This window comes from Aphelocoma coerulescens, chromosome 18 (assembly GCF_041296385.1).
Source record: "Aphelocoma coerulescens isolate FSJ_1873_10779 chromosome 18, UR_Acoe_1.0, whole genome shotgun sequence".
Classification (NCBI taxonomy): domain Eukaryota; kingdom Metazoa; phylum Chordata; class Aves; order Passeriformes; family Corvidae; genus Aphelocoma; species Aphelocoma coerulescens.
This window is the reverse complement of record NC_091031.1, coordinates 8,415,941-8,522,799: the sequence shown is the minus strand read 5'-3', so window position 1 is coordinate 8,522,799 and position 106,859 is coordinate 8,415,941. Positions and strand designations below refer to the sequence as shown.

Genomic DNA, 106,859 nt, shown 5'->3' with positions numbered 1-106,859 from the left:
CACTTATATAAAATATGTATGTGTGTATGTGCGTGTTTACATACAATTTTCCATGCTGAAGTTTAGCATTGAGTTGTAGAAAAACTCCTGATATTTTCAAATTGGGAATGAAAATTTCTGTTGGAGGGGTTGGGGAGGGGGGGAGTTGGGTGGGTTTTGTTTTTTGGGGGGGCTTTTTTTTTTTTTTTTTTTTGCCTTTCCTTTTGAATTAAAGATGTCTGTAACTCTGAGATTAAAAAGAAAACCAACAATTGTGGCTTTTAATGTTTATTCTCCTCATAGAATGTGATTGTTAAAAGAACATGCACCGAAAGTTGCTTTCAAGAGTACGAAGATTCTTTGAAACTTAATAAATTGCAGTTTTTTCTTGGCTGTTGAAATAATGTGTATTTTTCTTTTATGCAGGGGATACTAAATATCTATATATATATTGTTAAATCTGTGAAGGTATTTCAAGGAAGAAGTTTAATTTTGAATGAGAATGCAGTGTACAGCCAGACAAACCCCTCCCGTGCGTGTGCTCACCCCTCTGCTCTCTGCTGGTGACACTCATGAGCTTTTCCATCAACGCTTTGCACGTCTCATCCAAGAGCAGCAGTTCCCATTTTTTGTGTTCCAGTTCTGTTCTTCTCATTTATCCATGTCTTTAGTACCACAGTAGGTGAGTTTGTAACCCCCTCCAGCCAGGCTGGGGGCTCCCCTGGCTCCACCCCAGTTTCTGGGCCTGGATGTCTCTATAAAGTGCCAGTTCCACTGATGTTTTTGGAGGTGAGCAAATAACCCCTAAAAAGGGGGAGAAACAGCGAAATATTTTCATGTTTGGCCTTGCAGGGTTTGAGTTTAGGAAGATGTTAACCACCTGAAGGTTCTCTTACCCAAAGATGCCAACCTGAGGCACAGGAGATGCAGGGCTGAGGGTTCATGGCGAGACCCCAGCCTTGCTCCATTCCCTGGCTGAGCACGACTGGGTGTTCTCCTCCTGCCTCCCCCAAACCAGTCCCTGACCCCTCACTGGCACTGGGGCCACTGGTGCTGGGTGTGACGCTCAGCAGGACTGGCCCCGGGTCTCAGGGGTCTGAGTTTGTCCAGTGGAGCTCATTCCCCCAATCCTTTTGGGAAGGAAAACACTGCCATGAGCAGCTGGATTATCGAGAGTGTTCCCAGCCCTGAGCCACCACCCGCGCTCTCACTGGGATTGTCCATGAGCCACAATTCCAGAAGAAAGACCCAGTGGGGCAGGGGGGGTCTGAGTTGTGTTGGCAGATATGATACAGTTTAAAATACTCAAATCCAGCTTTGGGATAACTTCTGTTGTGGAAACAGCAAAAATCCCCAGTCTGAAGCCTGTTCTGCCAATTTTATTGATCTGGCCCCAAAGTCACACAGCTGGTTTTTACTGGAAGCTGCCTCCCCTCCCACCTCCTGTATATTTTTCTCTTCCAAGAGTTTGTCATGGAACTTAAAAGAGAGTTGCCTTTTCCTTCTGTGATTCTTTCTTTGGTTTGTGTTTTGTTGGGCATTTTGTCCTTGGCAAGGAGGGCTTTCAATTTTGGTGTCTCTGGGTTTTGTTGCCAAGACATTGAGGCTCCTTATTGGGGTCAGGTGTTTTATTCTTCCATGAGGTTGGCAGCAATGACTTTTTGTAAATCAGATCCACTCTTAAAATTTAGAAAACCTCCCCCAATATATTAAAGGAAATTTCAGCTTTTGGCCAAAACCAATCTTTTAGCATTTTTGTAGCTCTTTATTTTTTTCAGTGTCATTCTTCTGCTTCGATGCTATCCAGTATTTCTTAAATTGTAAAGAAAACTCCTGATGATCAGGATTCACCCTCTGGCTGCAGAATCTTTACAAGAAAACATTTTTAACACTTTGTGGTTTTCTGTATATTGCGTTTGCTGTACCCTCCATGGCACCTTCACTGCATGGCTCCCTGTCTTTAGGCCAAGAGAATTTCTCTTTCCCAAGTGGTCTGAAATTGTCAAATTTCTTAGTTCTTTGTCTAGTTTGTGGGTGGCACTGGCAGAGCAGATGTTTTGCTATTCTCCGAGAAATATATTATTGTTCTTGCTAACTCAATATATTGATTGTGTATGTGAAGGAGCTTTTTGATTAAAAACAAAAAAAAATTGTATATGGCTATCTGTATGTGTTAAGAATTACTGGAGTTGGAAGAGTCTGGAAATGGAATTGGAAAACCCTTTAGGATTTGGGTTGTGGGCAGCTACAGCGTGGAGCTCTCCTGTGCCAGCGGACCCGAGGTGAGCTGAGCATCCCCTGATGTTGCACCCGAGCTGCTGCTCTGAATGTACAACCCCGCGTCCCGCCGAGCCGCTCCCGCGCGGGGAGCGCTGCAGAACGGGATACGGAGCTCCAGGAACTCTCGGTGCCACCCGCACGGATGCCTGGCGTGCCCTGCCCGGGGGGAATCGCGGCTCCGGCAGGGCTGGAAGTGGCTCCAGCGGGATCAGGAGGTCCCTGCGGGTCCCGGGACCGTCTCACCCACGTCCTTGTGTCGCCTCGGAGGCGGCAGCGCACCCGTGAAACCTTAACAGCGGGGCGGCCGGCCGTGCTGCGCCCTCACCTCCCCTCCTTCCCGGGCCGCCTCTGCCAGGAACACCCTCCGTGTGCCCTGGAATTCGGGAGAGGCCCCCCCAGCACTCACCCCACCGTAGCTTTCCCAGGGAGGACGGACTCACGCCCATGTTCTAGTGGGCTCCAGGTGTCTACACCCGATCGCTCAGGTTACTCTGCCAGCTCCACCCGCAGCGCCGGCCGGCCCTGCACGGACAGTCCCGCGGTGACCACTGTCCCCACCGGCCCTGCTGTCCCAGGAGGATGTTCCACTGACATGGAGATGACACTTTCTGTCCTGTGTGTGCCCCCCGTGTTTGTTTTTTACTGTCCGATGCATTGCAGATGAGTCGCTTGTAAATTTTACTCTGATGAAAACGTGGTCCCGGTGCAGTCATGATTTCAGGGTTATTAAAATGTTGTAAAACACGAAGAGCTGGGACGTTGCTTTGCTTTCAATAAATGTGGTTGTTGGTAAAGGGGGTTGGCCTTGACCTGCCTGTGGGGCTGCTGACTGCTAGGAGAGGTGTGTGTGTCCCCCATCTGTCTGTCCCGAGTCAACACTTCATGATTTTAAATGTTCATTCTGTTCAAGGGATGGTCTTGATAATATTCACAACTGTGGCAGATTCCTCCTTAATTTTTCTGTTGTTCCACCTCCTGGATCCTTCGCTCACTTCTTAATTTGTCTGAAGTTATTCCTCGTTTATACTGCAGGCTGCAGGCTTGTGTGACTGATGGTGTTGGAAAGCACCAGATTCTCTTTCCATTTCTGCAGTAGGCCTCCTTGTTTGGGTTGCAAAATTCAGGCTTTACAATTACATTTTACTCACAGGAGTACCTCACTGGACTGGGAAAAACTCACATTTTTTTCATCATTTTGTACAATTTCAAGCAGGACCCACTTTTTCTGCCTTTTCCTGTCACTTGTCTCTCTCCTTCCCATCTCTTCCTCCCTACAGATGACAGGGAACTTCTGATGAAGGCAGAGGAGGTGATTTTTCTGCAGGTAAAGAATGGCAGCTTCTGCATTTGTGAAGTCTGTAAACTGCCTAATTAGAACTGTAATCCCAGTGGGACATTGAGCAGAAGCATAAAACACCTGAAAGACATAGCAGGGGATGCACATCAGTCCCCACAGCTAAGCAGCCCTTCCCTCTTTGCTGGGATAACCACAAATTCCCGAAGGAAAAGGTTGCAAATAGCTCTGATTACCCTGCGATGCCTTAATTGCTGAGTGTTTTCCCAAAAACTGCTGGGATGGTGTTTCCCAGCACACTTCCCCAGCTGCCTGAGCCTGCAGCATCGAAGGAGGAGGGTGGAGAGCCCAGGGACAGGGCTGGAAGGAATTGCACAGGGATCTGTGTGATTTGTAGGGGAGTCTCATTTCTGAAAGAGCTAAAAATGGCTCAAATAAAAAAAACAAAACAAACAAAAAAAAAAACCACAACAAACAAAACCCACAACAAAAACTTGGTTTCCCTGCTGGCTCAGTGATGCATTTCTCTACAGCATCACTGTGTAAATGTGAGCATGCAGTGAGGTGGTTCTGGAGCTGTGCCCAACTCAGTGTTGGACTCACATCCTTTATTTCCTGCTCATCAGCTTTCTCTGCTCTTGGTTTGGGAGTTACAGGTTCCACAGCAGCCTGGCTGGGAGCACAGCTGGGAGGAGTTTCAAACTCATTTCCCCAGGGTGCTTCAGCACCTTTCTTGGAAAAATCCTTTTTCTGAGGGCTTTTCAGAAACACAAGACATGAATTGGGCACTTGGGACCAGCAAAGGAACCCAGTGACTCCAGCCTAGGACAAGTCTTTGGACACCCCTTGGTGCTGCTTTTGAGCACAGACATTCAGAGACTCCAGCTGGGCTTGATGAAGAATAAAGCTTTAAAACTCCGTCAGCAGCACAAAACTATTTGTTTGTTATTTAGTGGAAGTTAAGCACAAAACACTAAACCCTCATAATATGAAATTTAAGACACAATGTCGGTAATTTCTGCCTCTGTCCTTAATTGGGGGGAACAGAAGGAAAAGCAAAGTATCAAAAAATAACAGGACCCAGTACAAAGGTGGGAGATTGTGTCATCTAGTACAGACATCTCACAGTAGAGACAATGATCTTTATGCCCTTACAGCTCAAACACTGATTTTTTGATCTCTTTTAGAGAATCCAGGTATTCTAGGACATTGGAACCCACTGCGGGCACCGTCTTTAGATGAGAAAGGGAAACTTTCTGAAGTGAGTTTAAAGGGAATTGGTTGAAGTCTCCTTTTCTACTTGAACCTTTAACAAAGTTAGGAGGCCAAATATCACACTTTTCAAAGGGGTTTATTCTTAGAGTTCTTGTCAATACAAGACATTTAAAGTGCAGCATTCCCTTGGCACAGCAAGAATCAATGTGCTCTTAAAAGTGCTCTGCTGGTTTCACTGTCAGTGGGACCACAGAGGGATCAGTTTTGTGTCCAACTGCTGTGGGACCTGAGAGCAGAAACACCAAATCAGAGGATTTATCAAGTCTTTTACCTTTTTTTTTTTCTTTTACATATTTATCACAGAAATCTCTGAAAGTTCATGGTCTGCAAAACAAGAAATGGTTACCAGCACCTTGGCATCTCCCTGTAGGTTACAAGACTGCAGCATAAGGGACATCGGGGTTTCTACAGCACAAACAACGCTGGATTCTGCTGCCCTGGGATTAATGCCAGAGCCAGAATGGGGATGATCAGCTCTGGAGTGAAAAGCTGGGAAGTCACTGCTCAGAGTGGAGATTCCTGTGGTTTTGGAGGCGTTGCCTGGCTCCTTTGGCCCCAGTCTGCCCTGCGAGGCTCAGGGGAGGCACTGCCCTTCCACGGCTCGAGGCACAACTTTGTGTCAGGGGAACAAACCCCACTTTTCCTCTCTTCCTCTGCAGCACCCCTGTTCTGTGAAGGCACGACCGTGAGCCTACGGGGTCACAGCTTTCCCGAGGGCTGCCTGCAGCCTCAGCTCCGAAGGATGCAGGGCACGAACTCAGGTGTTTACAGAGCAGCTGGGGCTCCTCACTGGAGCCTCTGGATTTTGAAAAGCCTTTGTATCCAGCAAAGCTCAGCACGCAGAGCTTTGAGCTGTCAATTAAAAGGCAAAGGACTGTAAATCCTCTTTGCAAACGCTTCGAGCCCTGCAGTGGGTGGTTCCCTGAGCTCCTGCAATCTGTTCTGTCCGGGGAAGAAATCTGCGGTGGCCCCGTGCCTGCAGCAGTGTGGGCTGGCGGTCACAGAGGTCAGCGGTCACCAGCGGCTGGTGGCCAGAGGGGTTGGTGGTCAGAGGGGCTGGTGTTTGCAGGGATCAGTCAGAGGGGCTGGTGTTTGCAGGGATCAGTGGTCACAGGGAACAGTGGCCACGGGGGTTGGCGGTCACAGGGGCCGGTGGTCGCAGGGGTCAGTGGTCAGAGGGGCCGGTGGTCACACGGATCGGTGTTGGCAAGGGATTGATGGTCTCATGGTCAGTGGTGGCAGGGGTCGTTGTTGAGAGGGGCCGGTGGTCAGAGGGGCCGGTGGTCAGACGGGTCAGTGGTCAGACGGGTCAGTGGTCACAGGGGTCAGTGGTCACAGGGGTCAGTGGTCACAGGGGTCACCGAGTCCCGCGCGCAGCCCCGTCCCCGGCTGCAATTCGCGGTGTCCCCACAGGGTGGTGCCAGGGAGCCGCTCCGAGCCCGGGGGTGCTCCTGTACCCAGCTCTGCTTGGACACAATTCCAGGCGGATTTTGTGTCCCGGGCTGGTGTCGGAGGAGTTCCGTGTGCTGGCGGCTGCTCTCCCGCAGGGCTGCAGAGCAGGGCGTGCTGGGGCCGCGCTGCACGGGGCTGGCTCCGTGGCTGAGCTGCAGGAGAGTGGGGCAAGCCGGGACCAGGGCCTGTGCGTGGACTCAGTCATGGAAATCACCAAGGCTGGAAAAGACCCCTAAGGCCATTGAGTCCAACCATTGACCCAGCACTGCCAAGCCCACCACTAACCCATGTCCCCAAGTGCCACAGCCACGCGTCTTTTAAATGCCCCCAGCGATGGTGACTCCACCACTGCCCTGGGCAGCTGTGCCAGGGCTGGACAAACCTTTTGGAGAAGAAATTTTCCCCAATATCCCATCTAAACCTCCCCTGGAGCAACTTGAGGCTGTTCCTTCTCATTCTGTCACTTGTTACCTGGGAGAAGAGGCCGATTCCCCCCGGCTCCAGCCTCCACTGCGGCATTTCTCAGCCTGAAGCCGGGTGGGAGCTGCATGCCCAGGGTGCAGCCCTGAGGATGCTCCCGCCGCCCTCCCCAGCGCGGGGAACTCGGCGACCTTCCAGGTCTTTTCCAACCTAAACATCCCCACGATTCTCCGAATCCCAGCCTGCCGGGAGAGCCCTAATGGGGCTCATGTGATGCGGTTTGCTCTCTCCAGAGCACTCAGCGTTTCCCCGGCGCTGCGCCTCGCTCGGCCAAAGCTCCTAAAGACAAACACCCTTAATTACCCCCTCAACGAGTAAGTGCCGCTTTTGGGCTCAAAACGTTGTTTTTTTTTTTTTTGCTCTCCCGCCGAGTGTCCTTGGCGTGGGTGTTCGTGCCGCGGCCGCGCATCAATCAGGGCCTGAGCAAACTGCAGCTGCAATTAGGGGCAGCCCGGGCGGCAGCTGCTCCCTGCCCGCGGCTGGCGCTGGTGCGGCTCCCGGCCGCCAGCCCGGGTCCCCCGATTGTTTGTGCACACAAATTAAGCGCGAGCATCTCGCGGCGGTCTGATGGGATGTGCTACATGATGTGGAACAGAACAGGGGGCATCACACGGAGCTCTTCTCCCGGGGTGAGCGTGGGGACAGCGCTGGCGTCGGCGCTGGAGGCGAGTCTGGAGCGGAGCGGAGCAGCTGGGGGAAGGGGAAGAAGAGTTACGATGGGAAGATGTTCCAAGGTCTTTCTGGTGTTTTGAGAATGGGAGGAGCAGCCCTCGGATCTGAGAGTTCGCTGCGATGTTTTTTGTAGAGAAAACAGCACCAGAGACCTCAGCACCAGCCAGAGCAGAGCTGGGAGCCGGGTGTGTCCCGGCCCAGCCCTCACTGCTTTCCGTGGGGCTGGGATTTCCAGAGCATCCCTGTGCAGGGAGAACAACACCCACGGTCACCCCGCAGAGGCAGAGCTTTTGTCCCACTGCACCTTTGTCCCCCTGCAGGACATTTCCCATCCCAGGTACCAGGCCCCCCTCTCTACACATGGACGTGACAACAGCCCACCCACGGAAAAGCAGCTCCAACTTCAACCTCAGCTGATCACCGAGAGCCCAGGCAGAGAAACCCCTCCAGCCCCAGAGGTGGCATCGGAACAGCAGCCACTGCTCCCTGGGCTGCCGTGCCAGGACAGCCAGGCAGTGCCCGTGTGTGGCTCACTGGAGAGAGGTTTTCCCTGGATCCTGTGCCCCTGGACATTGCAGCAGCCCCCAGCAGCCCTGACTGCCCCAGGCCATACCCATGGAGTGCTCCCCTCCACACGCTGGATCTCCTGTGTGCCAGAGGCCTCGAGCAGCTGCTCTGGAGGCCGCCAGAGCTCCTCCACCTACTGCTCCACCCCGACCCACAGGAGCTGTAAGTGCCCAGGGCTACAGATAATTCCTCTGCACAACCGAGTGCTTCAGGGCAAGGCTGAGCCAGGGGGAGTCTGGGGGATGTTTGAATGGATCCTGCTCTGCCCAGGCTTTCCTGAAACCCCAGCTGCCCTCTCCTCCTGGCAGGGCGAGCAGAAGGGCAAATGGTGCTCCTCTCTTAGGCCTGTGGCTGTGTGATGTCTGCAGGGACCGCTGTAGCAGCCGTGAGCACAGGGCTCAGCTGCCCCTCCATGCCCTGGCCTGGGCTGCACTGTGCTGGGTTCTGTACCTGTGCTCTGTGTCTGGGCAGGAAAAGCCACTTCACCTGTTGCCATTTGTTGAAAGAAAAGGAGCTGCAGGTGCTCAGCCCTCCAGCACAGCCCTGGACACACACACAGAGGCACAGCTGGCTCCAGACCCCAGAGGGGCTTGACCCTCCCTGATCTGCCCTTTCCTTCTAAAGCTGAGGCTGAGCACAGGTCACACACAGACCCCTCAGGCCAGGAGACATCAGACCTGCCTATTTTTAACCCCACTCAGCAGACTCTTGCCCAGCTCTGGCCAAGAGAAGCACTGCTGGAGGCCCAGCACAGCGATGGGCACAGGCAGAGGCTGGGACAGGGCTCACACTCGCTGTGCCTGGCACAGATCCTCCGGGACAGGCCCCGGGCACTGCTTTGGGTGCATTGAGACATTGGAGCTGCTCTCCAACCCCCCTGCAGCCCAGCACGGTGGCATCCTGCGGCTCTTGTCCTGCCACAGCCCCTGCACGGCCAACCCCAGCCCCACACCACGGCCCTGCACGGCCAGAGCTGCCTGACCCCAAGGTCCGAGCGAGGTGACCGCAACCCCAGCAGAGCCGCCCCTGCCACAGCGTTTCATGGGAGCGACACAACCCCCCCAAATCCACAATGCCCAGAGAGGGCTGTGCAGGTGGGGGCTGAAGGGCTGGGGAGCGCTGCACCCCATTCCCACAGCATCCCTGCCCTGCATCCTTACACCCCCGTCCACTGCACCCCATTCCCACAGCATCCCTGCCCTGCATCCTTACACCCCCGTCCACTGCACCCCATTCCCACAGCATCCCTGCCTGCATCCTTACACCCCCATCCACTGCACCCCATTCCCACAGCATCCCTGCCTGCATCCTTACACCCCTGTCCTCTGCACCCCATTCCCACAGCATCCCTGCCTGCATCCTTACACCCCTGTCCTCTGCACCCCATTCCCACAGCATCCCTGCCCTGCATCCTTACACCCCTGTCCTCTGCACCCCATTCCCACAGCATCCCTGCCCTGCATCCTTACACCCCTGTCCTCTGCACCCCATTCCCACAGCATCCCTGCCCTGCATCCTTACACCCCTGTCCTCTGCACCCCATTCCCACAGCATCCCTGCCCTGCATCCTTACACCACCCCCGCCCGCTGCCCCGAGCTCCTGTCCCGCCTGGCCGGGGGAAGCGGGGCTGGGGGCGGCCCCGGGGGGGCCGGGAGGGGGCGGGAGGGGCTGTACAAGGCTGGCGGGCATTGGGCGAGGGGCAATTGGTGCTGGAGAGCTCCGCCAATGGCTCCGTTCTTTGCTGGAGCCCGGCGCTGCCGGGGCAGGAGGTGAGCCCGGGGAGAGGTTCCAGGACCTGTGTCCGAAGCTCCCGCACCTCCCGCATCTCCTGCATCTCCCTCTGCAGCTCCTGCGCCTCCAGCATCTCGGTCTCTGCATCTGCAGCATCTCGGTCAGCATCTCATCCACAGAGCAGTGGCTGCTGTACCCCGCAGGTCTTGGGCTGGGGCTGGCTGGGAGTTGGGGTCCTGGAGCCCCCGAGGGTTCCTGCTCTGCCCAGGGAAGGCCGAGATGGGACACAGGGGAGCCTCTCCCCGGGGAAACTCGTGGGGCTCTGCCAGCCTGAGCCTGGGGAGGCCGCTGGGACCCCTCAGCAGGGGCTGTTTCCAGGCCCTACCAGGGGTCTCACAGGAGGGGGCTGGCAGCCAGCCTTGCCCATCCCAGCTTCCTCCTTTTACCCTGCACAGGGATTTCCTTCTGCTTTTAGCACAAGGCTGTGAACCAAAGGGCCTGGTGCTCCTCATCCTGCATCACCCAAACCGAACACAAACCCTCCCTGGACGGTGTGGGGCTCCTGCAGGGCCAGCTGGTCAGTGAGAGGTGGGGTCATGGAGGCACTGCATGGCTGGGGCCACCCTGGCCAGGGCTGAGTGTGCCAGGGCTGGCAGGGACAGCCAGCCTGGTGGGCACATCCCTGTGGCTGCACCCATCACACCCAGCCCCGCTGCTGCCCAAAGTGAGCTGTTCATATTCCATTCCCTGCAGGCAGGAGGGAAGGAAAAGCCATTTCACCTGTTTTCTTCCCTTTTTCCCCAGCCAGGGCTCCATCCTGAGCAGCTCTGTGTGTCCTTGAGGCGCTGGCAAGGGACAGCCACACGCCCTGGCAGAGCATCACGGTGGCAGCACGAGGTACATGGCTGTGAGATGAAGGTGAGGGCAACCTGAGCCACCACAGCAGGTCCTGGTGGCACCTGCCTGTCCCCTCTGCTGCCTGTCCCCCCCTCCACTGCCTATCCCCAGCCTTATCCCACACCAGACTCCAGGAGGAGGATTTTGCCTGCCTGGAGGTCGCTGTCGTGGCTCCAGTGCCCACGGGAGAGGTGGCATCAGGGTGCTCCAGCAAGTGATGCCCACGGCAAGGCTGAGCTCTCCCTGCTGGCACCTGCTCCTCTGGGAAGGGGCTGGAACCCCCAGGTGCCTCCCCAGCAGATCAGGGACCCCACCATGCTGTAGGGCTGGGCTTCTGAAAGCTGCAGACCCCAAACTGCCCATCTCCCTTGGGTCTGGATCTGGGGGGTGACTCTTTAATCCATCAGGCTTTAATATCTCTTTGTGTGTGTGTGTGTGTGTGTGTGGGCTGCTGAGAAGGTTAAGTGCTCATTACAGCCAGGATGGGCTGTGTGAGGGGAGAGTAAATCAGTGCAGGGCACGCTCAGCACAGCAAACACAGCCCTTCTGTGCCTCCCCCCGTGCCGTTTATTATCCCCTTTTAACATGTTTGTGTTTTTATTTCAGTGGATCAGCTGTCTTTTAATGGCTGCTTGTTACTTCCTGCACTCAGAGGTGAGAGGGTGTTTTATTGTTGGTCTCTGCTGCTTGGTAAAAACTCCGGTGTGGTTAAATTATTAGAAAAATCATAACTCTGAATGTCCTGACACTGCCAGGGGAGGCTGGAGAGCTGGGGAGGCTCCCCCAGTGCCAGGACATTCCACATAAGGCTGGAGCACGGCAGAGGGAAAGCAAAATGCAGTGATGAGAGCATAAAACACTGGTGTCAGTCACTGCAGCACCTGAAATGCAGGAGAAAGAAACCGAGACATTTTCCAGCTCCACTTTGCAACAGTTTATTTATTGGGAATGCTTAAAAAAAAAACAAACAAAAAGGGAATAGAGAAAACCAGACTGATGCACAGACCACCCTACCACATGCTCTACACCAGGTCAAACTCAGGACTACTCAGACACTGGATGTGCCGTGGGTGCCGGAGCTGCGCCAGGAGGTTGTGGGTGCTGGGGAAGAGGTGACACCGGACCCGAATGTGCCCCAGGGCAGTGGCACTGGCAGGGTGCCCACATCTGCCAGAGCCCTGGCGTTTGTCCCCCGTGCCCGTGCCTGCCAGCCCCCACACAGCGCCCTGACTGACCCACGGCTGTTCCCCAGGTAAGCCTCCTACTTTTTTGGGAATTCCCCCTCTCCCCACACCCTTCCAGCAACCAGCATCCCTTCCAGCTCCCTCCTCCTTGTCACCTCCAACCCTCTCTGCGCCCGTGGGCTGGGTGGGGAAGAGGAGGGAAGGGCTGGGAGGCAGCAGGGGTAGTTTTGGCCGAGGCAGCGCCTCTCCCCACCCAGCCCACCTGAGTTTCCAGCCGGTGCCGGTGCCTTCCCTGGGGCCCGGGCGGCCGGCTCAGCACACGGAGCAGCTGTTGGTCTTGTTCATGGGCGGCCTGAGCGCCTGCTCCTTGGGCAGCGTCTCCCTCCTCTTGCAGAGCGCGGGGCTGAGCCTGCTGGGCAGGTTCACCTGCTGCAGCAGCTCCCTGAACACCTCCAGGACGTTCTCGTTGTCCTTGGCCGACGTCTCCACGAAGCGGCTGTTCCAGTCCAGCTCCACCAGCGACAGCGCGTCCTCCACCGGCACCCGCCGCTCGCCGCCGCTCTCCGCCTTGTTGCCCACCACCACGATGGGAGGGAACTTGTCCTCCTTCACCTCCAGGATCTCCTCCCGCAGGCTCTTGACGCTCTCGAAGGACTCGGCGTCATCCACGGCGTAGACCAGGGCGAAGGCGTCGCTGTTCTGGATCGAGAGCTTCCTCATGGCCGGGAAGGAGTAGCTGCCGCTGGTGTCCAGGATTTCCACCTTGACCGTGGCCCCACACACCTCGTACTCCTTGCTGTGCAGCTCCTCCACCGTGCGCCGGTGCTTGGGCTCGAAGGTGTCCATCAGGAAGCGGCGGATGAGCGATGTCTTGCCCACGCCGGCGGCTCCCAGGAAGACCAACCGGACGTGGTTCTTCTCCTTCACCACCAGGGACATGGCTGGCACAGAGGGGACAGGATGCTCCGCAGCTGGTGCTCACCCCACAGGTGTCCCTGGGTGGCTGCAGCCCCGGTGTGTCCGTCTGTCCGTCCTCCCTTCACTGACTCAGCGCAGCCAGGGAATGTTGATGCCACTGCTCCGCAAACTTCTCCCTCCTGCTTTGCCGCGGACTCTACAATCCCCAAGTCCAGCTCATTTTTTTTATCCTGGTCCCTCTCTGCCATGTGGCACCAAGCTGTCCAATCTCCGTGGGTTGTGGGTGCTGGAGGAGGGAGGGCAGGGAGGGAGGAGAGCGGGGTGCTCCGGGCCAATCCGCAGAGTTCAGCACTGGAAAGCCACTCCAGCCCTGGAGCGCAGCAGCGCTGCGTCGCTGCCGGTAGCGCGGGGAGCCGGCGGCACCGGGGCTGCCCAGCACCGCCAGCTCCTCACGGATTACCGGGAGCTGCTTGGCGTGGGCTCTCTGGCAGCGGGGACCCTCAGTGGCGATCCCCACCCATGGGGTGGCTCGTGGCCAGCGGCTGGACAGCGGCACCCGCGGCGTTCCCTGCGCATACCCGGGGCTGGGGACTCGCTTGCAGACGGGGTTGCTGCGAATGTGCCCAAGCCTTCAGTGAAGCGATGAAATACTTGGCTGGAGGGGGAGAATAAGCTCTCCTGTCTGTCATAATCTCCTCATTCAGCTGCCAGTTATCCGGTGATTCTTGTGAAATATTTAACCAGAGGGGGAAATAAAATCTCCATGCAGACGATGCACGGCGCTCTCCGGAGCAGATGCCGGGAGCCTTGGGGAGGAACCGGCTGTGACCCAGGAGTGAGGTTGCTCTAGAGGTGCAGGCTGCCCTGTCCAGGTGTGTTTGCTCAGCACCCACCTTCCATGCCATGCTGGAGCTGTCTCAGAAGCTGATTTATGCAAGTGCAAATACAAAGGGAACTTGCTCAGAAGTTCAAATAAGTTTCTATCCTAAATTTGTGGATCTGTGTTTTTTGGAGCTTTAATGCAGTTGGTTTTCTTTCCATAGCCAAGGACCACTTCCAGCATTAGTTCTGGATGAATTTGTTCTGTTGATTCCAAAACCCTTTTCACTGGAATTATTCCTGCCTTTTAATTCTCCAGTTATTGTTACATTTATGTTAGGAGCTTTCCCAGCTAATCTCGTTATCAGGAGAGCCAAGAGATTATATCAGGACGAGCAGAGTCCTGTCCTGGTGTCAGCCTGCCCTGGGAGAAGGGAAAGGCTGGGTCTACAGCAGGACTGACAGTGGGATTGGTGTCCAGTGGCCCCCAGCATCACCTGGTGATGCACCTTCACTCACCAGCATGAAGCTCTTCCTGGGGACACTTCCTGAGCCATGAGGAGATCCCAAAGGCAATGCCAAGGACTGAGCTGTGGGAGCTGGGAGGAGCTGGGGATGCAGAAGATTTGATGGCAGAGCTGTAGGACCTTGACAGGCTGAAAACCAGGAGAAGGGGGGGATGAGCAGAGGGCGCATGAAGGAAGCAGTGACGGGGTTTTGGTGCCTGGTGTGACATCGGCACCAGTGGAGATGAGGAACTGAAGAGAGCGAGGCAGCAGGGCAGGACAAGTAATCTCCAGCCAGCCTTTGGAAGATGTTTAAAGCCAGCCCCCTATTTTTTTAGTGGGAAAGAATTTGGTTCATTCTTCTTTGTGTTTGGTTTTCAAGAAATGAAAAGGTTTTCCCACAGTCCCTCCCAGCTGCTACAGCAAGACTCTGCAGGCTCTCAGGATGTGCTGGGGGACTGTGATGCCCCTGCTGCTGCTCGTTTTCCCAGCATTTCGTTCCAAAGGGCCTCAAAACATGGATCTGTTCAACCTCACATCACCCAGCATCTCTCTCACAGGTGCAGAAGTGATGCCCAGGGTGAAGGAGGAACCCATGGCAGGAGGGAATGGGAACCCCAGGCTCCAAGCACCCCATCCTGGATCTAAACCATCCCCTTTATTGCTGGCACCCAGGGAAGGAGCCAGCATGGACCTGCTGGCAAATGCCAAGCAGCAATGCCATCCCAAAGCTCTGCTTGGGAAGGGGATCCTGGTGCTGTGGGAGCCAGGACTGGGTCACATCACGACCGCTGTCCTCGGTCTGGGTCATTTCTGCAGAGGTGGAAGTGTCCTGCCTGGTGTGGGCAGGGTGAAGGGGCAGCCTGGGCTGGGAGACAAAGGGCTGTGGCACTGTGGGCACACACACACATCACACACATCACACACATCACACACATCACACACATCACACACATCACACACAGCCAGGCTCTGCATCCCCAATGATTTTTCACATCACTTGTCTCCCCTCGGTTCTCACATCTGTGCTGCTATGGTTACCGAGAGCCTGAAAGGTTTTAAATCTCCCTCAGAGCAATGGAGGATTTCAGGGTAATCTTGTTAGGAGATGAGCAATGAATATTTCCAAAGGCCTTTTGCATGGATAGCTCGTTCCCTAGGAGCTTATGGCCCCTGACAGCGGGGAAAGCAAAGCACAGGGGGACTGAGCAGGGAAGGGAAGAGATGGGAGGATGAACACAGTGACTTCATTTCCACTGCAGCCCTTTGTACTCAGAGTAATATCCCTAAATTCTGAATTTTTCAAGGCTGGCCAGCTTGAGTCAGGTATTATAAAAAAAAATTACTTCAGTCTGTGTTTCCCTCAGGGAAAGACTCACAAGGCCTTTATGGGCACTTGGAGATGGGGACAGTGGTGGATGAGCCCTACAGAAAAGCCCTGCATCCCATGAACTGAGCATCCATCTGCAGGGACCCACTGGGGTGGTGAGTAGAGCTGAGATGGTTCGTGGGAGTGACCAGGATCCTGTGGGATTTCATAATCCAGGTGGAGTTTGGATCCTGCACCCACAGGAACTGGAGCATGACAGGGGCAAAGCGTCTGCCAGTGCTGAACCAGAGCGTGGCCTGGGCTGTCCCCACAGGAGAGGGGACCGTGACGCCCCAGGGACAGAGGGAATGAGGGAGGGAGGGAGGCAGCGACCTGCCTGCAAGGGAGCAGGGAGGGAAAAGAGCCCTGAGCAGGGCAGGGAGGAGGGCAGGCAGTGGGAGAAGGATGAAGGGACAACAGCAGTGTTGGGCAGCAGCTGGGATGGAGCAGGAGCGAGTTATGGGGAGGGTTTGGGGCTGGGATGGAGCAGGAGCGAGTTGTGGGGAGGGTTTGGGGCTGGGATGGAGCAGGAGCGAGTTGTGGGGAGGGTTTAGGGCTGGGATGGAGCAGGAGTGAGTTGTGGGGAGGGTTTGGGGCTGGGATGGAGCAGGAGCGAGTTGTGGGGAGGGTTTGGGGCTGGGATGGAGCAGGAGCGAGTTGTGGGGAGGGTTTGGGGCTGGGATGGAGCAGGAGCGAGTTGTGGGGAGGGTTTGGGGCTGGGATGGAGCAGGAGCGAGTTGTGGGGAGGGTTTAGGGCAGGTGGAGTCACACACCCAACGTTCACAGGCCGATCTGGAGCCAGGGGTGCTTGGAGATGTTTGTGGTCTGCAGAGCCAACAGCCGTGGAGCAGTGGGGCACCCCGGGGAGGTGAGGGGTGGTCCTCAGGGTCCCAGGCAGTGTAGGGCTCAGGCAGAGCCATCAGCCAAGCCTGGAATGCTGCATGGTCGCTGCCTGAGCGAAGCCCCCACGGGCTGGGCAGCCTTTGGCAGTCAAGAGAGGGCAATTTGGGTCAAAATGCTGGAAAATGATGTGTGGGCTGCTGCTTCCACCATGTGCTGCTGGGGGAGAGCTGGTGCAGGGACAGGGAGCACAGGGGCAAGGGCAGAGGAGGGGGCTGGAGCCCTGCTCCTGGGAAAAGCCAACAGCACTCAGTACAGGAGAAACCCTGGGATCTGCTCCCCTCACAGGGCTGTTTGCAGCTGGGCGTGTGGGACTCTGTGGTGCCTCTTCTGCCTCTGAACCAGCCCACAGAGCTCCACTGCTGGAGGGGTGTGAGTGAAGCTCCCCTTAGAAACATCCTGATGTCCTGACAAGGTTTGCAACGTCTTTTACAAACATTCATTTTTATTTTGCTTTTAAGCTTATGTTTGGTGCCTGAAAGTGGTTGAGTGAGGGGGAAGCCAAAAGAACACAGGACCCCTTCCCACTGACCAAGTGCTCTCCAGCTCTGCTGCTGCTCCCAGATGGGAGAAGGACAATTTGCACCTTCAGGAACAGCCTGTGCTGTGCCTGGATGTGCTTTGGGGAGCTCCTGTCCCAGTGCTCGGCTGCCACGGCTCCAAGGGAACGGCAGCTCCGATGTTCTCAGCTCTGGAGCTGCTGGTGCTGGGCACTGCTCCAGTCCTGGACACGGCGCCCCAGATCAGCACCGCTGGTCACACGTGGGGTGACAGAGCCCTGGGCCTGGCCCACTGCTCACAGGCAGCGAAGCATCGCTGTGGATGGGTGGTGGTGAGCAGTCTGCAGCACCATGGGGCGTTCCCGGGAGCCCGAGCCAGCTTCTGGGAGCTGCTGCAGCGCTGACCCCTGCGATGGGCACCCAGTGCCTCAGCACCCTGTGCCTTTGCACCCCACCACAGCACACAGGGGCAGGGAGCACAGCCTGGGTGGTGATTCCACCCCACACCACCCGCTCGTGCCCCTGCCTCTGTTTCTGCCCATGGATGAATTCATGGGGGACACGAGGCCGGCTGCGTTTCCAGCTGGGTTTCCCAGTGTCCCCAGCCGAGAAGGAAGTGGGCAGCCATGAGGAGCCCCAGCGAGTCCATCTGCACTGCCGGGTGTCCCCAGCTGCCGGCCCTCACCTCGGGCCGTGGCCGGGCAACAGCCTCGTGGGGTGGATCGTCGCTTCTGCCACCTGGAATGAGCCCTGGATGGGACACCAGGTGAAAACAGGAGAGGGGAGGAGAAGCTGCTGCCTGCTGTGGGCAGAGCAAAGGGCCAGCCTGGGCTGTGTGAGACAGAGGAAGCGACAGGGTCAGCGAGGCAGGTCCTCCCCCCGGCGTGGGGACAAGCTGCACCCGAGAGGGTTAAACCTGCCTCTCCCGGAGATTAAATCCAAATGGCCTTTGATGTAGCGACAGGTGAGAGGAGAAATCCGAACCCTACATCTCCAACCCCCACTCCGGAGGGGGCCGCAGGATGCATAGATGGATCAGCCATACGTGGTGCTGCTGTCTGGAACAGCCTGGCGCCGCACGGATCCTGTTCCCGGCCCCTGGGGCCACCGCGGGGCACCTGCCGCTCCGAGGGGGGACAGCCCCGCTTGGGGGGAGCCTGGGGGTCACAAAAACTCCTGCCTGGTGACCCCCAGTGCCAGCCGGGCCCAGAGGCAGGAGCTGGTTGTGAGAGGGGAGCGCTGAGGTTTGCCCATAGCCCCGGTGGGTGCCGGGGGGCAGGGAGGAGAGGGGGGCTGGGTTTGGGATCCTCCAGTGCCACTGAAGGAGGTATGGGAGGAGATCCCTGCTGGCATCACTGATCACTTCAAGGGAACTTAAGTGGCACGTCCTGCTGATCCAGCTCACAGCCAGGCTCGTGGGAGCCGATGTCACCTGTGCCACCACAGGAAAGCTCAGCCCCGGGGTCACAGCTGTGGCACCCACTTTTAGGCATAGGGGCACTGGGAGCTGGCCCTGGCATGGGTGCTCTCCCCTCCTGCAGATGACCTCTTCCATGCCAAGGAGGCCACCTGGGGTTTGAAACCCCTCCCTGACCCCAGGCCCGTGTCCTGTCACAGCCCCTGTTCCCCCCGGGGAGGGCAGGGAGCCACGGACAACCTGTACTGAACCACCTCGGGTAACAAAATCCACTCTCCTGGTAAACAAATACCTCGCCGAGGACTAAAGGGATTTAGTGTAGCTGTTCTCGGGCTCAGAGGAGTTTCTATAACATCTCTTATCTTGCTCTGGCAGGATTATTGGCTGGAGCAAAGAGCTCACTTCTCTTCATGGCTTTTCCTTGGGTGACATGGGGTGACACGGCAGAGCTCTCAGGTCACCAGGAGATGAAATGTGTGATGCCGAGGTCTCCTGCAGCCCTGAGGTGCCGAGGGGGAGCAGAGCCCCAGCCCACCCCATTCTGCAGCAGGCAGGTCCCAGTGTGGCTGCAGTGGTCCCAGTGCCTGGCTCTGCCCAGCTTTGCCCACTGCAGTGGGAGGGAAGATCAGAGCTGGCACGTGCCTTAACCTCTCCAGACACAAAATAAGGCTAAATATTAGTGCTGATCTGCTTGGAGGGCTGGTAAAGCCAGTAAAGACTGGTGGGGTGTTAGCAGGTACAGGGGCAGACAGTTTTAGCCAATTCTCTGCACGCTGCTCCGAGCAGGACTGAGCCTCCATGTGGGATCAAACCCTAAATCTCCTCCATGTGGGATTGAACCCTGAGCCTCCTCCACGTGGGATTGAATCTCCTCCATGTGGGATTGAACCCTGAGCCTCCTCCTCATGAGGTTTCAGCCCAGGGCAGTGGTGCACAGGCTGGGGACGAGCAGGATTGCTGTGCCCATCCCTCCATTCACCCTTGGCCACTGAGTTTAAATCAGTGCAGGCAGAGACAGGAGGCTCTGGGCTGTCTGGCTGATGCTACTGCAGGCATGAAAACCCCAAATCAAGCTGTCCTGGCTTCAGAGGGGAGCCAGGAGCAGACAGAGGAACAGGGATGCTGACAGATCAGTGGGGCTGAATGTGAAAGGGGGATGCAAAGAAATGGTACAAAGTCTAATAGTGCTCACCAGGGCAGGATTGCAGGGTGCATTTGGCTGTGCATCTCTGGGTGACTGTCACTAGTCCTAAAGGCAAGGGATTTCCAGGAGAAAAATGGCAAATTAGGTAAGAACAACCCTGAAATACACCATAGGGTCCTGCTCTTGTCCAGGAAACTTAAATGTGAAAAGAGGAGCTACTCCAAAGCTTGGAGAAAGCCTGGTACCCTCGGGGGATGGCTGCAGGGATTTGGGGAGCCAGGAGTGGGTATGTGGCTTCTCATGGCAGTTGTGGAAGAAGAAGGGATCTTCAGCAGATCCATGGCATTAACACAGGGTGCAACAGGGTCTGGTGCTGGCAGGAGATGCCCAAGATCCCAGATTTGGAGACAGGAGCACAGAAGGGAGTCTTCACCCATCCAAGGTGCTCCTGCAGCCTGGACTGAGCCAGGATCCCTCCCTGCCAGGCTGTCACCGAGGCTGTCAAGGGACACTGCTCCCATCACCACAGCTCAGCTCAGCTCCCACAGCCGGGCTGTGCTCCCACCCGGAGCAGCGCTGGCAGCCAAGCCTCCCCTGCCCCGTGTCCTGCTGGGAGCAGTGCTCCATGCCATGCAAAGCCAGGCAGACGAGATGCTCTCACCCTGAAAAGAAGCTGCTTTATTTTTTCCTTTCCACAGTGTATGAAAATGTCATTTTGTAAATATCCCCCAGTGCTCTGCCTGTCACTGCCCACGGGGGCCCTTCCCCGCTCTCTGCATGGCCTTGACTCCCTGGGCTTTCATGCCACAATTCCCAACTCTTTCCCCAGTGACTTCTTGTCCTTAAATATCCGAATAAACTTCACATGATGGGGCAGAAGTGACCTCAGTGCTGTCCTGGATCTGAGCTGATTATTGCCCTAGACGCTTTTATGGTCAAACTGCTCCTTCCTTTTCAGGGCGGGAGCAAAGGACGGATCTAGCCAAAAGCAAGGTTCAAATAAAATGAGGTTTGCATCCATTCTCAGGGGAGTTTGGTGTTCCCTAAGAGTGCCCCAGGCCCCACAGCGTGGGCTGCATGACCTGCGAGCCGGGGGACGGGCCAGCAGCTCCTGGAGCTGTGGAGTCTCAGCATTTTGGTCTGGCTGCCCCCAAAACCTCTCCTCTCTTGGGTTCGGAGGAGGAAACCTCTGCCCACCCCCACTCGCCGATGCCACTGTCACCCTAAGAGCTCCTGACAGCCCCACTCGGGCAGCGCCGTCGCGGCTCCACAGCCTCTGCCGGGGGCTCCGGCGCAGCCGCCGCCTGTCAGGACATCGCATGTTCGTGACAGATTTCCTGTCAGGGAGGATCAGCAGCAGCCAGCCCTGGCCGTGCCCAGGGCCACCACCCTGCTGAGCCCCTGCACGCCTGGCTCCGAGCTGGCTCACGACTTCTGGCGTCCCCACGGCTCTTGAGCTTTTGGTTTCCCCAGGTTTTTGCTTGGAAGGAATCCGAGTGGTGTTGGTGAGCCATGAGCGGCACCTTGCCCTGGCTGCCTGTGGTTGGAGTCTGCTGTGGTGGGGCTCTCCCTGCGCCAAAGGATGAGCTGTGCTGTGTCTCAGCTTTGCAGGACACTCCAGTCACGTCTAGACCTGCTCCAGTCCCCTCCTGGGATGGGTAACTGAGCAAGGGTGTCCTTCTGTGAGCAGAGACGTTGTCCCCAGCAGGACAGGCTGCCAGCTGAGCCAGGAGGAGTGACCCCAGAGCCACAGAACCATGGAATCATAGAACCATGGGGTCACAGAACGGGTTGGGTTGGTAAGAACCTCACAGATCATCTCGTTTCAACCTCCTGCCCTGGCCACCCACCAGATCAGGGTGTTCAGGTGATGTTCTGGGACTAAAAAATGAAGAACCCAAAGTCACATTTGCAGGGATTGGAGGGCAGGGGACATTGCCAACCTGGGGACATTACAGGAAAGAGGGGCTCAGTGCCCCCTCCCTGCAGGGCTGGAGGGAATGGCTGAGCTGTGGTGGCTCCTGGCATCAGAGCTGTTCCCAAGTGCCTGAGCACAGCTCTGTGGCTCTTCCCTGGCTCTGAAGATGGGCAATGATGTTCACTTCCATCAGCTTTCTCCAGCACTGGGGTGAAGCAGAGAGGAGCTGGCAGGGGGTGAGCTCCCTGTGCAGCTGCTTTATGCTCAAATTCGGGTCTCATTTCTGTCAAGGCCAGCGTGGCTCCAGTGGCACCACGAGGGGAGGGGATGCTGCTCTATCACCGGGACCTGGATACCTCTTCCCATGTCCCAAGCTGGGCCGTGGGTCAGCCAGGCCCTCCCAAGCCCCCTGCCTGCATTTTCCTTGTGCAGTGATCCGTGTGGGTGCTGCTGTGCTCCCCTCCTCTCCCCTCCTGCAGCGCTGGGAACAATCGGCTCTATTTACCCGGCGCTGATGGATGTGGCTCCTTGTGCTGCTGCTGGCCAAGTTCCTTCTGGTCTCACAGCAGGGATGTGGGAAGGGAAAAGTCCCAGCCTTCAATCCCCAGCTCCAGTTCCTCACCTCCATCCCTCTGTTGGAGCGCTGCAGGCTGGGCTGGGAGCTGCTAAAAACCTCTGCAGGACCTGCTGCAAGGGCGGAGAGCTGAGATTTGTTTTCACAAGGTAAACTGAGGCAAGGAGGGTGAAGCACTGCTGTGTCCCCCCCTCGTGGAGCAGCTTGTCTGAAGGTGAACATCAAAGTGCAAAGCTGCAAAATGCCAACTGTCCCCTGGGCTGCAGCGGACAGATGTCCCCAAGGGCTGCCAGCTTGGGCTGGACCTCACTGCCCCCCAACAGCGGCCCCCACTGCCCCTCAGTGCTCCCCACTGCCCCCCAACCCTCCTCAGTGCCTGGACCTGGTGGGGGCAGTGGGGGTGACCTGCTGGACCAGCTCTGTACTGGTCCCCTGGTCCGATCCGCACTCAGCAGCGGCACCTCTGGGAAACCTGCTCCAGCTTGGGGAGGATCAGAGAGGCAAATTCCAGGAGTAACCTCTGAGTAACCTGGTCTGTGGAAGGCGTCCCTGTCCTTGGCAGAGGGTTGGAACTAGGTGAGCTTTGAGGTTCCTTCCCACCCAAACCAGCCTGTGATTCCAGAAACAAGGGCTGTGGTGGGGGCTCTGGGGGTGGGCTCACACTGGTGAAGCACTTTCCTGGTACAGATGGGGAGAAGGAACCCCATGAGCACAACAAATACAGCTACAACAGGCAGAAACCCGCAGGATTTCATTTCCCAGGGCTGACTCTGCCATTCCAGCCTGCCCACTGCACGGAGAGGAGCAACCCAGTTCCCTCCAGTATCATCCTATTTCCCAGGGCGATGTGCTGTGAGTCACTGGAGGCCGGGATGTGGGCAGGCAGCATCCCGGGATGTAGAGGTGGGCAGGGCAGCATCCCGGGATGTAGAGGTGGGCAGGGCAGCATCCCGCCGCACTTGCCGGGTCTGACGCCGAGCTGTGACAGCTCGAGCCTTGCTTTTGGATTCGGGAGCACCTTCCAGTGACCGAGGCTGTGTCAGGAGAGCTCACAGCAGGTCCCCACCACCACGGCCACCTCCACGGGCAGCCCGGCACCTGCAGAGTCACCGTGAGGGACTGGCTCAGCCCAGCCCAGCCCAGCTCAGCTCACGCTTGTTTGTTAGAGAAGAATCACCCAGACTGAGCCGTTCCTTCAAGGATGCTGCTGTTTGTCACTCTGTCACATCCGTGCGGCGCTGAGGCAGCGCCGTGAAGCGTAAATGACACGTTCTGGCAGCTGACATCTCCAGGAAGGGCTTAGCATGAAGACAAACCAAGCCTACGGTGAGCTCATGCTCCCGAGCTGCCACCCCCCGGTGCCCAGGACGCTCGCGATGCCCGAACAGGAGCAAACAAAGGCGAGGCTTTGTCCTGGATCCGTGTGACAGCGCCAGCGGTGCGGGGAGACCTGACACAGCCAGATGTGCTTGGCAGTCCTTTGGCTCACAAATTGGACTTGCTGCCGCCGTGTCACGCTCCAGATGGCCCAGAATGTTCCGGGAAGGGGGGCATGGGTGTGGGGTGAGCCTCAGACAAGGGCTGGCACCTGCTCCTGCCTCCAGCACTGGGATGAAGAGGTGTTTGGGGGCTGTGCGCGGCTGTGAGCGAGGGGTGGTGTTTGCACACACTGGGGGTGTTTGTGCACGGGGTTTGCAAAATAAAACCGGCATGGCAAAGCCACGGGGCAGGACAGGACACCCTGCTGAGGCTGCAGGGATGTCCCCCAGCAAGCTTCCAGCCACTTCTCACTGCCGCCTGCTCCATGCTGCCTCGTTTAAAGCCCACTTCCCCATTTTCCCCTGTAAATGTGTTTTTATGCACAGGGCAGATACAGGAGCTCTGTAAAGCTCGTGCCTGAGACACGGCTGCTGTCCTGCCCCACCCAGCACAGGGAAGGCTGCAGGGCTGGGGGGAACGCTGTGCCCAGGGAGGGGTGCTGCTGACAGGAACTCACTGCCCCAGCCCCTGGGAGCCTGCACTTTAGAAGGCATTAAGTCCTTGCAAAACTCCTTATAAAGAGGGGCAGGAAAAGCACTCGCATTGCCGAGGGGTTAAATTTACCCCAATCAGTCCTGCTGCAGCCTGGCACTGCCCTCTGCCCTCATCTCAGAGCTGAAAACACTTTCTTTGGGAAGCACTTCCCGTGGAGCTGCAGACCACAGACAGCTGACATTTATGGCTTTGCCCCCTCCCTGAACCAGGAGACCAAAACCTGTGGGATGAAGGCAGCAGCTTCCCCCCTTGCTCTGCCTTCACTCGCTGGGTCTGCGCTCTGCAGGTCCTTGCCAGCAGATTTCCCTCAGCCCCTCCCAGGGATCACTGACCCAGCAGCACCTCCGGGCTGCCGTGAGAGCTCTCTGGTGCTGCCAGCACTGCAGGAGCCAGCAGCCCATGACGCCCCTGGCCTGACTCAGAGCCCCGAGGCCCTGCCTGCTCTGTCCCCATGCAGCCCTGCCCGCCCTGGGATGCCCACGTTCCCCTGGCCCTCCTGGGGGAGGTTGGTCTGGGTGTGCCAGATGTCACCCCTGGTCCCCATGGCCTTTCTCTTCATCCCCAGTGGCTCCTTGGTTTCTTATCGGGCAGTCCATCCTTGGGGGTGGGTTAGTGCTGCTATTGGGCAGGGCTGGAGGAGGGGGTGATGGTGTCTCCACTGAGAGCCCTGGGGTGGCTGCAGGCACCACCAGCTCTCCCAACACGATACAAACTCCTCCAAAAGCAGCTTTCCAAGAACCAGGTGCTGTGTGTTTTCCCCTGACTTCCTTCCTTCCCACTCTCCCTCACTAATTAACACCCCTCCCCTCCTCGTTATCCATCAGCTCCACATCAGGTCCTGTGCCAGTCTCTGTGCAAGTCCCAGCAGTCCTTCCCTGGCTCCCAGGGCAGAGCCCTGCTCCTCCAGGAGGGGCCCAGCACCATTCCCAGGGATGCTATTCCAGATCCACAGCTCTAACTCACACCCACAGGCACCTCTCTGTCCCACAGAGGGCGAAGCAAAACAAACCTGGAACAGCAGCACAGCCCTTGAGCCTGAACAGGTTTGTTCTTCTGTTTTAGGAGGCAAAGCCCCAGCACTGTGATGCTCACGCTCTGGGATCCATGGCACGCTGTGGGATCCCTCCCCAGCTCTCCCCCGTGTCCCATGGGGGATGGCGCAGGGTTCAGTGGGGTTTGGGGCATCTGCTCGCACAGCTCAGTGTCACTGCTCCGTGTCCCCCAAGGGAAGGGCCTGGAGATGTGACTGCCAAGTCCTGCAGGACAACCACCACGGTGCCAGGAGGGGTGGCTGGGCCAGTTTGGAGCGTCTGCCCTCACACCAGTGCCCCGCTGGCCCCAGTGAGGGATGGCTCTGGTGGTGCCTGCTGCTCTCACCGAGTGCCAGCCACAGGGCCACCACCGGGGCTGTGCTGGGGGTTGGGATGCTCCAACCTCCTGCCGAGTCCTGGGCAGCAGCACCAGACAATGTTTGCCAAGGTCTGGCCTCATTCCAGGTGGGGAAAGCTGCTGCTTGCATCTGGAGAGGTCTCTTTGTCCCAGCAGAGGGATTTGCCATTCCTCCTCCTCCTCAGTTCATTGCAGCTCCTCTCAGCAGCATCCAGGGCCCAGCAGAGCCGGTGGAGAACGGGCTCCTCCTCTCTGAGGCACAGCATCAAATATCTTCAAAGAGAATTGCTCAGGCAGCTGCACCCCTCAGATGCTGCCGGTCCTGTGGGGCCCCGGGAGCTGCAGCTCCATCAGGGTGAGCAGGGGAGAGTTACTGGGTGGACTGGAGGGGCCCAGTGACCTTGCCCTGGGTGATATCCCTGCCAGTGCTGGCCAGCGCCAGCCCTCCTCGAGGGGAGCTCACATGATCCTTCCCTGCTTCCTTTCTTGTTGAGTTCTTGTGAAGGATGAATAAACACCCGGCTCCGTGGCTGCCCAAGGCTGGCTCAGGCCATCAGTGTCACCGTGCCAGTGCGTCCTGGCTGCTCCTGGGAGAGGGATGCAGGAAGGGCTGCTGCAGAAGGGCTGCCAGGATGGGTCATGGAGAGATGCACCCTTCCCTTGCTCAGGAAATAGGGTTTTTTAGGGGAAACCATGTGGAGGGCAGCCTCCATCTGCAGCTGGCTCCTCTGTGGGATCAGAGCTGCCCTGGGGGCCTTCATCCCCCAAGTGACTGAAGCCCAGCAGGAAAAATCTTCAGGCTGCTTTGCTTGGGTCTGCTCTGGGTGTCAATGGGTGCTGGGGTCCTGCAGGGCCCCCCACCCCCAGATGTGCCAGCTCTGTGGGGGGGGGCTGAGCCCGGGGTGGGCACATGGCATTGGGCTGATGCCAGTGGGCGAGTGACATCGCCACACCTGGCCTGGCAACCTTGTCCTGGCAACCTTGTCCTGGCAGGTCCCTGGGCACCCCTGACCCCAGGGGACAGCGAGCTTTGGAGCCAGGCAGGGGCTGCACACACAGCTGGGGTGTGGTGAGCCCAGCAAGGCTCTGGTGGCCCAAACCGTGGTGGGAGAAGTCCCTGGGAGCTGTTATGGAACGTCCACCAGTGCCTGGCGAGGGACTCCAGGGAAACCCGCTGGAGCAAGCACAGCCCGTTGAGGGCTCTGCAGGGATGTGGCCAGAGCAGCCAGAGCTGTGTGGCCTCTCCAGGCTGCAGGGAATGGCAGAAACTGAGGAGGGCTGCACTGACCTGTCCATCACTCCCCAGGGCTGGAAAAGCCCCTGGCCAGGACCTGGCAGTGCCAGTGCCAGCCATGGGGACAGGAGCAGGTCCTGCCCTCCCTGCTCTGCCACACACGTTTTGGACCTGAGAGTCCTCCAGCCCCTCTGCTGCTGTTTTGGCACCTCCAAGAAGAGGCAGTATGTTATAATCATAAGTGTTGTTATAATAAATAACTATGCAAAGGCAAAAAGGCTTGACATAAGTTTTGTTCTGCCATGACTTCGAGGATCTTTTTTGGGAGAATTTGTGGTTTTGGTTTCCATCTTTTTCTCTGGGCTGCTCCTCTTCCCATCTCCCTTTCCCTGGTGCAATCCTGCTCATAATTAAAATTCAGTGTTTGGATACAGCCCACTGCAGCTCGTGGGCCAATCCATACTGGAGCCAAGAATTAAACAGGATATTTTTTCACTTCTGCAGCGTTTCTCCTAGCACATCCTCAAGGGTTTCCTCCAGCGGTGATTAAGTTTCTCGGGACTCTTGGGAGATGGTGGTGGTTTAGGAAGATTCTCAGCAGTGGGAGAGCAAACCCACAGGCAGGATGGAGCCTGGAGGTGAGTGGAGCATCCTCTCGGATGGGCAGGGCACAGGGACAGGGTCTGGGTGGGCCGGGGGTGTCCCAGCCCAGCCACCCCGTGGGTCTGGAGTGGCGGCTGCTCCATGCACAATGTGCTGTCCTTGCTGGGGGGGGGGGGGGGGGGGGTGTCACACGGGGGTCCCTGCCCTGTTTGTGGCTCCCAGTGGGGCCCAGAGCTCTGGAGCAGCAGAACCCGGGGGGACCAGGGCAGCCCCAGCTCCACGCCGAGCCCCTGGCACAAGGAACAGTGTCCCTCCCTTGTAGCAGGGACAATGTCGTCGTCGTCGTCTCCCCACCCCAGCAGAGGGGACAGTGTCCCTCCCTTGGTAGCAGGGACAGTGTCCCCCTGACAGCAGGGACAGTGGGGACAGTGGCCCCCTGGCAGCAGGGACAGCAGGGACAGTGGCCCCCTGGCAGCAGGGACAGTGGGGACAGTGGCCCTCGGGCAGCAGGGACAGCAGGGACAGCAGGGACAGTGGTCCCCTGGCAGCAGGGACAGGGGGGGACAGTGTCCCCCTGGCAGCAGGAACAGGGGGGACAGTGGCCCCCAGGCAGCAGGGACAGGGGGGACAGTGTCCCCCTGGCAGCAGGAACAGGGGGGACAGTGGCCCCCTGGCAGCAGGGACAGTGTCCCCCTGGCAGCAGGAACAGGGGGGACAGTGGCCCCCAGGCAGCAGGGACAGGGGGGACAGTGTCCCCCTGGCAGCAGGGACAGTAGCCCCCTGGCAGCAGGGACAGGGGGGACAGTGGCCCCCCGGCAGCAGGAACAGGGGGGGACAGTGTCCCCCAGGCAGCAGGGACAGCAGGGACAGTGTCCCCTGGCAGCAGGGACAGGGGGGACAGTGTCCCCCTGGCAGCAGGGACAGCAGAGACAGTGTCCCCCAGGCAGCAGGGACAGGGGGGACAGTGGCCCCCAGGCAGCAGGGACAGGGGGGGACAGTGTCCCCTGGCAGCAGGGACAGGGGGGACAGTGTCCCCCTGGCAGCAGGGACAGGGGGGACAGTGGCCCCCTGGCAGCAGGGACAGTGTCCCCCAGGCAGCAGGGACAGGGGGGGACAGTGTCCCCTGGCAGCAGGGACAGGGGGGACAGTGTCCCCCTGGCAGCAGGGACAGCAGAGACAGTGTCCCCCAGGCAGCAGGGACAGGGGGGACAGTGGCCCCCCGGCAGCAGGGACAGGGGGGGACAGTAGTCCCCTGGCAGCAGGAACAGGGAGGACAGTGGCCCCCCGGCAGCAGGAACAGGGGGGACAGTGGCCCCCAGGCAGCAGGGACAGCAGGGACAGTGTCCCCCGGCAGCGGCGGGTGCCCGGGGCCGTGCGCGGGCTGCTGGCACCATCTAGTGGGGTTTGTGCGGGGCCCGGCCGTGCCGCGGCCACCCGTGCCCCTGTCCTGTCCCCGGGGCACCAGCACGGCCTCGGGTTCCCCCTCGGGGGTCTCCCCCAGCCCTGTGCCCTCAGTGCTACACGCCGGGCTTGGCTGGGTGGGTTTGTGGCCGATATCCCCCCGTGGGTGCCCCACGGTGCCAGACGGTGGATTTGGGGGCACGGGGGCTGCCTGCAGAGCTGGGATCCCCCTGGACTGGCTCAGTATTGCCCTGGCCTCACCCTGTTCACCCCAGGGCTTGGAACCCTCATGGGGGTCCGAGGGGTCAGCAGGGGACACTGGGCTGTGGGGTGACACCTGGGTGAGCCACTGACCCCACACCCTGGGCTGGGCTGTGGCTCTTCCCCAGCACAGCCCGGACTGGGGGGGTTGCACAGGGTCCCCCCTGCACTTGCTCTTCAACACCCAGTTGGATGTTCCCGGCACAAAATGCCATTAGGAGAAGTGGAGGGGGCACAAACCGGGGGCTGGGGGCACTGCTGGGGGCTGGGGCTGCCCTGCACCTTTTTTGTTGCTGGGTAGTGGCAGAATGAAGGGGTGTGTGATGTTAACGCCTTCTTCCTTTTTCTCTTTCCCTTTTTCTTCCCCTCCTCCTTCCTTTCTTTCATTTCCCCTTCTCTTTGCAAACAGTTCAAAGCACAGTCCCCAGGTGAGGGGCAGTACTGGGGTCACCATCCCAAGCCCCACCTGAGGGATGTTGGGATCCAGGACTCCCCTCGGGTTGCCCATCCTGGGGAGAACTGCCCCACTAAGGTCACCCCATGGCACAAGGGAAGGCTCCACCAGCAGAAAAAAGCCTGAGAGAAAAGCCTGAGATTTATTTATTTGTGTGTTCCTTAGGCCAGGAGGAGCTGGGGGAGGCCCAGCTCTGTCCCTCAGCTTCTATTTCCCCTCCTGTGCACAGGGGAAAGGGCCCCAAATCCAGGCTCCCTTCCCTGCTCCCCTTGGCTTGTGGCTGCCAGAGGACCACAGGGAACCAAGGCTGATGGCACAAAGTGGGATGACTTCAGCAGTGGTCATAGGAAAGGGAAAAAAGGAAAAAACAAGGTGCAAAATCCCAACCTTCTATTTCTCAGCATCCAAACTCTTACCACCAGCATGAGTTAGCGAAATAAAAGAAATGCTTTCCTACCCTTCCAAGAAAACCCAGGAGATGGCTTTTTTTTTTTTTTTAAGAGCCTGAATAATAGAAGCTGGCTGCTGATGACTTTGGAAAGCCAGCCAAAACCTAACGCTTCCGCCCGAGGATTTGTGTCTCCCGGCAGCATTAAGCAGCCCCCGCCCTGGGAAGCAGCTTCCTGGGATGCTGTGCCCTCCCCTGCAGCTGTGGGAGGGCAGTGGGGATGCAGGATGGGGCCAGCACGGAGGGGAGGGCTCTGTGTGACCCTGCACTGTGTGTCCTGCGCTGCCTGGGTGCCCCCAGCATGACAGAATTCTTCTTTCCATCACCGTTTTAACTCGCCTGCCTACACCAAGCACGGAATCAGCCCAGCCTGCGAAGGGATGGAAGAGCAAACGGCCCTGGCCGCTCCTGCAGGGACTGGGTGCTGCTGTTTGGGCAGAGCCAGCTCCTGCTCCAGCAGGGGAGACTCGGGACTGGCAGTTCAGGATCCTTCCCTTGGGCTGACTGGGAATTTACAGGCTCAATGGCAAGCCAAGGTTGCAAATAGAGACCTGAAGAACAGGGAGCCCTCAGCTTTGTGGGGAGGAGGGGATGCAGGTAGGAAAAAAAACAGGTGAAGTTTCTTCCAGGAATTTTTCTTTGTCTCATAAAAATCCACATAAAAAAAAAAACCAAATGAACCCAAACCACAGGGTTCAACCAGACACCTCTCCCAGAGGAGCTGTTTGAAGCAGCCCTGGCCTGCACCGTTATCACCTGCCCAGCTCAAGCAGGGGCTGAGGCTCAGGTTTATTTAATTGCCACTTCAGAGAGGGGCACTGGCCACAAAGGCAGCTCCCCCACATCTCCAGACACAGCCCAGCTGACCAGCAAAGCCACCTCCTTGTACAACACCTTCTCGAGGACTGCTGCACTCAGAAAGGTCCTGAGCAGCAGAAAGCTGGTCCATTATTATGTGCTGGCATAGAAATATTGACCACATGTTAAAGCTTGAAGTAGGTCAGGCAGCCATCTGGTCTTGCTGACAGACCTCCATGGCCACGGTTAAAGATTCTCATTTATAAAAGCTTCACAGCTTGGATCAAATTTGAAAGACCAACCATAAACACACTGCAGCCTCTGCTCCAGCTCCAGGAGTTAGAAAACCCACAGTTTGACGTTTATTGGCTCCTGTTTTAAAAATAGCTGAAGCTTAGTCAACTTCTACTAATTAAAAACTGTCATTTCCCAAGTGTGATTGTCTCGGCCTCCTGCCCAAGGTGTCAGTGGTGGGGGCAGCCAGGGAGCCCCTCCCTCACCCAGCACTGAATCCAGCACATAAAATAACCTGGAAGCTTTGCAGCAGATGAATGAAATAAAGAGACTGCCCCCCCCTTTGGTTTTTTCCAAACAGTTCACATTTATTGATAACAATAAAAAAATCTTTTAAAGACTATCTGTATTTTATTACCAAGAATGAGGTATTATGTATACAAAACATTTACAGAATTTGATATGCAGTTCATGAGGAGGGACAGGGAAGTGAAGGACACTGATAACAGGAAAGGTGCCAACAGAAGAGTCATTGGCTGAGAGAAAGAAGAGCAGTATCACACAAAGAAAGACCAGGGTATGGGAAATTAATTAGTTCGACTGCAGTGATCAAGTCCTATTGCCACAGCACTTTGCTTAGAGGAAGATTAACTATTGTTTTTCTGGAATTTTATCTCCCCAGCTGTTTGTGCTGTCATGTGCTTTGAGCTCTAAAAGATGTGTTAAGATCAACAGCAGGAAAAACCCAAAGTGCCACTTTTGAGCCAGCTCAAGTGAAAAACAAAAATATAAATCTTCAGACTTGAAAAGGGACTGCAACTCAAAAAGGTCTACAAAGCCAGACACCTGGACAGATGTGGAGTGTTGAATGGAGCAGATTCTTTACAGTTGTCAGCAAAATCGCCATCTGAGAGAGAGAGAGAGAGAGAGAGAGAGAGAGAGAGAGAAAGGGGTCCATCTTCAGCCCTTACAGCCTGGTGAATGGGAAGAAATGCCATGAGTGTCAGCAGGTGAACCTCACTGTGCTCCAGCTGCACTCCCTGTGCTGGGAATACTGGTTCCTGGTGTCAGCAATTGGGGTGGAGCAGCCCTGGAGCCACAGCCTGTGCAGGCTGCTGTGCAGACACTGGGTGGGAGCTGTGTGACACCAAAGCAGAGACCTGTCTCACACAACAGCCCACTCTGGCAGCCTAAGTAACAGCTTAACCTCCAGCTTCAGCTTCTGAGTCCTAAAAAAGCTCCAGAACAGACCAGTTTGGTTCAGTTTAAGGAGGCTGGTCTCTGAGGCCCTCTGTTACTAAAATACCTGTCAGCTCTGCCACGTGCCGCAGCCAGAACGGGGCTGCAGCAGAGCTGCTGCCAGGGGTCTGGCACCTGCATCTCAGGAGCTCTGCAGCCATAAAAAAGCTTTGCACTGAGTTCAGAACCAGCTCTCCTCAGGCAGGGGATCCAGAATCTCAAGAGAGTTCTGCTTTCCAAGTGCAACACCTCCATAAGCTCCTCCACCACTGACCCAAGCCAGAGCCTACCCCACTTCCTAGCAGGGACTGCAGCCAGCACAAAAGCTCCTTGTGCCTGCATGGACAATTCAGCTCTGTGAGGGTAAGGAAAGACCAAGCAGGGTCTAACTGTGCAAATCCTGCTGCATTTCAGACCAAAATCTTCTCTGCTCCACTGCCAGGTGTGGTATTTGCCTGACAGTTCAGTCTTTAGAGCCTTTTGCTGTGCATAGAGAGAGGGCTTGAGAGGGAAGAACACCTGAACAGAGTTCAGCAGGAGTCCAACTTGGGCCTGGGAAACTGGGACAGAATCCCAAATGGCAGGTCACCTCTGGCAGTGGCAGTAGTGAAAAAGGTGGAGAAAATCCCTAGAGCATCTTCTCCTGTATCACTCAGAGGGAAGATCCCTGAGCTCCCTGCCCACAGGAAGGCTGATCAGAACTCAGGTGCTCTATTTCTGCCAGGTGCAGGGAAGAACAGGAGGTCCCAAGGAGGGAGAAGTGCACAGGAAGGATGGAAGCCACACCTCCTTCAGACTGGTTTAAGCAGCAAGCTGCAACTCTGCATAAATTCCTGACAAGAAGAGGATCTCAGTAAAATCAATTTGCTTGGAATGCACTAAAGGAAGCAGAGTGAAGCTCCAGCACAGAGCTGGGAACAAAAGCTCAGAGCAGCCCTGGATGAGCCCAGTGTGACACAGTGAGGAAGAGCCTGCTCTCTGCCTCTCTCTCTGCAGTGCTCCATGCACAGATCTCAGGAAAGAACAAATTGCTTCAACCCAGCAAGATGCAGAGCTCAAATTCCTCAGAAATGTGCTCATACAAAAGTTCTATTTAGTGTTACAGCCTGGCCACAGCTCTGTGGGCATGCTTTGAAAAAAATGGACTCACAAAGTCAAGTATCCAGCAACTGCTGTTCTTTGTCTCAGACATCATTAGTGGCAAAAGGAGAACAGTTTACAGCACTGGAAGATCACAGGGGATTTCTCAGGATGGCAAGGAGTGTCCTGACAGGAGACTTGCAGTTGATCTCTAATGCACTACGGAGCATTTTTGGTAGGGTTTTTCTTTTTTGCTTTTTAACATCTACAGAGTTTAAAAAAAAAAAATTCATTCTTAACTGATGCACTGGTTGTTTTTCCTTTTCAGTAAGAGCCCTTGTGTTCAGAGTTAGGATTTGTGCAAGCACACTTGCAAAAATATTTATGGCTGAGTTAGGAAAAAGGGTTAAAGTTAAGAGACAAGCTGTTGGATCTAACAAAGACCAAAACCACTAAGTGTAAAATTCAAACAGCTACTTTACTATCTATAAAAGGCTTTTTGGGGTGGGATTTTTTTGCACAATTGCCAGTTGAATATGCTGTATTGCAGTCAGCTGCCATGGGCGAGGGTCCAGCCATCACATCCATTTGCTTTTCAGCTGTTGTGGCACTACCTGGAAATCATGGAGCTGGAATGGGACTGGCTAGAGGAGGTGGTGGCAGCACTGAGCTGGGAGAATCCACTGTGGCTTGATTCAAGGCTGGTCATAGATCCCCTGCAGAAAAAAAAGAAGCAAGCAGTTTTAAGCTTCAGAACACGTGAAGATTTTGATTTCTGCTCTGTATCTATATTTGTTTGCACAATGAATAAAAAGCAAGTAACAGCTTTGGTGCAGATACTCAAAAGCTTTTCTGCCTCACCACATAAAATAATGAGGACACTGCACCCCTTTCAAAAAACCAGATGCTGTTCAAAGAGATGGAGATTTAATTTCAGTCAAGTTTATCCACTGGCAGAAAATGAAATTCAATAACTGGAATCTGAATTGCACCCCCTTCTACAGGACAACCTCCAAGCCCAACAAGCTCTCAAAGCAGAGCCAAGTGACCAGTGATGATTACCACAACTGATTAACCCCTTTTATACATTAGTTGCCCTCAGTGCAACTTTTTAAGGCCCTCACAATTTACTTGTATTTAAGTGAAGTTGACACTGACTCGATCATCCAAATCATCAGAAAGGTTTGACATTGGCTGACCTTGGCCAGACATACCTGAAATCTTCAGATCCTATCACTTCTGTATAGTACATCACTTTACATTTGTGAGAGGACACCTGTAGAGATGCCAGCACATCATCCACACGAGGCAGGTTGGTTGTAGCACAGGCAGGCATGCTGTGGAATTTCCACTGTAAAATGTAGAAGCCAGGCCACCTGGTCACGTGGGAGCCCTGCAAGCAGACACAACAAAAATCAAAAATTAACTTGGTTAATAGAGATTTGTAGGCTTGACATTTCTTTTCCAAGCTTAGAAAAAGTGCCTACATGCCCAGAATTTTTCCCCAATGCCAATATTTCAAATGGCAGTGCTGGGAGACTCTCCCCACACAACATCCTTATCAAAGCTGGGATGGAACACCAGCAGTTCCTCCAGCTTTTTGATAGTGTAGAGGGGTTAGGATTTAATATACTGAAAGGACAAGTTCTGCTTTAAAACTATATCCATTTTTTTCATTTATTTTCCTTCACAGTTGTCCTTTTGAGACAGTGAAAAGAGCAGCCAAGGCTCCTGCCTCACAGTCAAGAGGTCACTGCCCATATTTCCATTTTAACACTTCCATCTTGGTGACTTAAGGAGCTGCTTTTTCAGAGGCTGACTCATTTCAAGTGAACAGGAACAGCAGTGGCAGCGTGTGACTGTAAACATGCTGCACGTTATACCAAACTTGGAATTAAAGGAGAGGTTGTAAATGGCATAAAAAACCTTCAGGAGCTTTGGCCATCAGGAGCTCTTACACCGCCCATTAGAGGGACAAATGCACAGAAGCTCTGACTTGATTTCCAGCCCTCTCTCATTAATGAGGGCAGGCACTGTGATACTCCTCAGACTGTTTGCTTCAGAAAATAACTGTCAGAATTACAGCACAAAGCATGTTTTGCTACTTTCTGGATGTGCATTTTGTTTCAGGTGGCTTCCCCAGGTTCCTTGCTGATCCATCTCAGTCACTACCAGGCTGATGCAACTTCCCCTCGCAGCAGATCCCACGTAAATCCCATCCCTGCTCCCTGCAGCACCCAGCCTGAACAGCAGCTGAAATGCTGGCCAAAAGCAAGCAGCCAGCCCAGCACTGAGTCACCACTCAGTCATCAGTGCTGTGAGTAAGAACAGGCAGCTTTGGCTCCATCTGCCCCCACACGGGGCTCTGGCTCTCTCACCTGCACACTCTCCCCTTCTTTGCAGATCAGGGGAGACTCCACCATGCTGTAGTCACGCCCCAGCTGCCAGACTTTGTCTATCAACTGGACATTGTTCCCACCAGGGGATGTAATACTGTGAGCTCCCAGAGAGTCCTTTTTGGGAGGCTGTGGGGCTCTTTTGGAATGGAAGATGTTAAAAACAATGTCGCCCTTGCACACATCAAAATCCCATGTGATCACAGACGAGGCGTCCACGATCTGGATGAGAACCTGAGACAGGAAAGACACATTAGACAACAGCAATTTGCTCAGTAAAGGCAAACTCCTACAGGAAAAAAAGACAAAGAACAGAGCTTTTTTGTTGCTGGGCTTAGTTTCTACTATTAAAAAGGCTTTTTAATAGTCAAAAAAAGGCATTGTGGATACAAATTCCCTCCTGATGGGGTGTCTATTTTAACACAAGACTTTCAGAAGCTTTCCAACAGCTTCTGAGAATGTTGCTTGCTTTGCTTAGAAGAACATGGCTTTGAATAGAATGAAAACCAGTGATATTCTCTAAATGGCAACAAAACAACGGGAGGAACAGTCACAAACTTCAGCTACTAAAGCATCACCGTGCACCAGCTACAGAAGGTGGAAGCACAGCAACTAAATAAACAAGCAATAGACCATTCCCAGGCCAAGAGACAAGAGTTCAGAGCAGAGGGCTGAGATGAAAGCAAAGGGCAGCTGGAGCTGTACCTCATGTGGAGCTCCTTTGAAGACACTTGCAGACTGGTAGATTGTTTCAGTCCAAAGCTTGATGTCTTCATTTTCCAACTCTTCTGCTGTCCGGTAGAGGGACTTGGGAACCAGCCCACCCTCTGGTACTTCACACTAAAACGAAAAAACCATTAAAAATTATCTCCTGTGACCATCCCATCATGTTCCCTGCCTGCCAGCTTCAGAAACAAACATTCAGCAATACTCTGGAGAAGGGAACAGTCTGAAAGTAGTTTTATAGCTTGTACATGATACATATGCAATTCTTTTTTACAGTGATCTGGGTGAGATGTTTGCAGAACTGGACATCAGGGGAACAGATCTTGTACATTCACAACAGCCAGCACTCCAGAAAGGGACTGTGCAAAGGCTGTGATTATCATTTACACCACCTTACACTGAAGAAAGATGAGAGACAGTTCAGAATCCTGAGGGAAGTGGCAATGGTTACTAAGTCTAAAAAATAGAGCTACGGAGACCTGAAAGAACTGGGGTAGCTGAACTTAACGATGGGTAGTGGGGAGATACAGTAAATTTCCAAGCAGGTGAAAGGACACTGAAGCCAGGAAAGTTAACAGTTTTGAAGTTAGAGCTGTCTGACAACTCACTAATGGAAGTGATTACACAACTTCCCTAAGCAAACTTCTGTTCTAAGAAGCCTGCAGCAATGAAGCTGACAACAGGTTCCACAGAAGTGTTTGGGGAAGTAGAAGTGTTTGGCAACTGAATTACAACAGAGAATTGAAAAGATCTCAGAGAAGTCATTTTTATTCAAATACACAGAAGTTAAGAAGAAGAGAGAGACTGCCACTGCCTGTAACTGGCAGGAAGTACTGTAGCAATTTGCTTCCTGGTAACATTCACTTTTGCTTACTTAAGCAGTGGATTTTGCCAGCTTTGAGCTCCAAATTAGATAACACTGAAAGCTACTGCTGCAGCAAAAAGCAGCCCACTGGAGATAAACACGTGCTCTACTCCACCACATTTAACTGTACTTCATTATCATTTGAGGCTCTGTTGGAACAGACACAGATGAATTTTCAATAGGACAGAAATTAATCTAGAGAGCGTACAGGGGCTGAAAACACAGCGAGCCTGTGTTGTCAAAAACATTACAGGTGAAACAAACCTTACAGTATTGTCAGTGAGATGTTACAATGCCAGATCCAACTGACACTCAAGGTCCAGGCAGGGAACAGCTCTGAAGGCATGTGACAAGGGACTGAGAAATTACAGTATCCTGCAGTAAAAGCGTTTTTCTGGTTTGCTGGAGGTCACTGCACACCCTGTGTGAGGAGACTGGGCTGTTTGTTGAGCCCTCTTATGTGCCACATGTTCCCATGGGCTCCTTATGGGATTGGATTTTTAGGTGACACGGGCTCTTTGGAACAGCTGGTGGTGACAACTCTTGCTCAGAGCTTTGCTACCACGTTTGCCTGAACTTTCCAGGGAACAGACTGTGGCTTTTAGCTGTGCTTGGCTGTTCTGATAAGGTATTTGATACTCATCCTAGAGAAGCATTGTACTGCTCTTATTAAAGTGGATGTAGAAAACAGCACTGAGCCTGGAATCCTACACCATAGCCCCCACCTCCAAACTACAGCAGGAATCACTCTGTGCTTACAGACTTCTTTGCTCAGAGGAGAGGAAAAATAAAAAAAACACTAATAAGTTGCTTTACACAATAGTTTATATTCATACCATGCACTCTCCACCGAGGAAATCAGGGATAATTTCTTTATCGATGTAATCCAGCAGTCCCCCAGGACCCTGGTAGTCATTTCCAGCATAAATAAGGAATTTCTTTCTAGTGTTGTCATCAATGAATGGACTAACCTACAACAAAAGAAAAACAGAACAGATCAGGCCCTCACATTTTTCTCAAGTCAATTTACATTGTTTTCAAGTCAATTTTGAAAGAATCAGTTTTGATCACACTGAGTGTTACCATCCTGGTTATGCAAAGTTCACACCACAAAGAAGCCAAATTAACCAAATATGTAAGCAGGTTCTTGGGTGGTGGTTTTTAATCCACTCCAGGAATCCTATATAAAGGACATGTTTCCAAAATGGCAACATTTGCTGCACATACAGCCTGATCTTTGAAGTGCTTTCACAAACTGAGAGAACTGAGTAATACCTTGGATTACACACATACCAGTGTCCAGAGAACTGGGAATACTCGAGGTGCTCTTAGGATAAGAAGACGACCCAAGGTCTCAGGGTAATTAGCTTCAACCACCTCGATGATTCTCAGCAAGGCCTTGACACCAGGTCTCCATAAATGCCTCATGTTCAAGCCTTCCAGGTCTACTAGACAGGTCCAAGAGCTGAATTTGAGAAAGACAAAAAGAAAAATCTCAATAGCATCAAAATTCTCCTTGCTTCTGCAAGTGCCCAACATACTGAAATGTGGGGAGCCTCTGCACGTTTTGGTTTCTTGTTTTACCTCCTTGCTTTGTGCTGCCCGTAGACACTGGAGTTTAAGGGGTGTGCAATGATCACTCTGCACACCCTGCACATTCTCCCACAGACATTTCAGATTCCAGATAAAGGTTCAGTTCATATGAAGCCAAAAAAAGATCCTGTCAACAGTCAGCCCAAACATTAAAGCACTGCTTTTACTGGGAGATCAATTAAGTGGCCACGCTGCTGCTCTGAAGCAATTTAACATTCACAGTGCAGATTTTCTACTAACACAGTGCTCAACGGTGCCAATACATGTCAAAGCTAATTCTGTTGTCAGATCTCAGGGAAGGAAGCTTTTTCTATAGGAAGAGATATGTTCTTAATACTAACTACTGAGCTGCAGCATGTGTTTCAGTTTCTTTCCAAGTTCAGGTCTCGCCCTGGGCAGGAATTCAAGATTTACAGCTGTGCTGCACCAGCCAGCAGCCATTACATTATGCATAAGGCTTCTATGAAACACCAAACCCTTCTTTGTTTCACTTTAAATGTTTAATATGCAGCCCTTTAGGGTTATGGCCACAAATGAAGATCCAGCAGGCAACACCATTCCACTGTTACACACATGAGACCTGTCCTTGGACTTGGAGAGCTAGGGCAGCAAGTTCTCTAACAGGGACAGGATAAGCAGACACATCCCTGGATGTTACAGATTAGGGGAAGGAGGCAGAAACTGGAGAGAGTCCAAGAAACATGGCATCTTTTCAAGACTGGCTCTGCCTTCATTCCATGCCCTTAAATTCATTTTGCCACTTTCACAAGTGACCCCTACAATGACTTAAAGATGGGCTAGCAAACCACTTTTGACTGAACTTCACATGAAGTCATACCAGAACCTGGAAAATCAGATCCCAGGTTTCACAGGAGCCTCATGACCTCACCTTGAATCAAGAGCTGAGTAGCCACATATAAAATGGAGAATGAAAATAGAACTGAGTGTAATGAGCCTTGGAGTGGACTATGGATGAACAAGTGACATGGAAGCCACACCTTAAATGTGTGGCTTCCATGGAAGCCTGGAAATGTTACCCATGATATTATCGTGGCCTGCTTTCTTGGCAGCTTGCACCAATGCCCTCCCAAACAGATTTGGGAGTTGGGCTGCACTGCTCTGCAGATATCCAGCAGTACAAGAGAGCTGAAGAAGTACCAGCCCCAACAGAACCATTATGAGCACCAGACAAAGGCTGCTGGGGCAGGTGTTGTGCGTCCCTCAGGCTTCCCCAGCCACAGTGCCTCTAGCACTAATTGGGGAGGCTCTTAATTAACTGTACCTGTGCTTGCACCTGCATGTGAGACACAGCCTGTCCTCTGCTTGTTCCACTGCCTGACATTCCCCCCACACACCCCATCAAAGCAGCTAATTCCCACAGAGCAGATTTTACCTTATTGGCCTGCCAAATACTTTTGTATTCTCCTCACATCGCCTCAGCCCTTCTTCATTTATTGAAAGAACCTGCACAAGAAAGAGTGGGATTTAGAAAAGACAGCCTCAAGCTCAGTAGGTGGGATAAAGAAAATATGTTTATATCCAAAGATTAATTAAAACTACAAGATCAAACCAGCATAAACTTCCCTCCTCTAAAGAATGAACTAGAAATCACTAAAATTATCCCTAATTACTCAGAAATTAAAACCCCTTTTGAAATCACAGAAAGTAACCTTGAAACAGAACCAGGGCAAGCAAACAAAATTAGCATCTGCTTGGAAATGCGACTAGGAGAGAAAAGTAAAATCCAGTCCCTGCTTTTAATAGTCACTATGGCTGTTCCTGTCATTACTAGGAGTCAAAAAAAGTTAGTGCAAACCTGGAATTCTGCCAGCTTTCTGCTTGGAAGCTGAGCAGATGCACAGCAACAGTCTGAGTGATGCCTTTAGAGAAGGCAGAACTACAGGCAAGCACTTTTTCTTGAAAAATAAATGATTCTTATCCTTGGAGTACAGGTTTGACAAAAACCTGAGTGTGGCATTTTCTCTTCAGTACAAGAGCAGAGACTGGAGTTTGAAGCCCTCCACAAGAGCAGAAGAATCTGTGCAAATGCCAATCAATAACCACAGGAGCTGCCAGGAACTCCACCTTTCCACCATCAGCCTGCAGTGGGAAAGCAAGCACCAGGAACGGCTACCAGGGGCTTTCAGACGTATTCCAACCAAAAACTGATGGCCAGAGAGCACATGAGGATAGCCAGTGATGGCTGCTGTGGCAGAGGGAATTTCTAAACTAAAATATCCAGTGCTGGGAACACTCACGTAGCGCAGCAAGGCCTCCTCCCCTAGCGCTCGCACCAAGCCCTTGGTGTCCATCTGGCCCAGCCTCAGCACGTACAGCGGGCGCCCATCTGCAGAGACACAAACCAACAGCACCCTCACCCAACACAGCAAGAGACACTTGAGAGAGCTACTTCTAAAGAATTCTGATGGAAACAAACCATAACAGTTAAACCTCCCCTGCAAGAGGAAGAGTCAGGAGCAGATGGCAACATAAACATGACTGTGCAGCTACACCAACAGATTACCTGTAAACGAGCTGCAAAATGGAGATAACCTGATTCAAAAATAGCTCCCTGACCTTCATGGAAAGTTCAGAGGACTTTGAGTACATCAGTACACTCCAGACCTTGGTATACACAATTAATGACACAGACTATTCTTAGCTTCCAGGACAGCTCAGGTACGCCAATGCTTTTCCTGTAACTGCAGAGCTGTGAGGAAGGCTGTAAGGCTTTTATCACATGTGATGCAATATTGCTCTGGAGAGTTTACAGCAACCTTTCCTGAAAAATAGCCATCCTGACATGTGGGAATTAATGAAAGCAAGTGTTAACCCAGAGCCTGCCCTCTGCAGAGTCTGCTGGAGCCACACTCCAGCTCTGTCACTGTGCAGAACTGGCACACAGCCCCGCTCATGCGGGGTAAGCCTGGTGAGAACAGACTCTGCTCCAGAGATCAGCTTCAGCTGGACCCTCTGCATTAAAGCCCTGCCTCTCCACAGTCTGCCTGCACACTGGGGCAGCCTGACACTGGCAGGATACTCAGGCATTAAGCTGTATTACTGTGTTGGCTGAAATTGAGAATCAGAGTTTGCATCTCTGGCCCTTAGTTGTCCAAAACAGCTCCCAGCCTCCTCCTAAAGCTGTGATGCACTTGTTAAGCTTTGCTTCATCTATTCTAATACACAGGCTAAATAATCACCAGCTTATTAAAGTGAGTATGTCAGCATACAATATAAAAAGAAGAAGAAAAGGAAGCTTTCTACAAAAAAATCTCCCTCAAGTCCTGTGGTCTGTGCAGCTTCACTCCCCTCCAACAACTGCAAAGGAGGTTATCAAATTATCATTAAGTCCTTTAAGATACAAGGGGAGAAACCGCAAAAAATACACTATTAAAAAAACCAACAACCAACCAAAACTCCAGAGTCAAGGCAAGTTATTTATTTGGCAAAGACACTGCCCCCATGAAAGTTCACAGTGTTTTATGTTTTATCAGGTGGACTAAAAGAAAATGTTATTTTAACATCGGCACACACTTATCTTGGAATGTACTGTTTAGCTTTTGAAACACTAAACAAAAACTGCTATTAAGCTTCATAGCAGGTCTCCCTCCCTCCCTCCCAGACACAGATGCCTCCAAACCCAAACTAACAGCTCAGTAACCCTGGTCCACCCAAATGACACATGAAGTAGAGTCTCAGCTGACAGTGCTATCACTGTACAATTTATGTTCCATTAGAGCTTTGTGATTTTAAAAAGACATTAAATTGAAGCGTTCCTGTCAAAATAAAAGCCACGCAGATGTACAGAAAACTGTGCTAATTGCAAGCCAAAATAATAACTTCTATTCTTTAGCACTGATAGCTCATTCTAGACAACATGCTTCATTATCACTGCTGCCTTTGCTGTAGCACTAAAAGCCACACAGCATTCACCCAGCTTAAGTTTGGCACATTTAGCATCTGTAGGAGGAAAGGAGCAACACTAGAAAAGAGGGTTTAAAAAAAGCCCCTACCGCTGTAAAATTTTAAATTACAGAGAACTGATCAGTTCTGAAATCGTGTTTCCATTATTGACAAAGCCATGCTTTACTTGTGGGCATGCTGCAATAGAGATCAAAGGAACTGCAGGGGAAGGGAGGGGGCACGAAGTTCACCACAAGACTGAAGAACTCCTCAGAAGAACATTAAACAAGCTTTTGATGCATTCTGCACCTTTCTGCTCGCTGGCAGGACCCAGTTGTGTGCTATTGACAGAGGAAGTCTTTGCAAAGGACAGACAAGGAACGGGCTGAAAGGGAGAACTTATTAACAGGTCTTTTTCCCTACAATCCTTACAGGCACATTCTCATTTTCCATTTTCTCAGTTTGAGGTCTGTCAAACCCAGAGCAGCAGGGAAGAGCCATTCAAGCTCTGGGATTAAACTTCTGCTGCGTCCTCCCTGTCTCCTGGCCACTACTGCTGACAGCATCCTGCCCTGTTTCATATGCTGCTTGAAAAAGGAAGAGCTGAGCAGAAACAATGGTGCCTGGTGGGAAAAGACTCAATCAGAGCACAGATCACTCACAGTAAGAGATCATTTCCTTATCTAAAGAGCCCAGCTTGCCTCAAGCCACAAATTCCAAGGTGTTTCATTTCTATGTATGTATTAGCAACAAGATCAGTGCACGATAAAGCAGAGGGACAGGGGAGTGTGTCAGGCTGTGGCTCACAGTACAAAGGGAATTCAGTCAAAGCTGCTTCCCTTCTTAAACAAACCTGCTCTATTTGGTGTTTTTTCAACATTCCACTTCTTATCATTAAGCTGATTGTAATGCCAAATAAATATTAATTTATGCCATCAGCAGACTTATACAACATCAGAAATGAATTGATTACAAAGATATACTTATTTACAAACATCTTTTAATCACTGAAAGAGCACACTCAGCATTTGCCTAACACCCTTTTAAGCATCTCAGAGCACTACAGAAGTGCAATTAATCAATTTTTTTAAGCTCCTGGCAAAGCAGACTTAAGTATGTCAGTATTAGTCAGAAAGACTCTGATCCAAGGGTCTGCCTCCTGGATCAGCAGCTAAGGGCTGGCAAAGGCACTGAACAGGCTGCCCAGAGAAACTGAGGATGCCCCTGGAAGTGTTCAAGGCCAGGCTGGATGGGGCTCTGAGCAACCTGGTCTAGTGGAAGGTGTCCCTGCCCATGGCAGGGAGATGAAACAAGATTACTTTAAATTCCCTTCAACCCAAAATATTCTATGAATTTAAGTGTCTTTAGTACTCAACAACTGAGAAGTTCTAACCAGCCACCTCTAGCTAACAGAGGGACAACTATCACCTTTGATTCAAAATGTAAAATGGCTGTTCAATACCTATTTTGTACTGAAACCATACCTTTGTCATGGTGATGCCAGCCTCCTGCATAGTAATCCTGGAGCACCTGGGGAGGATTCCAGGTGTCCAGAATATAATCCACCTGGTGCTGCTTACGCCACGTGAGTGACTGGCAAAGGATCTCTCTTGCTTTGTCGATGTTGAAGTCCCGGGCACGCAGGAATCTTAAAATGTGCTCATCTTTTGGGATCTATTAAAAAAACCACACCAAATTTTGTACTCAAGGTTTGAAACAAGAACAGAAACCCAAACAAAAGAAGCTGAAAAATGTGCAGCCCTGCACCAATGCAAGAGGGTGGTGGGTAACCCTAGGAATTTGGCTACTCAAGGAAATCAGCCTTTGTTTGAAACAAAATCATGAGCCCTGTCAGGCACTGCAGCTACCTTCATAAGGGATATAAAAATTTCATGAACTCTAATGTAATCATTTTCACCTGTATGACCATACCAAGTCAGTCCAATTTAAATAAATCAGGACAGAACACAGACTGTATTTTATTGTTAAGGTAGAGGAAGCTGAGACACACATGCAAATCACAAGGCACTGGAAAAACCCCAGCTTTGCTATCAGTGACTTAACTGGCTCCACTGCTACCAGTGTTTCAGTATTTAAGACTATGATGTTTGGCCAAAACAAACAAATGTGAAAATAAGGTCATTGTAGAAACCAGGAAGACTTATAAAACTGATGTTATTGCCCTGTGGCAGTTTAACTGACAGTCTGAGAGGCTTTCATGCTAATTATTGAAGCACCTCAGCTGCAAAGTCAGCTGGACAGTCACAACGAACTCCTCCTATTGCCACTGCTTAAATTTAGGTTTTGATCACGGAGGGCCACTTAGCAGAAAGAGTAAGCTCCAGGGGGTGTGGCAGGAGGTTTCCTCAGGCCCACCTTGCGTGTCACACACTCTGGACACCCCCAGGGACTCACTTTGCCTTTGTGTGTCTCCTGGAGCCACTGCCGCAGGCGGATGAGGCAGCTCTCCTGCATCGGGGTCAGGTCCCCCAGGTACCTCTTGATGTAGTCTGCATCCAGCTTATCTAAAAAGAGATTACAGGTGATCAGAGTGGTCCTGAACTGACCTAGGCCAAGCACCAAGTGATCTGATTTGCTGCTGTCTCAAAGTGGCTGCTGTCTTTGGCGCAGTCAGAACTGAATAAAGCTCCTTTGAATCAATGAAAAGGTGAGCAAGGCAACAAACACAGTCATCTTCATGAAGAAGATAAAATTACCCTTCTGCAACTAAGGAAGGAGCAAAAGCAGACACTTGTAAAAGCATTTTGCCAGTATACTCAGATTCATCAATCCACAGCACCACTGGGCTTGCTGCTTCTAAAAATATTTAGGGAAGCTTTGATCTCCCAGTGGAAGAATTTTCCCCAATTCCCACAAGACTGTATCTAGGGAAGCTTCAGCTGTTTTCTCCCCATTATTTCTATAGTTACACCCATCCCTGAATTTCAGGGCAAGCAGCAGACTGTTCATCTGCAACCCAATGAACAGCAAAGAGTTTTTCTGCTCATACCTGCCCTCCACTCATGAGCTCAGCCCCTAACAGCTCCCTGAGCTCTGCCATGTGTCACTGCTTGGTGAGCCCACACTTCAACACTGCATGGCCCCAACCATGGAGCCAACGTGGAGCTCCTCAGCTGCCCTGGAGAAGCTGCCCACTGCTGAGTGCCTCTGTAGTAGAAAGCATCCCAGTAGAACACATCAGACCCCCATACCATCGGGCGTTCCTGCGGTGGGCTCCGAGGGGCTGCTGGAGCTGTTGAGGATCTCCTTGTTGTTCAAGCCCTCCTTTGTGGCAGACTCTGGGATATTAATGGCAGGTGACACTGGTCTCCTTGGGTGGGATGTGCTGCTCTCTGATTTACATGCAACAGGAGGAGTCCAGCGAGGGACAAAAGTTATTCCTTCTTCCTCCAGCTGCTTCAGGTAGTATTCTATTATTTCTTTTCCCTTCAAAAAAGAAAATTTACTTCAGCTACTGAAAAACCCACCCATTTAGACACAGAAAGGATTGGGGTGAAAACCCAATTAAGTGATCAGACCTCTGAAGATTCCACTTGAAACAGCCCTATACAGACACACTGCCCCAGGCTTTTAGCAAAGCAGCCCAGCTCCCTGAGCAGAGCAGCCTGTTATTTAGCAGCAGTCTGTGTCTTTTGGTAACTTGGAGCCAGGCACATCCTTCCCAACTGCAGGCTCACCTTTTTAATATTGCTGGTGTATTGCTTCATGGCAATCTTTTCTACTGTGCTTTCAAAACCAAAAAAAGATTTGATATCCAGACTTGCTGACTGTTCAAAACAGGTCCAATCTTCATTGTCAGGGTGAACCTGCAAGTCAAAAGATCACACAGCTCAGTTATCCATTTAGGTTCCACCCCCCCCAGAATATTTGAAATGTTTCTTATTTTAGAGGTTCACACAGTCAAAAACATTTAAGTGGAATCTGCAGTGTCTTGCTTCACTTGCAAAACACGGTTGGGAAGAGGCAACACCAAAAGACAAAAAGCTGAAAAGTCCTTCCATGGTCCCACAGCTTTTTTTTTGTCTTAACAAGAAAGGGAAGGGTGGAGAAAACACAAGTGCATGAGCCACGAGCCAGAGGACTGCACATTTATACACTGTCTCAGTCTAGATAAGGGCTGGGACTGCAGGGTGTCTGTGCAACACAGTAAAAGCCCCCACAAGGAACTCTCTGCTGTGGCTGATAGCCCAGGGCCAGCTCAGCCAGGCTAAGCCCTGCAGCAAGGACAGGGGCAGCATTCCCAGGCACTGTAGTCCAGACATGTTTCCAACAGACAGACTGCCAACAGACTGACCCATGAGGTACTTTAGCCTTCTGTAGAATGAAAACTGTTTTAGTTTGTTCTCCTATGATAATGCCACAGACAGAAGTGCACACTCCTCACTCAGCTGACACCTTCCCTCTTAGCTTATCTCTTGGTTTACTGACATGATCCTGAAACAGACTTTTAGTTGGACTCCATCTTAAAGGGCTTTTCCAACCTAAACAATTCATGATCAATGCTGATACTGTTACAAAAAGCTGTTTCTTAAACTCTCTTGGATAAAATAGATTTGTTCAAGCAATTTCTAGGCCAGGCTCTGAATTTGTCATTATAAAAACATCACGAAAGGCTGGATTTCTGAGCACGCAACTGGCCTGATGCCTTAGGGTTCCCCTCCCCCTCAAAACATGCTAAATTTGGCTAAGAACAGGATCAACACTTTATAAGGAGACAGCTACAGAAAAAAACCCTTTTCCCTTCATTTTCTGTTTCTGTATTAGGGAATGGGAGGTACAAGAATAGCTTGTACAACCTAAGTACAAATCATAACATCACTTAAGAATCTTCCTGTATTTTCATAAATTCAATTATAAGTTACCTTTAATAAAAATGAACTTTTAGAAACAACTTCTTCTTCCATTAAAAACCTGGTTTTGTATTTATCTAACTTCTTGATTGAGTAGAGCAAACGGGCAAAGAGAAGTGCTGTGTTTTGTATGTATTTACCACATGCACTTTTCTGTACAGCATTTTCCCTGTTTAAGCAGAGCTTTCACATAAAAACTGCAGGTAAGTGGAAGAGTATTTTTAAATATGCCCTAGAAGTGAGGGCAGAAATAATTACAAAAAGACTAGATAACAGTGTCAAGTGGGTTTGGCATGCAGTGATCTTTTAACTACAGGTTAAACACAACAGAAAATGTTATGACCTGCACATAAAAAGAGCGCTACAATACAGATAAATCAGTTACATTTGTTAGCTCGGATCTGACCTTTAACATCAATTTGAAGTTCTACTGCTACAGTACATGCTGCAAGAGCCCATGAGGATGGGCTGAGCCATTCAGAAATAAACCATGACCAGAGCAGAGCAGCAGGCCTGCCACCAGACTCCTCTGCATCAACATTTGCACTGAAGACCAAGAACAATGAAAAAAGATAGGTTAAAACGTAGCTGACTCAGTGAACTTCTGTCTGAGCTGAGCAGAAGGCAGATCAGCTGAACTTTCCCCTGGCAGTTCTGTCAGGGTGTCATCAGCCTCACCAAGTCCCACACTGCTGCTATAGAGCACAGATTTGCCTAAAGAGACCTGTCAAACACAGCAAATTATGTTGTGTTCTGCTTTCTGAGAAGATGCTCAAGCAAGAGGGTGCCACACGTGTCTCAGTTCCTGAGGCAAGCGTGTTACATTTAACAGTAACAATTATCACTCAGGTGCACTGGTTATTTTTTCTTGCAAGGCAAAAGCCAGGAACAACCCCAGTTCTGAGTCCTGAGATCTAAACACTGCCTCAGCTCCATCTGCAGCCCCAGCAAGGGCCTGTTGTTACTCACTGTGTAGGAGCAGTGCTCGTTAATGATGACTCTGTTAGAGAAGGTTTCATTGTAGGCTTCTATATGCAGAGTCCTTTCTCGCCTGTTCAGAGAGTTCTTCTGGACAAAGTACACGTAGTCCACTCCTGCAATCTGGGGAAGATGCACAGGCTCTGTTAAGGTACAGTACTCAGGTGAAGGGACATCCAGAAGTACAAACCAGGCACTTCCAAGCTCATCACCTTTTTCAGCAGCCGTGGTGCGTCGATGTCCAGCTTGCAGCGCCGCTCGATCACGTGGATGGCCTCGTCCTCACTCTTGTACTCATTTACAGTGTCACTGGCTACAAACATGGGGATCAGAGGGCACGTAGGAAACCTTCTTTCATAGGCCTGTAACGATGGAAGGAGAACAAACAATCAGCACACCGTTGATTCCTGAGGCTCTGCAGAGCTCCTTCATCAGCATCACCATTTGGAGGCTCAATGCCCTTCAGAGCTTCCATGGAAGGGGCTGAACCTTCCTGAATCCACATTACAGTTGAAAGAGTCACAGAGCATTCCAAACAATCGGTTTATTAATATAAATAATATTAATTCCTTTCCAGTAAGGTAATTTTTAAACCACACAAAATAACCCGTTCCTCCCCTCCCTCTGAAAAGGAAGTTATTCATTCTGTACCATGACAACCCCCTTGATAACAGGAACAGGAAAATCAGACACTCTACTTCTAAAATACCACAAGACAAAACAATTATGTCTTGGATTTAAAAAACCCACTTGCTAATTACCGGTGTTTCACCAAGCTATCTAGAGGGATTTCATACAGCTCCCCAAGGTCTAATAAAAACATTTCTAAAGCTATTTCTTAAGCTAATAGAGCTCTCAAGCTCCCTGGGCACAGTCCTCCTAATGATTTCACTGCAGTTTAGCAGTTCACAGTTTTGTCCAACAACAGTCAGTCTAAGACAATGAGCTCATTTCACACTTCTGAAAATGTAAAACTTCTGGCAATAATGCAGAGCCAGCAACAGCTTTGATTTGGGTTAAAGAACACAGTCATGTAAATAACTTCACCTCTTAAATACTTGACACACAGAGAAGATGGTATTAAATCAGACATTGACAGGATAGTCAAGGATTTGGGATCAGTAAAACAAGAAAGACGAAAATGGGTGTTATCCCCATTAGTAAACTTGTTGGATTTTAATTTTAAAACCACTGTGGCTGGAGAATACAAGACAGCTCTTATTTTTTTTTCCTCATGGGGTAGCAGTAACTAACAACTAACTAAGCAACTAACTCTTTAGCCTGCTTTCCACATTGTGAATTCCTTCATTTTTGCTGTTGTGAGAACCTCACTGGCTTTGGTGAAGAGGTTGGATTTTGCAAGGTGTCTCAATGCAGAAGAAAGCTTAAATAAAGTAAATCTGAGAGAACATAATGAAACAACTCTTTAAAAGAGGTAAAATATCTACTCTGTCCTTTTAGATGGTTTCAACTGCTCTGAAAACAGCTGGGCTGCAGCACCATGAGGGAGAGGGTGTGGAACAAAACAAGCAGCAGCTGCACAAAGTATGCAATGGTGGGGCTGGAACAGAAAAGGTCTCTTAATTCTCCCTCTAGAACAATTAAAATACTTCAGTTTATTACCAGTGTTCAAACCTAGTTTGAAGGCAGTGTTACTATGGTGACAGTGGTGTAAGGCACTAAAACAGTGTCAGCTTTTTTCCCCTTGTGCATATTTTTAAACCATTTTTGCAGCATGACTGTCCCAAGTTCATAAAGCTCCTCTGTAAAGCAGCAGAAGTGCAGCCAGGGAAGGGGTTACACACACTCCCTTCTTCAGACTTCATCTGTGCACAGCTGGTCGGGTTTGATTGAAGAACAGCAATAATTTCTGGGCTCAGAGATGTGTGCACAATAGCAGTGACAGAGCATTAGTGTTTTAACACAATAGGCAGCAGTGAGGGAGAAAACCTTTCACAGCTCCAAGACAAAGGGAGGATGGGTCCTATTAACATGGTATAAGAAGTTTCTTTTGTCCTGTTGGTACAGCAAAGAAGTTTCTCATTTTTTTTTATGAGGCTCTTGTTCTGGACAGAAGGCTGGACATTTGAGTTGCTCATGAGTATCTCAGCCCTTTCCCTGAACAAGTTTCAGCATTCTTTCCAAATTAATCTCTATTTTAACTGCACTGACTGTAGTTAAATGCTGTTAAACATTCCTAGAAGAAGCAGAATTTAAAAGTATTTCTGGTTTTCAGATTGCTTCATTTGACGCTTTTATCTAAGGAGCTAATGTTATAATTATTTTACAGACAGGAGAGCAGGGACAGTAATTATCTAACATTTTTCTCACTTTTTTCAAAGTCCTTTTTACAACTGGATGACAAGTTTTCCCCATCTGAACAGCCCCCTTTATGCCAAAGCCTTTGCAAGTCTCCTTCACTGCACATACTGATGCTTTTCTCATCTTAGTCCTCCAAACACTTCATGCTTGCCCTGTGAACCCTGCTCCTGGGTGTTTGCTGAACTGTGAACAAAAAAATGCCCAAGAAGAATGTGTTGTTTCAAATGGCAAGACTGAATTGAATGTGTTCAATTTGGAAGAGAACAAAATAATTATCTGCCAGAAGCTGGCAAGCTGAATGCTTACAGCAAAGTACTTGAGGGCTTCCAAGAGATTAAGAGCGACTCAGGATTCTTTCTCCCTGAAGAACATACACACAGAAAACTGTTCACAGTCAATTTTATTGGGCTCTTAAATTAGGCTGGTTTTATTTCTTTATGTCCCACTGCCAGTATGTCCTTGTAATGCACCATTTCTCAGCACAGCCCTGTTTGAATAAAAGGTGATTAGAGTAAACCATGGCCACATCAAAATACTCAATCTGATTCAAGCATGGCTGTGTCTTCCACAAGGGACAAACTGCTGCCTTTCACAGTGCAGAGCAGGCAGGAAAAAGCTGCTGAAGGCTACAGGACACTGACAGATCTTCCACCACGAACCAAGGCAGCACAGGAAGAAAACCTGTAATTTGTGGTACAACACAGCAAGAGCCACGTGAGTCAGAGCAGCACATGCATGGTCAAGACTGGAGCAATTAAAGGAGCATGAGAAGATTAAAGAAAGATCAAACACCGCCTTTATTTTCCAATAACATTGAAGAGATTTTGCTGCGTTATTGAAGTGTTTTGAACCAGAAATTTTGTCTCAAATCCAGCTTTGGAGACAGGAAATAACTGAACTGCATTATGCAGTATTCCTCCAGCAGGCTGATAAAACAGAGTTCATTATAAAATGCTGCCCCTACCTTGTTTGACATCATTGTGGTTAAACCTGGACAGATAGATCTCTCTTTACAAATAAAATCAGATGCTCCACACCTTTGTCTTAGTGTTCCAATTTCACTGTACAGATATAATCAAAGACAATTAGTTCCTCAAAAGAGGAGCAGCTGCAGAAAATCCTGAAGGGCTCCATGCAGGAGTGAAATGCTGCTGCCATAGCACTAAATGCACCCACCAATGGTGCTGCCAGGACATGACACTGACACTGTTTTCCCCGCCACATTTAACACACAGGGTGTGTGGAGACTGACATGGAGCACAAGTCAAAAGCACAGATGTGCTCATCCTCAAAACTCTGCAGCTGCTGCTGGGCTTGACATGAAGTCACAACAGCTCCTTGGCTGAGACACCTGTGTACAGATCTTTCAAAAAGTGATTTTGATCCTGCAATTCTGCAGTTCCTCAATAACGAACTTTTACATTTCCCACCAGCCTCTGGAACATTTGTGTACTCTGATACATTAGAAGCTGCATTGTGCATCAAGAAAAACACAGTCTGGTGAAGCAGCTTGAACTGCAAATTTAACTTTCTTAATGCATGTTAACAGCAAGAGCACTGACAAGCATAATTTCAACCAAAATAGCACTGTAATAAAGCTTCTTTTCCAACTGCTTCCCTTAGCAACTCATGCTCAGAGTAGAGTCAAAATAACAGGATTTATTCCACTTTTATCCTTGCTAGTATTTCAGCTGAGTGTGAAGACATGAAAGCAATTCAGAAGTCAGACTATTTTAAACCCATTGCAGTCGTTTTTCATAGCCAAGGGAATTGTACTTGCTGCCGCTGCCCTTAGATTTTGGAATTCTAATATCAGGAATAATGAGTTCTTTTCAAAATACCACCTTTAAAATAGCACTTAGGTATGACCCCAACCCAGTTTTTAAAGACTTCTGGCTTTTTCCTTCTCAAACCATGCCTAGGGCTAATAAAATACCTTGATAATAAGCATGTGCTCAGTTGTCAGTGGGGACAGCCAGTCATTTATGCAAAGAAATTACTCAGCTTCTCTGGCCAGATTAATATATTCCCAGTCTCCTGCCTTCAAGGATAGGGATTATTTAGTATTTCCATTATATGACTCAAAACTAACTTCTATATTTAAAAGAGGAAAAAAAATATTCTAAGCAATTTTATGCTGCGCTGTTCTAGTAGGTGAATCCTCCAAAAAGGAATTCTAACCTGGTGACATAAGGAGGAATTTCAATTACCACTTGGAAAATTAAGCATATTGAGTGCTTTAACAGCTTAACAGCATGAATCAAGCCGTTAAGATGTTTTATTTATTTCTTTCTGATGTTTTCTGTCTGAAATTGCTGGCAGAGCAGCATTCCAAGAGCAGCACCACATTCTCCAAGGGCACCTCAAGAGAACCCACGAACAGATTCATCCTGGCAGTCCAATCTCATCTGCAGCACTCGGTGCTGACTTTAATTTCTGCCTGCAGCACCTGATCATGTGTGGGTCCCAATGTGCAAGTGCATACCAACATTCACTGTGCTCTGCTATCCACTCCCACTGTGGGGGATTTCTGAATTATTCATAAACACAAGAAACAAGAAGGGTCACTCAAGCAGGACGCTGTCCTGGCTCAACAGGCTGCATTCCAGCAGCCTGATCATTCCTGCAGAGCACTGCATCCCTTCCTTCCCTTGCACTGCAGATCAATAGGAAAAGCAGTGACTCATGGGGAGGGCAACCAAGAGGTTTCAAATTCCTGGCAGCTGAACTTGGAAAGAAACGATTCTGGATGAACTCTCAGAGCAGCAAATAACTTTTCATGCCCTGCATTCTGCTGTTCAGAGCTCTCTACCACTCCCTTTGCAATTCATACATATGTATAAAAATCATGACACTTGTTCAAAGCAGTATAAAAATCGTGAGACTTGAACAAAGCAGTGTGATCTCGGTGCCAGTGTCTCTGAGGGATGTTAGCTCACATGGGAGTGATCAGCTCGGGGGCGTGTGTGCAAGAGAGCAGATGGTTACAGTGGCTACACCTCAAAAAGCTCCAGAAATAGGGTTTTTGGTAAGGTAACACTCCCAGGCACCGGGAAGAGGGAACGTGAAGCGAACTGCACGTTGAGGAAGCACAAATATCTTTAACATACAGGTAGGCAGCTCTCTGGGAAGAAATTCTCCTGTGAAGCCAGCTCTGGAAGGACAAGTCCTCCAAGGACAAGTCCCAGGCAGGCCCCTGCTCCGAGCAGCACGTTCCCCTCGGCTTTGTGCAGTGACCTTCCCCTCAGAGCAGCTCTCCACAGCAGCCCTTGCTCAGAGGAGGCTTAAGTGGTTATTCTCTCTGCCGTGTTTTCACTTCATTAAATGTTCTCATTTACAAAGAGAGGAGTTATTCTCTTATTGCTGGGAAACAAAGGCTGCTCGGCAGCCACTCAGTTCTAGAACTCTCTCTGGAAAAGAAGGAGAAGGCTTTAGTTACACAGACTACAGCTGAGGCTTGTGGGGACTACAGACAACCCAGCAGGAGGGGCAGGGTCAGACCTGACAGTGAATGGCTGTGTCTCATCTAAACAAAAATTTCCTTTATGTACCATTTCTGGCCCTTGACAAATAGGAGGTAGTTTAACAGTCCTTTGACTTCTCTGTAAATCCTAGCACAGTCTATGCCATCAAGATGTGGCTAGTCAGAGTGTAAAGAACACTATGATTTACTCTAAAATGGAAAAAAAAAAAAGAGTTTAAGCCTTCCATTGTAAATTCTACTTTAAAAAAGTATTTGAGAGTGTTCAAAATTAGAACTAGAACAAAGAGACTACTCCGTAGCTTTTCCAGCAAGATTCACCAATGGTGAACCTGCTGGCTATCAGAGCAAGACCAACAAACAAAATGTTTGCATAGCAATTTATCACGGAACTGGATTAAGCAAGTTGAAAGGACATCAGGAAATACCTTGTGTGGAAGCAATTTGAATTAAAAATTATAACTCTTCACCTGAAACAGAGCTACTGCAGAGATTTTAAGAATTAAGACAAATGAAGCAGGAAGCAAGCATTCATTAAAAAGGAAGGCTCTGTTCCATCTTGGTTTGTTAAAAAAGAAACTAAATCACAATGCCCCACATTCAAATATACCTTTGTTTTAATATATTCATTTTGCAACAGGAAGAAGCTCTTCCACTCCACACAGGGCAGAATTCCACAGGAGAGAGGAAAATCCTGCCTTTCCAAGCAGAGCCGTACTTGGGCAGGGTGTGAAGAGCAGAGAGCAGGTGGCTCTGAGGGCACGGCTGCACCGTGTGCTGGGATGCATTGCCAAGGATCTCCCAAAATGAGAGCTGACATTCACCTGGTAAATGCAAGTGGCCCCTTACCTGAAGCTACAGGAAAAAAAATTGCACAATTCTCCTTTCTCCCCATCACACTTTCCTACAACTGCATCCTGACCTTATTTCAGTTTGTCCCTCTTGTATCCTCCCTCCATTACAGCCCAAAAGCATTTTACCTTGTAGTGGCACAAGTCATTCAATAACAGGATAAATTGTCTTCACCATCTGTTCCCTGGTACAAGATGAAATTTGGCCATCCAAGTATTAATGATGGCTATTAAGTGTATCCAAGATAAAATAAATAACCCTTCTGTAAGTTACACCGAAAAAATCAATAGGACAAGTCGATACCAGTAAGACAAACATTCTGCTCCATTTTAGAGGCTAAAGAGCTCCTCTTTACTACACAAGCATAAGAAGTGACCTGGAACTTTCAAATTAAATGATCTTTAGTGCATTAAGAGTGTAAGTTTACAGCACTGTTCATATCCAGCCTTCCAAAGCAAAGCAGTCCCAAGTAATTGCCCAAAACGGCCCAACTCCCTCTGCTTTGCAGGAGTACATTCCTGCCTTAAAGCTCATAAACAATGGAGTTAGTCTAAAATTTTCATCAAGGAGGCTGTGAAAGTTTTATATAATTATGCATTAAATCCTTGAACTACAATTACAATGGCTTTTTTGTTTTTGAAGTTCTGGGGCTTGTCTTTTTTTTTTTTTAATAGACCACACAAACATGTTATTATACAAATTAGACAAGTACTAACAAGAATCTACTCTGCACAGATGTTGTTCATGAGTTGTAATTGAAGGTTAATTATTTCTCAAACAGAGAGAGAAGCAATCTTGAAAAACAACCTTGGATGTTCTCCAAGGCAGTGATCAGAGCTTTCAGGTAGAGAAGAGAAGAAGAGAAACTGTCAGTGGTTCAAAAAACTTACTGCAGCATGATATTCAGATTCTTCAAATGCCCTATTTATGATACTGCACTGAAGGGGTGCTCAGATTTACAGCCCAGGTCTACATCTCTTCTACTCCGAAGATCCAGGAGAGACTTCCCCCACTGAATGAATCCTGACCTCACACACATTACAGGACCCTGCACAGTCCCTAAGCACTCCCTGGGCTTCCAAGACCCACAGCTATAAAGTAACCCGTGCTCTAAGCTGCCCTTACACCCTACAAACACTGAAGATCACTGCAGAAGCCTTTTCATTAACACCACCAGGGCTTCCCTGGGCCTTGTTCAATCATCGAGTGCTACAAGGACTTGTTCTTTACAGTATCCTTGTCTTGGGAAAGCATCTGAAAGCATAACTGGCTCAGCAGCCAGCAAATTGAGCTTCCTCAGCTCACCTCTCCTGTGGAATGGAAATGAAATTACTGAGAAATTCTCCATGAAATCAGGAACTGAGGAAAATTAAGCCATCTGTAAGCAGAGGTCAATAAGAAATCCTTTCCTTTCCTGGCATTTGCCAAAGCCGTTAATTCTTGCCCTTGAGAGCTCCTCTGTCACTCAAGAGTCCTGCATGGAAGAATAGGCTTTATCAGGTGTACAGAAGAGCATAATCCCTACTCGTCCTTGTCTTCTCTTGGTGCCTATACTTGTTTAAGGGCTTCTCTTGATTCAGTCAGGTTTCACTGAAAAGGATTTCAGGCTCTACACTGCTATGAATTACCCACTTGTGCCTTACGAATGTCCATAAGGAAAGAGGAAGAAAGGATGAGCAGATTTATTCCAATACACTTAAATTCACCCTAGCTTAACTATATAAAGCCTCAGATTTTATTACTTCATACAAAAAGAAGAAGGCAAGACTGCTCAGTCCAATTTTACATTTAGCTGTAATAGAAGCCCACAGTGCTTTCAAGTTAAGTAAACACCCAGTTAAGTGTCTTGCACATTTCAAATACACTCTACCTGTAAAAGTGATCTTGTCTTCAGTGGATGTCAGCACTGAACAAACAATACATATTTGTTCTACCAAATAGATTAACAGCCCTGCCACATGCCAAGCAGGCAATCTGCTGCTCAAATCCTAGAAACACAGCAAGAAACCTCCCAGCTTCACATCCAGTCTGCAAATTCCTGAAAACAATGAGGGCATTGCCCATAACCACTACAAAATAACCCAGTATACAGACTAAACTCAAATTCAATAACTACATTGTGATCTTGTATGAAAGGCTTTGATTCAGTAAATTAAAAATCTCTATGGAGACAGGAAACAGCAGAGAAGTTATTCTTGTGCTTTGGCTCCACTAAGTTACTCGGAGACCATAAAAATTTAGAGACAATTTCTTGCTGGCTCCTGGCTTCAAACAGCACTTACCACCACTCATCCCAAACACGAGGGATGTGCATGGGGAAGCAAAACAACCTTTCAGAACAGAGACAGAACAGAGCTTTATCCCCACACAGCTCTGCAGACACAATCCAGGCTACTTCACACCTATTTAATCTCTTCCAAGTCTTCTGCAGTGCAAAAGCAACAGTTTCATGTTAAATGTCAGGCATAACCATAGTTGATACACACAGCCAATCACAAAAATCACAAAATACCACTGAAATGGTGCTACAAAGGAAACTGCAGCTCGACAGCTCACAGTCAGAGTGCTGCTTACACAACACATCACACACCACCTCGGATTTCTGGCAGCAGCACCTTTCATGTGTTAAACTGCCACAAAGCACTTCCAAGTGAAAGCAACTGCACCAACACACAAATACTGACATTTCTGTTCCTCTCTATAGTTCAGGCAGCATTTCCATGGTTACAGTGTTGATCACTTATTGGGTTTAATTACATTCCAAATCCAGACCAAATGCATAGCCTGGCATTCTAAAGAGCCCTGAAGGCAACCCTGCAGGCCAGTTCTTGTAACCTGGCTTTGAGTCCCGTGAGGTGGAATGCACTCAGAATCATAAACTCACTCTGGCTGGGAAAGACTATTAAGATCATTGAGTCCAACCATGAACCCAGCACTGCTCAGTCCACCCCTGAAAATACCACAGTGCTCATTACATCCTGCAGGTCATTGCAAAAGCAGTCACTGAAACTGGACAGATCTCCAAGGAAACTCATCACAGCATCCACACCATCTTCCCAAACTTTGGTACTATATTTTTTTGTCTTGCTTGTGCTCAAACTTCTTTCCTTTGAGGTCATCATGCAGAGAAAGCATCAGGAGTCCTACTGAAACCAAAACATTCTTATTGCACAAAACATGACCCCAAACCACGTGGACTTTGGGACATTAACTCAGCTGTCAATCACAGGAAACTGCAACAAATTCACCTCTGGCAGCTGTTGCACAGAACGTTTTGGAGAAATTCAGGCTAAGAATCAACTAGATAGGATTATGCATATTAGTATCACTCTCATGAAGAGGATTTAGAACTAATTTTTTACTGCTGTTAACTTACAGAAGACATCAAACCCTGCCTACTATCAAAAAGAGGAACAATTTCAGGTGAAAAAAAAGCACCTTTCCTTGCAGTAATTTAAAAAGTTTACACACATTTCAGAGTTTTAGTTTACATTCTCTGCAAAGTAAATGTGAAGCAAAGACGTGCTTGTTTTTCTACCAGCACACAAATCAGAAATCAAAAGGAATTCGCAGGCAGCTTATTGCACAAATGCTCCATTTAGACAGTACCTGCAACTAAATATCAGTACAATTCTCTGCTTAGCCAAGGAAATACTTGACAATATATGTTCATTAAGCATTCTTGACAAATTTGAGTTATACTAAAAAAAGCATAGATTTGCTTAAGACAGGCCAAAACCAAAAGCAAGGAAGGGAATAAAAGAAAAGGCAAAAGGCAGGACCAAAAAAAAAGGAGTTATTGGGGGACAGGAAGGTCTGCAGCAAACCTCCTCTGTATGGCAGCACCAATGTGCTGGCTACAGAGCTAAGGAATCTCAGCCTCAGTGTTCAGTGTTTTCAAGCATGAATATAGTTACTTTAATACTTTAGTATTTCATTAAAATAATTCAGGCTGTATAAATAAAGCAGGAGATTCAGAACAGGTTATGAAGCAATCTTCTAGGTAAGTGCAATTTTACTGGTAGTTCTCTGTTGAGTTATTCTGCTGTCGTCACCAAGCAAAGAGCCTCTTTCCTGAACCAGAAAGAAACAACCAGACACAGAAACCTCAATTCTCATCAGGGATGTGACCAGTCAAGCCACCCATGCAGGCTCTTTCTACACAGATCACTACTTTATCCCCCTCAGTGTACCTCCTTCCTGTTCAACACCTGGGCATTTTCATTTCAGAAAAGTGCTCAGAGAGAAGTTTTGCCAGCAAAATTACAGTGGCCTGATGTTGCATGGAACGACACTGGAAGGGAACTAGCTCAAAACCACTTAAGAACCACTCTGCTACACACAGAGATTCCATCTTCTTCCAGATAAAAATTAAAGCTTCAATGATTTAATGCAATTTTATTCAAAGTTTTGATGCTAAAAGGTACAGCAATTCAGCAGGTAGAACAAACTGGGGATAAAGGATGTGGCCTGCAGACAAGGGCTAACATTCCATCTTCTATCTGTAAAAGATGATCTTCAATAACCACAGACATGCCTCAACAGGACTTTAATTTGAAGCGTGGTTACTTTAAAACAGATCTGAGTCATCTGTGGTTTGCTTAAATAAATTTGCACAGGTGGAATTGTGTAAGAATTGATTCTTGTATGGGAGCCTCAATGTCCACCTTCAGAGGACACCTTAACATGAGGGCAGGACAGAGGAGAAAGTGGACAGCCCGTGTAGGAGTTTGAGTTACACCTGCTTTGCCTTCCAGGCACACACAAGAGAATCATTAATTCTCTTCCTCCCTTTGGGAAGTCCACAGAGCCTGAAAGCACCCAAGTGCCACTCCAGTAAAGAGTGAGCAAGCCAAACTTCAACTGCAGCCTCTGCACAATCTTGAGACATAAATGTCTAAAAGGAGAAGCTGGAATAGGGAAGTTGGGCAAGTAGCACTCCTTTCACAAGAAAAACAAAAGGTTAAGGGCAGAAAACCCAACAACAACAACAACACTGAATGCAAATAAAATAATTTTAATCTTCCTTTCCTTTGGAGTAAGCTGGGAAAGCCCGATCATTCAGGTTAGGCTGGCTTATGACTGAGAGACCAAGATCAAATTGCTGGTTAGAAAACAACTGACATTGCCCTGGTCTAGACTGAAGGTGGAACATTGAGGACAGACTTTACAGCTGTGCTGCTCCAAGTTGCTCTTCAACAAACACAGATCTTAGCTGACCTAGAGGGGGCAACAGCAACCCCAGATGGACTCGCAATTTCCTGTAACTTGCTTATATCAAATTCATTTGCAACACTATTCTATATTCAGAGAAAAATGCCTGCCCTGCCCGTGTTCCAAGCAAGACAGATGGAAATCAGTCTGGCCCAGGAGCCACGTAGCTCCGGGCACAAGGCTTTGTTTGACAGAATGTGCCCTGCAATTAAAGTCAACTTCAGTAGTTGCTAAGAGAGGAAACTTGGCTTCTGACCCCAATTGCACAGGACACGACTGTTTTGGCTCAAGGTTAAAGTAGTCTGGAGAAGAAGCTGACCTCCAAAAGAGCATCACAGCAAAGGCTGGCGACAGGCCAGAGAAAGCTTAAATGCCTGGAGACCGACATGTGATTACTGGGGAATGTGAGCTATTCCCAAGCATTTCCTATTTCTCTGCAACACACGGCCCCTTACATAACACAGGAACATATCTTCCTGTGAATTTTTTAAGAGACACACATAAAACCAACTGTAAATCATTAAGCTTGTCCTACTATTTCTTCTAATTACCATTCCTTGTCTTACAGCAGCTGAACAATCACAATCACGCTCAGTGTTGCCAACAGGCATTTCAGAGGCACGGGGGTATTGTCACACTGAAAGCAGAATTTGGTACTTGGCTTCCCCTTTCCTTTTCCAGTTAACAAAATTGCATGTCTGGTTCCTCTGCAGTCAGTTTTTTAAAATTCAGCTGCAGTCCCACTGTGTCCACTGAGGATCTATTTTTAGAACAGTCAAATATTCCTTGCTGCTCTATTGTACCATGCTTAAGTCTCACTTTTATGAGTCCTATAATTAGTATTCGTCACTTGTTTGGTCTTAGAATCACAGACACTTTCAATAAGAAGGTCTGTTACAACATGTTTAACATCTGGAATATGTTAGGCTATTTAAAATAAAATTATTACTGTGCAGACAAAATCTAATTTATCAGTGGAGGAGGACAGGATTACTACAGCACTGCTACAGTATGGACTCAGAATTCCTCATTAAACCATTGCCTGGGAGGCAATAAAGACTTGTACTACCACAAGGAAAAAAGTCTCCAGACTTTCCCTCCCCATGAAGGTTCAGTGGAACAGGTTTGACTTCATTGCCTCAGACTTCACCCACCAGGTTTTCATTTGGCCCAGAGGCAATTGGCCTCTAAGCACTGCACCAGTGATTTCACTCTTTCAAGACTATCATTAGTACAGTGAGATTCACCAGAAGAACATAAAATTCAAGATAAACAGCAAGGCCTTGATTTGGTTATTGGACCAGCAAAATATCAACTTCCAGGTAGAGAGTGGCCATACTCTGTTAAGCAAACCAATTAAAATTTCCTAAGTACATAATTTTAAATCTTGACCATTCACTAATGCCAATGGAGTGTCATCAAAATGCAGCATGATAGGGTCTGGAGCCTGCACACTACTTACCTCAAGCTAGGAAGCATAACAAAAAAAAAATACTTTACCTCACATCAGACATGGATGTATCGGGAAACCCTCAAAAAGGTAAAAAACTGATGGTGGAAAATCAGGAGTACAGAGGAGCAGTTCCTGATGTGAAATCATGAACTACTGAACTAACTAAAATCACCATGAAAACTAGCAATTTAAGAGCTGAGGGAGGTACCTGCCAGATCTAAGAGGGCAGGCAGCACAGAGAGCCTGAGTCAGGCTGTGCTGCCTCTTCTGACACAAGGAGCAGGAGGTGTGAGGCTGAGCAAGCTCTGCCAGGCTCGAGGGAAAGGATCCATCTCTTGACAGAGCGTGTCATGAAGTGCCAACTCCTGCTGGAGGGTGCCACCACACAGTTCACTGGGCTCCAGAAAGGAACTGGGAGCACAAGAAATCAAGCACATGAGATGTTATTCCTCACAATGGCACATTCTGGACCAGAAGGGCTGTCAAGACACATTGCTGGAGGATGAGAGAGTATCCTAAGAGAGTGTTACCATATGTTTATCTCATTCCTGTCCTCTCCCCTAGAGGCAGATACTGCCCTTGGCCACTGCCTGAAAGGCAGCACTAGCTAGAGAGGCCTCATGGTGCAATTCAGTTCTGTGCTTCTCATTAAGAGACAGAATGGAGATCATCCAGATCTCACCAACCAGGTAATACCAGTGTAAAGCCATCAGTGGGATGGTACAACTTCTGCACCCCTGCATCTGCTCCCCAATAAAGTACAGACAGAGATACCACCTAGCTTCAAAAGATAAAAGAAGAACAGTCAAGAGTCATCTGCTTCTTTTCTAAAAGGCAGTTAAACTCGTAGATTATAGACAAGCAGTTCTTTGTTCTTCATCCTCCTTTACAGCAAAGAAAGGCAAACAAAAGCATGAATCGGTTTAGTCAACACAGAACAAACAAGTTCAAGTGAAATTGCTTTAAATCCTGTTCATTACAACTTCAGTGGCTCCACCACACAGACCATGAAACACTTCAATAGAAATAAGTGATTTCATAGAACCTTGAATTCAGTAATGCAGAACTTATCTACAAGCCAGTGAATTGCACAGCAAAGAGAGTTTTGCAAATTATACAGTATAATTTACACATTGAATGAAATAGCCAGAGGAAACCATCCTCTGGAAAGGCTTCTGCTGCCTGATGTGCCTGAACTGGACTGAATGTCTGTGGCATTTGAATTTTACACTAAATGAAAGGACACAATGCACTCAAGAAAGGAAGTGCTCTCATCAGGAAGCTGTTCCCATCTGTTCTGGCATAAACAACTCAAAATGGCACACTGCCACCCTGACCATCACCAGGGAAATACTCATTTTCACAAAATGAGATCTATTATTGTCAAAGTGATATGATCTAATATTACAGCAGCAGTAGGCAAGGCAGAAAGTTATCAGACAGGCTGAGATGGTGAGGTTTGCAGTGTAGCTTTCAACTCCTGCACAAATTGATCTGCATATATTCCAAAAAGCATCCATACTTAAGTTATGAGAACATAAATACCAACAAAATGAAAACAGTTGTAATTAGCCAGTAAGTAATACATAACCCCACAGATTTAGATATTTAACTTAATCAATCTGACCATGACACAATATTGAAACAGTAATTCAAGAGAACCCAAACATATATAACTACCAATTAAAACAGTTCAAACAAAAATTCATTTCTAATGCAAAAAAATAGCTTCTCTTTGCTCCCTCCCACGATCCCTCTGCTGTCGCCAGAGTTAAAGCTGGTAGGTTCCAACAGCCCAGTGATATTTTTATTTTCAAATTTGCTGATATATAGAACCCAAAACTAATTATAATAAAGTAAAATCCAAGAGGAGTCCAAGATAGAGAAAATGCTCAAATAGGAAGTTTTAAACATGAATACAAAGCCAAGACAGGCAGCCAGTCCATTCACATGTGACTGTGTTCCAGCACACAACATAGACATCTCTAATCTTCATTTTTCTGAAGCGGGGACAGAATCCCCTTTATGCCAAAGCAACTCACAGAATCCACAACTCCAAGCCATTAAGTGCAATTTGCAAGTACTTTGCACTGCTAAATAATACCTGAAGACTGCTGAATCAGGTTTCTAATGGCCCCTTCATTTACTGTTACAGCAAGCAGCTTCTGCATTTTTCAAACTGCACGTCCCTAATTATTTCCCAATGGAATGGAGGGCTCCCAGAGTGCAACCTTAGTGACAGATGCCCTGCTGACTCCTCTTTCTTGCAGCCAGCTGCCATCAGCTCACCCACAGCACGGGGGGGACAAGCACCTGCTCCCACAGGGATGCTCAGCAGCCTTAAGGGAACCCAGTGAGAAAACTGGGTTGACAAGGAATTTATCTTCTTTTTTTCCAAGACAGCTCTGGACCAGCCTGTGTCCCTAAGCTGGCTTGCTGATGAACACATCTTTGCAAGAAAGCAAGAGCAGCAGCCTGGTGCACCAGCTTAGCTACAGTGGGAAACCACATATTGGTGATATTTCTCTGACCCTTAGAAGACAGAGTCCGTGAACCACAAGCTGAAAACCTCTGTGGACTGGGCTGAAATCAGCGTGACTTGAACAAAAGCTATGCAGAGAAAAGCCAAGAACTTGAGAGCTGATCTCAACTCGTGATGGCTCACTGCTGGCTTGTACTCTTTTGGCAGTGCTGGCCCATGCTGCAGTGGAGCACAGATGATGCCAGGCAGTCCTTCCCAGCCATGCTGCCATCGGCTGTGCCACCAGCGTGGGTCCTTGGCAGGGCTCTGACCTCAAACACCACTGACTGACTGGTGACGGCTGAAACCAGCTGCAATTTGACTGTGAGAAAGTCAAATTATTAAATTACCTTTAATAGGCCTTACTTAACATTTTACATGAGCTGCTAACCTGACCTGTCTTAACTGTATCACAAAAATTAAAGAAAGAGTTAAATAATTCAGCTTAACATCCTAGTTCTTAATTTAGAATACACACACAGCATTTTTAAACTCCATGAAAAAATTGGAAGACAAATTCACTTGGGAGAAAATGAAATAGACCATTTAAGACTAACCTGTAATTAATTTCAACTTGAGCTAATTAACAGCTTTTCTTGCATATTCTCGGAAGATTCATTCCACATTCAGAATGCAACAGCCTGAAGATTCCATCGCCGGCCTCCCTCCAGGAAGGTACTGACTCCAAACTGAGTTCAAAGCAAAAGCAGTCCTGGCTACCTAAAATACCCCCTCAGTTCTGGGTTCCAGATTCTGGACTCCCACTGAAGGTGCTTTATGGGAAGTCCTCAGGTAGCACGGACTGCCCAAGCCATATGGAAACACATCATTCTGACCTCTAAGCAACCTCTGGCTTCTCACTGGATATGTTTTTTTAATCAATCCCAAAAGAATTCACCATTATCTCTTTCCCACGTGGTTTTGAAGACTTTTACATATACTTCTTACTGTCTAATCACGGCTTAGACCATGGGCATGGGGTTATACCTTCTCCAGGTTGTAACTGTAGAACCCTGAGTGTCCAGGACTCTGCAGGATGTGGAACCACTTCTTTTCTGACAGATTCCCACCTGTTTAAGAATTTTAACTCAAAGGCAACATCACTTGGCTGCATCAACAGATCCTGGAGCAGCACTTCACACCAGAGCTAAATCACCTGCAAAGGGTGAAAAGCTCAGAGTGCTTTCAGAACACAACACAAGAACTGTTTTGATACATATTTTCCTTCTTCTGACACCTTTCAGAGTGTGACAGCAGTGGTGGCTTAGCTTTTAAAGTGTAAAGGACTTGTTAAAAACTGACTCAAAGCTTTTGGTGAACAAGAGAACTGCAGCTGTCAGCTACAGTCAGGTCATGTGTTTGCCCAGGAAAAAAAAAAAAAAAAAAAAAAAAAAAAACAAAAATAACACCAACAGGAAACCAAGCATGGAAATAGCTAAGCACGTCACAAAATAACACAAAATAACACAAACTGCACCATTAGCAGGCTGCTAAGTCAATATTTTTCCCTCTCGCTCAAGTGAACTCTCACATTTGTTACCCACAGCTCACTCCAAACAAGTGGTCAAACAATCATTTGTTCTTACACCGTGTGGTAACACAGGAACCACCACCACTATCACCCACCAGTGAAACTGCAGGCACTTCATATAAATTCAGAAATTCCACACAAGGCTCTGCTCCACCACAGCTTTACCAACACATTTCCAACAGCAAATAAGGCTGAGTTTCCAACAAAGACAAGAAGCAAAGCAGATGAGACTCTGGGAGTTCTACAACAAAAGGGAAAACAGCTCAGCGGTTTTGGGAGCAGACACTCAGTTTATTCCCTTCTCCAGGATTTAAGTATCCAAGACAAATTCTCAGGAAAGTGCACTGCATCAGGGGAATAAAATATTTCTCCATATATTTAAAGCCTGCTTTGTGCTTTCAAAAGCACTTGCAGAAGAGCTTCCTTTTTCTCACCAGCCTCTCAGCTCCTCTTCACATGATGTGTGAAATGCATTTTTTCCAGGGGAAAAAAAAAAAGAGACTAGAAGGAATAAAAATGGTAAGGATTCATGAGCAGGTATGGCATTTAGTTTGATACAGCTTGAATTTTTTAAAAATGGCTTTTTAAAGTAATAACTTTTATAATGAAATAATGTACTGCCTGATCAGGGAGCCCATTACAATCTAGATCAAGGGATTATACTTTGATTTGTCAATCTGAAAAAACAGATAATTTTTTTTCTAATCTACTCTATCACTGAAGTGTGTTTATCCCATTTACAGTCTTATTACTTACCTGTAATTTAGGGATACTTTAATTCATGAGATATACCTTAAGAACTGTTTTTTAGATCTATAAAGCCAAAGAGAGTCAGTCAGCCTGTTGTCCAAAAGCAGCAAATTTGAACCATAAAAATGATAACATAATCAAAGGCATTATACACTATAGTTACTAGGAGAGATTCATGCTTGAGATACTTCAGATATTCCATCAGAACAATAAGAAAATGTGAGATCGGTTTTTTAAAATTCACATTATTTCTGAAACTAAGTAATTTGTGACTGTAAATAGGATATTTTCTAAGTGGGCTGAAGACCAATACATTTTCCACAGAGCTTTCAGAAACTTAAAAGAAAAAGGAAAAATCCCGCTGGTCAATGGTTCAATCCAATGTGTGCTTTTTCAAAAATCTTATTTATCTTCCATTTACATAAATTCCACCCTTGGAATGCCATTGCAACCGATTATTCATTATTTAAATTTACTTTGGAAATTAAACTCAAGGGGAATTATCTAAAGTATGTCAGACTGAAAATGAGCTGCGAATCTCCAAAGTTAATTTTAGCCTCATGTGTGTTAAGGAAGATTCAAGTTCTTAACTGCCTTTTAATATTAAGAACTACTTATTCAGCAAAGTCCCTGTATTACTTTAAATGTAAACCTCTTTAAGCCAATATAAAAAAAATTGAAACTGTAATCTTAAGAAGTTTTATAAAAGCAGCTTCTCAGTTTTTCTCCAGTATATTTAACCTTGGTAACTTGACAAGTGAGTCTAAGTAAACAGCCATTTTTCCACATTTCAGCTGCTTCCAGCATTACGTAAACTCTGAACGGGAGGAGAAGCGAGATTCTATTCAGTCTCCTGAACAGCTGTGCAAGCTGCTGCCCTGGGTGCTTTTTAAAATACATATCCACTGACACACAGAGATTCCAAGAAGTTCATTATGACAGATATTCCACAGAGCAGCCAAAAATCATCATGTCAGCTTCGGAAACTATTTGGTGAAATCATCTTGCCTGTGTTAGGTGTGTCAGACTAAAGTGTGGTAACTGACAGCCTATGATTCTAGAATCTTTTCAAGTTTAGGAAGTAGTTCCGTGAAAAGATTTGCATCTTAAACATTATGTGGAACCACACAATTTGCCAATAGAAAGAAATCTTCAAGGGAAGTAGCTTATATTAGATTTTACATAGCTGGACTTTAATGATGAGGGAATGTAGGAAGTTTGAAGCAATGGATGTCCCAACTCTCTCCCAGCCTCAGCACCTCACCAAGTCCCAGTTGGGAGATAAGGGGTCATGCCTTAAGGATAGTGTCATAGAGATATATTAGGGTTCAACAGATGAGTTTTAGATTTCAGTGGAGGATGCATAACAGAGAAACTACTTTTCAACACCAATTCAACTTAGAAAAAGAATTTTGACTCTTGTCTATTTTAGAAGTCTTTATATCATAATTGCCTGCAAAACACTTTTGTCTTGTCAATCTTGGCTTAGATCAAAGTGGAATTAAATTCCATTTTTTGTCTTAATATAGAGCTGCAGTCACCCTTCCCAGAGAACAAAGTTCCCTGGGAACACACTAGAGCTGCATGAATGGAATGCTGATTGTGCTCCATTCTCCCTCAAGTACCTCTTGGAAACCCAGGAAGGGGAAAGTGGGCAAATCGGAAGTTTGCACTGTAAATGACCCACTCTGCAAGTGGCATTCACTCAGTGGCTTCTAGAAAAGAATAATTAATGCTGATTTCTGTATCTGAAGGCTAAATATTAGTTTGACTTAATGAGTTCCAATTTGCAATTGCCACACATATCATCCAGGGAATCTTCCCAGTGCACATGGGCCTTACTGACACTGGTGAGCTTCGTTACTACTCTACAGAAAGAATTACCCCTGGAGTTCCAGAGAATGCCCAAGGAAGGGAGGACAATTGGCCCAACAAAATTTTTAGAAGTACTCAGCACCTGAAGACAAAGATGAGATCCCACCCAAGACCCAGGCTAGAGACAGAGATTTTTGTTACACAACTCAGCACACAGAACCCTGCTGCCACACTGACCAAAGTGTTCTCAAGAGATTTTTTTGCTGACAGATGAGTATCTCTGTGGTGTGGGTTTAAACCTCTGTTTGAGGACACATTCTCTCGAGGGCTGCGTGCAAATGTAAAGAGAGGGACAAAGGAAAATCAAACACATCAGTCATTTCTTGGGTGCTTTAAATTCAAGCTTGGTATATGCCAGGCTGTTCCTCATTTCAGAAGAGCTGCTGGCACTGTTGAAATAACATTATAGCACTTTTTTTGTTGAGAATATGCAACGTAGTGCTTCCACTTTAGTGAGCACAAAATTTGACACAAGTATTCCTTCCAGAAATACTTCATCAACTTATGCAATCGCTATTCAACCAAGGGGAAACAGTAACAAAGCAGGAACAAAAAGCATCAAGCCAGCATATACTGTTTCTATTTCCTTACAGAATTTGGCTCATGGAGGCACTCCTCTACACACCTCAGAAAATGCATGGACAGTTTTGATGGATCACCAGCAGGAATTTAACAAGTTTTAAAAACCAGTAACAGCAGCGACATGGCAGGGGTAAGATGTTCATCCAGTGCTCACATTCTGAACAAGCACAAGTGATAACCCACTGTTCTGACACAGACTAAATAAACCAGATGTATTATTGCTCAGCTAAACTTCCAGTCTCAGAAAGGATCCTGTCTGTCTGTTTCTTTTTATGAGCATTCTTCTCCTCTTAGTTCACTTTTAATTTTTAACTTTTATTTTATCCTAGGTGCATACCTAGGATAGCCTCTTGCCTTCTAAAGAAAAGCATTAATGTAAGGGAAGGTTTTATATTTGTTAAATATTATTCTTCAGATATTATCCCCAAGACACAGAACAGTTTGAGAACTCTGTTAAATACTAATAGTCAGAAGTGTTTCTAATTACACCCAGCAAAGCGTTGTGGACAATCCTGATGTCAGCATTTTGACTCAAAATATCCTTGAAGAAATAACCCAGGGGAAGAATTTTTGCCTTCAATTCAGCAGCAAGGGAAAGACTCATCAGTTTAGCAAACAGCAAGGGAATTTCATTTAAGAACCTAATTTTGGCTGATTGATCTAAGAGCCAGTACAACTTCACTGAAGGCTAAAGTTACAGACACCATCAAATTTCACTGGGAGACCACCTGAAACCCAGCTGTCAGAGTTACTGAAGTCATAAAAGACCTGACACATATCATAGCTGGATTCTTCACTGCTCAGCAAAATAACCACTCTCTCTGCCTTGAAGTGTTTGCAAGAGCAAGACCTACATGTGTAACAGTGGAGGCAGCCTTAGGAACAAGATAAAAAGAAATGCCAGTATTCCCTGTAGGGTGATCTAATCCTTTTTTGCCCTGTGACTGCAAAGGAACACTTCTGTAAGGAACTCTGCACTCCAAACCATGTGATCTATCTAAATATTTACACTGTGAGCACTATTAAAACTCTCCTCTGAAGCTATTAAACATAGCATTTTCAGCAAGCAAAATTAAACAATTTTTTCGATTACAGTTCACTTTTAACTGGTTTTATCACGGAAAAGCTCCCTAATTGCTCTTTGTATCTCACAAGAGCCCCACAGCTGTGGTTTCAACTGAATATACTTTAAAATGTCAAATACCTACTTCCACTCCATTTTTGAAAAGGAAAAAAAAAGGGAGGGAGAGAAGGAGGGAGAGAAAAAAAAGGGAACCTAATTAGATTTCTTTCTTTTCTTTACTATTTGTAACACTATCACACAAATTAGCAGCATGCACCCAAAAGGCTTTTTGTTCATCTCTCTGGCCTCCCTACCAGGGCTTTTTTTTTTTTTCCCTTCCCTCAAAATGTTACCAGAGTCCTTTCTCCCTTTTCATTCAGGCATATCCTTGCTTCCATGGCTTTCTCTGTGCTCTCTAATCCTGTACACTCTACACCGATGAAGACAAAACCATAACAATGTTTTAATCAGCGTACATGACATTTCCTCCCATTCTAGAAGCGTCTGCCCCCAGTAATCAACTTCCAGTACACTTCAATCCTACTTTTGCTCTAACTTTCAAATACATCTGGAAACTGTATCTAAGCTTTGGCAGAAAAGGAGAGCACATTATGTTAAGAAAATACTCTTAAGAAGAAACGCTGAAAGAAAAGAAACACTGAAACACATAGCTCTCATGTTTTGCATACTGTTTTCAGCTTTGTATGTTCTACACTATCTATCAAAGCCCAGCAAGTACTCAGCAAACACAAGGAACCAGCAAGAAGAAAATTACAGCAAAAATTAATACTTACAGCCATAATTAACTCAAAAGGGTGTTTATACACCCGTACGGGGGACTGGTACTTCTGCACCATGGCTGCAGTTTAGTGAGATCAACTCAAACCTGAAAAAGAAATGTTTAAAACCATCTGTCAGACGTAGGAAGCCATTTTCAATTTTCTCTTGCAATTAGTCTGTGCGTGGTACCATGCCAGCAATTCCACAGGAAATCCTTCACAATTCCCTGACAATCTTTTTTAAGACCCAACAGGGCCCTGAAAAGCTATATATATATATATTTCTGTCAGAAATGACTTATCATTTCTCCCAAAGACAACATAAAATTAGCACACTTTTAGTAACAAATCTTCAACATTATTTTATGACTCTTTGTCAGGGTGGTGAGACTTCCTGTGCTGCTGCTAAGAACCAAACACTGACACATCCCAGCGACAGGCAGAGAAGCATTTCCCAGTACCCCAGCACAGTATGTGGGCTGCCCTGCTCAGAGCAGGGACTGGGGGGAAAAAAAAAAAAACAAAAAAACAAAAGCAAAACAAGAAAGAAATACAAAAAGAGGTTAAAAAAAATAAGTCTTAAAAATGCTTGTTTTCAGAAAGAAGGAAAAAAACCCGGATTATTAAAGCACACTGATGATCAAGGGCATTCCTTGATCATCTTCAAAAAAACTGAAACTTGTGAGAGAGAAATTTATGAGATAGCCGGCAAAAAAAGCTTCGAGAAAAAAATCCACTATGCGACCAGAAAAAATTCACTGGCAACACGGAGAGGAATTACTCCAAAGGCTTCGTGCCTGCTCTACCCGGCAAAGTGCTTGACCCGAACTCTCTCGACTGCAATTACGTTTATTGAAAAATTCTGGCAGTAGCACTCGCAGATGAGTCGCGGGCTGCGAGTCACCCGCATTTTAGCGAGAAATGGGTTCTCTACAGCAAGTTCGCTTCACTTTTCTGTCCGTAAGGCGCTCCCGCGTCCCCGCAGCGCTGCGGGAGCGCTCCCGGCCCCGGGGCTGGGGCAGCGGGGCTCGGCGGCTCCCCGGCCGGAGCCAACAACAACCCCCCGAGCCACAGGAAAGTTCTCCGGCATCCCAGCCCCGAGAAGAATTTACCCATGATTACCCCGCATTTTTTTAAAAAAAAACCAAAACACCTGAATCAGCACAAACAGCCGCAAACGCTCTCTAATCCCCGGACAAAAAGAGTTACACAACAAAGAAACTCCGCGTTCCTCCCGCCACGGCGGAACCGGACAGCCCGGGAAGGGACGGGATGGGGGGGACACCTGTGTCAGCCCTGAGGTCTCCCGGAGGGATCCGGGACAGCCCGCGGCAGGACGGGACACCTGTGACAGCCCCGCAGCCACCGGGACAACCCCGGGCGGGGAAGGGACACCTGTGACAGCTCCGCGCTGCTCCGGAGGGATCCGGGACACCCCGGGAGAGGACGGGATGGAGGGACACCGGTGCCAGCCCCGCGCTGCCCCAGTGGGTTCCGGGACACTCCGGGAAGGGACGGGACACCTGTGCCAGCCCCGAGCTGCTCCAGAGGGATCCGGGACACCCCGGGAGAGGACGGGATGGAGGGACACCGGTGCCAGCCCCGCGCTGCCCCAGTGGGTTCCGGGACACTCCGGGAAGGGACGGGACACCTGTGCCAGCCCCGCGCTGCTCCAGAGGGATCCGGGACACCCCAGGAGAGGACGGGATGGAGGGACACCGGTGCCAGCCCCGCGCTGCCCCAGTGGGTTCCGGGACACTCCGGGAAGGGACGGGACACCTGTGCCAGCCCCGCGCTGCCTGGAGGGACCCGGCCAGAGCCGCCTGCCCGGGGCGGCCGGAGCGCAGCGGCCGCAGCACCGCCGTGACCCGCCCGAGGACCGCGACCCCCGCCCCACCATCACCAGTACCACCACCATCACTACTACGGCCACCCCCCCCCCGTCCATCACGGGCAGCACCGACCGTTCCTCGGGGCTCCCCGCGGCCAGCGCTGAGAGGAGCCGGCGGGGAGCGAGCGGACAATGGGAAAGTTGCCGCGGGGCACGGCGGCGGGGCTGGGGGACGCGGGGCGCGGGCGGGGGCCCCGGGAGGCTCCGCGCCGTCCTTACCGCTCCGAGCCGGCCGCGCTCTCCCCTCATGCCGCCGGGGCAGCGCCGTCCTGCGCGGGAGGGGCGCGCGCGCCGCCGCCGCCCGTCGTTCGCGGTGCCGGGCGGGGGCGGGCCCGGCGCCTGCGCCGTGCTGGGGGGGCGGGGCCGGGCCGGGCGCATGCGCGGTGGGCGGCGCGGGGCTCGCGGCGGGCGTGAGGGGAGAGCCGGTTGTGGGGTGGTGGAGTTGTCTGCGTGGGAAAGAATCGTAAAGGTCATCCGGCTTCACCCCCTGCCGCGGGCAGGGACAGCTTGCAATAGAGCAGATTGCTTCGAGCACTGTCCAGCTTGGCCGTGAACGCTTCCAGAGGTGGGGCAGCCGCAGCTGCTCTGTTCCACTACCTCACCACCCTCACAAGGAAGGATTTCTTCCAAATCTGTAATCGCAGAATCACAGGATCAGTTAGGCTGGAAAAGACCTTTGAGATCACCAAGTCCAATTTACGAACTAAGACCACCTTGCCAATTAGACCATGGCACTAAGTGCCACATCCAGTCTTAAACACCTGCAGGAATGATGACTAAACTAATCTAAGCCTACTCTCTGTCAGTGTGAAGCCGTTCCCCCTTGTCCTGCCGCTACATGCCCTGGTAAATACTCTCCCCTCATCTTTCTTGTAGGCTCCCTTCAGGAACAGCATGAAGCTGAGTCAGAGAAGGTTCAGGTTGGATATGAGGAAAAAGTTTTTCATTCAGAGGGTGGTTGAGCACTGGAACAGGCTCCCGAGGGAGGTGGTCACAGCGTCAAGCCTGTTGGAGTTCAAGGAGCGCTTGGACAATGCTCTCAGGCACATGGTGGGATCCTTGGGGTGTCCTGTGCAGGGCCTGGACTTGGACTCGATGATCCTGGTGGGTCCCTTCCAACTCAGCACACTCTGTGATTCTGTGATTCTGTACTGGAAGGCTGCATTTAGGTCACACCAAAGTCTTCTCCAGCCTGAACAATTCCAATTGTCCCAGCCTTTCCTCATATCAGAGCTGCTCTAACCCTCCAATCATCTTGATGCCTCCTCTGGACTCACTCCAACATGTCCATGTCCTGTGCAGGAGCCTCAGAGCTGGATACGGTGTTCCAGGTGGGGTCTCACCTGAGGGGGGCAGAGAGGCAGAGTCCCCATCAAACACACAGCCGTGTACACACACACAGCCATGTACACACACACAGCCATGTACACACACAGAGCCGTGTACACACACACAGCCATGTACACACACAGAGCCGTGTACACACACACAGCCATGTACACACACACAGCCATGTACACACACACACAGCCGTGTACACACACACAGCCATGTGCACACACCGAGTTATGGACACACACAGCCGTGTACACACACACAGCCATGTACACACACACAGAGCCGTGTACACACACAGCGCCTTGTGCACACTGAGTTACGGACACACACAGCCATGTACACACACACAGCCATGTACACACACACAGCCATGTGCACACACCGAGTTACGGACACACACAGCCATGTACACACACACAGCCATGTGCACACACACAGCCATGTGCACACACTGAGTTACGGACACACACAGCCATGTACACACACACAGCCATGTACACACACACAGCCATGTGCACACACCGAGTTACGGACACACACAGCCATGTACACACACACAGCCGTGTACACACACACAGTCATGTACACACACACAGTCATGTACACACACACAGTCATGTACACACACACAGCCATGCACACACCGAGTTATGGACACACACAGCCGTGTACACACACACAGCCCTGTGCACACACACAGCCATGTGCACACACCGAGTTACGGACACACACAGCCATGTACACACACACAGCCATGTACACACACAGCCATGTGCACACACCGAGTTATGGACACACACAGCCATGTACACACACACAGCCATGTACACACACCAAGTTATGGACACACACAGCCATGTACATACACACAGCCACGTACACACACCGAGTTATGGACACACACTGTCATGTACACTCACACAGCCATGTACACACACACAGCCATGTACACACAGAGCCATGTACACACACACAGCCATGCACACACACACAGCCATGTACACACACAGAGCCATGTACACACACCGAGTTATGGACACACACAGCCATGCACACACACAGCCATGTGCACACACACAGCCATGTACACACACACAGCCATGCACACACACAGCCATGTACACACACACAGCCATGTGCACACACACAGCCATGCACACACACAGAGCTGTGTACACACACACAGCCATGTGCACACACCGAGTTACAGACACACACCGTCATGTACACACACCGAGTTATGTACACACCCCCCAGGGGCAGGAGGACACGGACAGCAGGACATGGCACCTTCTGCAGGTAGCTCCCCTCAGCCTCCTGAGCATCCTGTGGTCCCACACCCCCCGTGGCTCCCTCGGCACAGGGTTCTGGGGGGCTCTGGGTGGGTTTCAGGCACCATCAGGGGTGAGGTCAGCTCAGGGCAATGGAACAGCCCGGAGCCAGCACAGCCGTGCCAGAGTCACTCAGTGCTCCAGGGCCATGGTGCTGTGGGAGCACAGGGAGCTGCCTCAGTCACCGCTGGAGCATCTTTCTGCCTCTCCTCTGCGTCCATAATCAGCCAGCATTTACCCAGCCCAGGGTATTGCAGTCTGGGATGCCTCAAAGAGCTCTGTCTCACACCATGCATGGTTTACTGTGATGTACTAAAAGCAAGAAATACAATGGTGTTTTTTACAGTATCAGAGTATCACAAACTGTGTTAAAATAAGGACTTAAAGTTAGGAGCTCATGACTCTGCTCCCTTCAACAGCACTATTGAGACATTTTGTTTACCCACAATATCTTTTATTAATGGCTCTCTCCCTCAGAATATAAATCTACTAAAATTCAGAGTCATATCCTGACATCTTGATGCAATTCTTTCTCCAGGAAAGCTGAATTTGTGGTTACCACTAATGAGGGATTATGCTACCATTCTTTCTTACACAAACCTTGTGTCTTTTGAAGTTAATCAAGCATAGCCTGTTGTCTGATCTGAACTAGTCCTTACAAGAAGTTGTTTAATGTGTTGAGAAATTGTTCCTCTGAATCTCATTTCTGTTGTAGCACTTGGCCAGTTGCCTTCATGTAGCTGAAGTTAACTAGCTAACTGTAATTAGATTTAGTTATCTGATTGATATTCCATGCCATTATGCCTGCAACATCCTTTTCCTGCTCTGAAAGCCTGAGATATAATCCTACCAGCATAGCACAGAGAGGAATTTATGCCCACTCAGATTCCTCTTTGTTCATAACATTTCCCTCTTTAGATTCTGGGAAATATTTTAATTCTTACTGACCACCACTATTCTACCTAACCAAATGGCCAGGTAATCAGAAATTCTTTATTTGGACTTTTAAAGGTATTTGGAGTTTATTGATAGAGTGAAAATCCATAATTTAATGTCTAAATCAATTGTAGTCTCGGCTGTTTTTTGCAGAAACAACAATGTTAACAAGATAGACAAAGAAGAGGAAAACAATAAATTTTAAATTTTTCTAGTGTTTATTTTCCTGTTACATCTTCTCTCATGGAAGCTCCAGACATGCATCGTTAGGAGGAATATAAAGGAATAAATGTGTGGGTGCAATGTTTCAGGAAAGCTGTGAGGCATGCTAGAGACTGAAGCCCAGAGGACACAGCCTGAAAGTGCAAACTGTTCCATATTTTTGGAAAATTAGGAATGCAGCCTGCTAGATATGAAGGGAAGTTTGGCCTTAGGGAGGTTATGGAAGGTCGGTCACTTCCCTCCATCGGAGCACTTTCCCTGGATTGCATTCCTTCACGTTATGAACTTTGGTTACACAACTCGAGGCAATTGTTATCTTGATTCGGGCAACATTGCCATGGAAATTAATGAGAACTATTGGTAGTCAATCCTTTACTATTAATAATAACTAACTGAAAGTGCAGTTGCTTGGGAGCCGTGCAGGGCTGATGCATATGAGAAAAGATTCAAAACACCTCTCAGCCGTGCTGGAATGCAGCTCAAGCTCCTGGAATTTCAGCAGGCAGGAACTTGCTCTGGTTTCTTTTGTTTGCATCCCAGGCAGTGAAGAAAAGTGAAGTGATTCTGCCTTCTTACTGCCCAGCAAGTCTCATCTTCAGAGCTGTTGCACTAAAAAGAGAGGAGTTTGTCGGCAGTTCATAACAAGAGAGAACATGGTCACTTAAAGTCTTGCTGCTAAGCCATATATTTATTAAAATATGTGGAAAAGGAATGAGAGTTTGAGTTCAGACACACTGAAGTGCTTCAAGAGCTGTTCCCTAACAAATCAGTCCCATCTGCGACAGTGGAATTTTTTATGTACTACTGGCTGCATTCAAATAAGTATCTGCTTCCTAAACCTTTAAAAGCATGGAAATGGTCCCAAATGATAACACTGCCAGCATGATGGAAATAATAATAAGCATGATGAGTGACAAACAGTTAATGGAACAGAGTTGTGCCCTGGGGACACTGATTCTGGTTTACAGAGGGTTTTTATTTAATGCATCACAGGTATTTCACTAGGTGTCACCGTTTTTCCTTTCCCTTGTCAGTTTAGGGAGAGACAAACTGGTAAAGCTGGATGTGAGGATGTGTGAACTCCTTCATCCCTTTTCTCTTAAAAATAACTGTGACCCCCAAGTTCAGCCCTCCAGACACAGACCTGAATGTGCCCATCCATTACAGCTGTGCATATTTTTGTAAGCTCCCTGGATAGCCCATGCTGGGTAAACAGTGAACAGGAGGAAATATTTCTCCACATATCTCTGGAGATCTTAAAGCCCTTCATAATGGCAGGGAAGACACTAATAATCCCAATATGCAGGTATAAATACTGAGGTTCACAAAATGCCACAGGAAAAGTCACGCAGTAAGTCAGCATGAGAAAGGAGAACCAGAGCTCCTCACTTCCTGGGTGGTTCCCTTATTCCCAGGCACTCCCGACTTTTAGCTCTGCAGTAATTTTCCACTATTCACAAGATGGGGATAAGGATGAAATATCTCCAGACTGGTCTGTGTTCAGAGAGGGGATGTTAATGTATGATACCTAGAAGGTGTTAAACTCTGTGATGAGATTTTTATTCAGGATTAAACCAGCCTTAGCTTACTGTAGTTTATTGTACCATAAGTGAGGGTGTATTAACTTCATACCGCTATTTGATTTATCTGAACTTTCCTGTAGAAAAGCCGTAAAAGACCTTGTAGACTGGAGCCCTTTATGTCTTGATGCCACAAACAGGCAGAAACATGTTTTTTCCTGTCTTCTCAAGTGACTGGTAGGAAAATTGAATTGTAGGCTGGGAGCTGGCCAGGGACACCAGCTGCCAGCGCTCGGAGTCCAGCAGCTGACATCAGAGCACCAGCACCATTGACAGCAAAGGTTACACAGACAAACATTAGCAAATAGGACTGAGTCCTGATTCATAAAATAGATGAGTGCGGATGAGCGTGTGGCACACATCCCAGCCCTTATTCCCATGCTCTCCCTGCAAAGCCTGTATCCATCCAAGGCTCCCTGCCTCGAGTTCCGTGTCGCTGCTCAGGAGCCGTGCGATGCTAAAGCAGAAGTGAGCAGGTGGTGCAGGGGGGGCTGCTCGTACAGAGATAATTGAATGTGAGGAGCTGGTGGGGTGGATATTCTGCATGAAGCATCAGATCCAACATTTATTCCAATACCTGTGTTGGATGTTTGTAACACCTAAAAGCCTGATAGCACTGGTTTTTTGGGGGACTGTGAGGAGCAGGGGACCCCCTCTGGGGCTCCCACCAGGTTATTTTATTCCCCAGACATCAGGAGATGGCACAGGCTAAAGAGAACTCACCCCCATGAGCTTTCTTCCAGTAAAGGAAATAAAGGTCAAGGGAATAAAGGGAAAAACACTTGGATAATAACTGATTTGCTGAGGTGTTTTATTGTTGCTGAAGATGTCAAGCTCATAACACAGGGAGCTGGAGTTGTGAGCGAAGAAGGGTTCACTGGGCTGTTGGGAACGCCCAACTTTTCTACTTGCCTTTGGAAACAGCCCTTGTGTGCATGTGCCACTGGCTTGGAGCCGCCTGATACCTGCCTCACAGGGAACAGCCTGTTTCCAGTTGTCTCTTTAAATGACTTAAAGAACTGCCAGGATCTGATCACTCAATCCTTAGAAAAATAGCAGTCCCAGCCAAAGGCTCAGCAGAAATGAGTAAATTTCCTATAAAAATAAAAACAAAGGCTGTTTACCATCCCTCCTTTTAATGAGCCTGACAGTACAAATACTCTCAGCTGCTTCCACAAGCACTGAATCAAGCTGCTGGGTCACTCACCGGGTAGAGACTTTGTCCCTATTTGCTTCTAACACATTGATAATTAATATGAGAGGAGTAAAAAGAAACAATTACTTACTATTGAAAGTATTGGACAAATCCATCTCCTTTTAAAGGACACACTGACTCCACTAGAGCTGGGTCTGCACCCTTGGGCAAACACAGCACGTCTCACTGGAGCTCTGTCAGGACAAGTTGCTTTTGTGGCTGCTGCTCCGCCAGCATCACAGTGCCTGTGTCTGTACAGCTTATTCCTGTGCCTGGAGGAAAATGAGGCATTATGAGGCACTTGCACACCAAAATAACTACCAGTACTGCTATTTCAGGGTTTATTTTTTAACTCACAGTCTGTGGATCAGGCCTGTGCTGGCAGCCTTCATCCACGCGTGTCTCAGAACTTGAGAAACGCAAGTTTCATGACGCTGTTTGCAGACCCCAGAAACGCCGCTTATCGTCTCCAATCAGCAGCATTCTTTACATGAATTCCGGTCCTGTATCCAAGGCAATCTCATTATTTGCTATACACGCTCGATCTGCTGGCTAATTTCTTTCTCCTTCTCACGGGGGAGGAACCTTCCTGTGTTCCACAGCCATGCCTGTATTTAGGAGATTAAAGAAAGCAGGCAAGACGCATGAAAAATGTCACCCTGTCGCCGGGGCGGCAGCCTGAATGGGAACACAATTCCGAGACAGATGTTCCTTCCAATTGAATTGTCTGTGTCAGTGATTGCAGAGTTCAGTGCTCGGGAGAGGTGTGAGGCAGAGGGCACGGCTGAGCAGAGGGCTGGCTGCAGCCAGGGAGCTGGCGCAGTGCAAGCAGCAGCTCTGCTGACTCTGACACGGATGCAGCATTAATCTGTCTCGGCCTCGAGCACTGCTGGCTGTCAGTCCTGGAATTAATTTGGCTAATGTAGCACGTGATGGAAAGCCACGTTTGCAATCTCTTTTCCAGGCAAGACAGGATGGATTGATAGCATCCTCTGTCCCTGGATGAGTGAACTGGTAGCAGAGCTCCACCGAAGGGACACCCTCTGAGAGTGTGGCTCCATCGCCCAAGGGATGAGAGAGATGTTTAACACCTCCCGGCTCTGGGGGTTGTCAGGGGGAGCGTGAGCAGACAAGGAAGAGGTGGAATTGCCATAGGGGTGTCTCTGCAATCCCTGTGCAAGTGGGATGGGTCAAGTTTTTTCTGAGGGCAGGTTCCAATGTCAGTCTCCAAATAACTTGTTTTGACAGAGGGGATGGTCTCCAGCAAAAGAAGCCTACTTGCAGTCATGGTCTCAAGCTGGTGGCTCCAGACTAATGTGTGACCACTAAGTATTTAAATTAACTAATGAACTAATGTGACTTCTGGTCACAACCAGGCTGAGTCTGAATTAAACAAGAGCCCAGTGATGGAAAGGACTGACATACCCAGGGCAACTCCCTTGGACAGAGACTGGAAATGAGCCCAGTGCTTTCTTTGTTCCCCATCCCAACACCACCCATGCACCTGGGCACTTGTGGGCCTTTGCTGCACCACTTCTGCAGGAAGCAAGAAAAGAGAGTGGTCTTGAGCACCCAGGAGGAGGCAAGAGGCAGGTGAATATGGCAGTGGTGGGAGTTGAGGCAGAACCAGCCCAGCAGAGTCTCCAGAGAAGCAGAGGACAAATCTGCCCAGCAGTTCACCCAGAGACAACATCCAGCTTGGAGAGCAGATGAGGGTGCAGAACAGACAGGATAACATGGAAGGGAGACCATCACCTATCCACCAAAGCCCCAGCTAAATTAATTTTGTATCACAGTCAGCAGGAAAAGACTTTTGGAGGGAGGCTGAGCACCCCTTTACCACCAACCACTCTGTGTGATGCACTGGGTGAGCAGCTGGGTGCCTCCCCTCCCCACCACTGCACTGACACACTCAGGAACACAGAGAGAACTGGAGCTGATTGCAATAAACCCATTAGCACATGGATGTGAGCCACAACACAGCACTGTGCAAACTAACCCAGAAGGAGGTTTGTAGTGTAGGCAAGCTAATTGCCAAAAATAACCCCCAACCCACCCTGGCTGCTGTGCTGTGCCATGGGAACAATATTGTGCATGTGATCACATTCAGCAGGACACAAGCAGCCTAAGGGTCTTTCAACATTTGGCTTGAAAAGGCTAAAAATAGACCCCAAACCACATTCCTTTTTTGCATTGCCATCTCCTCTGCCTCTTCCTATTCACTGGCACTTTTACATGCAAAGCAGGATTTGGGATCCAAGGCCCCGTAATTAGACTCCAGCCTGGCAGCTGCAAGTGGAACAGCTGGAGGTGTTATTTTTACAGGTTATTAATTGACTCCATGAAAGCCCAGCAAACAGAGAGCCAGCGAATTGCAGTCCACAGCCACATGACAAGGTCTTAGTGACAGGAAAAGATAAAATAAAAAAGAGAACACAGAATCCTAAAGCCGATTAGTTATAGCAATTTCTCCAAAGCTAAATATAGGGAAAAATCCTCTGCCATCTTCAGCTCCGTTGGCGGAGATGAGAAAGCACAAGGAAGGAGATAGACAGGAGTTTTGCTTTTCACTTAAGCCCCCATGGGTTGCAGAGAGAAACTGCTGCTTTGGTGACACTCCCAACTCTTAAATCCAACTGTCCCTCAGAGCTCCACCTTGATCAGCCCTTTGCTCAGCACTCAAAAGTGCAGCTGCACTTGCTTCAACCTCACTGCACTGGGCAGGGAACCGAGGCAGGGAAGCTCCCAGTGCCATCCCAGTGCCCAGTCACAGCCAGGCTGGCACAGTCCCAGTGCCTCTCTGCCAGGCATGGATGGGTGAGCTTGCAGAGCCCTCCCTCAAAGGAGCTGAACCACCCACACTGCCCCAAAACAAAGCAGGACAGAGCCAGGAGACTTCTTGCCTCCAACTCTCCTTCCTCCCTGCCTTTCCTGCAGCTGGGGACAAATGAGGCTTGGGGACAGCTGAAGCCACCTGGGGCCACAAGAGAAACCCCTCATCAAGAGCTGGAATAAGGAAAGGCTCTGGGTGCTGACAGCAGGAGGGGATGGGACGTGGGTCATCACCTCTGCAAAACCCACTGTACATCAAAGACTCAGGGAAATAAATAAACAGGCAACTCCAGCAGGGATGCTGAGAACCCAGGAAACTGGCAGAGCATTTCAGATTTATGGGAAATTAGTTTGGCCCTTGTCTGGATGCTGACAGCCAGCAAGGCCCTGTCTCTAGGACAGCCCATATTGCTGGCCCAAGCTGTGGGGTCTTTGTCAGACTTCAGGTTTAACTTCCAAAAATAAGTCATGGTTGTACAGCGGAGGTGAAGCAGCACCTCTCCCAGAGCAGAGGACAGCCAGGATCCTGGCACTCAGCATCCCCTGTGCTGGCAGCCAAAGGGGAAGGGAAGGCAGTGGAAAGGCTGCTGCTGTTTGAACGCCACAACTCAGCCCAAGAAAGCCCCCTCCTCATCAGGAGGCAGGACAGTCCCATGTTCCACAGCTCCAAGACAGGGATTTCTTCCCACTTTCATCACCCACACAGCAAGAGGAGCACCAAACCCCCCTTCCAGATGTCTCTTCACAATGTTCACTCATAGACAGTGGTTAGAAGAGTGGGATATTTCTCTCCAACCTCCATCCTTGACACTAGACACCTCTCTGGGTGGGTTTGGGGTATTTCCAGTCCTTCCCATATTCCCAGCTGCACAGGCTCTGTGTGTTCCATGTTTTGTAATCTCACCCTTTGGAGACCATTTCTATGATAACTAATCCCCTTAGACATCCCTTCAACATGAGCATGCCCTCCTGGCCCAAACCCACCTCTGGGCTTGCTGCCAAGGCTGTTTTTCATGCCAGCCTGGCAGTGCTGGGACTGTCCTCAGGCAGGAAAGCTCCTCTTCAAAAGCCAGCTCTGCCTCGTGCTGTGAACTGGGAAGAGCTGTCAGAGCTCCTGCCAGGTGCCAGCACTTCATTCCTGAAGGATGGGGTTGTGGGTTAGGCCTTTATTTCCAGCACAGTCTGCCTGCTCCACACACAGTGCCCAGGGTGTCCGATCCCCCCGAACCACAGCAAGGCCATGGGGCTTCCCAAACTTGGGTTTCATACTGTCATGTAGCCTTTCCCCAGGCTGGGGGTCCCCACAGGAGCAGCAGTGCCAGGGGCACAGGGACAGCCCCAGAATAGGGTTCCCATGGGGCAGGCAGGGCTGGGTACCCAACCTCAGGGCTGCTGGAACACACCTTCCCCTCACCCAGTAACTCAGCCCAACCCGGCAATTGCTCCAAGTCTGACAACACAGGAGGTGAACTCCCCCACTGCAGGAGAGAAACCAAACACAGACAGCTGTGGTGTTGCACAGAGCCCCTCTCCACTCCCTTTAACCCCGGCAGGTGGGCTGCAAACACACTGCCACAGGAAGGGAACTCAGCAGCACCTCTGTGACCCTGCTCAGGCCTGGCGAGGTGCAGGTATCCACAGAGGTGTGGCAGTGCCACGTCTCCTCAGGCTACTTTCCCTGGTAAGGCTCAGTCTGTGCCATCTGTGCTACCATCACACCTCTCCACAAGATCTAAAGCTGTGGTTGCACAGGGATAGACAGCACTTTGGGGACAGCAGGAGGGGAGGAGGCTTTTTCTGGGGGATGTCAGAACCACAGGTGACAGTGCTGGAGAGCAGAGAGCTGCTGGCAGCTCCCGGGGTTGCAAAAGCCTTTGGCCTTCATGGCGTGGGATGGGGATTTGGGAGCAAAGCACATCAAGCGAGCTGAAGAGAGTGACATTTTCCTTCCCAGCTGCTCCCTCCGTGCCCACACAGCTGGTGGGATGACTCCATGCAGCTAATGATGTGACATGATTAGTAAACAAATGATGCATTTGCACCAGGAAACAAAAAAAAAAAAAGAGGAAGAGGAGAGAAAAGGAAGAAAACAAGTCACATTCTGAGCTGGCAGCACGCAGCAGTGAGCTCTTTAAAAATCTGCTGAGGAAGGCACTTGCACAGCACATGGTTTGGGCAGATCAATGAAGCTGCAAAGCAGCCTGGCAGGCACACAAATCCACTTTCTAATGAAATTTACAGCAAGTGGAATTTAGGTCACTACTCGGAAGCATTCCGTTTATTCCAGGCAGCTTTTGAAATATTTAAGAAATAGCTGTCAAATTAAGCCTGCTCACCTCTGGCTGCAAGGTCCAACTTGGAGCCACGGCAGATTTCTTAGCTATAGCTTAAAAATAAATTTTTTTAAAGCCTTTTTGATTGCCTGCTCCCTTCATCATCACAGCAGAATGATTGGCATCATCTCTTGCCATGCAATCCTGGCTCTGGTGGGAGCTGTGAGCTCCAAGGATGCTCAGCTGTGCCCAGCCCCAGCCTCATCCTTCCCCAGGGTCAGGGCAGTGAGACACCAGACGTGTCCTTCCTGCAGCCTGTGCCCAAAGGACTTCAGCTGCTGCTGAAGGAAGAGCAGTGCTACAGCCAGACCTAAAAACAGCTCTCGAGGGAACAGCTAAAAGCAGCCTCTTAGCAGAGGTGAGCCTTCACCAAGGCTGAGCGATGCCGTGGAAGGGTCTGGGCTGCACTGCTGGTTGCCAGCGCTATTCCCAGATGTCACACTCCAAGAGAGCTGCCAGAGAACTTTCAGTGGGTGGTGGAGGGAGAGGAAAGGTGGAAAACAGGCAGTTCTCTGGCTGTTTACCCAGCAGAAGTGGCCACAGCCCCTCGCAGTTCCTGCAGAGATCAGAGCAGTCCAGACGTTTCCGCTTCCAACAAGGCAAAGGTCAAACCCTTACATAACACAGACAGCGTGAGCTGATTGCTGCCCCAGCTCAAGGTCCAGCCAGGCACAGAGCTCAGAGCTCCTCCAGCCTCAGCACAAACCAGGAGCAGAGCAGGGGAGAGCAGAAGGCAGCCTTGGAGCAGAGCTAGGCTTAGTGTGAGGGGAGACACCACAGGCACAGCCAGGCCCTCTCTGGGCTGTGCTTTGGAGGACAAAGAGGTTTCCCCGTTGCTCACCAACCTGCCCCACCTTGGCAGCTGCCCCCAGCTTCTGTTCCCCAGAGCCTGGGCATCTCCCACACAGGATCCCAGCCCAGCCCCAGTGCTCAGGATTTGGCCTGGCTGCAGTTGAGGTAAAACATGGGTGCCTCTGCAAACACCTCTGCCTCCTTCCTCATTATACACATAAATATCCATTTCATGCTCAGCTGATGGAGGATTTGTTTGGCTGGGTTATGATCCTGGCTGCTGCTCCACAGCTGGCTCTGGACCAGGATCTGGAACCGGGGGACACAGTCTCTGACCTCCCTCTCATCAGCACTCCTGGCCGTGGATGAGCACAGCACACTGACACCCTCCCTATATTCATCCTGGCTGGCCTGTCCCTTCTTCCACCTCATTCTCTCTCCTGACAGAGTTCCATGTCCATTCCTGCAGCTCTCCTGCCCCTTTTGCTCCATTCCTTGCCCACAGGGATGTTATTGAGTCTGGAAGAAGTGATCCTTGAATATTACCCAGCTCTGGGATCCCTCTTTCCTCTAGGGCACATTCCCATGGGATTCTTTCAGGAAGGTCCCTGGAGAGGCCAGTTCACTCTCCCCATGTCCAGGGCTCTGACTGGATGACCCTGGCAGGACATGGAGCCCTCCTGACCCCGCAGAGCTGCACATCCCACCCACCTGTGGAGCTGCTCCCCTCCCAGACAGATCCAGCTCCTAAATGTCTGCACACCCAGACGGTACCAGCAGCTGGAGAGGAGCCTGTGCTCCTCCACATCCCCAGCCACCTGCTCTGGGTGCTCCCCAAGCACTGAGTGCTGGAGCAAAGGCAGCACTGCTGGCTCCAGTTCTGCTCAGGAATTCATTCTTAGCGAGACACTTGGAGGCAGAATTTAGCAAGGAGGAAATCCTGCACCTGGCCAAGGAGCCAACGTGGCCACCACGAGCTGAGCAGCCTCTGCAGCACATCCTACAAGCACAGGGAGCACACACAGCCCAGCAAGAAGCACGGGCTCATGGAATTTCACAGCACACTGGTCTTGGACTTGGCTGGGGAATGTTGCACACCGAGTGGAAATTCCCTCTAGGAAGGGAAATCCAGGAGCCAGGCTCTTGTTGCAAGTGAAACATTTGTCTGCTGTTTAGTCACGTTTTGCTCCCCAAGCAGAAGGAGAGGGAAAATTTGGCACGTGCAAGTTATCCCTCCAAGCAGCCTCGTCCAGGAGGTGGGCACTACCTGATGAAACCCACAGCAGAGCTGCCTCCCCTGCACACTCCAGCTGCTCTTCCTGGCTGCAGGCTGGCCAGGGACACCCCATGGAATGCTCCGAGCCCGGCTGGCAGCTGGGTAATGCACGAGCAGCCTGGGCTGCTGCCAGGACACAGAGCAAGGATCTCCCGAGGATATAATCCCACCATGGCCTGTGCATCCGATTACAGAAAGGCTCCCAGTTTTCCCATTTCCGTGAAAACAAAAGGATTCTGTGGAGCTCCACACCCTCTAGTGGAGGTGGGAGCTTGGCACACCGAGATGTTCCCAAATCCCACAGCGCTGCCGAGGAGTTCAATTCAGCATCTGACTGCCCCGCAGCTCCCCAGGCAGGAGCGGGTGTGACATCTGCAGGGTGTGACAATGCAGGGGTCAGTGCAGGGGTCAGTTCTCTGCCTGCCTGCACAGCCACCTGCAGCAGTTAAACACCTCCCCACCTTGTTCAGGCACAAGAGTATCAAATACAAAGAAAGAAAGAAAGAAAGTCAACTTTGAGAAATGGATTTTATTCACGTTCACCATCCAATTAGGCAAAACTGCCTTCTATAACCTACAGGAGAGTTGGAGGGGGACTCTTCACAAGAGCATGTAGTGCCAGGACAAGAGGGAATGGTTTCAACAGGCAGAGGGGGTATTAGGGAATTAGGTTGGCAAGGTCCTGGCACAGGTTGCCAGAGGAGCTGTGGGTGCCCCATCCCTGGACATGTTCAAGGCCAGGCTAGACAGGGCTTGGGGGACATCCTGGGACAGTGGAAGGTGTCCCTGCCCATGGCAGGGGTGGAACAAGATGGTCTTTATGGTCCCTTCCAGCCCAAACCCTTCTATGAGTCTGTGATAACCCAAAAAACCACACAGGTATAACCAAACAGTAAGAGCAGCTCTCACCATCCTGCACAACCACCTCTTGGTCCAGCTACCTGAAAAGAAATAACCAAGATGTTCACCCAGGAATGCAGCTAAAACCAGAGCCCCCTGTCCTACACAGCCCCATCTCCTCTGGAGCAGTGCTAACTGAAGCATCATCCCACCCCCAGCTCTCCCTAAAGCCCTTCCCAAAAGCACCTCTACCACGAGCACTTCCCAAAGCACACCAGAGCCAGATCACCCATCCCACAGCAACAACAAACAGGAAAAGGACTTCTTCTTTTGGCAAGGAACTTTTGCCAGAAGCTGGGATCACTGTGGTGCCAGGTTCCCTGCACAGGCCCTCCCCTCTCCCTCTCCCTTCCCACGCTTGCCAGGGCACACAGCCCTGAGCTGTCCCCAGGTGAACCCCCTGCTGCAGGAGAGAAACCAAACACAGAACAAGAGAGCAAAGTACACAACTTCCAACAAAGCTTTACACTTGCTCGAGTGCAGAAACCACCTTATCACTATTCCCTCCTACGTGGGGAGCAAAGTTGCAACTCAAACAGCATCTAGTGACAAAGCAAGTACCCAGGTTCTGATTTCCATACCTGAGAGAGTTTGATTTTGCAGAACGTTTTCAGAAGAAGGCTCAGTATACATTAAAAACCCCAATCTAAGCCCTCTCTTTCCTTGGGTTAGGGGCACAGCTGTTGTTTGCAGTATCATACATGACCATCAAAATGCTTCATGAATGTTCACACCTGTTACTGCACAGGTGAGGCCCAGCACGGAGCCCACCTGGGAGCTGCTCTTGGGCACGGGTGAGGCTGGCTGGTACCACCCAGCAGCCCTTCCCCAGCCCACAGACCCCGAACCCCTGCCCAGGAGGGACACGTGGGGCTCCCACAACTCACCTGGTCCTTCCTCACCTCAGGGATGGAAGCACTGAGTCCCAGCCCTGTGACCATCCAGGGCTGTGGCTTCTCTGGGGCTGAGCCCCGGCAGGAAATCCTGTGACACACAAAGCTCTGGGACAGTCACAGCAAAAGCTGAGCCCTGGTCTGGCTGCTGGCCCTGGGGCACACGCTGGCCTGGCCCTGCAGCCCCTTCCCCACCTCATGGCTCACTCCTTACACCCCACGGGCCCCACTCAGCTCTCCCCCAGCTCCCCGAGCCTGCTGTGGGCCCAACACGTCCCCCAGGGAGGAGCCACACCCGGGTTGTCCTTGCACAGCACCCCAGTGCTCCCACCGACCCCCTACACCGCCCCAAGCCCCCACACAGCCCCCAAACCCTGCCTCCCCCAGCCCCCCCTGCAGCCCCCCACGGAACTCTGACTCCCAGGCCCTCACTTCCCCCTCTACACCCCAACATCCCCCTGCACCCCCACACAGCTCCAGCCCCCACAGCTGCCTCCCCCAGCCCCTCAGAACCCCGCACGCTGCTCCCCAGACCCTCGCTACCCACCTCCACTGCATCCCAAACGCCCTCCCCACATCCCCCAGCACTCCAGCCCCCCAACCCTGTCTCCCCTGGCCTCCCACACCGGCCCCTGTTTCTCCGGAGCCCCCAGTGCAGCCCCTCCTGTACCCCACACTCTGCCCCCCAGGACTCCAGGCTGCCCCAGCCGCCTCCCCACCCCTAGTACCCCTCTGTCCCCACCCTAAATCCCCCCAGGCCCCATCGCGGCCCCGTCCCCGACCCTCCCTCAGCACCCCCCGCCCGCCACGCGGCCGGAAGCGCGGCCCAGCAGCGGAAGCCGGAAGTGGAGCCCGGAAGCGCGGCCGGAATGACACCGAGAGGAGCTGTGGGGCCAGAGCGCCGCGCAGGGCACGGCCCGCCGGGGATAGCGCCCTCATGCGGCGGGAGCTGGGACTGCAGCGGATCCGCCGGGAATTGCCGGGAGCGGAGCCCGGAGAACGGGAGGGGAACTGCCGGGGGCACAGCCCAGCGCTGTGGGGCTCGGGACCGGCAGAGAACAGGAGCCCGTGAAGCCTGGGAACGGCCCGACCGGGCGGGGTTTGGTTTTGGAGCTGCCGGTCCAGAGGGGGCCACGGAGATGCTCCAAGGGCTGGAGCCCCTCTGCTCTGGAGCCAGGCTGGGAGAGCTGGGGGTGTTCACCTGGAGAGGAGAAGGCTCCAGAAAGACTTTAGAGCCCCTTCCAGGGCCTAAAGGCAGCTTATAAAGAGATGGAGAGTGACTTTTTACACAGGCAGATAGCGATAGGACAAGAGAGAATAGTTTGATACGAAAAGAAGGGAGGAAGAAATTCCTCCCTGTGAGAGTGCTGACACGCTGGCACAGGCTGCCCAGAGAAGCTGTGGCTGCCCCATCCCTGGAAGTGCCCAAGGCCAGGTTGTCCCACCTGGGACAGTGGAAGGTGTCCCTGCCCATGGCAGGGGTGGAATGAGATGGGTTTTAGATCCTTTTCACCCCAAATCATTCCATGATTCCATTGTTATAATCCCCCCCAAAGGCAAAATCTCTGCATGAAGAGAGTTCAGACGTCGCTCTTGGCTGGAGCTGAAACCACAGGGCAGTTAATACAGAGTAAATCAGTGTTTTGATCTAATATTCTGCTGATGGTTCTCAAGGCCACCTGTTTATGCTGAATTGTGCTTCACTTTCAGCAGCTCTGACAGCCACTCCTGGTTAAGAGAGAGGCTTTCAGCACAAACACAGGTATCTCACTCATGAAATTTAATCACAAATTTCCCTCCAAGACATTTCGGTACGAACAGCCCCGGAGCAGCAAACCACTCCAACACACGAGCAGTAACTTGCTCCCTGACGGCTCATTAAAAATGAAGCAGTGCTTAGTTTTATTTCTGCAATAACACATTTTAGCAGACCTCTTATAAAATATACATACAGGTCCAAGCCATGCAAAACCTGGATGGGAGGAGCAGCTGGGGAAGCCAAGCACCACACCACCAGCAAACAAAACCTCATTTTTGCCCATTAAAGCTTCGTGTGGCCTCTCGGTGCTGGCACATCCAAGCACGGGGCTTGAGTGACAAGGTCTGTGCCACCAGCCCTGCCCCACGCTGTGCCAGCTGAGCAGGTAATTCCACGCTCAGGCTCCCCAGGAGTGGGTGCCTGCTCTGCTCAGAGCCTGCTCTGAATACTAAACTCTTCATTTCCTTGTGATTTTCCTTCTGCCGCTTGTAAATACACAGCAGGAGTGTTCTACAAATACCGGGAATGTCTCTCCGGTCCCTCTGAAAGCAGAGGTCGCGGTCCCTACTTTGCACAAGGAATTGTGATGCAGAGGGATGAATGAAAACACAAATACCCGCAGATCTGAGGAGCTGACTTTGCAAAAGCTGCTTTTGTGCTTCTCGGAGTACAAAGCCCTTCCCTGCTGCCCCTTGACCGCTGCTCACAAGCCGAGGGACATCCCCTCTCCCAGCACAGCCCCGCTTCTCACGCGTTGCTGGTTCCATGCTGAAGTCATAATGCTCAGCGCTCTTTTCCTCCTTACAGACCTAGAATCCTTGAGGCTGGAAAAGACCTCCAAGACCATCAAACCCAGCTGTGGCTGCAGTGAAATCCTTCAGCGGTGCCAGGTACCCAGAGCACGGTGGGAGAGCCCTGGAACCAAAGGCGCAGTGGCCAGGTGAGGCAGCCAGGCTGCGCTGGCTCCGCGGGCACGCCCAGGGCTGAGAGGGGCTTTACCAACCGAGCCAGAGGGGCTGCGACACCTCACAGCCTTGTTCACCACCAGCCCGGCAGGAGAATCCGGACACCCCACTGTGGGCAGGGAGAGCCGCCCATTCCAGCACATCAGAGTGGCCCAGGGCCCGTGTGTGCAGAGCAAAAGCATTTCACGCCCTTCCCGAGTTTTATTTGTGAAGGCAAAAGCGTTTCACGCCCGATGCTGCCACCGGCGCATCCTGCTGATCCCTTTGTGCCCCCTTCACACTCTGTTTTGCTTCCAAGGGAGCCAGGGGCTGGCCAGCTGCCACACCTCCAGGGATCTCATCCTTCCTGGGTGCAATTCTGCCCAGCTCTGGCCAGCTGTAAATGTTGTGTATCTCATTTGTAGAGCCGAGCTGGGGCTGTCTGGCTGACGGCAGGGACAGAGCTGAAAACAAACATTCTTTATTTTCCTATTTGATAAAAGAAAACATTACCTCTCCGAGATTTACACAGTAGATCAAGCATAAACCTGAATTATCTCCCTCCTCTCTTTCTCCAGGGAGCAGATAATAGGTGGATGTATCCATCCCTCTGCTCTGTTCCACATCGCCCGGCTTGGCAGCGTTTCAGTTGCTATTAAACCACGCTCACCCCCTGACATTTAAAGGGCTGTTGTTTGATTGCTGTCACGGTCCTGTACGTGGATCCTTCAACCAGTTCCCTCCTCCTCTTCCTACCAGTGATGGATTTTCTCGTTGATTCCAGAGTAATTTGGTTTCCTCACGCTGCACTCCAGCTTTCGCTGTCAGACGTGGGGTTTGGTGCTTGCCCACGGTGCCACATCACACCCGAGCAGCTCCAGCCAAATTGGAGCTGCCCTGGCTTTCAGCAGCGTTAGGAAAACTGAGCAGCACATGGATCTGGGAGCCTGGTCCTGCCGGGGTGGGATCCTCCTGCCTTCGGGGTCACTGCTGCTGTGCTGTGGGATGTATCAGACTCCCAGTGGGGCCATCGGCTTCCACAGCTGATCCATTGTCCCCACGTGGAATATCCCATGGGATGAGTGCACACCTGGTGCCTGAGGGCGGGGAGTGGAGCCTTTCTGCCTCTTTGGGAGCAAAGTGTGGGATGCACCATCAGCTCGAGGGTTTGCAGCTCATCCACCGGGGAGAACGCACAGAGCAGAGAGTTTGCTGCCACCAGAGCTTTCCCAGATGATCTGCAAAGGATCATCTGATGCATTTCAGTGCATCAAGTCCTTAAAATCCCTTTGGGCCTCTCTGGGCCCTCCTCTTGGCAAGATCAGAAAGGTGAGGGTGGCACCCAGCTCTGCCAGCTGTGCCAGAAATTCTTGTGGAGTTTAACAGGTAAAACCAGGCAAACTTACCAGATTGAAACCAAGCTGAGCCCTTGGCCCGTGCACGTTTGTACTCTGGGTACCTCTGATGTGAAAAGCTGCCTCTGTACATGCTCCTGGCCTGCTCCCACCACACAAATTCCTGCTTCTCCCAGGGTTGCTCACACTGAGGGTCTTCAGAGAATCACAGAATTGTTAAGCTTGGAAGAGACCTCTAAGATCACTGAGTCCAAGCATTAACCCAACACCTCTATGTTTGCCCCTGAAACATGTCCTCAAGTGCCACACCCACGCACCTTTTAAATCCCTCCGGGGATGGTGATTCCCCTGCATCCTGGGCAGTTTGTTCCAGGACTTGCCAACCCTTTCAGTGAAGAAATTTTCCATAACAGCTGATCTAAACCTCCCCTGGTGCAGCTTGAGGCCGTTCCCTCTCCTCCTGTCCCTGTTCCCTGGGAGCAGAGCCCGACACCTCCCCAGCTGCCCCCTCCTGTCAGGGACTTGTGCAGAGCCACAGGGTCCCCCCTGAGCCTCCTTTTCTCCAGGCTGAGCCTCCCCAGCTCCCTCTCATAAGACTCGTGGTTGCAGACCCTTCCCCAGCTCCATTGGCCCTCTCTGGACACACTCCAGCCCCTCAATGTCCTTTCTGTAGTGACCATCTTGTGGTGTCCCTGGTTCCGAGGGACCATCGATGTGCTCCAGTTCCTGCTGCCTTGGAAATGGGCTGTGAGCTACCCTGGCCCTTCTCACACGTGGAAAACACCTCCATCAGAGACCAAAAGGCAGGCATCCCCCTTGGGGAAAGAGTGCCATGGCTGGTCACGGCACCTGGACACCTGAGCCCAAGGCACTCGGACAGGACACGGCCCTCCCGCCACGGTGATGAGCTGAAAGCTCAGGGATCTCTGCCTTCACCCGAAAAACAAAGTGAAAATTCCCTGCTCCACAGAGCTGTTGTATCTGGAATTACTCCCATCAGCATCTCCTCTGTCCCCAGTCCCCTGCTGCAGAGAAGGTTGAAGAGGTTTGTGTACGTACTAATTTGTTATTCAAACTCGCTTGTGGACCAAATCCAGCTGTGCTGGGGAAAGATGTTTTCTCTCTCAGGCACTTGTCACTGTCCCCAGCTGGAGGTTCCTCTCCCATCAGCCTGCCAGCTGGGCAGTTTGTGTGCATGAACCAGTGGAGCCAGCTGGGCTGGTGTCCTCCACTCTGAAGATGACAAATCTGAGAGCTGGTGACCTGCTGAGGAGCGCTGCAGTGGCCAGGCATGTGCTGATTGCAGCACGGCCACACTGCTGCCTCCCACCTACCAGGGGTTTTTTTTTTGAAGAATAACTCATTGTGACAACATTTCTTCCAGATTCAGTTCTGTATGGCTGTGCTCCCCTCACATTAGCTGTGCCAGCTGTGATTTGTCCTCTCCACAAGCCAGCAGCAGGCAGTGTCATGGAGCTGGATGAACTTCTCAGGCACAGACCAGCTGTGTCCACCCTGAGCTCCTCTCTGCTGCCAGGCACGTGGATTCACACCTGCCCAGCAGCATCCTCAGGCCTCTCCATGGAGCTGGAACACACCCTGGAGCAGGCTGGGGAGTCCTCCCCAAACCAGCAAACCTGCAAGGGCAGCACCATCTGTGCCACAGCAGGATCTCTGAGGAGACATTTCCCGGCCTCTCAGCACCAGCAGCCACTCAGCTGCTCCTCCCATGACACCTGGGGGATGGAGACGGCTCTGGGCTGGCAGTGAGGTGTTCAGTGTGTCTGCACTTTGGGGTAAATATCCATTTCCAACCACAGCAGACCCCGAGCAGGAGGAAGGCTGGGCAGGGCAGAGGTGGCTCAGCAAAGGACCACGGCAGTCTCTTCTATTCTGTGCTCAGGTAGCCACACTCTGAAACACTCCAAAGCACTTGGGAGCTCCCTGTACCCTTCAGAGTGAGGCCAGGGCACAGCCAGAGCTCTGGTTGCTGAAATTATCCCAAGGAAATGCCTCTGTATTTATCCTGGGGACCAGCACTGAGATGGTTTGCTTTGACACCCTTTTGTTCCACCAAAGCCACATCCCTAAAGGTCCCGCAGCCCCAGCCAGGCATTGACACCACTCACAGAGCCCCCACACTCCTGGCTGCTTCCCCACCACCCCAAAATCTGCTTAACAGGGCCACAGATGCACAGGAGATGCTTCCAACACAGACGTCAGGGATGAGTTGGTGCCCTTTGCAATCTCCTTCTGCTGCATTCCTATAGAGTGCAGCCAATTTGCATAATAAACATGAGCTATAAATGTCAAAATCGGCCACATCCATATCTTATTTTCACTTCAGGCTCTGAGTGCATCTTTTTGACTCTAACTTGCCTTTGAAATTAGCTGCAGCCTGGCACTCTGTGGCTGCTGCCTTCCTAGATCCGTGGGGCTGGGCTCCCAGAGCCCAGCATCCAACTTCCTCAGGCCACCCCAGAGCTCCTGCCTTCCCTGCAGATGCAATTTTAGTGGCTCTGACAAAAGTGTTGAGCCAGGAGACAGAGCTGTACGGCAGCCTGGGGAGGTGGACGGCCTCTTCTGCATGCCAGGAGGGAAACTGAGGCAGAACCAGCTGGGGATCTGGCTCTCCACGGCAGATCCACGCTGCAGATCTGGGTCCCCAGTGCCGCCCTTGTGTCACCTTGCTTTGCACCACTTCTTGCCAAGTGCCACGAGCATGGAAACACATTGTGCTAGTTTGAAAACAAACCAGTGGGAGGCACCAAGTCAGAATAACAATTTAATGGAAATTAAAGAAAAGGAAAAGAAAAGTAAAAGAAAACACTGACAGAGTCAAGATACAACCTGAGTCCCTGTTAGGCAGGGTGGTGGTAGAATGGTGGCTGCAGTCCTCTGAAGTGGTGATCCTGTAGTAGAAGGGGTCTGCTCTTCCTCAGAAAGTCCAGTGGTGGCTGTGTAGCTCCTGTCCTCTGGAAATCCAGTGGGAAGAGTGTCTCTGGTGCTCAGAGTCCCAGATTATATCCACGATGGGATGCTTGGTTCCTCCCTCTGGGTGGAGCATCTCACAATGGGGTAATGAGTCATGAAGCCAAGTGTTGATTGGGCTCATTAACAGAAGATAGTCCAGAGGGAGTTATCTCTGAGTCATGGGCAGGACAATGATGGGCCATTAACAGCAAGATAGTCTGGGGGGAGGAGGCAAGGAAACACTGCCCCACCTGATTTTAACAGCTCATGAGGATGGTAATAGAACACACTGTGACCCAGGACACACATGGATGGTGTTCTCGAAGGTGCAGGGTGAAGAGAGACGGCTTCAAATCCTGGCATCTTCCAGACATGCCCGTGCACTCCATTCCTCCTCCTGCTGAGCTGCGGGCAAATGTGGATGCTAAAAGGCAGGAGCAGAGGATTTTTCCAGCTGCTGAAGCATTTTGTGAAGTTCCTCTTTCTCATGCTTTAGCTGAGAAACAGTGAAAGACAGTTTTGTAAACTAATTCTCTATCTCTGCACCTGGGTTTGTTTTCCAGCCTTGTTTTGGTACTCTGGAAAAAAATATTTTGAATGGGTGTTAGAGAACCTCAGCCAATCCTTCCAGGGGGTGGCTGGTCAAGCGACCAATCATATCATGCTCTTTCACATACAAAGATACATAACCTAGCTTGTAAATAATAAAATAATTCCTTTTCTCCTTGGATTTGGATTGTGTCGTTTCTCTCCAGTTCTCGGTAAAACAGCGACAGGTAAACCCCATACAAATCCTAAATAAACCCACCTGCTGCTCTCTGGGACGGCCCCACTGCCTGCATCCCACGGCTCCTGCGGGACACACCGGAGCCTTGTGCCTAAATGTTTCCAGCTCCCTCCAGCGCCGCTCTTCATTCCACTCTTCAAATGCAAATGAGGATTTGCAGGAAGCCATTTGATTCACGGGTTCATCCTTTATTTTGGCAGATAGCATCAGTTAAACGCCTGCTTATTTCTGCTTTCTGAGAACAATATAAACCACTTAAGTACACATGCAAGATAGACCGAGCCCTAAGTGCTTATGAGCTGTCTGATTTACCGAGGTGTCTTCATCTTTGCCGAGTATCTCGCGAAGTCATTTATTATTTAGCAGTAAATTAAAGTAGAGGGTCTGTGATTTTCAACAACAGAAATTAATATCCCAGCGCTCCTTTGTACCATATATATCTATAATTTACAGCACTGGAAACGGCCAGACAGCGCTGCAGGACCATCCTTTTCCTTTCTCCCTTGTTACCTGCTGATCACTGCTGCGTAGCAGGAATAAGAAATGGACTGGCAGGAGAGACACTCCAACAGGAAAGGGTAGTTTTAAATTAAAAGTCCAGTTTTTGTGGCTCTCAAGAGGCCCCCTTTGCTTCCCACTGGCCTCCTGCACACATCACTTATGGATAATGTAGTGAACAGGCAGCAATCTTGCCTCGAGACGGCTGAGTTTTAACCTCACTGGTTCTGTGCTTGGAGAATAAGAATAATAATAATGGTGATAGTAGAAGTAGTAATAAATAATGATAATGATGATAATAATAATAATAATGCTGCAGTACCTGCAAGCCTCAGTAACACATGCTGTGGTGTGATTTTCCCACCTGTTTGCAGTGGAGGGGTGGTACAGAATCAGAATTCCAGAATATCAATTCCTGAATAGTCAGGGTTGGAAGGGCCCTCTGGAAATCAGCCAGCCCAACCCTGCTGCCAAGGCAGGGTCCCCTGGAGCAGGGGACATGGAAGCACATCCAGGAGTGGGTTTGGAATGTCCCCAGTGTGTGAGACTCCACGCCCTCCCTGGGCAGCTGTTCCAGGGCTCTCCTACCCTCCATGGAGAGCAGTTCTTCCTCATGTTGTGGTGGCACTTCTTGTGTTTCAACTCATGGCCTTTGCTCCTCGTCCTGTCACTGGGCACCACTGAGTAGAATCTGGCACCATCCTCTGCACCATCCCCGGCAGAGCTGGAGCAAGAATGGCTGTCCAGAAACACAAGTGACAGCAAGGACAGAGCTCTTCCTTCCGGGCTCCATGGACTGATAAAGCCCGTGGGTGACTTTAGGAACGAGGCTGGGGGTGTCACATAGGAGAACAACACATCCCTGGAGCTCCCACCCCTTCCTCTGGGTCTGTGCCAGCTCACCACCAGCAGCCTGGTGCCAGGTTCAAGAGCAATAACATGGCCAGAAGGTTTTATGGGCTGTGTCGGGCTCTGGCTGACACAAAGCAGCCAATAATTTATAGCAGTCTCATGTACTACAAAGGCAAAACATGTCCCTCTTGGATGGAGCTCTGTGAGGCGGAGGGATAAATCAGCTCCAGCAGGGAGCAAAGATGAGAAAAGCAGCAAAAAGACCCAAAATGTTCCACTTGGATTATTGAGGAGGAGGAGAGAGAAGGGGCCCTGCAAATGCCCTCCTGGTGGGGGTTGTGTGGGCTGGCCTGAGCAGGCTCTGGGGCTGTGCTGGGGTTTCTGAGCCCTGCTGGGACAGCCACCTCCAACATCTCCTTCAGCACCTTTTGTCTGTGCCCACATGAGCCCCCCGTCCTCCTGGAGCCCACCTGGGCTGCAGAACAAGGAGGTTTTGTCTGCCAGAGCTGTGCCCCAGGAGCCCTGGGTGGTGGTGATGCCTTTTCCTGGTCTTAAAATCAAGAGTCAGACACGATTAGAAGGGGAAAAGGGATTTTACCTTGGTATTTATTTTAAGGATCCTTAGGTGCACACATCCAGGTCATATGCATTGAGATGCACCCCGCTGAGTATGTGTGTATCCCCCCCCCCCCAACACTGGGTATAACATTATAGGTGTTACTAATTAGCAGATCTATCAAAGATTCCCCAATGAGAGGCTCAAGTGAGCCCCCCTCCCCAGGGAGCCTTCCCCTGGATGGTTCTATCTCAGTTTACAGAATGTGTTCTGGAGAGGACCTTGGGCTCTGGGGCACACTGATCCCTGGCTACGAAGCTTCTAAAATGTTTCATCTCTCAGCTTGACAAACAAGTCCAAGAATGTAGGCAAAAAGCACTAAGAATGCAGAAGTTGTAAAAAAAGGTTAACAGGGGTATAAAAGAAAAGGCAAAAAATCTTCATGGCATCAGTGGCAGGGCTGCAGTCACCAGGCACTCCTGATTCCTGCCTGGGAAGGAGGCACTGCCACAGCACGGTCCTCAGGTGTGGCACAGGGTTTGTGCTTTTGGCCAGCAAATCCATCTTCTGGCATAATCCCAGGAAACTCTGCGCTACCTTAGATGCTGCCAGCAGGAACAGCACCCGTGGGCCCTGGGGATGCTCCCTCCGAGCACCACCTCAAGCCACACAGAGCAGCACAACCCAACCCCCCAGCACCTACAGAGGTGTTTCACTGCACCAGTGACCGAGGTTTCCTCACACCAGGACCAGGGCTACTCTTGCCATGATGCTCTGTGGTGTTCTGCCCCAAGGACCGGGCTCCCTGGCCTGCTGATCCCTCATTTCCACCACGGTCCCCCAGGCTGGATCACTCCCAAATTATGTGTGTGCCCTTCAATTTCCCAGCTAAATTAAGAGAGTTGTTTGTTTTGCAGCCAACCAGATAAAAACATGGAAAGGCATCAGGAAACTCAGCCTGTAACAAGCCACGCTTTCCCTCTCTCTTCTTCTCAATGTAGAGAAATTTCCAAGGAGAAACCATGGCAGCATTATTTGTCTTTGTTTCTGGGAAGAAAAGCAAGCTGATTAAAAGCAAACATAAAGCAAGGGCTGTGGAGTCCCAGAGGTTTCCTTGCAGGAGTTCAAAGGAAAATAAACTAATAAAAAACTGGAAGCATTAGAGCAAGACACTTAAGCTTTGAAGGCCATATCAGTTATGGATGAATTAAAACACACAATAATTAGCACTGAAAGCTACAATACCTGAGGAGATGGGGAAAAAATTGGTTTCTTCATGCTCATCCAGCCCTTCCAGGGATGCTCCTGCCAGGATGGGTTTGTGGGCCAGGCTCTGTGTTGTCACTGGCAGGGTCTGCACGTGGAGGCTGAGCTGCTCCAGCTGGGAGAAGGGTTATCACCGGGAAACACGCTGCTGCCTGCGTGCCTTGGGATTGCAGCCCGCCCTGGGAGCCCTGCCTGGAGCAGGGATGGGACAGCAGCCTCTGTGCTTCCCCCAGGAACCCTGCCAATCCCCGGGATGATGCGACCTGGAGGTGGAGATAAGGATGGAGGATAAAACTCCTCCAGGAGCCTTAGGAAGCACCTGAAGTTTATCTGCTCGGAGTCTGCCAGTTGGAGATTACAGGCTTTTATTTTCCTCTTTCCAGTGGCAAGAGAAAAAAAAACAGTAAACAGGGAAAAAGCCCATCCTGCATGCAAAGCATGATGCTCAAATAAATACCACGGCTGTGTTATCCCATTAAAAAAGCATTTAGCTTGGAGCTTTGAACACCTTGAGCCGCAGGATGCCGGGTTCTGGCTGGGGTGGGCAAGGGGGATCGGCGCCTGCCAGCTGCTCTTGGCTCCTCCTTCCTTGGCAAACCATTTCCTCCTGGGGCAGAACTTATTTAACAGAGCCGCTCTGGGCAGCTACAGACCTGCCCAGGAGTTAATTCACTTGAAAAATCAACAAAATAGATTAGGTAGCCCTGTGGATCAGGAGTCCTGAGCTGGGAATTCTCCCGGAGTTCCACCTTTCCCTTTGCAGTCGGGTCAGGCTCCCCTTGCTGTGCCCCTCCACCATGGAGCTGGGAACGGAGCTTTTGAGCTGCTAATTCCCCCGTCCTGGTCCTGCAGAAAAGGGATGGCTGGACCATTGTGCCCTGATGGTCCTCCGAGGGCAGCGAATCGACCCATCTCCAGCAGATGAATGGGGAGGAAGCGCTTCCCTGTGCACACACACAACACCGGGGCAGCGATAAGGAAAAAAACCCAGGGAGATCCCTATCAAATAATGTGTTCCTGTACCAGCGATTCTGAGGCTGTGCCGGGCTCCGTGGCACTTCGGGAGGGAAATTCAGAACAGTGGAGATTACAGGGAGCATAAAATTCTCTTTGCACCGCAACAAAGTTAATCACGTTGCATTTTTTTTTTTGGAGGAGGAGGAGGTAAAATGAGGCAGCGAGGGCCAGCTCCAGCCCTTCCGCCCGTGCGGCTGCTGAGGGTGGGTTGCACTGGTGGCTGCACCAGCTCAGGTTTTACACACTGGGTTTGCAGGTGCATCCCTTGTCCTTGGTGGGGTGACAAGACCAGGGGATGTGTCACCCACCTCCATCGAGAGAAACTCCCCTCTGTGGAGCCCCTCCACCCTCAACATCCCCAGCTCTCCACAGGTCCCTCTCCTGCTACTTCTTCTTCTTTATTCCCCCCTCCCCCATTTTACATCAATTCGAGCAGATCAAAGCTGACCCACCCTGCCAAAATTTTCATTCCTTTAGATGGCAATGATGTGAGAAACCCTCGTGACTGATGCCTCCAGCAGCACGTTCCAAACCCTCCCTTGCTGGGCCGTGCTCCCACTGCTGAGCAGCTGGGAAAAGGGCAGCACAGCAGGCAAACTGCAGCCAGCAAGGATCTGCTGTGACATTAAAAAAGCTCTGGACCAACTGTTTTCATCGTGGGCCATACATTTCAAAAGCCTTTTCACCCTGGAATATTGAAGCCTCCTGCTGAGCTCCTCAGATTAGCAGACATCCTTCGCACGAGGGAGGTTGTGGCTTCTCCTCCCATCCTTTCCTCCTAATCTCAGGATAAGAGGGCTGAATCCGGCAGGTGCCGGGCTCAAAGCCATGCACCGCCTCCCTGTTCAGTGTCCCCATCTGCAGGGCCGAGGTGGTGGCAGGGACGCTGTGCCCAAGGTCCCTGGCACGGTGGGTGCACGGGGCTGGCTCTCCCCGGGGAGGTGACATCCCGCCGAGCTTGGGAGCCCGCAGGAAAGGCTGATCCCTCCTTGTGGCCTCAGCTCTGAGCGCCCTCGCTGCCACTAGATGTCAGCGGAGACTGGAGCCGGGGACCGCTTGGGAAGGGCTGATCCTGGAGTCTGTGCTGGGAAGGAAAGGAGGGTCCTTGGATATGGGCATCGCGCTGTACCCCTTCCTGCAGCGCTCGGGGACACCTCGTGTGACCCGCCACCTCCAGGCACTGCTTCGGAGGTCTCGCCCACATGTCCAGAGAAGGGTTCAGGAGTCCCGACTCTCCATCCCTGGCACTGAGCAGGGAGCATCCTTCATCCGAGCAGGCGACTGCTCCTGGTTAGGCGATAAACGGGGTGTGAGAGCAGCAAGGGAAAGAAATCGGGCCCTTTCTTTGAAGGGTGTGCTACACGCACCTTGTTGGTGTGCAAGGGGACCACCCTGTGCCGTGGAGAGTGCTGTGGGGTCAGCTGTGCCCCGAGCCTGAACTCTGCACTGTCCCCAAAATCCTGTCGCCAGCAGGAATGCATTGGCCATTTAACCTCCTCCTAAAATCACCCATCCCTCCCCACACCAACTCTTTAACATCCCCCTAAAATCCTCCCAGCCTGCCAGATCCTTTGCTTTCCTTTGCTTTCCTTTGCTTTCCTTTGCTTTCCTTTGCACCAGGTTTTGCCCCACACGTGAAGGATTATTTTGGCTTTCTCCCATGGGATGAGACATGTCACAGCACTGAGCCAGGCTGGGATGCTCCAGGGCACAGGGCAGCCCCCATCCCGACCCCTCCAAGCTGAACCTGCATCCTCCTTCTCCACAGGTCGGGACCAGGACCTTTGCTGCTGCCCCCAGCTGCAGCATCCACACAGGACCAGCTCCCCTCTCCAGCAGGCTGGGCTCACTCACAGCACTGACACGTAACAAATAAACTGCAAACACCTTATTTTCATGGAAAATGAAGAATGGGGATGTTACCAAGCGGAGCAATTTGATTTTGTGCTCGCTGAATTAAGACACATCAGTGGCAACCTCCCGATGAGAAGCAGTTTCCCACCACCAGTGGATGAATATTTAGGCAGAGTTTGAAGTAATTCCCCAGCTTCCCCCAGCAAAACACTTCAAGATCACCTTTTCCCAGCAAATATCCCCTGCAATTTCCATTTTCTAGTAAAAAAAAAAGTGCTTTGCATCAAATTCTCAAGTATTTCTAATTGCGGGCTGAAGGTTGACAGATACTAAATGGTACAGGAGGGTAAAACTCCCATTCTCCTCCCAAAGGGGCTCCCTTTGTCCTCCCTGTTTCCAGTTCTGACACCCATCCCTCAAATACAAAAAGTTCCAGTTCCAGTTCCGTTTCTGTTCTTCCAAATCTGTTCCAAGACCCAGAGGGCTACGGAAGACCAGCCACTGTTGTGCAGGGCCCACACCCCGAAATCCCCCTGAAAGCCCACACTGATTAGAAGACTTCAGTTTCTTTGAGGTTATTTTTCGATTTTGGTCCAGTTTGAGTTTTATTTTTCAGTTTGATTTTCATTTTTTTATGGTTTATTGGCTGAAGAGGTTCTTACAGGTAAAGGTTGCCTTGTACCCACTGGGAGTGGATGGAGAGAGGTTTGCTGGGCTGGAAGAACCTGTTACCAACTGAGGGCAGAGTGGGGTGGGTTTTCTGCTGTATTTCCCAGGATTTTAGGCAGTATGTGCATGGGGGTTTTGGTGGCTCTACACTCTGGGCTGCCATGGAAAAACCAGCCCAGAGCAGCTCTGCCATGGAAAACCAGCCCAGAGCAGCTCTGCCACATCCACACCCAGGCCTGGAGATGCTCACAGAGATGCTGTAAATCCTGAGTGGGGTTTGCAGGGTATTAACCCCTCCCAAGATGCTTTTGGAGCCACAGGGGCCGGGGGAGGCTTTAAGAGACACATTTGGCCATTTGGCTGACACATTTCAGGGTGGCCCCGTGGCAGAGGGGACAGAGCGAGGCCACCCCTGAGCCCCCTGCCAGAGCCACCAGAGCAGCCCTGCCGTGGCTGCCTGAAGAATGCAAAAAGCACCAGGAATAACAGCTCCATCCTCAGCAGCTCCTGCAGCCCTGCTCCAGGCTCTAATCCCACCCAAGACTGGGAAGGACTGATAAAAACCCAGCCACCATCCCAGAATCCGGAACCTGGGCGGGCCGGGGGCTGCCTCGGAGCTCCCAGCAAGCAGGAAAACAGCTATTAGGCTTTTTGAAGCCTTCTGAAGAGAATTAAAAGGGAATTAAGTTGCTCACTTCAGCTTAGTCAGTACAAATAAACCTTCAGCTGTTGGATTAGCAATGCCAGAGCAGGAGCAGTCGCTGCTGGAATTTCTTTCTTTCCATTTTTCCCCTTTTTTTTTATTCCTTTTTGATTTCGTTCTCGTCATTCAGGGCAACAGAGTGTCAAACCAGGCTGGATTTTCTGCAAGCAGCAGCTGCCTTTGCAGCCACGGTGCTATTGCTGTCATCCCTCATGGAAATAAAGGAAGAAGCAAAACCAACCAAACTAGAACCTTAATCCCAATTCACACCTGTGCCTTTCACCTCCACAAGAATGCAATGCAGATCTCATTTTTCATCTAATGCTGGACAGTACCTGGGAAATAAATGAGCAGTTTGCTCTGCACAGCTGAAATCCAGAGCAGGGCTGGCACAAAGGCAGCCAGGGTGGTCCAACCCTTCCCTGGATAACAGAATAAATGTGAGGAACACTGATTTCTTCATGGCAGGCCTCAGTTTCCTCCACTGCAAAATCCCACTGCTGTTTTCTTCAGTGCATGGGTGCACAGAATCATTTAGGTTGGAAAAGACCTTTAAAATCAAGTGCAACCATTAACCCAGCACTGCATGACTGGATATCAACTTGTAAATCTGCTTCTTTATATAAATACAGATATATAGCTATAGATATATAGAAATATAAAAATATAGATAGATAGATAGATAGATAGATATAGATATGCAGATATATAGATATACAGAAATATAGATATATAGAAATATAGAAATATAGATATATAGATATATAGATATATAGATATATAGATATATTGATGTATAGATATATAGATATATAGATATATAGATATAGATATACAGATATACAGATATATAGAAATATAGATATATATAGATATATAGATATAGATATAGATATATAGATATATAGACATACAGATATATAGATATAAATATAGATATTTAATCATGGAAGCAGAGAATCATTTCAGTTGGGAAGGACCTTTAAGATCATTGAGTGCAACTGTTAACCCAGCACTGGGTATCAGCCTGCAAATCTGCCTGTTTTATTTATATAAGAATGTATATAATTATGGAAGCACAGAAATGTTAGGGTTGGGAAGGACCTTTAAGATGATCATCGAGTCCAACTGCTAATCCAGCTCTGCAGGATTGGGTACCAGCCTGCAGAGCTGTGTCTGTGTCTGCACACACACACATAAATGCTATTTATAGTGGCAAAGATGGGAATTTCTGGCTGAGCTGCAGGACAGACCCACTCAGAAGGGGTCACAGCATTGCAGCCTGGAGCTGCACGTCCTGAGTTAAACCCAAGCAGGAGGCAGGACAAACAGCCAGGAAAGTGTCTGGTTTGAGGCTGAAGTGGGTGCTGGATCCGAGTGGGATCCAGTGAGTCCCAGGGTTTTCCATCATTCCTCCCAGACTGGGTGCAGATGCTTCATTTGGGCTCTCTCCATGTGCAGTCAGCAAAGTGCTGGACACCAGCTGGGGCCACTTAAGCTGGGCTTTTGTGGTTTCCCTGAGCAGGGTTTTAAGCAGAGCCCTGAGCCCCACCAGCCTGTGGTGCTGGTCAGGTTTATCCACCTCCAGTCGTCTCCCAGCAGGATCCAATGGAGCCAAAACCCACACCCAAAACGGTCCTGCTGACACTCAGCTCCCACTCCCTGCTGCTGGATGGGGACCTGGGCCTCAACTCAGTCTGTGTGGGGTGAAGAGGTGAGTTGTTGGGACAGGGAAATGTCCACATGTCCGAATATCCTGGCTGAGCAGTGCCCTGCAAGACAGATCTTCCCAAGAGTGGAGACAGAGCTTAGGGAGCTTGTGCACACCAGGGTGGGCTTTTGGGTGGTCTCAGGAAGACCCCTGGCTGCTATTCCAGAGCAGAGGGAGCTCACCAGGGAGTGCCAGCCCTGGTGGGGTTTGCAGGGAGGGAGCTGCACATTCCATACCTGGTGAGAGTGAGGAGCCCACACGCCAGAGACCCTCCCTGCCTCTGCATCAGCAAGAATACTGGGCACAGCTGAGCAAATACCATCCCCACATGCAGTTATAAATTGGGTAAACTCCATCTTTTGCTGTTTGCAGAGCTCTTTCAGGGCAGGCTCAGCAGCTGGGAGGTTATTCCTCCTCACCCAGCTGCTCTGGGAGCACCCTGCTTGTGGGTGCTGCAAGTCGTGTGGGGACCTTGCTGCACCAGGAGCCCAAGGAATGAAGGATTCCCTTGACCCTGAAGCTGCATCCTGCTGCCCCCAGCATCCCAGCTCCCCCAGTCCTTTTCCCATTCCCTTTTCCTATTCCAGACACTTCCAGTGCTGCTCCCTGCTAATGTCCCTGTTTGCTCAGGTTGTTTTCCCAGCCCAAAGGAGAGGTTCAAAGGCAGCTGGAGCAAACACATTTCAAAGGTTCAGGGAAACATTTACAGCCCTGAGCATTTGCTCTGGGTGCAGCACCCAGTACAGGCCCTGCCTGTGCTCTGAGGCACCCTCCTGCTCTTCTCTGTGCCCCCAAAAAGATGAACAGTAGGCTGAGAGCTGGATGGACCAGAGAAAAAACCTTACAAAAGGTTCCTGAGGCAGGTAAAACCCTCTGGCACAGGTTAGACTGGACACTGGCACTGCCTGAAAGCCCCACAGCACCTCAGGACTTGTAGGGGAAGGTTTTCCTGACTGTGAGGGGACACTGGACAGTGGGAGAGTCAAGAGCAATGCTCAGATGAAGCAGGAAAGGAGGGAGATGCTGAGATTCACTCTCCAGAAAGGTCCCCCACATGGCACAATGAGGCAGAGAGAATGATGGGCACAGATCAGTGCTCCCAGCCTGATCCTGGGCCCTGGAATCATTTCACAGAATTGTTTGGGCTTCAAAAGGTCATTGAGCCCAACCTTTGCCTGATCTACACGCTGTCAGCCAGACCACACCACTGTGTGCCTTGTCCAGTTGTTTCTTGAACACCTCCAGGGATGGTGAATCCATCACCTCCCTGGGCAGCCCTTTCCAATGCCTGACCACCTTTTCCATGAAAAAACTCTTCCTGACGATCAACCTGAACCATTGTCGTCATGGTAAACAAAACCATTTGCTGTTAGCACTGAGCTGCTTGAGCTGAGGCCTGAGCTATCAAACCATGCTCCTCTTGCAGAGCCTGGAGAGGAGGAGAAGGATCAGGAATTTCAAGCCCAGCGTGCCCAGGGAGAGGGCTGGGAGTGGGTGAGGGTGGCAGAGCAAAGGGGAGAGACAGATGTTCCACTTGGAACATCTTTGCTGCACCAAAAAGTGCTGGGATTGCTGTGAGTAACACCCAG

The 106,859-nt window shown here is 50.2% G+C and overlaps 2 protein-coding genes, 2 long non-coding RNA genes and 1 other non-coding gene across 6 annotated transcripts; 1 reads left to right on the top strand and 4 right to left on the bottom strand.

Annotated features, from left to right (window-relative positions):
• Window positions 1-12,124: 12,124 nt before the first annotated feature.
• LOC138120278 (GTP-binding protein Rhes-like) lies at window positions 12,125-12,751 on the bottom strand. The gene has a single exon (XM_069032801.1). The coding sequence runs from the start codon at window positions 12,749-12,751 to the stop codon at window positions 12,125-12,127; it is 627 nt and encodes a 208-aa protein (XP_068888902.1).
• Window positions 12,752-24,747: 11,996 nt separating this feature from the next.
• On the top strand, window positions 24,748-30,980 carry LOC138120155 (uncharacterized). Its single transcript, XR_011155763.1, has 3 exons — window positions 24,748-24,954; window positions 27,039-27,172; window positions 29,209-30,980. It is a non-coding gene; the product is annotated as an uncharacterized lncRNA (long non-coding RNA).
• A 142-nt stretch (window positions 30,981-31,122) lies between these two features.
• Window positions 31,123-73,010, bottom strand: SEC14L1 (SEC14 like lipid binding 1). 2 transcript variants are annotated; one of them, XM_069032288.1, is made up of 16 exons: window positions 72,918-73,010; window positions 70,823-70,914; window positions 48,597-48,746; window positions 48,376-48,507; window positions 46,234-46,362; window positions 45,748-45,982; window positions 44,951-45,060; window positions 44,020-44,209; window positions 40,891-40,979; window positions 40,026-40,096; window positions 38,333-38,504; window positions 37,876-38,010; window positions 36,154-36,288; window positions 35,431-35,682; window positions 34,267-34,445; window positions 31,123-33,768 (listed from the first exon to the last, which is right to left on the bottom strand). In XM_069032288.1, the coding sequence occupies exons 2-16, from the start codon at window positions 70,883-70,885 to the stop codon at window positions 33,663-33,665; spliced, it is 2,148 nt and encodes a 715-aa protein (XP_068888389.1). In that variant the 5' UTR covers window positions 70,886-70,914; window positions 72,918-73,010; the 3' UTR covers window positions 31,123-33,662. The 2 variants fall into 2 exon arrangements, with proteins under 2 accessions (XP_068888389.1, XP_068888390.1); XM_069032289.1 differs by lacking the exon at window positions 72,918-73,010 and adding an exon at window positions 72,772-72,791.
• Window positions 73,011-87,047: 14,037 nt separating this feature from the next.
• Window positions 87,048-88,642, bottom strand: LOC138120021 (uncharacterized). The gene is made up of 2 exons (XR_011155704.1): window positions 88,321-88,642; window positions 87,048-87,474 (listed from the first exon to the last, which is right to left on the bottom strand). It is a non-coding gene; the product is annotated as an uncharacterized lncRNA (long non-coding RNA).
• On the bottom strand, window positions 88,115-88,270 carry LOC138120383 (small Cajal body-specific RNA 16). The gene has a single exon (XR_011155844.1). It is a non-coding gene; the product is annotated as a small Cajal body-specific RNA 16 (non-coding RNA).
• Window positions 88,643-106,859: the final 18,217 nt, after the last annotated feature.

What these genes read in the sequence shown, in the direction of transcription:
- LOC138120278 (XM_069032801.1), bottom strand. Translation starts at nt 12,751, where the DNA reads ATGTCCCTGGTGGTGAAGGAGAAGAACCACGTCCGGTTGGTCTTCCTG.
- SEC14L1 (XM_069032288.1), bottom strand. Translation starts at nt 70,885, where the DNA reads ATGGTGCAGAAGTACCAGTCCCCCGTACGGGTGTATAAACACCCTTTT. An exon ending in CACCACGGCTGCTGAAAAAG is followed by an intron (nt 48,508 to 48,596) that starts GTGATGAGCTTG and finishes CATCTTCCCCAG; the next exon opens with ATTGCAGGAGTGGACTACGT. An exon ending in AGGAGGCCTTGCTGCGCTAC is followed by an intron (nt 40,097 to 40,890) that starts GTGAGTGTTCCC and finishes TTTCTTGTGCAG; the next exon opens with GTTCTTTCAATAAATGAAGA.